The 144,179-nt window shown below is 38.3% G+C and overlaps 1 protein-coding gene, 3 long non-coding RNA genes and 1 pseudogene across 9 annotated transcripts in view; 2 read left to right on the forward strand and 3 right to left on the reverse strand.

Annotated features, from left to right (window-relative positions):
* The window catches only part of LOC141372953 (uncharacterized), an 85,428-nt gene extending 56,413 nt beyond the window's left edge, over positions 1–29,015 (forward strand). Inside the window, exons 3-4 of the long non-coding RNA XR_012378477.1 lie at positions 23,269–23,486; positions 26,189–29,015. This is a non-coding gene — a long non-coding RNA (uncharacterized lncRNA). The remainder of the gene's footprint in view (positions 1–23,268; positions 23,487–26,188) is intronic.
* Positions 29,016–56,720: 27,705 nt separating this feature from the next.
* On the reverse strand, positions 56,721–87,742 carry HMGN3 (high mobility group nucleosomal binding domain 3). 6 transcript variants are annotated; one of them, XM_073893539.1, is made up of 7 exons: positions 87,439–87,742; positions 68,766–68,816; positions 62,177–62,206; positions 59,237–59,287; positions 57,745–57,858; positions 57,582–57,624; positions 56,721–57,204 (listed from the first exon to the last, which is right to left on the reverse strand). In XM_073893539.1, the coding sequence occupies exons 1-7, from the start codon at positions 87,679–87,681 to the stop codon at positions 57,191–57,193; spliced, it is 546 nt and encodes a 181-aa protein (XP_073749640.1). In that variant the 5' UTR covers positions 87,682–87,742; the 3' UTR covers positions 56,721–57,190. The 6 variants fall into 6 exon arrangements, with proteins under 6 accessions (XP_073749640.1, XP_073749638.1, XP_025714283.1 ...); XM_073893537.1 differs by having other exon boundaries at positions 57,538–57,624; XM_025858498.2 differs by having other exon boundaries at positions 57,525–57,624.
* A 72-nt stretch (positions 87,743–87,814) lies between these two features.
* On the forward strand, positions 87,815–112,980 carry LOC141372954 (uncharacterized). Its single transcript, XR_012378479.1, has 3 exons — positions 87,815–87,934; positions 90,279–90,440; positions 110,601–112,980. It is a non-coding gene; the product is annotated as an uncharacterized lncRNA (long non-coding RNA).
* On the reverse strand, positions 88,859–89,008 carry LOC112813658 (U2 spliceosomal RNA; annotated as a pseudogene).
* A 15,149-nt stretch (positions 112,981–128,129) lies between the features above and the next one.
* On the reverse strand, positions 128,130–142,500 carry LOC141372955 (uncharacterized). Its single transcript, XR_012378480.1, has 4 exons — positions 142,445–142,500; positions 142,279–142,340; positions 133,144–133,250; positions 128,130–128,463 (listed from the first exon to the last, which is right to left on the reverse strand). It is a non-coding gene; the product is annotated as an uncharacterized lncRNA (long non-coding RNA).
* Between the last annotated feature and the right edge of the window lie 1,679 nt (positions 142,501–144,179).

Genomic DNA, 144,179 nt, shown 5'->3' on the forward strand with positions numbered 1-144,179 from the left:
AATACAGGGCCTAGAGGAAGAGAACCATAAAATCTTATTGAAGGGCTCATCAAGAGCTGAGCATATGAAAATATATGCGCCATTCTTGCAAGAGAGGACTTAATTTCATAAATTTGTCAATTCTGCCCATGTTGTTATATACACTTAATGAAATTCCAATTTAAATCTCTATGTTTTTAAAAAATTGAATTATCTTACATTTTATGTGGAAGAATAAGTGTTCAAGAGAAGTTAAGAAATGTATGAATATGAAAAATAATGATGCGATTCTTTGCCAGATATTAAAATGTTATAAAGTCAGCATAATCAAAATGGTTGGGTACTAGCATAAGGATAGACTAATAGATTAGTAGACCAAATCAAAAATTGCAGAATACATGGGAACTTAATATAGGATAATGGTAGTATTTCACTTCAAAAGGGAGAGAATGGTTTAGTAAATGAACACATTTTATTTTCATATTAGAAATTGCATAATCAGCTATTCATTTGAAAAAAAATTAACATTGGACCATTACTTCATATGATATATAAAAACATTGCATTTGTCTTAAGAGTTAAAAAATAAAATAATAAAATTTTTAAAAGATAAAGTTTAGGAGAGCATGTGTATAACATGTATGTTGGGGATATCGTGAAAAGCAAGTTAGTAACCAGGTTATTAAGAAAATGCATGATTGACCCTGTATAAATATTAAACTTTTTCTTAGGGCAAAAAATACCTTGTTAGTTAGGATGCATTTGACTTGAAGTACCAAGAGATCCAAGTCATACGGGCTTTAACAAGAAGGGAATTTACAGGCTCACATGCCTAGAAGTCCTGAGGCAGGGTAGCCTTTAAGAATGGCTTAAGTCAGTGTCTTTTTTTTCTTTTTAAGATTTTATTTATTCATTTGAGACACCGAGATACAGAGAGAGAGAGAGAGAGAGAGAGAAAGCATAAGCAGGGAGAGAGGCAGAGGCAGAGGGAGAAGCAGGCTCCTCGCTGAACCAGGAGCCCGATGTGGGGCTCAATCCCAGGACCCTGGGATCATGACCTGAGCCAGAAGCAGATGCTTAACCATCTGAGTCACCCAGGCGCCCCTTAACTCAGTGTCTTTATCCAAATCATTTTTCTGTAATTCTCTCATCTTTGCCCAGTTTTTTGAATTGGCTTCCTCCTGAAGCAGGTATCAAGAAGGCCACAGCAGTTTTTCTAAAGATGACATCTACACTTGACAATGACTAGGATAAAAAGAGCCAATTTCTCCTCCTGACCTATTCTTAAGAGTGAGGAAAAAAACCTTCCAACAAGTTTCTTCTCACATCTCATTGACCCCAACTGGCTGCATTTCTGATTCCCTGTGGCTAGGGAAATGAGCTGATGGGTTCAGGCTTAGGTGTGTACACAGAAAGGACCGTCCATCACAAAATTTGTTTTTCTCAGTGTGGGGGATTTTGTGTAATTTTTACTTTCTTCTTCAATATCAGGTAGAATTTTTAGAAGTTAATAGGCATTACTATTATAATTAAAAATGATAAAACTAAAATTATTTCATAACAGATTACTAAGGAGAGTCTGGATTTATATATATTTTCTCTCTCTCTCTTTTTTAAAGATTTTATTTATTTATTTGACAGAGAGAGACAGTGAGAGAGGGAACACAAGCAGGGTGAGAGGGAGAGGGAGAAGCAGGCCTCCCACTGAGCAGGGAGCCTGAAGCAGGGCTTGATCCCAGGACCCTGGGATCATGACCTGAGCTGAAAGCAGATGCTTAACGACTGAGCCACCCAGCCCCCCTATATATTTTCTCTGTGTAATTTCATTTCTATTTTTTGTCCTGGTAGGGAGTCTTTTTTTTTTAAGTGTAATCTTCCTTTAAAAATGGCCCCCAAAATATTAAGTGTGTACAAAAAACAATTTTCCTCCAACAATTTGCAATGAGTTTAATTATGTTTTGTTAAACATTAGCAGTACAATTCACACTTACTTCTCATCAAGCCTCTTTGCTTATTTGGAACAATGGTATGGCTGACAGGCTTGAATTATATTTCTACCTCAACAATTACACTCATTTTATGTCCTTGAAACCATGATAAGTTATGCCACTCTCATCTGAGAAGAGGAAACACACCAGTTCCTTTTGATCTGATCTGTCCAAGAGTGACTATGAATAAATTCCTGCGGAAGTCTGAGCGTCGTGGCAGCGGGTGCAGGGGAAAGGTACAGGGTGACCCCACACTGGCTGCACCAGTTGTTCTTACTGGGGCCCTCATTCCCTAGGAAATGCTACCTGTACTACCACACAGAATGCACTATTTTTAGCACTGGGCCTGCTTGGGGAAACTGGAGAACTTGAACACTCACCAACAAGGAAGTTGAAGAGAGGGAAGGCTTAAGAGAGAAAGATGAGATGCTTTATCTTTGCCTCCTGTGATTTTATTTGGCACCTAGGCATCCAGTTAGCAAGGTCTAGGAGATAACAAAGAGGTAAAATGCTGAGTAGTGAGAGATGTTGGGTGAAGGGAAGATAGCTGGCAGTGGGAAGGAGTGAGGAACATTCTTAGGTGTAGAGGAGAGAAGCTATAGAATTGAGTTACTCAAACTTAGAGGGAGAGTTTAGGGCAAAGAAGTTGTTTTTGGAGAAGTTAGTCAAGACCTGAAGTGAAAATCCTTAAGAGTTTTGGAAGAGTGGCTAAAAAAAATCAGATATGACTTATGATAACTTTCCGGCTATGGTAATTTAGGCAAATTACTTAAACCTCTCTGAGCCTCAGGTTTTTATTTATAACCTGGGGGTTTTAAAAACTTACCTCATAGGGTTATGAGGCTCAAATGGGCCAAATGTATGTAAAACTCTCAGCATGGTGCCTAGAGCATAGGAAGCACTTATAAAGAGTGGTTATTATTATTACTTTGTTTTAATTTCTATGTTCTGAATAGAATTGCTCTAGTGTTCATAAAGAGGTGAAAAATAATAATAAACTATATGGCAAGGAGGACATTTGAGCTCTTGTTCCTCATACACATACACTCACACCCAGGGAAACGAATTACAGATGTCTTCTTGGCAGCATAATCCATCCATAATGAGGCAATACTCAGGAGAGTTATTATACTACATTACTCGGACGCTGTCCACCTCTGTTTTGTAGTTGTTCAGCAAAGAGGGAAAACCTTCTGAACCATCATGAACATAGGCTAAGTGTAGTGTAAGTCTGAGGGCAAACCAAAGTAAATCAATGTATCTCTTTTAGACACTCATTGCTAACTAAATGTAATAGTTTCCAGGGGCCAAATTAAATAAAAGGTAGGTAAATGCATTAATATTAAGACAATCAGAGAATGATAAAAAGCAATGTAGTGCACAGGGCCTCAAGTTGATATTTAGTAAAGATTATTAATTGAACTTCAAAATAAGAAAATATAAAATTAATATTTGAAATATATTTATGTGTTCTAAGCAAAAGTAAGATAACTCATAGAAGATATCCTGCACTGGCCAGGACTTGAGACTGTGTGACTTCTAAGATCTTCTAACTCTCAGGAAAAAGTAATATTATCGTTTCTTTGCATGAAAGAGCACAATGAATATTTTCTCTTTTAACTTTACCTTCTCTTCAACTTGATTTTCTTCAGTTTTCCAGTGAAAAGCAATTAGCACTAAAAGACTTGGCAAACAGTATTTCATAGCCTTTTAACAAACATCAGCTCCACTCTTCAGGATGACTTAAGTTATTTTGGCTTTCAGAGAATTTTATAAAATTTTATAATTCATGTTTAAAAAATTACCAGCAACTTTCATTTACATTTCTTTCTTTCTTATTTTTAATTCTACAAGTTCTCTCTCTCTCTCTCTCTACACACACACACACACACATACACACACACACACACACACACACAAAATCCTTTCCAATGCAATCTAGAAAGAGATAGACGTACAAAATATTTTTCTCCCCTATCTTTTCCCTCTCCTTACAACAATAGTCTATTGACTGTACCCAAAATTTAAAGTTAACAGAAATAAGCTATAATTCTTTTTCCATGTGACTTGTTTGAAGGAAGACTCTAAGTGACCTGGAATTCCCTCCACCACTTTTAGGTTCTGGAACTGGGAGATAGATAAAAATATATACATAATCACAGAGAGAAGGAGTCTAAAGGTGGCTGTTGCAGGACAGGTCTCCCAGGAAGGAAACCCTGAGTTAGAGATTGGTGTACACAAAATTTACTGGACTGTTCTTGGGACTGACATTTCCAGGGGAAGGAAAGAAGGCAGGATATCCAAGAAGATGGGCTGTAATGTAGTCACAAGACTTTAGCCAACTCCTGGGATTGGGTTAGGGAAAGGGTCTTGCCTTTATTCTGAATATGAGATGCCTAAGGGAGGGGGCCTCACCCTAGGAAAGGAGGCTGTCTATGGCTGAGGGAAATTCCCAGAGAAAGTTGAAAGCTGATGGCTGTCAGCAGGCAAAATTCCTAGCTTCTGGGAGAATAAGATCTTTTAAGTCACGGAGGGAGAATCTCAGCAGTGTGGCACTGGATCCAGAAGTCATGGAGGACAGGTGTCATCATCCTTGGGGAAGATGCTAGCTATGAATGTGAGGTGGACTGACAGTTGAGATAACATTTGATTGCTCTTCCCACCCCCACATACATAGTCCTATACCCCATACTTGTCTGCCATTCCATCTGCTATTGTCTTGGTGGAGGGATGAAACAGCAGAATACAGAGAACACAAAGATCAATTCTTTGCTTTTGAGTTTCAAAAGGTTTGGCCTTGGCAAAGACAAAATATTTGGAAGAAAGTGAGCTGTGTAAGAGGAGAAGGTTTCTAAAACTCTCCCAGACTAGATAAAGGTTCCGGGGGGCTTTGGCAAGGAGAAAAGCAGGAAGGAAAATAGAGACCTTGGAGGACTGTGGATTCCTGGGGTGGAACTCGGGAGCTGAGAGCACAGGAATGAAGAAGACAGCACTCTCCTTGCCCTCAAGGAATTTACAGACAGCAGGGAAGATACATTCAACAAATGAATGCAATAAATCAAATTAACTATTATGATAGAACATACAGGAAGGGAACCTAACCAGGGCTACACATCTGGGAATGACTAGCTAAAAAAGAGATATTTAGCTAGGAACCTGCAGTATAAGTAGATGCTGTCTAAACAGAGAGGGAGAGAAGAAGTGTTTCAGGGAATAAGAAGACATGTGGAAAATTGTGGAGGAAGAGAATGTGACATGTTTTAGAAGTCAAGAGAAGTCCAAGATGATTACTGGAATGCAGAAAGAAGAGGAACGGTAGGAAAGGTAGGCAAACTCATTGGGAATTTAGTGCTGTAATCAATAGGGGAGGGATGGTGGTCAGAGCCCTGAAGGAACCCTTGGAATGTATGAAATCAAATGGATTGGAGAGGTATTTGGAGGGAGCATTAACGGGCCTTGGTGACTGATTGCTGTGGGAATGAGAAAGATCTTGTGACAAATATGAAAGATCTAGTAGGATTGCCGGAAAATATTGGTTTAGGATGGCGACCAAGAACTTTATAGTATCACAGATTCTCTGGGAATATAGTATATATCATAGCTATGTATTCATACATACCTATGAATCAGGTTATTTCAGAAGGCTTCTCTGCCTTTGGGCTTCCCACTCCTATGGAGTTATTTTGTGCATCTTTATAGACCTGGAGAGAAAAAAGTACCACTTTGAGTTTACACCCAAGTGCAGTGACTCCCTAGAGGGACTGGATTTCCTAAAGGAAGGTGGAAATAAGAGGACAAAGGGAAAGGAAGGTTGGGGGTCCTAAGGAAGTTTACTTTTCTCCAGCTCAAGGTTACATTTTCTGGTGAGCTTCACTTATTGCTTGACTCATTCAAACTCTTTTACTGAGTACCTATTCTGTTAAAGGCACAGTGCGTGCAAGGCCTTGTGAAAGATCTAAGGATGAATAGCAATTAGAGGGCACAGCTTCCCCTGGCAGCTCTTTCAGGGCTGCCTCAGAATCACTAGCCCTAAAAGATCACCCCAACCTTAGTGTTGGATTGAAAATATGCAACTCCTCAAATTAGATTGGAACTCATTCAATATACCTTCCTTCCACCATTTGGGAGATTCTCCAAGTGCAAATCTTCCTGCTTCTCATGGAGATAAACACTGTATCAGCTATTTCAACTCTCTTCTGCTTAAAGTCCTCAAACAACACTGTTTTGGGGCTCCTTTTTACTTTTCTGTCCTTTAGCCTGATAATGGTAATGCTATTAGCCAATATGGCCATCTCCCATTCTGTCCTACCCATGTATGTCATCGTGAATGTATCTCAAGCAAAACACCCTTGTTGCTTCAGACCTCGGAACCCTTGACTCTCATGCCTCCTCTTGCCCACTTCAGCAAGCCTGAGGTAGCCTATAGACAGTCTTTAGAGCATGTGCTCATGGGTTTGAACATTGTTCGTTCTTCGCTAACCTTGCCTTCCCTCAATGGCATGACCTCTGGTCCCTCTTGTTCTGTTCCTTACTCTTCCCCCCTTTCCTCCAGTATCCCCCCTCTTTTCCTCTACTCTGCTTACTGAGTAAATCATTAAGGGACGCAGAGATCTATAGTAATGAAACCTGGGCAGGCACTGAGTTCTCTTTCCAACTCTCCACTGGAAATACTTTAGGTCAGAGACTATTGAGATACGGAGAATTCTTGCTAGGTATATAACTTTAGGTGAGTTACCTCTAGGCTTCAGTTTCTTGTATGTATAATGAAACTCTAGTATGTGATTGATGAGTAGAGACAGATTTGTTAGGAAGCCTATGAAGCTTAGCTGGAACTGCCCAGATCCCCTTCCAAGGCCCAGTAAAGGGACATGGTAATTTTGTATTATTTTTTTAAAGATCTATCCTTCCCCAAATTATATAAACTTCAAGCCCCACCAAACTCAGCACTACCTCTACTTATAGAGTTTTGTAAGAATGAAATAAGCAATGAATGTGAAGCACTTAGCACACACCCTTGAAGCTATTGCTATCACCGTTATCATTATTAATACTACTACTATGTTATTTATCTATAGAAAAGATTGTAAAAAGCTTAATCAAAATTAAAAGTCAACACCCAAAACTAATGTAACACTGTGTGTCAACTATACTCAAATAGAAAACATTAAAAAAGTTTAAAAGTCAAACTTTAAAAGCTATAAAAATGAATGAAAAACATACATTTTTCCAGTTTTTATAGGGCTCTGTTATAGTATATAGTAACAATATTTTTCAAAAGTTTTCAAATTTATTTTTAATTTTAAGGGTAGGGTATGATTATTATAAAGATCGAAACAATATAGTTAAATAAAAATCTTGAGTTAAAAATAAAAATCTCTTTTCTTTTTCTCCCCTCCCTGGCTATTGCTCTTCCCATCTCAGAAACATTCTCCTCTCAGTGTAACCATGAATTAAGACTTTGGTGTATATTTTCTAAATCTTAAAATGTACTTTGCATTTGAACGTAAAAATTTCTATCTCACAAACAATACAAAAGTAATTTTTTCTTTTAAAGTTCTCTCTTTGTTGAAAACTGTCACAGAAGAGCAATACCAAACAGGTAACTAAAGAGAACACATACACACACACACACACACACACACATGTGCGCACATTCCTAGCAGTTTCCACAAATCAAAATACCCAGAATTTGAGGAAACCAGAACTGTCTTCTTACAGATTTTGCCAACTCATGAAAGACCATTATACTAAGTGTTATGAGAGAACATTTGCTAAAGACAATGCACATATTAGCTCAGTGTCAACCCTTGCTGAAGACCAGTGCTTCAGCCTTGTTCTGCACAGGTTGGGGTATGAAAGGGAATGGAAAGCAGCTTCAGATAAGTTAGGCAGATGGTACCAGCTTCCTGTCTCTTTTATCTTTCTGCTTCTTAGTTATAAATATTATGTACCAAGCTCCTGTACCGAGGAAGAAATAAATATTCGCGTTGCTTCTGTATGCATTTTTTTTTTTTAATTCAAGGGTGGCCAAGCATAGAGAGAGACTGACATACTAGCTATTAGAAAATTCTGTAGAGGGGCCCCTGGGTGGCTCAGGTGGTTAAGCATCAAACTCCTGATTTCCGCTCAGGTCATTATCTCAGGGTCATGAGATCGAGTCCTGCATTGGCTCTGTGCTGAGCCTGCTTAGGATTCTCACTCTCTCTCCCTCTGCCTGCTCCCCCCCACTCTTTCTAACAACAAAAGTCCTTAGAATATGTGTACATGTGCTATAAAAATGTGTATTATGGACATTGTAAAGACTTCGTGGTAAATTTTTTAAGGTATTTTATTGCTACCATTATAAATACTACCTTGCAATTATTTCCAGTGCTTGATGTAACATTCAGCCTGCAAAACACATTCACCAGAGAAAGAGTTAAATAGATTACACATTTAAAGACCTCATAATCTAAGGGAGAGATGGAAAAAATCCTGGAATATTATTTAAGACCTTTGTGTCATACTCTTCCAAAAAATAATTATTTTTCAGAGAGAACGTAGATGATTGTTCTTATAGTTTAATTCTTAAGGACTTTTCATAAATACTTTTTTAAGCAAACAGCTTTCATGAACTTTCTTTCTAGTTTAATCTATTAAGTGCAATTTAAAATTAAAGAACGGCTACAGTTCATAGTGAAATCATTAACAGGATTTACACAGAATATTGCATATGTCTATGTATTCATAGAATGTATATATTTTGTAGCTTACTATAAGAAATGCAAACAACAATTACATATTTTCTCTAATTTATAAATTTGATTTGTTTTATTGTTTTACTATGACCTACATAAATCAACCAGTTTAAATATTAAATTGTAATGTAATAAATATATGCCAGGTCAGTTAACAAAGAACCTAAATTTAAAAATGTATACTCTAGAGACAAACCTGTAATATTGCATAATATGTTTTTATAAAAGAGTTATGACAACTTTTAATATGCAAGGAAAGCTCTCACTTGAGTAATTAAAATTCCAGACCATCTTAAGACACATACAAATTTCCATGGTAAAATCATGGTTGGCTTGTTTTCCCTTTGAATATATTGTAGCACAAAATCTATTTTTTCTTGGGCAGTTATATGCTTACTAGATTTCTCTCCCTCCCTCTCCCTCTCCCTCTTTTTCTCACACACAAACATACACACACACCTTTTACTAGTTACTTCTTTTTCTGCCAGTTTGGTTTGTACCCACAAACCATAGTTAAAGTGGAACTTGGAAGTCCAAGTCCAACCAGCACTAGAATTTGATTGTGAGCAATGAAAACAAACCCTGCCTAATTAAACAGAAAATAAATTTGTTGGAAGAATATAGGTTAGCTCACAGAATCAAAGGGAAAGCTGATAAGCAGCCCCAGGAAGGGCAGACAAAGAACAGTTCCAGAGGTCTAAGTAAAAAGGATCAGTGGACAGTGTCCTCAGAAAGCTCAATGGAATGAATCTGCACTCTGTCTCAGTATCCTTGTGCTCAGGATCCAGATTACCAGAATTAGAGTTTACAAGACCACACCTTGACTGGGGCAGTCTGAACATCTTCACTGAAATTATCATGAAGAAGGCAGGGAGTTGGGAAGATATAGATCTCCAGAGGTAAATCGAGGTGTGGTTACCAAAAATAGGAAAAGATTATGGGAGTTGAGAGTAGTATATGTTCTTAGATTCTAAAATATAGCATACTATAACTACCATAACATTTATTTGTAATTGCTATATATGGCTCTGATCATTAACAGTTAAAACATTCATATGGGAGGATATTGTAGCCAGCAAAGCTTTTATTAAGAATAATAAATAAGAAGGATACCTGGGTGGCTCAGCCAGTTAAGCGTCTGACTCTTGATAATCTGCTCAGGTCATGAACTCAGGGTCATGACATGAAGCCCCACGTCAGGCTCCGTGTTCAGCGGGGTTTCTGCTGGAGATTCTCTCTCTCCCTCTCTCTCTGCCCCTCTCCCTGCTCGCATCCTCTCTCTCTCTCTCTCAAATAAACAAACCTTAAAATCAATCAATCTCAAAAAAAAAAAAGAATAATGAATAAGAAAAATAAGGACATTTCTTATTTATCCTATCTCCCTCCTCCATCCACTTGTTATTACTAAGCTTTCAAAGGCATATGTAAATATTAAACAAAAATTTTCTTGGCCCTTGAGTAAGTACAGGCAACATGCAAAGACATTGTGTCGGGCTATGGAAAAGGTTGTGAGATGAAAGACAGTCTAGGAGATGAAGGGGAGAAGAGGGAGGAGAACAAAGAAAAGATGTTTTATTATTTTTCAATTTTTTTAAAGATTTCATTTATTTATTTATTTGAGAGAGAGAGAGAGCACAGAGGGAGAAGCAGGCTCCCTGCTGAGTGGGCAGTGGGATGCCAGACTCGCTCCCAGGACCCTGAGATCATGACCTGAGCCAAAGGTGGACACTTAACTGACTGAGCCACCCAGGCGCCCTGGAAAAGATGCTTTAGACAGAAAAGTAAAGAAGCAGCACACCTGTAGTGTTATCACTACATAAAAACGGAATAATATTAACGGTTAACACTTAGTGCTTGCTCTTTGCTAGGCACAATTTTAACTGCTTTCCATGTACCAATTTATTTTTGAGACAGGTATTATTATTAGTCCTGTTTTACAGTTAAGAAAATGATAGTTTAAACAAACTGCCCAGGGTAACGTAGCAAGAATGATACAGGTTTGGGATTTGAACTCAGATGAGTCAGCCTGCAGGGTCTGGGCATTTAACCACTATGCTATACCACGTCTCTGCGCATATATAACAGCTGAACAATCATCCAGTATAAATTTAGTAGGGTTGGTCTATTTTAGACCAATTCAAAATACAGAGCCAGTTTAAAAGAATAAATTAGTACCCACAGCTATAAATATTCTTCTTAAAATGACACTATCATTTCCTTTATATAGCTTCTTTTTTTTTTTTATCCTTGGGCTAAACCTCCCCCAAATTCAGCCTTAATGACAGAATCTTTGTCCAGAAATTAATACTTAACTAGAACAGGGGAAAATCTGATCCATTTGGGTCTTCCTAGGTTTAGAAAAAGAAAACTTCTTTTGAACATTGAAAAGTGTGGTTATTTTGTTTGCATGAAGAATAGTAATTCTGGCTCATAATAATTCCTAAGTTAGAAATGAGGTCTTGTGAATTTGAAGAAAACCGGATGGACAGTAAATTAATGTATTCTTGTGAGACAATCTGGTTACATTTTCCCTCAAATTTAAGTAGTAGCATTATCGTGAAGAGTTATAAAATTTCTTATTCCATTACAGCGCTCTTTGTTTTCTTAGTCCAATCATTTTTATAGCTATGAATTTATATAAATACATTATCTGGAGCTACGTAGTCATGAACTAGTTTTGTTTTTGTTGTTGTTGGGTTCTAACTGGTAACTGAAAGAATTTAGGGGTGAAAATCATTAAAAAATAAACAGCATGACATACCCAATCTCATAATAGAGATTCACAGCACAAACATGTTTGAGGGCTCATGTAAGAGATAACATTTTGGTCACTGTAGAACTATCTTTCACTAAAATTGAGAATCTTAAGTCTAAAGCCTGCACTTTTTCTCTCAGAATTCTCTCTAGACTCTCAAACCCAGAAACATCTTTCCTTCTTCTGAACTTCCATGACACCCACTCTCTCTTCAGGGTAGCATTGGTTCCTTATCATGCCCTTCCTGAAGGATAAATAGCTGTTGTTTATATATATATTGTTATTATCTTGCTGGGGTATAATGCCTCCAAGATGGGGATGGTGATTCACATTCCTCTGTATCCTCTAGTACAACCTACCACATGGTAGGCCTTCAGAAAATAGACATTAAGGAGATATTTAATCAACTAGATACCACATTGTGTAATTCAAGCTAAAAACTTTCATTAGAGAACATTATTTAAACAGTCTGTCAGTCTACATTGAATCAAATGGGTGATTTCAAAGTTCCGTTTCACATTAACTGTTCACATGCAAATATATCTGATTAAATGCATCAGGGAAGTCAGATTTAAATCAAACAGTTGTCTTAACTGTAAAAACAATGTTGACACATATGGACCATGTCTTCTATTTTATTTACGTATTTTTTCTCAGTATCCAGTACATTCCTAGGAAAAGCCCAATAAATGCTGTGTGATGTTGCATATGTATCATCTCTATATGACTACAGCTTTGCAAATGTTGTTTTATTATTGTTTCCACAGATGTATTTTGATAGGTTTCTATATCTCTCCTTCATACTCTATTTTTAATAAATAATTTGAAGTCAGAAAAAATCAGTTGTCCCCAGCTAATGTAGGAAAGTAAAAACAAAATATCTCTTTTCTGATAAGTAAGCCACACTTTCAATATGCCATTAACCTCCACTTCTTCTCTTTCCTTCGGGACTTTCTCCTGGTTTTTAGAGAGTTGTATGAATATGGCTGGTGGATCTAGAAGTTAAGTTTTGCCAATTATACAATGTTTAACAATTTCAAATTTTTGCTGGCATCTGGAATTAAAATAGAAACTCCAAATAGTATTTTCATACCTATTTCATATCACTTCTATACTAATACTTCCCAAACTCACCTTTCACAAGTGATGAACACACTAACCTTGATAGAGAGCTTTCACCCTCTGGGACTTTGCCAAGCTATGAATACCTATGAGAGACAATAACTTCGGGTGGATTTTGTGTGGTAAACAGATTTCAAATGCAAGTTTGTGTCAAATTTCCTTGGAAGTTTTGTAACATTATAAAACAGAAACTCATACACGGAAAGGCAATTGTCTTCTTACATAAGGCAACTCTCTGTCTAGCTCCAAACTATTCCATTTGCATCCAGTAAAAAATCCATGGTGAAGGGTGCCTGGGTGGCTCAGTTGGTTGAGCGACTGCCTTCGGCTTGGGTCATGATCCTTGAGTCCAGGGATCGAGTCCCACATCGGGGTCCCTGCTCGGCGGGGAGTCTGCTTCTCCCTCTGACCCTCTTCCCTCTCGTGCTCTCTATCTCTCATTCTCTCTCTCTCAAATAAATAAAAAAATCTTTAAAAAAAAAAATCCATGGTGAAGGCTGAGCATGTTGAGCAGTAAGAGCTTGACCTAATAGACACTAGGCTCACAGTCAAGCAGCATGAGCCTTGGACAAAGGCAGTGATCACATGGGGCCTTGTGGTCTGTTGGGGTTCAAAGCTTGGAGCCCTCTCTTCGACCCAACTAGTTCTGCTGAGAGAAGGACAGTGATTAGCATTTCCAAATCAAAGACATTTTGAGTGTATGGCAGTTTGCTGGGTTTAAGTCACAAGTTACTACAAAGCTATAAATTAGGCCCCGGCCACACCAATCAAGGTGGTACCATGCTTGTATTTTCCAAATTTACTGACAATGAAATACTGTAAAAATTTTAGTGCTCGTGTGTGTTTGGATAAAGGTACACAGTAAAGAAATGACTTCATATACACCTTAAACTTACACAATGTTTTATATATCAATTATATCTCAATGCAAAAATTAAAATTTAAAATCTAAAAATGTGAAACAGAAATGACCTCACAAATGAAAGGAATTCTGTAAGAAATGATTAAAATTAGATCTGTGGCTTTAAAAAACTATATCCAGACTCTAATAACAATAATAAGAAATAAGAAAAATTAAAGTATTTCAATTGTGAGTGTAAAAATAAGAACAATATATGAAGTTAAAGGAAACAGACATTTTATAATTTTGTTAGAAAACATTTCACAAAAAAAACCCCAACATTTTAAATTGGCAAATTGATTTCTTTTTAAATGACCAAGTACTTATTTAATAATAGAAATAATATTCTTGATTCATACTTCAAATATATTTCGAAACTTTGTTTTTATGGTATGAAGTTTGAAAAATAAAAATCACACAGCTCTATTGAAGAAAAGAGAAGAACATGAACATTATGTTTCAATAGTTAGGCATCTTGAATTATGCTGCTTTGCCTCTCCAGTCCAGATATCATTTTAGAAGCCCAGAGCCCAACAGCCAACTGCTTCTCCAGGGCTCCATTTGGATTTCTCATGGGAATCTCAAATTCAGCATGTCCCTTGTGCCTTCACCCTGCACACCTGCTCACTGTGTCCCTGGGGCAGCCTCCCCAGGTAAATGGCACCACTAGCTGCTCAAGCCAGAAAACTGGACTAGTTCTGACCTGTTCTTCATCTGTTCTGAAGTCCACTCAGTCCCCAAGCCCTGTCACTTGTACTTGACGAATAGCTCATGCATCCATCCTCCTCCCCCTGCTCCCTTGGTCTGCTTCACCATCTGGCCTCAGCTCCCCTCTCTTGCCTTACTCACCTCCACTCCTCCCACCTGTTCTCAGGTCACATTGAATCATTCTTAGTTCTCCCAGTATGCAATTTTCTTCTGTCCAGGACTCTTTGACCTAGCAAAGAATGTTGTTCCCTAGCCTGGAGCACCTTCACACACTTGCTCACTTAGCTACTGCCCACTCCTTCAAGTCTCAACATAGATACTACTGTTTTCAAGAAGCCTTCTTTTGGCATCTCATATTCACTTGTATATCTTCTAGTACAACCTAGCACATGCTAGGCCCTCAATAAATATGCTCTGAGATATTTGATCAACTAGGTACCACACTGGATGGTTTAGACTAAAAAATGTCGTTTTCCCTCTCTTCTCCCATATCTCCCCCATTACTGTGCATTTTTTTTAAAGATTTTATTTATTTATTTGACAGAGAGAGAGACAGCAAGAGAGGGAACACAAGCAGGGGGAACGGGAGAGGGAGAGGCGGCCTCCCGCCGAGCGGGGAACCCGATGCGGGGCTCGGTCCCAGGACCCCGGGATCATGACCCAAGCCGAAGGCAGACGCCTAACGACTGAGCCACCCAGGCACCCCTATTGTGCATTTGTTTTAAAGGTCTATTGACTTAGCTGTTCCAACTGGATTGTTAGCAAGGACCTCTTAATTACCTATCAAAGACTGTGGCACCAGTTAGGTGCCATAAATATGAATGAACTAACATATAGTCCATCAAAATCCCTGAATCTATTACCCCGCCCCACATTTTTTTAAAAGATTTTATTTATTTATTTGAGAGAGAGAGAAAGAGAGCATGAGCAGGGGGAGGGGCAGAGGGAGAAGCAGACTTCTTGCTGAGCGGGAAGCCTGACTCGGGGCTTGATGCCAGGACCCCGGGATCATGACCTGAGCAGAAGGCAGACACTCAATCCATTGAGCCACCCAGGCACCCCTCCCTCCCACATTCTTGCAAAGACTTTCTTTCCTCAATTTGAAGCTTTGAGAAAATTTCCCATGAATTAATAATCCTGATTTCACTTAGTTTTATGATTAAACTTTCTCATATCTATCTACTCTACCAAGATGATTCTTAATTTTATTTTATATATTTATTTATTTTTAATTTTTCAAATTTAAATTCAATTAATTGACATATAATGTATTAATAGTTTCAGAGGTAGAGGTCAGTGATTCATCAGTCTTATATAACACCCAGTGCTCATTACATCACATGTCCTCCTTAATGTCCATCACCCAGTTATCCCATCCCCCTACCCCTTCCCCTCCAGCAACCCTCAGTTTGCTTCCTATGATTAAGAGTCTCTTGTGGTTTGTCTCCCTCTCTGATTTCATCTTGTTTTATTTTTTCCTCTCTTCCCCTATGATCCTCGGTTTTGTCTTTCTCTGATTGGCTTATTTCGCTTAGCATAATACCCTCTAGTTCCATCCACATTGTTGCAAATGGCAAGATGTCATTTTTTTTTTGATGGCCGAGTAGTATTCCACTGTGTGTGTGTGTGTGTGTGTGTATATATATATATATATATACACACACACAACATCTGTATCCATTCATGTGTTGATGGACATCTGGGCTCTTTCCATATTTTGGTCATTGTGGACATTGCTGTTATAAACATTGGGGTGCATGTGCCCTTTCAGAACACTACATTTGTATCATTGGGGTAAACAGCCAGTAGTGCAATTGCTGGGTCATAGGGTAGCTCTATTTCAACTCCCTGAGGAACCTCTACACTGTTTTCCAGAGTGGATGCACCAGCTTGCATTCCTACCAACAGTGTAAGAGGGTTTCCCTTTCTCCATATCCTCACCAACATCTGTCATTTCCTGACTTGTTAATTTTAGCCATTCTGACCCATGTGAGGTGGTATCTCATTGTGGTTTTGATTTGTATTTCCTGATGCCAAGTGATGTGGAACATTTTTTCATGTGTCTGTTGGCCATTTGTATGTCTTCTTTGGAGAAATGTCTGTTCATGTCTTCTGCACATTTCTTTATTGGATTACTTGTTCTTTGGGTGTTGAGATTTATAAGTTCTTTATAGATTTTGGATACTAGCCCTTTATCTGATATGTCATTTGCAAGTATCTTCTCCCATTCTGTCAGTTGTCTTTTGGTTTTGTTGACTGTTTCCTCTGCTGTGCAAAAGCTTTTTATCTTGATGAAGTCCCAATAGTTCATTTTTGCCCTTGCTTCCCTTGCCTTTGGAGACATGTCTAGCAAGAAGTTGCTGTGGCCGAGGTCACAGAGGTTGCTGCCTGTGTTCTCTAGGATTTTGATGGATTCCTGTCTCACATTTAGGTCTTTCATCCACTTTGAGTCTATCTTTGCATATGGTGTAAGAAAATGGTCCAGTTTCATTCTTCTGCATGTGGCTGTCCAATTTTCCCCAACACCATTTGCTGTTTTTTCATTGGATATTAGTTCCTACTTTGTCAAAGATTAGTTGACCATAGAGTGGAGGGTCCCTTTCTGGGTCCTCTATTCTGTTCCATTGATCTACGTGTCTGTTTTTGTGCCAGTACCATGCTGTCTTGATGATTACATAATATAGCTTGAAGTCTTGCATTGTGATGCCACCAGCTTTGGTTTTCTTTTTCAACATTCCTTTGGCTATTCGGGGTCTTTTTTGTTGCACACAAATTTTAGGATTATTTGTTCCAGCTCTAGGAAAAAGTTGATGGTATTTTGATAGGGATTGCAATGAATGTGTAGATTGCTCTAGGTAGCACAGACATTTTAACAATATTTATTCTTCTAATTCATGAGCATGGAACAGTTTTCCATTTCTTTGTGTCTTCTTCAATTTCTTTCATGAGTGTTCTATAGTTTTCTGAGTACAGATCCCTTGCCTCTTTTTTTTTTCTTTTTCTCTCTTTTAATTTTCATTTTTACAGTTGCATTCTATCTTTTCATTGTACTTAATTTTATTTTTATACATATATAAGTTTTTCTTTCTTTTCAGTTTTGGGATCTAGTTTTCTAACAAACAGACCAAAATACACACAGGATCCAGTGTATTGCTCTATTCTGTTCACCTGTCTGATTATATCCTATCTTTTTTTTTAAAACATACATTTTTTTTCATTTTTGGGTCTCTTTTGATCTGTCTAGTGTATATTTCTCTGGGTTCATTGTTGCCATTTTAGTTTTTGTTCTTTCATTCTTCTATTCCTCTCTGGACAGAATGACAAGACAGAAAAACTCACCTCAAAAAAGAGAATAAGAGGAAATACTGATGGCCAGAGACCTAATCAGTATGGACATAAGTAAGATGTCAGAACTAGAGTTCAGGATAATGATTATAAAGATACTAGCTAGGCTTGAAAAAAAGCATAGAAGACACTATAGAATCCCTTTCTGGAGAAATAAAAGAACTAAAATCTAATCAAGTCAAAATCAAAAAGGCTATTAATAAAATGCAATAAAGATGGAGACTCTAACTCCTAGGATAAATGAGGCAAAAGAGAAAATTAGCAATATAGAAGAGAAAATGATGGAGAATAAAGAAGCTGAGAAAAAGAGAGAGAAACAACTACTAGATCATGAGAGGAGAATTCAAGAGATAAGTGATACCATAAAGTGAAACAATATTAGAATAATGGGGATCCCAGAAGAAGAGGAAAGACAGAGAGGAGGACAGAAGGTATATTGGAGTGAATTATAGTGGAGAACTTCCCTAATTTGGGGAAGGAAACAGGCATTTAAGTACAGGAGGCAGAAAGAACCTCCTTCAAAATCAATAAAAATAGGTCAACACCCTGATATATAATAGTGAAACTTACACATCTCAGAGACAAAGAAAAATCCTAAAAGCAGCTCAGGACAAGAGGTCTATAACCTACATGGGCAGAACATTAGACTGGCAGCAGACCTATCCACAGAGACCTGGCAGGCCAGAAAGGACTGGCATGATACAATCAGGGTGCTAAATGAGAAAAATATGCAGCCAAGAATACTTTATCCAGCTAGGGCGTCATTGAAAATAGAAGAAGAGATAAAAAGCTTCTGGGACAAACAGAAATTAAAAGAATTTGTGATCACCAAACCAGCCCTACAAGAAATATTAAAAGGGATCCTTTAAGCGAAGAGAGAGCTCAAAAGTAACATAGACCAGAAAGGAACAGAGACATTAAACAGAAACAGTGACTGTACAGGTAATACAGTGGCACTAAATTTGTACCTTTTAATAGTTACTCTGAATGTCAATGGGCTAAATGCCCAATCAAAAGACACAGGGTATCAGATTGGATATTTTATTTATTTTTTTAAGATTTATTCATTTATTGGAGAGAGAGAGAGAGAGCATGAGTGGAGGGAGGGGCAGAGGGACAGAGAAACTTGAGCAGACTCTGCACTCAGCTTGGAGCTCAATCTCATGACTCTGTGATCACCACTGGAGGCAAAACCAAGAGTTGGAGGCTTAACCAACTTTGCCACCCAGGCACCCCAGTGATTCTTAATTTTAATCAAGGCTCTCCCCGTGGGACTAAGAGCCACACTCTGTTGCATTTCTTTAGTGAATCTGCTGTTAGATATTCAGTCTTTTTCTTCATAAATTTAATTAAAGAATATATCCAAAAGCCCTAGGCCCTGTGTCATTCCTAGAAAATGTGAGTCCATGTTACTTTCCATGTAAGGAAGTTGTATTCAGACCTGGTCCTCTGCTGCCATTTGGCTCCCCTTCCACAACTTCTCAGCTAAATCTGCAGCTGTGGACTTCTGGTCTTTTTTCCTTCATACCATGTAATTGGCTTGAACTTGGCTTCTTGTCTATGACCTTGCCTCCTGGCCCAGAGCTGAGATGTACCCACTGCTTGTCTGGTCCCAATTGTTGCATGCTTGGGGCTGCGTGCACAATTGCCATTATCATTGCCTTCCATGAGTGTTCTCATTTTCCAGAGTGGCTTCCCATCATCTGACCCATCTGAGCAGCCAGGGAAGGGAAGGCATTCATCATTTCAAAGCCTTTTCTATTTGCAATAGGGTTGCAAATTTAATAACTATTTTTCTCATTACTGATTTACTCTTTCTCACCTACTACATAGTATGTTTTAAATTTACAGTCACTATAGCTGAATTTATGGTGGTTTAATCGGTCTTTTTTGGGCATGTCAGTCCCTTTTGGGCAAATGCTAATTATATGAGATTTTCTCTTCTTCCCCTTACTCAATTCTAAGATACTGTTATGACATCATGTGAGGGGGTGATGGTGGGGAGAAGAGAGATGAGAAGGGGCTTTGGATTCTAATGGTGACCTCAGCGGACTCTCACTGGTCTCTATAGTTGAGTGCTTGGTCTGGTCCCTGAAATTGTAACTGCTGGCACAAAAGTCCCTCTGCACTGTGGGTCATTGTATGGGTACCCCCCACTGGACTGTTTCCCTCTTTGCCTTGCCTCTGGATCTTGTTAGTCTACTGGGTTTTTCTAGATCTTTGCTTTCCCCACCAGGGCATACAGGCATTTCTGAATCCCCTGCTCACTGCACACAGGCCAGGAGAGCCAGGAGATCAGGCTCTTTGGTCCAGACAAATTCTCTCCACCAAATGCCATTGCTGGGCACACACACCACATCTTCTCCCAACATTCTATAGACGGAGCAAAGCAAAGACCTCTGCCTTCAGATTCTCCAACATATTTAAGGCACTACCCGTTTTGGAAGGGCTTTTGCCTGGGTTTTACTTTCTACCCCATCTCTCTTCTCTTTGCTGCAAATCTCCCCTTGGTCAAAAGAGATAACCCGACCTCTCCTTCCCTTCTCCATGATCTTCCCAAGTTACAAGGTCCTCCCTCAGGTATTATTTTGAATTCTGTCTATCCTGGGGTACTGATAACTTCCACAGATAAAGTCAATAGGGAGCTTAAAAAATTTAGAAAATCGCATAGTCTTTTTTGTGTGTGTGTTTAACTTTTTATTTCAGTAAAATGAGAATATGCGTAGTCTTTTGATAAAGACCAGATTTCATGGTTATTTTCTTGCTGCAAAGTCAAAACCCCTGCTTTGGATATTAAAAGCTGATTATTAAAACCCTCTATTTTTGCATTCCAGCTATAATATAATCTTAATGCCTTGGGCAGAATGAGCAAAGGTCACACATTAAGAAATGCAAAGGAGAAAAACTCTAATATATATCAAAATATTCCCATTACAGTATTGATCCAGAGAAAACATATTAACTATAGCAAAATTCCACTAATTTGGACTGGATGGTGAAGTCAGTCTGAATTAACAAAATGTTTAAATTATTGACTATTACTAAAAAAATGTAATATTAAATTAAGTAGAAAGAAAATAAAATACTATTAAAGATAAGAAAGGGACAACTATTACTAAACATTTAGAAGGGCTGCGCTCTAGATATTTTTGTGTGTGTGTACATATATTACACATACATGTCAATATATGTAGATATGTATATCTTTTATACATGCATGTAGGGTACATATTAAGTTTTATAAACATATGAGCCAATTTATCTTTTTTTTTTTTTGAGAGAGAGAGCACGTGCAAGTTGGGGGCAGGGGCTTAGGGAGAGAGAGAGATCATTTTTTAAAATTATTATTTATTTATTTTTTTAGAGAAAGAGAGAGTGAGCACAAGTAGGGGGGAGGGGAGAGAGAATTTTAAGCAGGCTGAACACTCAGCACAGAGCTCAATGTGGGGCTTGATTTCATGTCCCTGAGATCATGACTGAGCTGAAATTGAGAGTTGGACACTTAACAGGCTGAGCCACCCAGGTGCCCCAAGCCAATCTACCTTAATAACTGACTTTACAGAGAAGGAAATAACACAGAAAGATTAACTTGCCCAGTAGTTGGTAAGTTGTTTTACCAGGTTTGCCTGGCTTTGGAATCCTAATGGATAACTTTTATAAGCCTTTTTTTTTTTAAAGATTTTATTTATTTATTCATGAGAGAGAGAGAGAGAGAGAGAGAAGCAGAGGGAGAAGCAGGCTCCCGAGGAGCAGGGAGTCCGATGCGGGACTTGATCCCAGGACCCTGGGATCATGACCTGAGCCGAAGGCAGATGCTTAACCATCTGAGCCACCCAGGCGCCCAAACCTATTTTTAAAAAATGGGGGGGAGGGCGCCTGAGTGGCTCAGTCATTAAGCATCTGCCTTCAGCTCAGGTCATGATCCCAGGGTTCTGGGATTGAGCCCTGCAGCGTCGGGCTCCCTGCTCAGTGGGCAGCCTGCTTCTCCCTCTCCCACTCCCCCTGCTTGTGGTCCTCCTCTTGCTATCTCTCTCTGTCAAATAAATAAATGAAATCTTTAAAAAAAAAATGGGGGGATGCCTAGGTGGCTCAGTCAGTTAAGTGTCTGCCTTCGGCTCAGTTTATGATCCCAGGGTCCTGGGATTGAGCCCCACATCGGGCTCCCTGCTCAGCAGGGAGCCTGCTTCTCTCTCTCCCACTCCCCCTGCTTGTCCTCTCTTTCTCATTCTCTTTCTCAAATAAATAAAATCTTTTAAAAAATGAATTCTATGAAGATAACTTTAACCAATATATGAAAAAATGTAATTAATATATTTTGTATAGAAATGACAATCCTTGAAAATGTTTTATTCTTCTAATATATTATGGTGACACATGGTAGCTGCACTTGTGGTGAGCACAGCATAAAGTATAGAGAAGTCAAATCACTATGTTGTACACCTGAATCACTATGTTGTACACCTGAAACGAATGTAACATTGTGTGTCAACTATACTCAAATCAAGAATTTTTTTGGATGCTTTATTTTTCTAGTATTAGATTAACATTTTTTAATGTTTATTTTCTTAAGAAACACTTTGTAAATTTTACAATGAAAATTTTACCTAGCTATTCAGAAAGTCCTCGTTAAAGGCATTCACCTTAATGAATTTTTAATGTATGATTTCCACAGAGCTAAACATCATTTTTCCTTATGACATTTGCCATTTCATTCACCTTCTCTAGCTACTTTATAATTATAAGATATAAAAAATTTAGTCAATTCACTCAAAAAAATTCAAAGATCACAGACACTTAATATCATTTAACCAAATAGCTACCTGAACTGATTGAATTGGTACAATGGAGAAAAATTCAAAATTTCAGACTCTAGATTTAACAATAAGATATAAAAAATAAAATATATGTGTAAATTACTTGCTTAAAATAAAAGACTTACTGTTCAATATAGGCAGAAATCTTAGACTAAAAGTGACTTGAAAATTGAAACTATAAAAATCAAAATTTTACAACAAACTATAACGAAATAATTTAAAGTTTTTGAAATAGACAAAATGGCAGTAAAAGAATGATTTAAAAATATTGTATTAAACTTAGTGCCTTGGTTTCTAATACTGTTCTCTAATGGAAGAAACCAGGGCTCCTTGGAGAAATGGCTTCTAGGATGAGGGCAGGGAACATGCATGATGAACCTGGGGTATCTTATATGCCAGAAAGTAGGGAAATACTTAAAAAACAACATACACACACTCACAATGATGGGGTATGACTAAGGGACACAGGAGCCAACTGAAAGAGCTCCTAATGGCCAAACCTGGAACAATTTGGGCAACAAAATAAAGCACTATATGATTGTATCCAAAGTATAAGATAAATATCCATGAATCATACCAATATAAATTATTGAATAAGTAAATAATAAATAAATAGAAGAGTAGAAAAAATCGCCCATGCAGAAGAATTCAAAATAATTTATGTACTATGCCACCTACAGGAGATGGAGCATAATTCCCTACTTCATGAACATGGGCTACAAATAGAGCAGTCCTTCCAAAGGGAACTCTATGGAAAGGGGAGAAAAAGAGTAGCTTTATATTGGAAAAGCCTGACAAATACTACCTCAGGCAGGTGATCAAGGTTAATATTAGTAGTGATAAATCATCCATATAGTATGTACCTTTGATGTGATGGGATGAAAATGACAATTTACTTCTGTGGTCTTCACTTCCAAAGTCCTTAATCCTAGATCAATCATGAGAAGGACATCAAACAAATCCCAGGTGGGGGACATTCTACAAAATAATGCACCAGTACTCCTCTAAACTGCAAGGGTCATCAAAAACAAGGAAATTCTGAGAAATTGTCATAGCCACGATGAGCCTAAGGAGATATGACTACTAAATGCAATGTAGTATCTTGGATGAGATCCTAGAACAGGAAAAGAACATCAGGTAAGAACTAAGAGCATCTAAGTAAAGTACGGATATTAGTTAATAATGGCATACCATATTTGTTTATTAATTATAATAATGAATCATCTTCATTTAAGATATTAATAATGGGGGATAGGTGAAACAGGTGATGGGGATTAAAGAATGCACTTACCATGATGATAACTGAGTACTGTATAGAATTGTTGAATCACTATATTGTATACCTGAAGCTAATATAACAGTGTATGCTAACTATACTGGATTTTAAAAATAATAAATAAAGATAATAATAGGGGAAACTGGGTGTGAACTCTCTGTACAATCTTCACATTTTTCTGTAAATCAAACTATTTTTCAAAAAAGTTTATTTTAAAAAAGAAGCTACATGTGGATATTATATTGGACAGCACAGTTCTATACTAATATTCAGGAAACACATAAGACTGAAAAACATATTAAATTATACTACAGGATGCACTCAGTAAAATCTATCCTGTAAAAAAGACCACAGGACAAATGACCCAGTTTCTTTAACAAATATTTATGGGAGGAAAATAGAGAAAGCTGAAGTTTAAATTGATTAAGAGACACAACTAATCACGACTTGTGGACCTTATTTGAAAATGGATTGAAATAAACTGCAAAAAAATGATAATATTATGAACCAGTTGGAATATTGAACACACACTGAATATTTGATGATCCTAAGGAATTACTGTTAATTTTCAGTGTGATTGTGCTATTGTGGTTATTTTTTCGATATCCTTATCTTTAGAGATACATGTTGAAATACTTAAGGATTAAATTATGTAATCTCTGATGTTCATGTCAAAATAATATGGGATACGGGAGGATTGGGTGGGGGTACAGGTGAAGCAATATTGACAATGAATTTTTAATTGTTGAGGATAGGTTAGGTATATGGGAATTCTTTATTTTATCCTATATGCTTGTACACATGTTCAAAATTTTCCGTAATAAAAAGTTAAATGAAATAAAAACTACGAAGGGAAAATAACTGTCTAATAAGCCTTACTGTATAGTAATCTATTTCTAAATAGTAAAGTGTTTTCCACCTACACATCACCAATACTCAAAATAGCAGTTTCAAGATAGAAAGTGACATTTAAGCTGTGTCTACAGGAAGCCAAAAACCTACTGGTTGATTTGATTAATTCAGACAAAGAGCTAGTCAGTTTAGAAGAGGGGGAGAAAAAATCAAACTGTTCATTTCGTTGAGTTTACTGAATAACGCCTTGTATGGTGCTATGTACATAATTAGTGATTAATATTTGCTGGTTAATAAATTAGTGAATTAAACATTTGTCCTGGCACCTTAATGAAGACACAATGCGGCTGTGAACAGCAATTGCAAGAGAACTCAGAAACAAGGGTAAAAGGCTAGCTCTGGGCAAAACTATGGAGAAGGCAACATTTATTTTCCAAATATTCATGTGCAAAGAACATCATTGCAAACACACACAGCCTAAGTTCATGACAAGAATAAGAACCAGCTTATAAAACTGTCAGTAGGTTAAGTTTTGACAAAATCCTACCAAAAGTTGTTACAATAGATGCTTGTGCTAAATTGGTATTTCAATGATTTATATTGTGGTATATCATGTTACCTCATTTTGTGAATCAGACAAAAATAGGTAATATTATCTCTGTTTTTCAGGTAGAGGATAGGCTCTGGGAGGCCTCCTAGCATTGTCAGTGCCAGAAGCAGAGGAATGGGGGCTGGAACCCAGGTGTCCTGGCACCAAGTCCAGTGCTCTTTGTAACACTTAACTGTCCCTCAAGGGGAAATACATAATATACTCTTGTTGCTTCTACTTGGATTATATTGGAAAGAAAGTGGGCATGAATAAATCTCTCTAGTTTAGGAACACAAATAACCTTCTCTTTTGCCAATCTCTAGTATTTAAATAGTGTCAGTAAACTGGTGCTTCTTTTTAATGACTGCATATTATAAATAGTCAATATTCTGGGCAACGTAATGCTCCATTAATATTACATTCTGTTTGTTCAGTGATGTACAGCTGAAATCCAGAAATTAAGCTCTGTGAGGATGGTAAACACTCTTCTCAACATTAAATCCTTTGATGTTGGAAAGAATATGTATTGAAGTATATTAAAATATTATGTAACAACTTTATAATATCAACTAACGCAAAGCTCATCATTCTGCTCCATTATTTGGCAAATGGCTTTATTCTTTCACAGTATCTTCCTATAGGAGGACTTCTATTCCTCCTCAGTAGATTTAGTCCATTTATTTATCACAGCTTCACTGCTGCTTAATTTCATTTTCCTGCCTATTATATGTACAGAGAAAACCATTTATAATAGCTTATGTCTGACTGTTTCTCACCTCCAGTCAATGACCATTTCCATTCAAACTATTTTAAACAACGTCTTGGAATCAGTCCATCCCTTGCCTTTGCATATATTCTATATCTTTTTCTAACTTTCCCAAATGACTCACTTTTTGCCTTTGTTTTTAATTAGAGGTTCCTCTTAGCTTCCTGAGTATCCCCTTTGGAGCTAGACAGATATTGTTTTGCACAGCAGAATGTCCAGCTGAGAACAAAAATATAGACATGCATTTGTTGCAATAATGTTTAAGTGGGTTTAATCAGAATGCAGTTTAACAGTTCAAAAATGTCCATATTTCAAGGACCACAGAAGAACTTAACATTATATGCTCTCTCTTTCAGCAATATGAACAAACCAAACTGTCAAACACTGAACAAGTAGAAGATGAATGTACTTCCAAAATCATTTCCCTGAACTGATGCAAACAGCTTGATCACACTGGAGAATGTGACCCATGGAGTTGCCGAAATGTATTTTCCTGCTTTACCTCATGCAGAATAATCAAACTAAGAGTTTTCTGAAACGTCACTTCACACACTGAAGAAACTGGAGGAGATAAACTGGGATTTCAGGGTTGGAGATAATTCCTGTTGGGCCACGGCGGAGGGGTAGTGTATGTACCTGGGAGAGCGCTAGAAACTTGGGTGAGGGTCAAAGACCAGGACTTGGTGCTGAGTGTCAGGGAATTGATCTTCCTAGAGCATTCACACCAGGGAATTAAGATATCATCTGCATAGGGGCGCCTGGGTGGCTCAGTCTTTGAGCGTCTGCCTTCGGCTCAGGTTATGATCCCAGGGTCCTGGGATCGAGCCCCACATCGGGCTCCCTGCTTCTCCCTCTCCCACTCCCCCTGCTCGTGTTCCCTCTCTCACTGTCTCTCTCTCTCTGTCAAATAAACAAATAAAAAAATCTTAAAAAAAAAAAGATGCCATCTGCATATGTCATCAGGTGGCTCACTTCCCTTCTTCACCAGGTATACTAGTTTTTTATTGTTGCAGTAAACAAATTGCCACAAAATTCGTGGATTAAAGCAACACAAATTTATTATCTTACCGTTCTGTAGGTCAGAAGTCCAGTAAGGGTCTCACCAGATTTAACATCAATGTGTCAGTAGGGCTGTGTCTGCTTTTGGAGGCTAGCATAGCAGGTAGAGTCTCTCTCACAAGTATCACTGACTCTTTTGGCATCACATCTCTTTCTCTGACCACCATTGGGAAAGGGTCTCTGCTTTCAAGGATTCATGTGATTAGATGGGGCTCATTTGGATATTCCAGGGTAATTTCCCCTTCTTAAGGTCTGTAACCTTAATCATACCTGCAAAGTAGCTTTTGTCATATAATGTAACATATTCACAGGTTTTGGGAACAGGAAGTAGATTTCTTTGGGGGCCATTGTCCTACCTACCACACCAAATAAAGAGTAGAATGATAAAAGACTTTTCTGGCGTCCACCTTTCAATTTATCCTTATCTTAACCTACGGACTGGACCTGGGCCAACCACTGTACACCCCAACATATTCTAACCCTACACTCTTCTTATCCCTTAGTTTTAGCTCACCAGGCTTGAAAACCATATCATCTGTAATTTCCCCCATTATTCTCCACAATATCTAGGATGTGGAAAATTTATAAGAAACAAATTGCTTATAAATAAATTTATAAGAAATAAATTATAAGAAATAAAAATGTATAAGAAATAAATTGCTCAACTGAAAAAAATATGTGTTAATTATCAGTAACAATCTTACATCTACACATCAGCTATCTCCTGAGGTGGGGGAGGGGCAAAATTTTTTTTCTAAAATTAAACATACTCATTAAAACAGTGCCATGAGATGGTCATAATATATTTAACAATAGCAGCCAATTGGGATTCTCTGAATAAATAAAACTGAATAGATGGGTTTCTTCAGAGGACGACATTCAGAGAATTCCCACCTCCCTTTTGGTCTGTGCTCTAGGGAGCCTCAGGTGGACAAAAGATTATTGTATTGTGTTCTTAGGTCCAAATGAATAAACACTATTTGTCTGTTAAAAACGATGGTATTTTATTTTTAAAGAACTGTGCTAGGGGCACCTGGCTGAATCAGTCAGAACATTCAACTCTTGATCCCAGGGTAGTGAGTTCAAGCCCCATGTTGGGTGTACAGATTACTAAAAAATAAATAAATAAAAATGTTAAAAAGTTGTTAAAAAAGAATTCCAGCTTAAAAAAAACTGTGCTAATACAAGTTTTGGAGGATATATACTTTTGCTACAATTTTATTGATGAATGAAATTAAGGGTTTTTTTTTAATATTATATAAACTGAAGACAAAATTTAATTTACCTTGATGGCTCAGTGGGTCAAGGATTGGATTTTTGATTTTGGCTCATGTCATGATCTCAGGGTCGTGAGACTGAGCCCCGTGTGAGATTCTCTCCCTCTCCCCTCTCTTTGCCCCTCCCCCACCCAGCCCCTGCTTGCAATCTCTCTCCAAAAAAAATTTAAAAATTAAAAAAAAAATTTTAAAAATTGAACTTACCCCTTGAAGATAATTAAGCTTAAACTTCAGTCCCTTAATTTTGTATTAGTAGTATTTGATCATATTTTTCTAAAGAAGGTCACAAAAATTGCATAGGTTTAAGACCCCATAAAACTTGAGGCCACCACTGACTGAAGGAGTTTCCTGTTTGAATTGCGTAAGTGTTTAATAATCATAATATTTCTTTAAGATAAATATATTTGGTCATGTTATTTTGCTGTTTTCTACATTTCAGGTGTGATAGATTATTTTATTTGTTCACAATTTTTTATTCCTCTCCACTTTCACCATATTTCCTTTTAATGCAACATATTTCCTGACTGTACTGACTTTGGACTCGCTTGGCCAATGGAATGTGAGCAGATGAGAAGTATGCTGTGTCCCAGCAGAAAATTACAATGTCCTTGTGTAATTTGGCTCTGTCCCTCAACTTCTGCTCTCTACTATGAGCATTACCTGAATCCCAGAATGAAAAGATATGTAGAACATAGCCAAGCTCAGCATAAGCCCTCTAGACCTATAGCCTTCATGTAATGTGAGTGAGAAATAAATATTTATAGTTTCACTGAGATTTGTGCATTGTTTGTTATTGTAGCAAAAGCCAAGAGTGATTGTCATTCTGTTCACTTTTTCATTTCACAGTAAGGTATCTCTCTCTCTCTCTCTTTCTCTATCTATCTATCATCTATCTATCTATCTATCTATCTATCTATCTATCTATCATCTATCTAACCATTCTAGTATTTTCCTGGATTTGCAGGATTTCCAGGATTTCCTGGATTTTGCAGGATTTGGTTGCTTTTAACAAGCATGTTTATTGATGGTTGCCAAGGACAGAGTCATTAAACACATGCCTTCTCTTCCCCAGAGACGGTCCTTTGTGTGTGTTCTTTTTTTTTTCTTTTTTCCCTTTTTTCTTCCTCTTCTTCTTCTTCTTTTTTAAAAGTAAATTGGCAGGTACACAAGGAAGGAAGCTTGTATTGCTGGGGACTTCAGATCCCAAGACTAGGCTACATGCTCACTATTTTCTGAAAATGTAAAATCCATCCCTGTCTGTTTTCTTGAAGTTAATTCATAAAATATGTGGGTTTTTCTAATTATTTTTAATTATGCCCCTATAGAATTAGTGCAAATTTCCCCCACTTGTTTATCTGAAAACCCATTATGTGAAGTGAGGATATGTCCCCTGTTGGGCACTATTTACATTTACATTTTAAAGCATCTAAGGAGTCTCTTCTATGGATGCTCTCCAAAGTAGCCAAATTAATGTCATTTCAATTTTTTGCATTTCCACTAAATTTCCCCAATCAGTAATAACAGATGTTATTTGTGTGTGAGTTCATTAAATACATTATTTCCTTAAACATATAAAATTACCAAGAAATCTATCCCTTCCCTACAAGGTGCTATGATTCTGAACTATCAAATTTTTGACTATATAAGATGTATCACAGTTGAGATATCTTAATATATATCTGTTGCAAAACTCATTCTTGGTGGAAGGATGAACTGTCTTTAAAAAGCAGCATGATATTTTCATTATTTCACAATTGCTTTTGGGCCTGACTGAATGTGCACTCCTTGGTTCTATTTCAAACCACTCCTAAATCTGAATTGTGAAAAAACTTTTATTTAAAAAAATCTTTTTTTTAAGAAATAACCACTTGCAGTTATGTAAAATCTTAAAGCTATTTAAAATGTCCTAAGCAAAGGTAACAAAAAATTAATATTCAATAAATTAGGTTAAAAAATAACCCAGGATGTAGTGAATGTTAGAATACCTTTATGCCTTTTTGTATGTGTATGTGAGTTCACATGTATTCTTATTCTAAAATAAAAATGTCCAAGAAGGATTTCAAGGGAGGTTATACCATAAATTACAGTAGGTACCCAACAAATGTTGAGAGAATAAATTGGACTGAGCTAAAGTGTCTTTTTTTCAGGTGATAAGAAAATGGAAAAAGGCACTTTTGGAACATTGCATGAATATCTAAATTTAGGTTACACTGATACCTATCTGGAATTGATTGTGAAAAGAACATCTTTAAGAGCTTGACTGTATTTTTTCTTCTATTAGACTGACTGTTCTTTTAGCAAAAAGAACTTTTATTTCTTTTAGGTCAAGACTAGTGGTGTGTACAAGGTCATCTGTGAACACTTGTCTGAGGCTGACTTTTCTGTTACTGAGGACAGTGCCACGTAACTGACCAAGCATGGGGCGGATCCTATCAGCACTGGATCCAGGCATCATGGAGCCTTGGGATGAATCTTAGCTCTTGAAGTGCCAAGACACTTTGGTCAAATACTTACTCTTTCTAAATTTCAATGTCTTCACTTGTAAACAAGAAATAGGATGCCTATCATACAATTTCTTTAAAATCTAAGATTCTGGAAGTAAAGTGTAGCAGGCTGAATGGTGGTCCCCCAATAAAGATATTTGTGTCCTCATCCTTGGCGTCTGTGAATGTTACCTTATTTGAAAAAGGGTCCTGGGTATTTAACTAAGTTAAGGATCTTGACATGAGGAATCATCTTAGCTTGGCTAGCTGGGCCCTAAACCCAATGACAAATGTCTTTATGTAAGACAGAGGCACATGAGATAGAAGAGAAGTTCGCTGAAGGCAGAGATTGGTGGGAAGTCACTGTAAGTCAAGGAATACCTACAGATATCAAAAGCTGGAAGAGGCAGGGAATGTATTATTCCTGTATAATGTATAAAGAGCCTCTGAGGGAATCCAACCCCTCTAAATGCTGGCACCTTGATTTCAGATGTCTGACCTCGAGAAGTGTGAGAGAATAAATTTCTTTTAAGCCACTCAGTTTGTGGTAATTTGTTACAGTAGCCATAAGAAACTAGTACATAAATTTTGTGGTATATAATAGGTTTTAAATAAATACAAATTTTGTCCTTTTATTCTCAAGTCATCATCATTGGAGAGTACATTTTAAAAAGGTACCCAACATTCAATGGTCCATATTTAGGGACTTTGAAATTATTCACTCACTGAATGCACTCAATATGAGTTTCCACATTTCTATGGTCCTTAATGGTTAAAGGAACAAATACAGGGTAGCCCTTGGAGTCTAGATATATCAACACAAAACTAATCCAGTGTGTCAGTGGAAGAGATACATTAGGGGCTGGAAAATTGTTTTAGGAAATAGTCTCAAGCCAGGCAATGTCTCTAGCATTTCTCTCCCCTGCCCACTAAATGTCAGCAGTACCCTACCAATCATTGTGACAGTCCCAAATTTCCCACCTTTCCAATTGCCCCCCAGCTGTGATACCAGCCTCATTTAGACCACAGGTCTGTACTAGGTCTGCACTGTTCAATCTACATTAGGTCTTTCAGGCTTGCTCTATATCTCCTCAGAAAAATGACTCCCAGCCTTGCCCTCTGTCTCCAAAAACTTTGTCTAAAACTGGCCCCACAGTTGCTTCCTACTTCGTACATGCTTGAGTAGGCTACGCCACCCCATTGTGGCCCCTCAGAACTCACTCTTCAGTACTGGCTGCCCAGCACCCTAACAAGGAAGGGAAGGACTTGGACAGGAACAAAAGAGCTCAATGTGATCAAAAATATAATTCACATATTTGTGTATTTGAAGTTATATATATGATGCATTTCATGCCATCTAAAAATGTAAGATATAATGTAAATTTCCAAAAGATAGATATAATGTATCCCAAATGTTGTATATTAAATTAGTTTTTTTAAAGTTATGCTTGCCCAAATTAGAAAAATGCGTCAAAAGTATTAATATTCACAAGCATTAACTCAGTGGTGTCACTTTTAGAAATCTATCATAAAAGAAAAAAAATCTTAAGTGTCACCAAAGAACTATACATAAAGATATACTTTGGAATATTGCTCCTTATAATACAAATTTAAAACAACCTAAATGTCCAACAATAGAACAATGAAGAATGGTCATATAAATTATGGCATACCTAGATGATAGACTCATGCAACAATTAAAATCATTTTCACAAATATTTTTAATGATGTGGAAAATACTTCTGACAGTAAAAGGTGGTATATAAAATTTATTCTGGTCAGAAGAACTGAATAGATATTTTTCCAAATAAGGAAACTGGACATGTTTCCAATAAGACAACTTCCATACAAATGGCCAATAAGTATATGAAAAGGTACTGAACATCACTAACCATCAAGAAAATGCAAATCAAAACCATAATGAGATGTCACCTCACACTTGTTGGAAAGGCTATTATCAAAAAGACGAGATAATAAGCTTTGGCGAGGATCTAGAGAAAAGGGAACTTTTGTGCACTGTTGATGAGAATGCAAATTGGTGTCGCTACTATGGAAAATAGTATAAAGGTTCCTCAAAAACTTAAAAATAAAACTACCATGTGATTCAACAATTCAACTTCTGGGTGTATGACTGAAGGAAATGAAATCATCATCTTGAAAAGATATCTGCATCCACATGTTCATTGCAGCATTATTTACAGTAGCCAAGACATGGAAATAACCTAAGTATTCACTGACGGATGAATGGATAAAGAAAATATGGTACAAATACACAACTAAATATTATTCAGCCATAAAAATAAGGGAATCCTGCCATTTGCCCATTTGAGGGCATTATGCTAAGTGAAATAAGCTAGACATAGAAAGGCAAATACTATAAGATCTCACTTGTATGTGGAATCTCAAAAAACTAAACTCAGATACAGACACTAGATTGGTGATTGCTAGAAGTGGGAGAAATGGGTAAGGGTGGTCAAAAGGTACAAAACTCCAGTTATAAGATGTGATGACTTATAAGTGTGATGACTATAGTTAACAATACTGTATTGTATGTTTGAAAGTTGCTAAAAGAGTAAATCTTAAAAGTTCTCTCACAAGAAAAATGATTTTAACTATGTGAGGTGGTGGCTGCCAGCTAAACTCACTGTCGGAATCATTTTGCAAAACCTACATATATCAAATCATTATGTTGTATATCTAAAATAAATACATTGTTACATGTCAATTATATCTCAATAACACAGGAAACACATTTATTCTATTTAAAAAAATTGTTTATCGCATCCAAATCAGAAAAGAATAAAATTATCTCTGCATATAATTTAATCTTATATGTAGAAGACCCTGAAGATTCTACAAAAAAAAAAAAAACCTGTTAAAAATAATAAACAAATTCAGTAAAGTTTCAGGACACAAAATCAACACACAAAAATCAGTTGCATTTCTATACACTAATAATGAAAAATCTGAAAGGGAATTTAAAAAACAATTCCATTCATAATAGCATCAAAAGGAATAAACTGCTTAGGAATAGACCTAACAAAGGAGGTGAAAAAAAGACTTTTACACTGAAAACTACAAAATACTGCTGAAAGAAATTTTAAAAAGAGAAAATAAATGGAAAGATATCCTGTGTTCATGGATTGGAAGACTTAATATTTTTAAGATGTCAATACTGTCCAAAGCAATTTATAGATTCAATGCAATTTCTATCAAAATCCCAATGGCATTTTTTTCAGAAATAGAAAAAAATCATTCTAAAATTTATATGGAATCTCAAGGGATCTCAAATAGCAAAGGTGGAGGCCTCACACTTCGTGATTTCAAAACATATTACAAAGCTATAGACTCAAAATATGGTGGTACTGGCATAAAGACAGACATTTACAAACACGTGGCCTAGAATAAAAAGCCCAGAAATAAACCCTCATGTATATGGTGGTCAAATAAATGATCTTTGTCAAGGATGCCAAAAACATTCAATGGGAAAAGGACAGTCTCTTCAACAAATGCTGCTGGGAAAACTGGATATCCACATTCAAAAGAATGAAGTTAAACCCTTATCTTATACCATATATGAAAATTAACGCAAAATAGATTGAAGGCTTAGACATAATGCCCCAAACTATACAACTCCAAAAAAAAAACACAGGGGAAGCTTCATGACATTGGATTTAGCAATGATTTTTTAGATGTTACATGAAAAGCAGAGGCAACAAAAGCAAAAATAGACAAATGGGACTACATTAAACTTAAAAACTTATGTGCATCAAAGGGCACATCACTGGAGTGAAAAGGCAACGTATGGAATGGGAGAAATTATTTAGAAAACATATATCTGATAAAGGGTTAATATCAGAATATATAGAGAACTACACCTCAACAACAAAAAAACAACCTGATCAGAAATGGGCAAAGGACTTGAATAGGCATTTTTCTAAAAATGATAGACAAATGACCAACAGCATATGAGAAGGTATTCAACATCACTAATCATGAAAGAAATGCAAATCAAAACCGCAAGGAGATAATACTTCACACCCATTAGGATGGCTACTATCAAAAAGACAAAATAACAAGTATTGGTGAGGCAATGGGGAAATTTTGACTCCCTTGTGCACTGTTGGTAAGATAGTATAATGGTGCAATCATGTGGAAAACAGCATGGTGGTTCCTCAAAATTAAAAATAGAACTACCCTATGATCCAGCAATTCTACTTCTGGCTATATATCCAAAAGAATTGAAAGGGAAGTCTCAAAGAGATATTTGTACATCCATGTTTATAGCAGCTTTATTCCCAATAGCCAAGAAGTGGAGCAACCCAAATGTCTATTAATGGATGAACGGACAAAAACAAAATGTAATATATACATACAATGGAATATTATTCAGATTTAAAAAGGAAGTAAATTCTGCAATATGCTACAATATGGGTGAACTTTGAGGTCACTATGCTAAGTGAAATATACCAGTCACAAAGGAAAATACGGTATGCTTCCACTTCTATGAGGTATCTAAGGCATCTAAAGTAGTCAAATTTATAGAAACAGAAAGTAGAATGGTATTACCAGGGCCTAGAGGGAGGGAGAAAAGGAAGTTGTTAGTCAATGGGAGTAGAGTTTAAGTTTTGCAAGATTACAATATGAATATATAATGTGAATACACTACTGAACTGTACACGTAAGAATAATTATGATGGAAAAAATACTTATTTTGGAAAACCTTTAGCATTGTTTATAGTGATACATATAATAAAAGATTAAATGTAGAAATAAGAGAACGTGGAAAGTAGGACAGAAAAAAATCTAAATAGAAAATCATAAAATTAAGCTAGGAGAGAGTTTTATCCAGAACATGAATGGTGTAAGATTTTGTGTATTTGACTCTAGGCTTTTTAGCAGTCACTGACAACAAGGAGACTAGTTATGTGATTCCTATAATCTACAGAAATAAGCTTCTGGTATGATTTCAACTGGTAAAAAAAGAATAAAAATATATATGAAACCTTAGAAGGAAATATGCCAAAATGTGAACAAAGGTTATTACTAGGTAGTGGTTGTATTAGCCTATTTATACTTTTATATATTTTCTGATTTTTTCACAATTGACTTAGAACTTATAATTAGGAGAATGCTGTTGTGCCTCTTGATGACTTTGGTAGAAATTTGTTAAATGCCTCAAAGGGATGAAAGGAAAAAGTTTCATATGAGCACATCTAGTGCCAGGTAAAACCAGCTGTAGAGGGAAAAGGAAAAACTGCCAGGGACAAGGATTGATCTTGGTGTGGTTCAAGGGCTACAAGCCATGTTCTCTGCATGGAAGCGAAAACGTGTGAAGCTCTGGGTCGTTTATGGGGACAGGGCAGTGGGGAAATAGCTTCTCTTGGGCCACAATCTTATCTTATGACTTCCTGCCATGAGCAAGGAACAGGGTGCAGGAGAAGACCCAAGCAAGTGGGGAGACCATATTGAGTTTCCAGCATTTTCTCCCGAGGGAAGATATACAGTTATTGTTGGTTTTGGTGTTGTTTCTCCAGAACCCAACTTTATACTCCCAGTCTGTAAGATTTCATTAATCCGGGCAAATTTTGGTCAAATGGAAAATTATGGAGTTCAATTCATGATTCTGAAAAATTTGAACAGCTTTCTTGAGACATAATTTACATACCATAAAATTCACCCATTTCAGTCTACAATGGTTTTTAGAATGTATGGAGCTGTGCAGCAATCACTACAATCTAATTGTCATCACCCCCCCAAATCATATCTATTAACAGTCACTTTCCATTTTCCTCCAGCTTAGTCCTAAGTAATCACGAATCCACATCCTGTTGCTACAGATTTGCATCTGATGAACATTTCATATAAATGGAATCATATAATAAATGGTCTTTTGTGACTGGTTTCTTCCACTAAGCATGTTTTTTGAGGCTCATCTATGTTGTAGTATGTATCAGTATTTCATTCTTTTTATTGCTGAATAGTATTCCATTGTATGGCTATATTATATTTTACTTATCTACTCATCAGTTGGTGGACATTGGGTTGTTTCCACTTTTTGGCTAGATTCTTAAACTGCTAATAATTTTTCCTACATGGAGCCCTTTTCTTTAAGTTTGCTCTTTATGAAAGTCTTATTGAGTTTATATTAATCAAAGACATTAAATGACTGCTATTCAGCATGAGCAGATAGCATGAGATGTTCAACTATCAATTGTCCTCTGAGATGATCAATTATTGTACTAAGCTGATACAGTCTCAGTCAAAAAAATAGAAACTCGACATTTTATTTAGTTCACACAGCTTTAAGTTAAATGTCCCATTTCTGTAAGGTTTTCTGATATAATAAAAATAATGCACAGATTCCCCTCATTATCTCTCAGGCCACTGAGGGGCCTGGAGACAGGACCTGAGGTTGGGAGTCTGTTTCAAATTACAGAAGAGTATAACAAGCACTTAGCTTTATTGTTTTCAATTACATAAAGTAACAAGGACTAATTTCCAAAGCATTGACATAAAATGTCCCCAGGGAATTTGGTTTAATGAACAGCTAAAAGTGATCTACAATGAATGTATTTGCTATTGTATATAAGTGGTGCTTTAAAGAACATTAGGGTTTTCTTCTTAGGGGGTGTGGAATCTGGTTTTGCCTATTTACATGTCTTTGGTGTACAGAAGGGGACCCTCACCATGTCATCCTGTGCTGTGATCACCAGTGGTCCCCAGAAAAGCGAGCACATGTCCTCTCTCCCTAGTGTCTTCCTATCCTGCTTGCTCCCACACCAGGAGGAGAAGAGCTCATTCCAGTGATCTGATTCCAGCATGTGGAAGGGGCTACTTTTTCCAGGGGTGGCATAATCAAAGGACTTTAAAGGTCCAGCAATTTCAGGTAGAGTCCTTTTTCTCTGGTTCCATTTTAGCTTTTTTTTTTTTTTTCCTTTTCCAACACCGTGTGCAGCTTTGCTGCCCTGGTCTGAGAAGCAGAAGCAAAGAAAAGGAATGGAAATAACTTGAATGAATTTTTGAAAAAAAAGTCTGATGTTGAGGAGAAGGTAGGCAAAATGCCATGAAATTGACGCTATCCAGAGAGTAACGCCCTACTGGATACTCCCCTAAAATACAGTCATTCAGGAGGAGTTCAGGTTCCGTCTATCTTGTGACCCCCACCATCGTCAACACATGGCCTGGTCATCCCAGAAGGGTAGCCAGGCCTGCAATAATGTACATCATTACTTCCGAACTTCCATTGACCAGAACTTATATGCCCCAGCCTAACACAAAGGGGCCCAAGTGGAAGTTAAAATGGGCTTGATAAACACTTGGCAATGTCTCAGCCACACCAGCTCTGGGCTAGGAGATAAACGATATTTTCTGTTGTTCTCTGGAGGTCTGATTTCTTTGTCTCTGGAAGAGGTTCTTTGTCACATTGTAGTGGTAAATTCTGAGATTTGGGTTTGAATTTAGTGATGAATGGGGATTCATCTGGGGTCAGATCTGTTTATTCCTGGTTCTCCAAGCTGAAACACCATTTCAAGAGCATCTAATAGTACCTAAATCAAAAGTCAGATGTTCTGAAAAAGTAAAATTCAAGAGTTTTGCTGGATCTATCTGATTAAGTGGATTTTGTTTAGTATTATTAAGGTAGGAAGAATCCAACAGTACAGTTACTATAGCATTGGCTTTTTCCTGATCTGCCTCGTGGAAATTTTTTTATCATTGAAAGAAGTTTCACTTTGGTGAGCAATGTTGCCGGACTTCTCATTTAGCCTATGTGCACAAAGGACCACAACTTGACATAAGAAGGCGGTAGAGCCCCGTGCTTAGGAGCCCCGTGCTTAGGAGCAGACTGCCTTGGTGTCATCTTAGGCCACTGGCTTAATTCTTTGTTCCTCAGTTTCCTTTTTATTAAAAGGGGGCATGAGGATGGTAATGCAGTCCCCACCTGGACTAAGAAATGTGGCTCACCTTGCTTATATTCTACCTCCATCCTTGGGTCCTGCCTTTCTTGCAGAGGTTGAAAAGCTAAAATTCTGCATTTCTCAAACTCCTTCACAGTGAGGGGCTTGGCTGTGAAGCCAATCCATCTAAATGGTTTCCCATCCATTTAGATGGATTTGTTTGAAATTTGGAAGGCAGACAGGAGGAGGCCATCCTTCCCTCTCACTCGACCATTTGACGGCTGGCATGAAAAATCCTGGAGGCGGGAGTCTTCATCTGCAGCACTGCTCCAGTGTTCTTTTTCCAGCTGCCTGGGTGTCAAAAGCTGTGGCAGTGGTAGCAGCTTTTTGAATTTGGATTCCTGTTCTGGGACATGGTTTGTAAATTTACTAGCTTCAGTGACTGTGAAGGTAATTGCTCTCCTAGTAGGCCAGATCTGTATTTCTCTGGGAATTGCTTCTGGCGGTCCGTCTAGAACCCATGCCTCCAGCCCATCTAACAATTTTGTAAACACCCAATTCCCCGCATTAAATCCCACCTTGTTTAAAATATTTAGAGTGGTTCCTCTTTTGTTTTGGAGTGAATCCTGATGGAATCAATATCTCAACGGGTTATTGTAAGAATGAAATAATAACAGATGTAAAGCACTAAAGCTCCATATACGTAAGTACTAGATACCTGAGTTTTATTATTAGGCAGAGTAATGACCAAGAAGGTGAAATGAACTCTTAAAGGATCCCTGAAGCGTTCCATTTTTAGAGATGAATCTGGCTCTAGCAGTATGTCCCCAGCAGCAAATAAAGTGGAGTTTAGTCAGACACAGTTAATTTGCCCACATTCCTTTCACATGCTAATTCAGGAAAAGCTATTTGGCCCTCTGCTGACCCCATTACACTGATAATTGCCATTTCACCTGGTCCCGAAAGGGCATAACCCCAAGTTACTCTTTAGCTCTTGGACTCCGTGAGGATGTTGTGGGTGGAGATACAAATGCATCAGGAGCAGGGTTATTTTATTAAAACTCTCTCCTTTTAAATCAATTTGTTTAGTTTCAGAAGCCAGCTAAAGATAAATAGCTGGCTATTCTAAAACAAATGCTAATATAAAAGAAGAAAATGTGGAACAAAGCAAAATTACACTTGGTCACTCTGAAACTTCCTCTAAGATTTAAAAGCCTAATTTAACATTCATTATTTCAACCTGAAATTCATTCAGTCTGCCTTTCTTATAAATTACCTTTTTAATACATGCTTTGCATGGAAGCCACAAAAATTAGCTTCTTTTGTTGTTCCTTTTATTGAGCCCCTATTTTGAATCTGAAGTGGCCATTAACTTGCCTCCTGTGAGGAATTTACACAACTCAATATTATTAATGAAAATTGAAGTGGCTTCTTTTTGAGAATGGCAGATGTTTGTCATCAATGATGATTATGATTTTTTGACCAAAGAGAGTTTGTTTAACTAGCATTTTCTGGAAATTGTAATTCATTTTTACATGGACACCCTTGTAGAACTGATATGCATCATACTGTCCAAGAAGAATTGCTGGATGCCACATGGAAGAGAGGAACCAGGTGGACTTTAATGAGATTCTTCCTACAACTTTTATTTCCAACTTTGGGCAAGAATTATTCGTAAGTTCCTGTTTCTTCACCCATGAAATAAGAATAATAGTTTCTCCTTAGATTTATTATGAAGAACAGAGGTCACAATATATATAAAATTCTTAGCACAGCGTCTGGCACAGCAGATCTATTGAGCTGTTTGGGTTTTTTTTAAGAGTTTATTTATTTGACAGAGAGAGTGCACAAGCAGGGGGAGCAGCAGAGGGAGTGGGAGAGGGAGAGGGAGAAGCAGACTCCCCGTTAAACAGGGAGCCCCCAATGCTGATGCCAGGGCTCTATCCCAGGACCCTGGAATCATGACCTGAGCTGAAGGCAGACACTTAACCAACTGAGCCACCCAGGTGTCCTCTATTGAGCTGTTCTATGTGACCAAAGGAAAGTTGCTTTAGTTTTCTCACTAAAACTTCTTTGCAGAATATTAGGACAAGTTTGTGTCAAGGCCTAGCACATGTATGTATCTATTATTGTGCCTATTATTACTATTCTTTACAAATACCAACTCTTTCTTTGAAATAGAGTATTTGGCTAACATAGTACTCCCCAAATATCTTTTTTGCAACTGTGGTTATTTACTGAAATTTATGAGGGTATTTTCCTTCTTAGGCTGAAAAAGAAAAGAAATGCATGATTGTCAACTCAAATAACTTTTGATAGCATTTATGGATATAACCTGTATGTTATATATAACCTGTTGTAATTTCTCCTAGGTGTTTATTGCCATCACTTCTTAGTCAACTGGACAATGAAAAAATTACTCTTTTTACTTCATAATTTCTCAATACCATTTGATTTGATAACTTTATAAACTCCCTTCAATTTCATATCCATTACTAATTTATTGCTAAATCTTACTCCTTCTCTCTTATATTGGCACTGAAGACTTCTCTCTTTAAATTGTTCCTCTTCTTTGTCTTTGACCACCTAGAAAGCCAAAGATATTTTCTCTATTGTTAAATCTATTCAAAATTCTTCCAGATAAAATATCAATCCACAAATTTATAATTTCTTATCTCGATTAATGTAAACTTCTCCTGTTGGCCTTACTTATAAATCACTTCTGTTCACCAAAAATCATTTTTCATCTTTGTTCTTGTTTACTGATCTCCTCTTTCGTTAACTCTATTCCTCTTTCAAGATCTTCAAAACCTTATGAATTCTAGTTTGTCCTCCATACGTATCTCTTTCAGTCTGTCTTGGCTAATCTTTTAAGATTTAAGGTGCAAAGCAAGCCAAATCTGAGAGGACTTCAGTCCCTGTGTGGCTTTCCTCTTGAAATCATTTCTCCTCTATCATTTCAGAAAGTAGCACTCAAGCATTCACATATTTACTAAACTGGAGGCTTGGAGCCAGGGAATGTGTTCTGTTCTGGTCACCTGTGTACTCAGCACTTAGCACAGGTCCCAGCACAAAGATTCCTCTTCACGTTCCTGGATAACCAGCACCTTCCATGTGCCTGACGACCTAACAGGCTCTGGGGACAAAAAGAGGAAGTAGGAGCTGCCCAGGGCTTTGATGAGCTCATGATCCAACTTCAGGCAGTGTGAAAAGGATAACTTATGATTCACTGTGATGAGTGCTATGACGGAAGCATGGACAAAGTGCTGGGGACACACAGTGAAAAAAATCTGCCTGGGGAGGGTCAGTCAAGTTTCAGAAAGAAGGTGCCATGGGAACATGGCCTTGAAGGAGTTTCTGCCAGAAGGGAATCTAAGCAGAAGAGTTCCACAGACAAAGAAGCTATTGAAGCAAGGTGGAAAACAGTCTATTAAGAGCAAACGTTCTGGGGGTCCTGTCTTTGTTATGTTATAGTCAAGATCTTGGATATGGCACTTATCTGTGTTGCAATTTCCCATCTTTTAAATGAGAACGACACTAACAGAATCCCAATCAGAACTTCTCTGAGGATGGGGGCACCCAGGTGGCTCATTGGGTTAAATGCCCAGCTCTTGATTTCAGCTCAGGTCATGATCTCAGGGTCGTGAGATTGAGGCCCACATGGGGCTCTGTACTCAGCTCGAAGTCTGCTTGAGATTCTTTCCCTCTCCCTCTGCCCCTTCCCCCCCTCACACTCACACACTCTCCATAAAATAAATAAATAAATACAATCTTAAAAAAAAACAAACAACTTCTGTGAGGATATTACATGAAATGATGCGTGTGAAAACTCACTTGTAAATTTTAAAACACTATATGAAAGTAGTTTAATTTTAATATATGCTGTACATATGCCATGAAAGTTTATATTCCCTACTTGAAAGCCAATAGACAACATTTATGATTATAAATGATTTTAATGATATATATTATTATAATATTGTATAGATTATATAATATATAGTTATTTAATTATATAATTATATATATGCAAAAATTATATATAATTATAATCTGTTATAATTATATATAAATTTAAAAATATTATGATTTAAAACATCAATCCCTAGGGAGAGAAAAACACATTATTTAGAATTATGGATGCATAATACCAGAGGAAATATCTGAAAGTATATACCCTTGGGGAAAGGGCTTGGTGGAGAAGTGTGTAGCAGGTTAACTGTTAGGTCCTACTTGACCTTTAAAACATTTGATTTAAAAAAAACAAAGTACACTAAAATTGAAAAGTTGGAATGGAGAAACACGGAGAAGGAAGCCTATTTGCGATCTTGCACCCTCCATGCCCTCAGGCCCCCAAACAAGAGCAGAGGCCGCACCCCTTAAGACCTGACCTCACACCCAGATTCATCCCCATCCTGACTTTACTGAGAGGTTACTAAGGTTCTAGACTGGTGTTTCTTAACGGAGGCCATCCCATGCCCTCAGAGGGTATTCTGGTCTTTCTTGGAGTCATCATTAGTTGTCACAATGACCAGAAGCCGGGAGGTGGGTGAAATGGATCTGGAGGAAATTACTGGCATTTCCTGGGCAGAGACCAGGGATGGCTGGACATCTTGCAATGTGTGAACAGTCCCACACAGCGTAGCATTGTCCTCCCATCTCTCACGACCTTCTCATGTCCCCACTGGACATTCATGTAGATTAAAAAAAACCTGCTCATAAGTTTCTTTGCAATTTTTTTTTTAAGAGAGGGGGGTGATGGTGGGCAGGGGCAGAGGGAGAGAAAGAATCCTAAGCGGGCTCCACACCCAGCACAGAGCCCCACATGGGCTCATCTCACCAGCCCGAGATCATGACCTGAGCAGAAACCAAGAGTCGGAGGCTTAACTGACTGAGCCTCCCATGTGCCCCTACACACTGAATATTCTGAATACCTTTTGCACAGTTTTGAACATTGTGCTTAGTTTGGAACTTTAACAAGTGTTGTGCACCATTTCAGAAAACCCCATCACCAACGGCAACACCATTGGAGTGTTTAGAGTCTCCAGTACGGCTGCAGCTGTTACCACCGGTGATTCCACACATACTCTAAACTTATTTAACCCTGGTTTCTAAGTTTCCAGTATAAGGGGAGTATGTTGCTCATTCACTAAATATATAATTATATATACATATATATAATAAAATATATATTTTTCTTATAGCTAAACTTATTTTGTGCATCTACTCCATTATGTCTTCTTGTTAAGTCATGATCATTTACACGTAGAAATCATCTATTATAAATTTCTTTTAAATTCTTCTGCATTGTGCAGTTAGAACAGTATATTGAGTTTTTTTTTAAGATTTTTATTTATTTATATGCCAAAGAAAGAGAGAGAGAGAGAGCACAAAAGCAGGGGGAGCGGCAGGCAGAAGGAGAAGCAGCCTCCCTGTTAAACTGGGAGCCCCCAATGCTGATGTCAGGGCTCTATCCCAAGACCCTGGGATCATGACCTGAGCCGAAGGCAGATGCTTAACTGACTGAGCCACCCAGGCGTCCCAGCATATTGAGTTTTTAAAATTATGCCTGTAGGTATATTATCTATAAGCATTAGTTCAGGATAATAAAGGGGGTGTTAACAAATATTTGTTATACAAACTGGGTGGGGCTGACCGGATCTAGTATAACTGTTCTGAGAAGGCCTGGAAGTTCTTTGCATTTGACCTGGGTCCCTTCTGTCACTGCTCAATGGCGCATTCCATTGTCAGTCATTTCTCCCTCCCTTTGGGGATGGAACAGAGCTACTCAGAACCACCTTAAAATTGTCCTTCTTTTTTTCAAGCCCAAAGTAGAACTGATGTAATATCTTATGCTCACTATGGAGGTTTGGCATTACAAAACCTTTTTCTGGATATAAATTTGCATGGCTCATAGTTCAAAATCCATGTTCCTGTGCAATCAGCCAAAAGATGGCAGCAGTTTTTCTGCAGTCTTTTCACGGGCAGCCTTTCTTGAGTGGCCCCCACTGGCCGGAGGACTGGTCTCGCTTCGGATCTGTGGGACCTCCTCTGTCTCCAACCCCAGTGCTGGGGCCTGCTGCACTCTGCATTCTGGCCTTCGTACTGCTAATTCACCAAGCTAATTAGGCTAGTTAAGGGTCCATAAAGGCAGAAATCTGTTGGAGTTTAGTCTCATTCATTTCTTTTTGAAAAACTTGCAAGGAAGCTCCTGTCAGCTTTTGGAACGGGAATAGAATCTCAAAGGCTTGGCATGAGAAACAGTTGAAGGTGCCAACCTTCCAGGCCAAAGATTCTAGTCACAAAGAATCCCAATTCAACTTTTTCCCTTGAGGCAAACTTCAAAGTATGCAGAATCAAAAAACTCATAGAATGAAAATAAACCAAGGAATAACACACTTAGCTGAGACTTGCTGGAAACACATTTCTCCCACTGTACCTCAATTCTCTCTGCCTCTAGAACAGCCTCATGGTACTTAATTACTTATAAAGAGGACAAAGCCAGGTTTCTGATGTTCACTCACTTTACTCTTCCTGTGCCTGAAAAGTTTCTTTTGCTTGTGTTAAAAAATTGTTATTAAACAAAGTTATATAGCTTACTATGTGCCAGGTACTGTCCTAGGCCCTTTAAAAATATTAATTCACTTAATCTTCACAACATCCCTATGCTATACGCACCTTGATTATTTTATTTTATAGATCAGACAATGTGTAAACACCATTTCCTGTTTTCTTGTGGTGGTGTGTTTTTTTGTTTTGTTTTGTTTCTCTTTTTCCTACATAAGGTTTTAGGACAGTGCGTAATTATGTATAGAATCAAATTTTTTTAATGATTGAAAAAATCGGAAAATAATTATAGTAGAGATCACAGCAAAGCATAATCTCAAGGCACATTGTTTGGAGTTGTGGGTTTTATGTTTTAGATGAAACATAAGCCACTTAAGGAATTCCATAGAGGGGCACGAACTAAAACCTCTTAAGAGATTCGCTTGGCCATTAGGCTCCAGTTAGCAGAATAAAGCAGCACCAGAGGTTTAATCTCTTGGATCTCTCTTGTTTTTATGTACTCTTGGCATTGCCTAATTTTTTCCCCCACTAGTGAATTGCTTACCTCCAGGCTTTTTGGGGGTGGCAAGAGAAGAATAGCATCCTCACAACCTGTGTAAGGGCATTGTTCACACATCAATGCACATATTCAAAGAGCAAATGCCCAACTTTGGTGACTACCGCAGAGAGTCATTCACACTTTCTGCTTGCACCTATATAGTACCATTTGTCTGGAAGCTTTTGTAACAATTTGATTAAAATTTAACGCATATTCAGCTAGTTGATTTATAAAATTACCAAAGTGCTTGCAAAGTCTTGGAATTTGTGGCTTGTTAAAATTAGACCTTTCGAATTGGAGCATTTTGAATTGTGCAAAAGAAGAGTATATAGGAGCTTCACTTGTTAGATAGATCATTCCTCATATAATTTCTTTAGGGTATTGAAATTTTTGCCATTCCTATTTTTGAATTCTGAAGCACATGTCATTTGGATTTGGATTATTGTCAACTATCAATTAGTGGAGAGAGGTGTGGGACAGCTCTCTCTTTTAAAGCATTTTTTCCATGCCACTGAAATTTTATAGCAGGCCTCCTATTAACTAGACTGGTCAGGGAATGTGGAGGTCTTGCTGCTTGGATAAGGGGAAAGTTTATGAGAAAGCCCATTCTGTTAGAACTCTTGGACTTCTTTTTAAAATTAATTAGTCCACTTAATGGCCTTAGAAAACAAAGTGTGTAGTATTACACATCACTGAATCTTTCTTTCGGGGCAGTGTCTTGCTGTGCCTCAGGGTGTTCATTCTGAAGGCCCATTATTATTATTTTACATTTCTGCAGTTAGAGAATGAGGACACAGGACTCAACCTACATAGCTCCCTGGACCTATGTACTCTGGAATTCTTTTCGCTCGTATTCCTGATGGAGATTTGTTTCCTTATCAACGAGATGCACTAGCTCTTCTAAAGCCTGCCAGGGTTTAGGTTGCAGTTCCAGCATTTACTCACCGTATGATCTTGGGCAAATTAGTTATCTGTTCCTAGGTTTCCTTATCTGTGAAATCGGCCAAATCATAGGTCCTACTCCAATTCCTTAATGCTTAGGTTATGAGTATTAAATATTTGTACAGAAGTACTAAGGACAATGTCCGAGCTTGGTGTTGGCCAAGCTGCAAAATCTCTGAGTACTATCCCCAAGACTGTCCTCACTTCTGAGATCAACTGCAAGTTCGAGGGATTCTCAAAACCACTCCCAGGGTTGATAATGTGGTAAGATTGGAAGGATTCACAGAACTCACTAAAAGTGTGTTACACTCATGGTTATGATTTATTAAGGATACAAATTAGAACAGGCTATAGGAAAAGACACATAGGGTGGAGGCAAAGGCCAAGTGTCCATTTTCCTCAGGATGTGTTACCCTTCTGGTATCAATGTGTAGATAGTACACATGGAATACTGCCAAGTTGGGATGTTCACCAGAGCTTTGGTGTGCAGTTTTTATTGGGGTTTTATTACATAGGCATGGCTGATTGATTGATTGCCCATCAATCAATGGGCAGGGAGGGACCCCTCCCGTCCCAGTTTGGGCTGATACCCAGGCCCACGGGGCCCACCAGGAATAACAAAAACACTTCTATCACTTGGGAAATTCCAAGAGTTTAAATGTTACTTCTCAGGAGCTTTGGGTCATGCCAAATTTTTTACTTCACAACCTGTCACAGAATAAGCACTCTCTTAATGTGTATTGGTATCATTATTATTATTAATTGTTCTCTCTTGTAAGAAGATCAAAGAAAAACATTGTTTCCCCACTTTTCCAACTTTTTATTATGAAAATATGCAAGCATACAGAAGAAAATAGTACAAGGAGCTCCTGTATACCAACCACTAGATCTGACAATTAATATTTTGTCATATTTGTTGTATCTATGTAGTTGGAGATATGTATATGTGTGTGTATGCATCTGAATTATTTGAAAATGTTGCAGTTATCAACACTTCAGCATGTATTTCCTAAGAATAACTATATCATTTTACACCTTAAAAAACTAACAATAATTCTGTAAAATGCAATATACAGACAATATTCTAATTAAAGGGAAAATATAGGGTAATCGAGGGACCCAGTTAAGTGCCAGACTCCTCTTCCTTGGACACTGTGCTCATCCTGTCTCTCTCTGTGGAAGAAGAATCCAGAGTGGCTCCGTGTTTCTTGCTGAATCAGGTCCAAACACTGGTGACTGCCATTCAGTGCTTCTATGACCACGTAGATTTCACACTCCTAGCCTACAATATTACATTCCCCCATACATTTACATCACATTTCCTGAGTTGTTACTGTGTGCTAGGCACAGTGCTGAGTGATTCATGTTCCTAGTCTCAGTTCTGCTTCCCACCATCAACCCTCTCTTCCAGCCATTATGTAACTCCATCTTTCTGGACAAACTGTGCAAGTTGATAGTGGGGAGGAGGGGTCATCCTGTCACCCAGACCTTCGGAGAACCCCTGGTTCAATAGTCTTCAAACTGTGTTCCATGGGCTCAATCAATGAACATTAGGAGCCACCCCAAGGGATGAGGTGATGGTCAAGAGGGTGAGTCAGACACCTCCTGCAGTTTCCCCCACCACTATCAAGAGAGAATTACTGGTATCTTACTGCTTTAAAAATGGTTTTGCAAGCCATTAATCAAGTCCAACCCAATCATTTTACAGAAGAAATGGAAGCAGGCAATGGTGAACCAACCTATTCAGGTATCCAAAACACAGTTTTTTGAGATGAACCTATTACAGATATATTTGACACTAGCCTTCTTAAAAGCTCTTCCCTTGTCTGACAGGTCCTTCTGCTCCTCTCTGACTCATCCAGGCCTCCTTAAGAAATCAAGAACCTCCATGCTTTCCCCACCATTGAACCTTCCCACAGCTGCTCAAGATAGTTCTGAACTATACACATTTAACACTTAATATTGTATGCTAGAGTCTTTTTTTTTTTTTCTTTTATGTACCATAGTTGTGCCTTCCTTTGGGGTCAGTAGTACTTTGAAGGTGGAGAGAACAGTTTGGACTTTTAATTTAGTCTGCCTAAACATTTCAATAAATATTCATTAAGTAACTACTATGTACTGAGCACCAGTTAGGTGCTTCGGAGAATAAGGATGAAAAACTCCCTGCCTCCAGGTGCTCAAATTCTACTTGAGGAAATAGACAAGAAAACATCATTTTACAGTACCAGACAAGTAAAATAAGTACGAAACATAGGTCAGAAAAGGTGCTATGAGAATGCAGAGGAAAAGAAACTCATTGTGACAGAAAAGGTCAGTAAAGTTTTCTTTTGTGGCTGTCCACCGTGGGGCACATTGTAGACATTCAACAGTTGTTGATTAATGGAGGATTTTACCGAAGGTCCGTTTTGATGAATCAGTATTCAACTTCTTGTAACAACAACAACAAAATCCAGAAATGCATATAGCCAAGGCCTGTTTTCTCTCTAAGAGCAAAGTCAAAATTCCCATCTCTTTTTGGGTTTGTTAGTACTTCTGTAGCAAAGTGCTCAGAACACTAGCTGCGTAACAGTTGCTAGGTCAGTGTGGCTTCTGGGACTTTGTATGTGCTCAGTAAACCAGTTTTTAAGAGTATGATTCATTACCAACTTCTTTTTTAAAAATTTCTTTAGTTTTTTTGAGAGAGGGAGAGAGAGAGGGGTGTGGGAGAGAATCTTAAGCAGGCTCCATGTTCAGTGCAGAGCCAGACTCGGGGTTCAATCTCATGCCCCTGAGATCACAACCTGAGCTGAAATCAAGATTTGGACGCTTAACTGACTGAGCCACCAGGCGCCTCATTCATGATCAATTTCTTAAATTGAATTCCATCACAAAAAGTAAGCATATATTTTTTAAATCCCCTTATTCTGATTTGGAGCCTACTATAAAAAGACCTCAAAACCTGGGCAGAAAAAAAAAGCAATTTTTTCAGAATTCAAAGGAGACTAGGCTCTAAGAAGAAAGCTACATCAGATGCCCACAAAGGTCAATCCAGTTCTGTGATTCCCAACTCTGAGGCCACTCTCCTCCCATCCTCCACTCCTTCAAAAATCTGTTTCACCTGTCCAGTCATTCAAATTCCACCCACAATTTAAGTGACTGGAGTCTTGTAGTCAAAAAGACATCAGTAGAAGAGCCATGAGAAGAACTCAGGACCAATTATTTCCTGGAAGAGCAAGTGAACATTTATTAGGCCAAGCACAAATTGTCATTTTTCACACTTTATAGCAACCAGGTGAATTAATACTTTAGAAATGCTATTCAGTAAGTTAGCTTAGTTTCTTGTGGGTTTGTTTGTGGCTAACATCTTTCTCAAAATGGAGTCCGTTATAGGACCTACATGAAGGGTTTACCATGAAGAGATTAGAATTCTGTAATGGCTCTTGTAAATACAGTTATTTGTGTTACTAAGTAATTAATGTTGGCTTCCTCACTAGATTCTAAGCTCCTTAAGTAGGGACACTGACCTTCTTACCACTGAATCCCTAATGCCTAACAAAATGCCCAGCATGTAGATGTTCAATATATTTTTGATGAATGGATAAATCTGGAAGACGGTATTTGGTGCAGTCCTGAAGTGCTCTTTGCCCTGTAAACATTAGAGATCAGGATGAACTCATTAATCAAGCTTCCATAAGGGGGAAAAAACTGAAGAGAAGTATAGGTTGAACCATGTGAAATCACTGTTTTTGAAGGTTTGTAGAAGATAGGCATTTCATGTAGTTCAACCTAATGTCATTGTTTTGAATATTTTCTGCTTCCACTTCTCAACCATCTGAACTTATGAGACTAATATGAATGCATAACATTTTTTAAAAAGGTCTATGTCCTCTGACTATAATCCATAAGGATGTGTGAGAGAGACCAAGGTGTTTCTGAGGCAATATAACAGCTGTTTTCAGATGCTTGAGGGACTGCCGGGGGAAGAATCTGTTAGTTCTATGTGTCCCTGGATCTGGTGAAAGGTATATCTTGGCTCCACAATAAGGAAGTACTTTCTAAGTCTCAGAGCTGTTTGAGGGATAACTCCTTTATGACCAGATGTGTGAGGAACTCTTTGCTTGTCCCGCTTTAAAGGGGAATCTAAGCCACATCAGAGAGGAACTAGATGACCTCAGGGATTCTTTCCCTCTTCAGAGTTGATGATTTGGCTTCAAGGAACTCAACAAGACCCATTAACCTAGGTCCAGGTGTATTTATCTCTAAGTATATATTCCCTGTTTAATTGTTAAGTGCTTTGTGACCTAGAAATAAAGGCATTGCATATCGTGCAGTGGTGTATTTTTCTAGGAAAGTGAAGTTGGGTCTAAATCAAAAATATGAGTACGCAGCTTAAACAGGTATTGTTATAAGAATAATACCACAACCAACAGAAAAATGTTCTTAAAGTTATGGTAGTGGTGTTTTAAAAGTCATTAGCTTAAGTACAAACTAAGTGAAATAAAGATGGTTTAATTTTTATGTTAATTTCAAGGAAGACTGGCCAGAATTGTTTTGTATATTTGAGTTACACCATCCAATTAGCTTAATTTGGAGATGGATAGAGCAATGGTTAACAACCCTGAACTTGGTTCTTCCCTCTCTCTGGAAGGCCCACATTCATTGGGCCTCTACTATGTGTCACAAAGGAGAACGAGACAGTACCTACTGTCTAGGGTGTTGTAAATGTTAATGGTACAAAGTTAAGTGTTCAGGAAGTATCATGTTTGGTTAAAACATGAAGATGAGATGTTAGGTCCTTGAAGGAAGGGATCACTATTTTTGTTTCCATTTACAGATGGGAACTCTAAGATCTACAGAGTGTAGAGAGATTGAGTAATCTATCCATGGTCACATAGCCAGTAACAAAGAGGATTTGAACCCAGGCAGTCTGATTTCAGAGTTCATAAGTTTAACCATTACACTATATTGCCTTCTTTAAGTGGAAGACAATTCTTCCTTTTAAACTGTTCAAAGGAGACTGACTGGAGGCTGACTGCCTAAAACGAACATACATGATATACACTCATCAAAGCCTACTCGGCTCATTTGTATTCATCCAACTTCAGTTCAGTTGGCATCTATGGAAAACCTACTGTATTTTAGGCACTGCACTAAGTGATTTCACAGTGACTGTCTCATTTGATCCTAACAGCTTTTGTCAAACAGATATTAATTCTATTTTGAGGATGAGAAATTGAGAGGCAGAAGTTAAATGACCTGTCGGGTTTCACACAATTAGAGAGACAGTGCTGAGACTTAAAACTAGACCTCCTGATTCCAAGTCCTGTGCTTAACAGTTGCCTTGCAAACGTCGTTTAAGTGTACACGTCTGTGCATTTTAGTGTATTTACAAGGTTGTGCAACAATTACCACTATTCCAGAACATTGTCATCACTCCAAAAAAGAAACTCTGTACCTATTAGCAGCCATTCTCCACTCTCCCCTTCCTCCAGTGCCTGGTAACCATGTTATCTACTTTCTACCACCATGAATTTGCCCATTTTGGACATTTCATACACATGACATCATATAATCAGTGGTTTTGGGGGACTGCCTTCTTTCACTTAGCATGGTGTTTTCAAGGTTCATCCATGTGGTAGCATATCAGTATTTCAGTCCTTTTCTTGACCGAATAATTTTTCGTTGTATGGATATACTTACTATATTTTGCTCATGCACTCATCAATTAATGGACATCAGGATTGTTTCCAGTTTTTGGCTGTTATAAATAACACTGCTATTCACATTCACGTAGAAGCTTTTGTGTGAACATTTGTTTTCAATCCTTTAGGGTGCATACCTAGGAGTAGAACTGCTGGCTCATACAGTAACTCTCTAACATTTTGAGGAGCTTCCAAACTGTTTTTTGTAGAGGTTGCATCATTTTACATTCCCACCAGCAATGAAAAAGGGCTCTACTTTCTCCACTTTCTCTCCAACACTTGCTATTTTCCATTTTTTAAAAGTCACGCTAGTGCATGTAAAATGGTATCTTGTAATGGTTTGGTTCACATTTTCCTAATTACTAATTGTTGAACATCCTTTCATTTGCATATTGGCTACTGATGTACGTTTTTGGAGAAACATCTTTCAAATCCTTTGCCCATCTTAAAATTTATTTCCAAGTTTATTTCCAATTTATTTCCAATTCATTAAGAGTTTCTTACATATTCTAGATATTAGATTCTTATCAGATATGATTTGCAAATATTTTCTCCCATTCTGTAGCTTTTTTCTTTCTTGAAATTTTTGTGATGCTTATTTTTTACTTGGTTGCTTCTACTTTTTGTGTCATACCTAATAAACCATTGTTTAGTTCAAAGTCATGAAGTTTACATAAATATCATTTTAAAACTTGGATTTCAAAGACTTTCTCTTCTCCCACGAAGAAGAGGTAATCACAAAGTTCCCTTTGTAGTTTTAAATAAGCCTGAGCTCTATTTGGCATTGGAAAATTGGGTTCATTTTTACTAGGGGATGGGAACATTAAAATAATACATTTTGTATTTGTATTTTGTAAATTATGTAAAGTACTTATCACATGGCATTAAATAAATATTTATTATCTTTTTAAAAAATATTTTATTTAATTATTGAGAGACAGAGAGAGAGGCAAAGGCAAAGGGAGAAGCGATGTGGGACTCGATCCCAGGACCCTGGAATCATGACCTGAGCTGAAGGCAGACACTGAACTGACTGAACCACCCAGGTGCCCACTATTTATTATCTTAATCATTAAAATTATTCTGGGAGATTTAAATCAACGTTCTGAATAAAATAATAAATAGAATATAATAATAAAAATTTGGAACTCATGATTAAGTGAAAGGCATTCAGAAGACATGTTAGCATATTATGTGATAGCTAAAAGTTGAGATGACTTCCCTATGCCTGCCAGGACTGGCAAAAGGGTAGCACTTGTACCCTGAGCCAAGAGTGAAGTCCCCTAAAATTTGGGGACAGGAAAAAAAGCCTTTGTTTCATAACTTTGTTTCAAATTCCTTAATTATGTAAATGTACATTCAAGATTTTATGGGACAGTTCACCTATTGTTGGACCAGTGGATCTTGACTTTGATTATCTTTTCACATAACTTAAAAATGGGAATTTCAGGGCCACTTTTCTCTGAGCCCACTCTTATTCCACCACAATCCATGGGGCCAAGTCCAGGGAGAATGTTAGGAGTAGCACATAAGATCATACAAGCAGTGCACTGCTTAACTACAGGGGATGCCAATGACTCCGAGTCATTGTAGATTCATAGGGTTATGATTTTCCATCAGATTGGCAGACATGTTTTGGAGAAGGGGGCCACTTTCTTTTTTTTATGTTATGTTAATCACCATACATTACATCATTAGTTTTTGATGTAGTGTGCCACTTTCTAACATGTATGAATGCACTGCTGGGGTAAGCAATGTGGCAGTCATGGGTATGACCAAAATTTCCATCTGTTTTCAGGCGGTGTATCCATCAGATCAAATTTTGGGGAACCAAAATGGGGCTCTTATGTTATTTTGGTAGCTGTCTGCCCTTTGTTAAAATGGTAATGATCATACCCATAAACTTTATTTTTTAATAATGTGGGTCTTGAACACATGATCCTGAGCTCAAGACCTGAGCTGAGATCAAGAGTTGGATGCTTAACCGACTGAGCCACCCAGGTGCCCCAATACCCATAAACTTTAATAGACACATACCAATGACCTAAGAATCCCTGATCTTTGTGTATTTGAATAAAAGTAATAGCATTAGTGGTCATTGTGAATAATGATATTTTTTTCACGAATGATTAAAACACACTGATCCCTGACAGAAAAGTAGAAAAACCTCATAATTCACAGAAGAAATTCAAATGACCATTAAATATATAAAAAGTTCAATTTTACTAGTAATAAATCTAAAATTACAGCAGTGAGGCATTATTTTTCATTTACCAGGCTGACCAAAAGAAGAGTGCTGGCAAAGGTAAGATAAAATGGCATTTATATGCTGTTGATGGAAGTAGATGGGCACAACTTTTGGCAATAGTCAAATGTCATGTACATTCCCTTTGACATAGACATTCCACTTCCAGGAAATCGTCTAGTTGAGTAGAAATATCTAAGTAGGCAAAAGCTTTGTGCACAAGAATATTTATTGCAGTATCATTGGTAGCACTGCAGTATTAGAAATAATCTTTATCTCCAATTACTGGTTTAATAAGTTGAAAATAGAATGGATATAATATTCGCTCCTTTAAAAGTTACATGTGCATGGATGTTCATATATATATATATACACACACACAATATACACACAGAGAAAACAGTGTGTGGTGTTACCTCTAGGACACAAGAGTGGGAGAGAGGAGGACTTTGACTTCTCCATGTACAACTGTTATGTCTATTTAAAAAAAAGAAAATCACCTGTAGCACTTTTGTCATTGTTTAAAAAGTAGGACCTGTTAATAAGTTCATACTGCATTTGTGAACTGGTAGCTAGCCAGCAATATAGTTCAACTGTGTACTGACTGCACACTGAAAATATTTTCATAAAGTATTCACAGGATACCAGCTATTTTCCTTTGGGTAAAAGTGGTGTTGTACATTTTATAATCAGAAGCCAAAAACAACTATGAACAGATTAAGATTATTCTGTACATAATATGGCTGGCTGGCAAATGCAGTTGATTCACAACATACCTGGGACAATTATACAAGTTCTGAGCCCTCCGATATATGCTAAGGCCCTGAGGAACAACGGCCTTGGTTGCAAGAGTCCTGAGCAGTGCAGGTGCTACTTTCCATCTTAAAAGATTCAAATCTTCATCTAAGAGGAATCCTTAGAATTCAGCTTTCCTGGGGTGCTCATGCAGTCTCCAAACTTCTCAGGAATGAAAAGAAATAAAAAATTACTTTACAAAGTGATTCCTCTGTTCCTGGCAGTCCTATGTCCTTCCCAAAAGAGGACCCCGGTATGGTCTGAATGCTGGTGATCCCCCCCAAGTTCCTACATTGAAGTCCTACCCCCCCAGAGATGATGGTATTAGGAAGTGGGGCCTTTGGGAGGTGTTTCCATGAGAGTGGAGCCCTCACGTATGGGATTACCACTCCTAGGCAAGAGGGCCCAGAGAGCTCCCTAGCCCCTTCCGCTAGGACATAGTGAGAAGTCCACAATCTGGAAGCCAGCCCTCACCTAACCATGCTGACACCTTCAGTTTTGACTTCCAGCGTCCAGAAAAGAATTAAGTTTCTCTTATTTATAAGACACCCAAAATGTAGTATTTTGTTACAGCAGCCTGAACAGACCAAGATAGGCTATGTTTAAAATTCAAAAGACCAGGTTCGAATCCTGGTTTTTCTCATTCCTGAAGGCATATATATCCAAGTCCCTATTTCTTAGCCTAGAAAGGAACTCTCATATTAACTATGCCACCTCCTTTCTCCGGTTGACGCAAGGCTAAAATGTGGTCATGCTGGGTAAGGAGCTTTCAAAATGGTGAAGTCCTCAACGAATGGGAAAGTATTTTAGTAAAATGTGATTCAGTGTACTTTGAAAGTGACAGATTTTCTTTTCTTTTTTCCATTTGACAGAGAGAGTGAGAGAGAGAGAGCACACGAATACAAGCAGGGGAGTGGGAGAGGGAGAAGCAGACTCCCCACTGAGCAGGGAGCCCGACATGGGGCTCGATCCCAGGACCCCTGGGATCATGACCTGAGCCGAAGGCAGATGCTTAACGACTGAGCCACCCAGGCGCCCCAAAAGTGACAGATTTTCAAGGATCAGCCCTAGTTCATGGTTTTTCACCAGCTCTGGTTTAACAGAACTCTATTCTGTTTATAAAGACTTTTTAAACAGTAGTGTTTTATTAAGTTTATTATATGGTGATCATTGCTGAGCACTTCTGATATCAAGTGTTTTAGATGTAATTCTTCCACGCTAGCACTCATAGATGATTTTATTAAAATAATAACATTTTTAAAGGCCCAACAATTAAGAAATCATCCTGTTTGACTTACTAGAGATACCATTATGGCACAAACTGTAACTATTCTTCACGTCTTCAGCAACAACAAAATGAAACACTGCCCAAGTTTAGTAAAGACACTACTTAGAGGCAGGTATTTTGCAGGCAAGAAAACCTTTTATTTTAAACCACAAATAGTCAGCAGGTGGCCACAACTATCCATGTTTCATTAAAATCACGTAAAACCTAGGTACAAAAGCACCACTGATTATTGCTCTAGAAAAACTGCGTGAAAAATTTAAATACGCACAGTAAAAACACCACAGTATGCACAGGACTCGATTTTTAAAGCAAGCGCATGGAATGCTGAATCAATCTTACACACAGCTTCCAATAACAAACTGGTATTTATTTCACTTGAGGATGATGGAAATTTCCAAAAAGCACGACTATGAGAAGATAAAATGTCCATCCTTATATATTTTTGTATGCCAACTAGTAGAATCCTAAAAAATTAGCATTTACAAAATACTCGGTAAAAATAGCTTTTAAAAGTTGCCCCGAGATGTACATAAAATCAACCCCAATTTTTTCACGACAATTCATTCTCCCTTGTTATCTACAGATTCAGTTTTCTGTGCCTGTGAAAAAGAAAGGGGAAAAAAAGAGAGACAGTTACTATTAAACCTACTAGAAGCCAAAGAAAAGTCTACCCAGCCAACACACATGCTTTGAACATCTGTTTTTTAGCAGCTCTATTGCAAAACCTAGTTCGACTCTGGGTGTAAAACAGACAAGGCAGGAATACAGTACGCAAACACTTTGCTGCATTGATTGCTTTCTGCTTTTCAAACGGCCACAGAAGCTTTACCTGCAAGCTCCCACTGTTCATGATAAAAAAACACCACACTACTACTATCTGCTTCTAGCCACTGCAAACATGCAGAATTTTCTACTGTACCCTTAACTCTCACTGTTTCAATCTGCCCCTTTACTGACAGTGTGCTGGGTGGGGTACCTCTGGAGGTTGAGACATTAACAGTTGAGCGAGAGATGTGGATCTGCAATAACATTATGGGCAATAAAAAGAGACATTATGAACGTGCTATCACCGGCTAACGCATTGAGCAATTTCTTTTAAGACACTGAGTCAGTCAGTGGGAGGTATTCATGGAAAGTACCTCTTCAGCTTTAGTTTCACCATTTTCAGATGGTGCAGTACCTTCCTTTCCAGCTTCTTGCTTTTCCTCCTTCTTCCCTTTAGCACCTTTGTTAATCTTTGTTCCCGGTTCTTTCTAACAGAGGGTCAGAGCACAGGGAAACAAAGCATGTTAGGGTGTGAGGTCAGCGAAAATCCGTCAGCCTCGTCCAAACACAAGGCGGAGCGCAACCATGGCCAACACGGTGGCTTTCAGGTGGGGAAGGAGAAGCCAAGTCTGCAAGGCTTCAAGTGAGTTACACTGAGGCTCTGTGAGAATGTTAACGGGCTGCTTAGATGGTCCACTGACTTTCTCTTCCAGGGAAAAGATGATTCTCCTCATGCATTTGTTCAGTGGGCCTCCTCACTCGCTACAGAGAAGTGGTTCTGCCGCCGAGAGCAGTGGGAACTGAAGGGTGAGGCAGAAGCCAGGGAAGAAGCCAGCAAGAGAAACACCTCACATGGGGCCACGGGGCTCGAGGAACGAGAAGGCTGAGAAAATGCTTATAAATGAAGCCCCACGTGAAGAAAAGTTCCTGAATTTAATACAAGCCACAGAAATGAGTTCTGCTTCAGAATCATCTACTCATGCCACAAATACACGTAGTTTCTTTTTGGGTTTTTTTTTTTTAAGATTTTATTTATTTATTTGACAGAGCGACAGAGAGTGTGAACACAAGCAGGGGGAGTGGGAGAGGGAGAAGCAGGCTGCCCGCGGAGCAGGGAGCCCGACGCTGCGGGGCTCGATCCTAAGACCCCAGGCTCAGGACCTGAGCCGAAGGCAGATGCTTAAACGACTGAGCCACCCAGGAACCCCCCCAAATAACACGTAGTTTCAAATAATTCACAACAATGCTCTGAAGGGCAGAGCACAGAAAAGCTATTTGGGATGTTTCTTAATAATTCTGTGCTTTTCTCCTTATTGGCAAACCCGGGTGTGTGCACCTACCTCAGTAGGACTGATGTGACGGCTTCATAAGAAAAGCAATTAGAACAGGGTCTAGCATAGTAGGAGAGCCATGTAAGTGTTTGCTGATGTTGATTATTTGCTAGTATTAATTATTGTATGATGAGTCATCAGCCCAGCCTAAGACCAGTTACAGGAAGTCCGGCCCCCCTCCCCCAGCCCCTGGAGCTGCGGGCCACTGTGTGGCTAGGGCCCAGCCTCATGCTTTCCGAGCCGCCACGCGAATAGCGTGTGGCTACCAAACCCCTCTTGGACATGAGGCTTCTCAGAGCAACATGCTCTGACCACCTTTGCCTTTACTGACCGAATGAGAAACACATTCCTGGTAAAGCATAAAACTGTGCTTTATGCCTTTTGAGAAAGACTGTTAAAAATGGTGACACTTTCCTTGTCGTACGTTTAGCTTGAATCAGTAAACGTGATCTTTCCTTGGATGATTTTTAGTATGGAATTATAATTTATTCATTGTTTAAAAAAAGGCCAACATGGGGGAGGGAGCACCTCTTACCTTAGCAGATGTTTTTCTTGGTTTAGGTTCAGGTTTGGGTGGAGCAGGTTTCTGCAAAGATAAATTAAATTATACAAATACTGAAAAAGACAACCCTCAGGAACAAAAGGCACACAGCAAGACTGCAAAAGACAACAGGCCATTTTGACTCTGATTCTGTTCATTTAAAAATATTTCGTTCTATTTTCAGCATCAGGTAACAGCATAAAAATCTGTGCATTTCATAACTATTTTCATCCTGGGTTCTCAAGTGAACAGCAGGTGAGATTTAAAAGCCGACTCATTATTCCCCAGTCCAGAGTAGCTCTCCAGGAACAGGATTAAGCTTCCATCTCTGATGTCTCTGTACTTCCTTTGATCACAGCACAGCAGTAAGAGGAATGACTCAGGCCCTTAGCCAAATGACTCAATGAATTCGGTCACACTAGCCTTCCCAACAAGTCTAGAAATCACAGCACAATCGCAGGCAAAGCCCATCCGGTAATGAAGACTGCTGCCTGTGAAGTATTTCAAAATCATTTCCACATCCTTCCACCTCTGATGTCGATTTCAAGTTCTGTAGCCAAGCTTCTTCTACTTTCAACCTCTCCAATGCCAGCTCAAGGTGAGAGAAGAATCTCACACCCAACCAGACACTGGGCTCACTTGCTCCTAGAGCTCTTTATTAAGAACACAATTATTACAATAAAATGTCCACTGTTAGCTTCCAAAGTTTAAGATTTTTCTTATGCTTAGCCAGAGTCCACAAAGTGACTCTTTTTCTCTTGATTCATGTGGTTCTCCTCCCCACTGCCCTGAGCAGTGCCTACCCTGTGGCCAAGGTCCCCTCCATATGGGGTTTCAGCCCTCTCCTGCTTACCAGGGCTCCTAACCAGGGTGCACGTGGGGACACTGGGGAAGATAACGGGTTTAAGCCTCTGGTTTTCTATGGCTATTTTAGGGCAAATATTTCTCTCATCAAGCTAGAAAAAAATAAGTGTACTTCTCTGAGAGCACTAGGGAGAATGGCTTTTAAGCAGAAAACACTGCCCAGGGTCTTCCCCTCTGGAGAAAAATTTCTCCGCAATGCCTCTAGGTGGTTCAGGTTCATATTGAATCTGGCCCTGTTCATCAAGGGCATAAAGGGAAATTGTAGACAGTGCAATTCCAGAAGACTGGCTGTTAGACATGACTTTTCAAATAAAAAAAGAAAATGGCTTGAGAAATAAGGGGTCTTTTTATTAATCTTACCACCCTAAATCTGTAGTCTATTCCCCAAAGACAGCGGCTTGCAGAGCTCCTACATTTTCAGGATTTAAAAAATTGTGTTGTTATCAGGCTTTAATATATTGTATTAACATATATTTGTTTTCACAATTTACAGCAAATAATTTTCTTTTATGTTTTCTGTAAGAGAGACGTCTCCCTGATTCAGCATTCAAGCGTGTTGATGGGGCAGGTAAAGGATGAGGTTCTGCAGTCCGTAGACCCACTGGCCACTGAGGAGGCTCTGTGTCAGTAGCACGGGCAATGATCTCAGTGGAAGGTGCTTCTACTGCTAGTTCATGGTGCTCAGGAAAAGCTTGGTTTTAAATTTTGGTTTTTATCTGACTTAGGAGGTCTACTCCCTTAACGGGCTAGAGATCCACAGACTACAGTGGCTTGTAGTATAATCTCTAGTTAAGCCTAACAAAAGTTAAAATATAACTACTGAACCATGGTGAAAGTTAATATTGGACAGAGCACACCAACTTGAGGGGCCTGCAGAAGAATCCAGCTTAACTGTGTACACACACACCTCCCGGCTCTTAATCTTCTGGGTGACTCTAATATCGCTTCCTTAGGTTGGGATTCACGTGAAGCACTGCCTCACCCAACCCAAACTCGGCTATACCTCTGAACTTGTCAGTGCCCTAATTAAACACTTCTTTTTTTTTTTTTTTAAGATTTTATTTATTTATTTGAGAGAGAGAGAATGAGAGATAGAGAGCACGAGAGGGAAGAGGGTCAGAGGGAGAAGCAGACTCCCTGCTGAGCAGGGAGCCCGATGTGGGACTCGATCCCGGGACTCCAGGATCATGGCAGTCGCTTAACCAACTGAGCCACCCAGGCGCCCCTAATTAAACACTTCTGCATTGATTCCCTGCTCTGTGCCAGGCACAGGTGTTGGCCGAGGATGGAATCCATGCTTCCCTGAAGGCCAAAGTAGCAAGCAGCTCCTGGTGGCCAAGAAGCCAACGCCTTTCTCCCTACATCTCAGTGCGCAGCCTGGGCGGCGGCTATTTTAACCAAATTCCTCCACCAGCAAGCCAGGCTGACCACCTGTCTTGGCAGAGTGAGGACTGGTACACCGGCAGGACAGCAAGGAGGAGCATGAGAGCCACCAAGGAGCACAGCACGGTGAGAAGGGCTGGAGCCCGTTCATGGCCAAGGCTCGATCACACCTAATGATCTTAATTAACCCTTGTCTATTCCCCAGGCCTCACCCACAGAGGGAGACTCTGAGTGGCAAAGTGGAATCATTACTTTTCCAAAGATTCTCTGGTTCTGAAATGAGGCTACAGCACATGGATTCTGATAGCTTTCAGCACATTCTGATGGAAGCATGAGCCGCGGAGACTCCCAATTCTTGTCCACCTTAGTACATCATGTGGAATCAGGAGGTAGGACTTGGCTTAATGTGCTTCTTTTGTAGCAGAGATCTAGCAATGTCTAACAACTTCCTGGGCTTTATGTTCTTGGTAATGGGGGTGGCCGTGTGACTTTTCAATGACCTATCTGCTCAAGTGAATTGCTTGGCAACACTGGTCATGTTTGCTAGAAATTCCGACCCAGGTAATTTCCAAAAAAGAAATAAAAAAACTCAAGGGAAATAATACCTTAATCTTCCTTCTGCTGCTTTGCCCTGAACGGAGGGAACATGGACTCATAAGAACAACAAGGGGGTTCTAACGTACTCACCGCGGACAATCTGGCAGACCGTCTGGTGGGCTACAAAGGAAATAAAAAAAATATGTATTCGTATTATATCCAACCAAGTTGGTTTTTAAAAATTCATTCCTGATATCTGACTTTGTTGAAAGACTATAATGGTATGGCTCCAATTACCCTCTCCAGGTGGGCACTTCAAGTGCCCTGGATACCACAATACTCAAGAGGAAGTTTCCTAAAGATGTGTAGACACACTGTTCAAAGAAATGGCCTCTCCTAACTAAGGGCAAGAAAAGAAAGGAAGATTAATTTAGGTTCTGACCCATAATCTCCTTTTGTGATAAAACGAACAATAGGAGCATTGAGGAGCTATTTAAGAACTAGTTCCAGTCTGACTCTTGCTCCTTACAAACAGAACTAAAACCTACACATTAATACAAAAAAAAAAAAAGATGTATATAATTGGGTAGAAACAAAAGTAGGAGTTCTCTGACTTGTTACTATGCTAGAAAGGAGAATGATGATAAATCTTAGGCAGTTAACAAGAAAGACTTCCTTTTACTTGTAACAGGTATTTATATTTATCTGCTAAACGTATATGTTAAAGATTTAAACAGAGTAAAAAGCCCACTAATCTTTTTTTGATAAAGATTTTTAAAAATTTATTCATTTGAGAGAGAGAGACAGAATGAGCGAGAGCACGAGCAGGGGGGAGGGTCAGGGGGAGAAGGAGCAGCAGACTCCCGGCTGAGCAGATGTGGGGCTCAATGCCAGGACCCTGAGATCATGACCTGAGCCGAAGGCAGATGCTTAACGACTGAGCCACCCAGGTGCCCCCAAAATTCACTCATCTTTTCTTTTAATTTGGATGTTTAGAAAATTTAGAAAAACTGGATTGAGATTGGTATTTTTCAGGAAATCTTTTCTCTTCGAGGACAGTACAAATTAAGCAAATGAGACTGCAAAGAAAATTTAAAATAGCCAAACTGTTGTAGGCATTTCAGAAAGAAGCACACAGAACTGATATTCTACTTACCATCAGCAAAAGATGGCTCCCCAAGGGATTTCACATTCTGAAAGTACAACTGCCTTTCTTTAAGTGTTCCAGAAATAAATACTCCATACTTTTTGTCTGTTGTACTCACTGCCCTGTCTCTGGCAGAACACAGTGTATGTTCCACCTAACATACAGTAGATTCTCAAAAGGATGTGCTGAAAAAATGAACTTGATCTTTTCCCTAATTCTTGCTGCCTTATGCAGAATTTGCCTCATTACGATAGCTTAAATGTTTCAAATAATTGTTTTAAGGGGGTCAGCAAAAATGGTCAGTAGGAACGCGTGCCACAACTGCAAGGAATTATGGAATTCTTGAAGCCGTGCTAAGGTCAGTGCAGGTCAGCTGGGCAGGCCAAACTGGAAGAAATATTTCTTGCCATCTTCACATCTAAGAACTTTCTTCCTGAAAATAGCCGGAGGAAGCTGAATTCATCTTTCTTTAAACTACAGAAGGAAACGAAGGGCCAGGGCCTCCATGAATAATTTTAACCCTGGGGTCTCAGGGAAAAAAGCAGAGCTGGACTTCAGGCCAGCTAACAGAATATGCAGAGACTGGAGACGGTGCAGGTGAAGTGGTAGCTGTGATATATTCCCTGCACAGGGTAAGAGGATGTACAGCTCGACGCTTAGTATGGGAGGAGTGCCTGGATCAGATGCTCCATAGGAAATACCATGGTGTCTGCTAGGATTATCACGGATGCATTCATGACAATGCACCCATGAGTCACAGGGAACCAGAACCCAAATCCTGTGATGCCTTTCTCAGGATGGTTAACTGCAATGAACTGGATATCACCAAAGAAAAGACGACATTAGCAACTGAACCAGCCAGCAAGTAACTTGTGCTTCTTCAAAACGTTCTTGGAGCATCCACTAATTACCAAACAGAACTCAGCTTTGATGCTTCTGTATGGCCTCAAGAACTACCCCACCCTCTCCTAGGTGAAGCCCTGCTGGTAGAAGAGTGCTCAGAAAGAGACACTCTGAGAGAAAAAATGGCCACCTCTATGCTCAAGAGGGGTGAACGGACCTTATCTGAATCCCTCTCCAGCTGCTGTCAACGTATGTACGGCACTGGCCTTACCTCACTGTTCACCTCATCTGTCTCACGTCTGTACCCCTACTGCACAAGACCCTCTTCTCTGGCAGTTCTGTAGCTCCAGTGCCCAGTGGGGGCCCTCACTGAATGCTGAGGTGAGCAGAATGCATAAGCACCAGAAATGTGTAGGAGTGGGAACTTGAGGGGAGCTGTGCCGAGACCACTGCTCAGCTACTGTCCAGGAAGGGATCTGAAAAGGGGCCGAATACACTAACTACTACTTACAACTGCCTTCCTATCCACCAAGTAGTGGTCGTGAGTAAAATCTCATAGAAGTGAGGCCAAATCATGTGAAGAATTCCCCAACTCTGGTGCTGCAGTTCCTTTCATCTCCATGTGAACCCCTGAGCGTACCGAAGAGGCAGACGTCAGAGACTGCTTTGGGATTTCCAGAGATACTCCAACCCCAAGCAAGCACTATTCTGCGGGGCCCAAAAGCCGTTCTGATCCAGAGGACTCCCTGTTTTTTTTAATTCAGGCCCAGGACAAGAGTTTCAAAATAACAAGCCTAGGAAATTAATGCAAAAACAAGGTCTGCCTCTCCAGGCTGTCGAAACCAACCGTCTCTAAAAAGCACATCTTTTACTGTAAAATCATCTCATGACTTTCTAAAATTTACCGGCTCTTCTTTCTATGCTATTTAAAAAGGACTTTTCTCAAATTTCCCTTTCCAGTGACCATCATAAGAGATTTTCTTTTTCACTGCAAACAGTGGAGGCTGAGATGGACCTTGCACTCACAGGCAGCAGCTTATGCATGCAAGTTTGTTCACCTTCCTGGAAGCTTCCATCAGCTTGCACAGCCTTAAAATCTATAAATGACCGGGCTGTATTTATTGGCTATAACATGGACGAGACTGCCAGTTTTTCCTCCTTAAGGCACTAGCATTTTAAGTATTCATTTGAGACTCGGACCGTTGGGCAGGACAACTTTGGAAAAAAAAAAAGTAAGAATTTCTTTCAATTTGTTGACTGACTCCTTGGGAGAAGTGGCCACCAAAAGAGTGGTTCTCAGAGGAGGAAAGAAGACTTTCAGAATGACACATCACCAAGAATTACAGAGACAAGATATGGGAGGGTTTGTCACTGCCGTGTATAGGGGCTGGGCACAATGAAATTTTTTAATAAGCATCTGAGTAACTGATCACTCCCTGGGTTGGAGCAAATTCTGGTGAAGGCTACTCTGAAAGACACAGAGTCTTTTACTTTAGCATCCTGGTTGTAAAAGAACATGGAAGTCTAATTTCACTACAACTAAGTTCACTGGGATAGCTGGATTCAAGTAGAATCACTGGACTTTGCTGAATACTGCTTGAAACATATGGGCCATTCCAATGGGATTTGGAAGTATGTTTATCTTTATAAGATTTCTTAATGCTCCTAAGCCTGACCATGTACAGATCTTCCTCAACTTCCAATGGAGTTACATCCTCATAAACCCATCGTAAGTTGAGAATGCATTTAATACACCCAACCTACCAAACATCATAGCTTAGTCTAGCCTCCCTTAAATGTGCCCAGAACATGTATATTAGCCTACAGTTGGGCAAAGTTATCTAACACAAAGCCTGTTTTATAATAAAGTATCGAATATCCCACGTAATTTATTGAATACTATCCTGAAAGTGAAAAACAGAATGGCTGTCTAGGTACAGAAGGGTTGTACACGCATGGGTTGTTGACGCTCGCGATCATAGGGCTGCCTGGGAGCTGCGGCTCACAGCCACTGCCCAGCATCACAGGGGAACATCATACCACATAAAGATAGCCTGGGAAAAGAGCAAAACCGAAAGCATGGTTTCTACTGAATGAGAATTGCTTTCGCACCACAGTAAAGCCAAAGAATTGTTAAGTCAGACCATCACAAGTCAGGGACCATGTGTACTCGAAGGCAAAGCCAGAAGTCAAGTTGCTTTTAATTTCCAAAGACGAATGAGGAGCCAAATAGAAATTACCTTTTTGGAAAACTGGGAAGTGGGGAAAGATGGATATCAGAGCCTTGGCTGGGGAAATGCAGAGGACAGAAAAATGGCACTGGATAACCAGATTTATGATTACCACAAAAGTGGCATGAGGACAGAGGATTTTGAGTCAGGAGACTCAGATATCTTTCCTGGTTTTGCAATACACAAGTTGCGACATCTGTGGGAAATAATGTATTTCTCTCAGGACCTTGTTTCCTCTAGTAAAGCTGGAAATAATAATATCTGCCTGTTATCAAACATAGCATTTCCCTGATATTCATTATTCCCTTTCCTGGCTTTATTTTTCTTCATAGCAAATATCCAGTGATTTCATTTTACTCTCTTTCTCTTTCCACTAAAATGGAAGCTCCATGAAGGAAGAGATTTTGGCTTCTTTTGTTCACTGTGGAATCTGCAGAGCCTAGAACAGTGCTTGGCACATTACAGGTGCACAGTACTTTTCTGTTGAGGAATGAATGTACTCTGCCCTCATTTCAGGGTTATTTTAAGGATCAGATAAAATAATGAACATTAAAGGGCTTTGTAAACTGCCAAATGTAATGCTTTTGAACATACTGTTGTGGTCGCTTATTGTCCAAAAACTATACTCTGCACCATGCCCTTGAAATATCATGGCAGTGGAAGAGGATTTTCAAAAGAGGATCCCTTTTTGTAACTTGATACCTATTCCCCATAGTCAAGCCTGTGCATATTCAATGACAAAACTAGAAAATTCAGTCAATTCAGTGGGGGGGAAAAATCAATCAATATACTGTCTGACAGTTCTTACCCTAACCCACCAGCTAACTGACTGACCTTTTCACTTTTCAAACAATTGTGTTGATGTCCTGAAGACAAATCATGAGTTTTAATCTAGTCTTGGCTTAAATGACAGGGTAAGAGTTTCTTCTAGGAACAATTTTTGTTAGCAATAATACATATAATAACATAAATTGTTAAAATAATATAAAATATATAAATAACACAAATAATTAAAATTCTGAGGCTAAAATAATATGTATAAGACAGCTTGATAAACAAGAATCTCCTACATATATTCTGACCAGCTTGATTGCTCTGTGTAGAAGGATTGGAAAGACTGTTTACACTATCCAAGATCTATTGTGTGTAATGGTTTCTAGGTTTTCTGACTGACAGATCAATTTAAATAGCAGTTCCTAAGGAAAAATCCAAATGTGGTTTGTGTCCAAATCTAAAAATTACATTAAGATTTGTTACACTTAGCCAACTGTCCTACAAATTACATTTTGCCATTTTCAGGAAAACCCATGCATTTGTCATTTTTTGGTTGATTCTAGTGTTTGTTTAGTAACTTGACATGGGACCACAAACTTCACCTCCCAAACTGTTAGACACTGAATGCAGGAAATGATGATGGGGCCTTGGTTACAGGCAGTTTTGTTTGTTTTACTTTCAAATTAATTTAGTTATAGATTCTGTTAAAGATCTTCCATTTGGCAGAACAAATTTCCTTGTACAAGTTTTGTGGAGGGGTTCTGCTATCATGACAAACTCCTCCGAATTATTAAACCACAGTATGAATCACCCAATCAAAGAATCTATAACCAGATACTGTTTCTATCTCTCACATGACCCTTTTAGTTTATAAGCTCAAGGGTAAGAGCTGCAGTTTTTTTACACACTGTAAAGCTCTGTGCAAAAGTGAATGGCTGAAATCAGAGTTAGCATCTAATCTGCTACTTTTTCGTCCATCTCCTTTTAGAAGTTCATGATATTACCACGGTGGGTAAATGCAACCATCTCTCTCCATTTCTTAGCTTTTTGGAGGTTTCTGTACTTTATTATTTTTTTTTGAGTCCAGTTTTTTTTTTATTAACATAATGTATTATTTGTTTCAGGGGTACAGGTCTGTGAGTCATCATTCTTACACAATTCACAGCGCTCACCTTAGCACATACCCTTTAATACACAGTTTCTTTGAATTGTTACCTAATTAACTATCCTAAGCCCTAAGAATTTTCCTGATTAAAAAAAAAACTTTAATATTTTGACATTTTGTGTGTCTTTTCACAATTTTTTTTACTTTAGAGATGACTCCTTTTAGGCAAATACTCAGCATTGAAAAAAGAAATTTATAATTCATTCATTGGAGCAGAGAATTTATTAAATCAACAGTCTTTCATTTCCTTGCTGTGAAAGGCAGACTTTGTTCTCCTTGATGAATTTACCTATTATCTCACTCTTTGCCCAGAAGGAATTCTCAGTATCCACTTTACCAGATAGCAGGACCGACAGGTAGAAACATAAACAACACAGTAAGTGGAAAATGCCGCACCAGTGTACCCAACTGAAATTTACCTAGGCCAAGAGACACTCCACAGTGACACTTTTATCTCTGGTTTATGTAGTCTCGGACAACCTTATTCAGAATTGCATTCACTCAGATGTAGACAATCCTAACAATATTAAAAAATTCCAGGTAAAATAATTAAATACAGGATGTCAAAGATACACTTACCTCCTGCTTAGTTACTTTGGATCCATCCTTGCCCTCTGTATTCTCCGGAGACTAGAAAGAAAATATTTCAGTCAATTGTATTTAAAAGGGAAAGCACACATTCGAGGCACATTTGAAAAAAACAGCTATTTCAATTCACAGGACCACATAAGTCAACAGATACTTTGTGGAGAAAAAGCAAGTTTGTAAGAGGATACATTTTACACACATGCACACGTGCGCGCACACACACACACACAGCATTTATCTGCACAACTGCTCTAATCTTAAAACAGGAGTGGTGCAAGAACTGATATGAACCCCTGTTTTTAATGTGCACTCACCCTACGTCATTTTCATTGATTTTTGATGATTAAACCACTAGTAAAAGAACAGAGACCCAGTGGCCAGAGGCAGCGGTGCCAGGAACCACCACACGTTCCAGGCACTTTGTTTCTCTAAGATGAGGGCAGGATGCTAAGAAAGCTCAGCCTGAGCACAAAAGCGTATTTTTGTCCCATACTCGCCTCGCTTTGATTTCTAGCCCGCTTCTTGATATGACTTGACAAATGTGTCATAGATTATTATTCTTTCATTATCAACTCCAGCATCTCTACCGAACGCCCAGCCTTGGCCGGACAGCCCAATGCCCTGCCACCCCAGCTGATTTGCTTCCTGATTTTGACCCACCCCCTGAGGCAGCACCTGTCACCCTGGTGACAGCTCAAACCTGACTCCTTTATGTGAGTACAACAGTGCATGCAAGTGAAGGAAAAATATCATTAGATGTAGGTGACACACTGCAGATCCCAATATATTTTTATTGGCTAAAGGCGGTAAATAAGATGAAAACGCTTAAGCTAATTAGAAAATTAAAAACAATTTCATACATTTTAAAACCATATAAATGTGGAAGGTGATTACCCCATCTCTATGACAGGTGAGCAGAAGATATGAATAGAGTTTCTAAGAGAAAAAATACAAATAGCAAACTGACATTTGGCATACTGCTTGGCTTGAGCAAAATGAAAGGGCTATGCGGTAATGCCTCATCTGATAAAATGAGGAAAAAATTTTAAAGATAATAAAACCCACTGTTTGGTGGGCCTGGTGACACTGTAAATTAATATGATATTTTTAAAGAACAAACGGGCAATCTGAGAAAGACACACAGGACTAATCATATAATGATCCAGTAATTCCAGTTTTGGAACCAGAACTCAAAGACAGACTGTAAAAATACTGTTTTAGTTGTACTGTTTTTAATAGGGAGTAACTGGAAACCACTCACATGATTAGTAAATAATAGAGAAATATTTAAGTAAACTATGTAATTATTAATGCAATGGGATTAAAAATAGTTAGGCTGTGTGAATACATAGAAAGTCCACATAAGACAATGCTAAGTTAAAAAAAAAAACAGGTTATAAAATAACATGTAAAACATAGATCAGAGGTAGATAAAGTCTTTTAGAAAGTCAAAAGCTTTTCTTCAAGGCAGATGACCTAGTAAACCTTCAGTTCTCTCTGAGACTGTCCACAGCCTCTCTCTCCACAGTCTGTCGGTTCACCTCTCTCCAGAACCTCGCACGTGCATGGAGTTCTTTTCTTTTCTCCCTCCCTCCCTTTCTGATTTATTTATTTATTTGAAAGAGCGAGCGCGCACACGCCTGCACAAGCGAGGGGAGGAGCAGAGGGAGATGGAGACATGCATGGAGTTCTGTTCTTTTCTCTTCTCTTTTCTTTTCTTTCTCTCTTCCTTCAAGATTTATTTATTTATTTGGAAGAGTGAGAGAGAGTGAGAGAGAGAGAGAGCGAGCGCGCGCGCGCCCGCACAGCAAGGGGAGGAGCAGAGGGAGATGGAGACATGCATGGAGTTCTGTTCTTTTTTCTTTTCTTCCGTCCTTCCTTCCCTCCTTCCCTCCCTCCTTCCTTCCTTCCTTCTTTCCTTCCAGATTTATTTGAGAGAGAGAGCGCACGTGCACCCACACAAGCGAGGGGAGGAGCAGAGGGAGATGGAGACAAGCCGACTCCCGGCTGAGCAGGGAGCTGGAGGCAGGACTCGATCTCACGACCCAAGGATCATGACCTGAGCCAAAACCAAGAGTGAGACACTTAATCAACTGAGCTGCCCAGGCGCTTCTCATGGAGTTCTTGTTTCCCAAACGAACCAACCATTTTCCCCTCTTCCCTGATACCTTCTCTATCATGAAGGGAAACAGAGCTTCTCTTTTCTGTTCCCCACTCTCTTGCACAGGAATTTCTAATTCACAGATCTTGCTGTATCAGCCAGCCAAGTTGGAGAGAGCAAAACCTTACAAAGTGTGTGCATCTGAAGACAGTCCATACGTGGACCATTTGAATTTGCTCAATTCTATGCTACAAACTTGACCCTCTGGCCACAAATGAGATCCTCTGTCAAGAAGCACTGGGCTCTCATTCACACCTGTTAGGCCAGTTGGTACCCCAGTTCAATCTGGGGTACCCCCACCTGTAACTGGTAGGCATTTAAAGAAGTAGCACACAGTTATTCTGATGTTAACTGACGTTAAAAAAGTTAAAAGGGGATGTTAATGACATAATTTCCAATATTCTATGCAGTGCATTACTGACAGCAATATGATTGGGAGATCACTTTCTAAACACTGACCTAAGTCATATGCAAATAACTGAAAAAAAAAAAAAAGAAACCTGGAAAGACGCCACACACACAAAAAAACAGGTATAACTGAAAATGTTAATGGCTTCAGATGAATGAATATAAGAGTGGAAATGTGAAGAGTTACAACTCAAGGCAAAGCTGGTTTCTCTGGCAATCTCGCCATAAGGGCTTTCTATTAACAAGCACATAACAAATTTAGAAACAAGCCAAACGATCTTTACCATGGGATCAGTGTGGTACTGTAGCATGAATGCAGGTCAGGACAAGGGCTTGAATGCTGGCTCTCTACCTAGAGTCTCTTCATCCGTGAATGACAGATGATAATGACATTGAACTCCCAAGCATCATGCTTAAGACCAAGTGAGATGTTAGAGCATTTCATAGATGGTGAATAGTTATACAGATGTTATGCAACGAGATATGTATCTTAATGAGTCTTTAAATTACCAAATGTCAAATTATATTCAACAGAACCTTAAAGGTGAACACATCCAGATTCCCTGTAACCTTGTCATCTGTTTTTGAACAGGGTAACACGGAGTAATTTCAGAAGGACTTACCATTTCAGACTGTCTTATCACACACCCTGTCCACCTTTAACACTTAGCCATGAGGCTGGGGACAAGAAGGAGGGTATGGTACGAAGGGACTGAACAGAAGCCCAAAGTTTTTGTCCCAAGAGATTGTGAGGAATAAAGATAAAGGGGGAAATGGGGATTGGGGGTGTACACTGATGATCTCAGACGTACTTCAACCTTCTAGTGGGCTGATGGGAAGGATGAGGTGAGTGTGAGGAATTCCAATGCAGAAGGGTTCTTGTCTCACTTCCAAGGACAGAGCAGGCTTGTGCTAATCCAGTTTGAATCCAGATTGGTCAAGAGGGTAGAGAACCACAGTCAAACCAAAAGGTCTCATTCACATATGTGAGGCTACTTCAGTACCCGAGTGGCAAGGGTAGTGAATTGAGAGCCAGGAGGGGGGTGGAAGACAAATATGGTGGCCAGATGGAAGGCACAGCAGGGATTCTAGAAGTTTGGAGTACCACTGAGAGCTGATCTGAGGGCAAGTCAGCAGGAAGGTGGATCACTGAACACCTGGTGACCAGATGGGGACAGAGAATTGGCCAAGAAGGCACGAACTTTGGCAAAAATCAATAGGTAGTTGAACTTGTTGAACAGATTCTGAAAATAAAAGTAGGCTCATTGAAATAAAAAAGAAAAAAACCCTCAAAACATAAGCTCTGGACCAGGGACAGAAGAAATAATAAACTATCATCGACTGCTGAGTGAGTAGCTCAGCGTGCAACAAAGAGCAATAAAGTAATGAACACTATGCAAGAGAGGTTAGCAGACACGGTTAATTGAGAAGCTCCACATATACCTAACAGACAGTTCAGAAGCCAGGAACAGAGGTACTAGTAGGAAGGCAAAGACATGGTGGCTGAGAATTTTCCCAAACTGAAGTCATGAGTCTCTAGATTGAAAGCTTACACCAAGGAACAAACTGGAAACAAAACAAATAAATACAATGAAACATGAAGTAGTAAAATTATAGTAAAGTGAGAAAAATCTTAGAAATTATCAGAGTTAAAAGATGAATTATCTACAAAGAATTACTTCTCACCAGCAACTACAAATGTAAGAAATATGGAGTAATGTTCAGGTAGTTGATGGTAACTATCAACCTAGAACCTTATACCCAGCTATCATTTAAGAATGAAGGAAAAATAAAGATATCTCAGAATACAGATACTTAAGACAGTTAAGCATCAACAGAACCTTCCTTTCAATAAGGACCTGTTACTAATGGATCAAATTTCGCAATTATAAAAATGAATTCAGATGGAAGCAAAGTATATATGAATTAAGTATGAAATACTGGTAAATCTAATTATCTATTACTTGTAGATAATAATACCTATTTTTTTGCATTTAAAAAAGTTTCAATAGAAATCCTAGACCAGTGCTGTCCTACAGAAATATAACATGTAATTCCAGATTTTCTAATAGCCACATTAAAAAAGTATGAAGAAACAGATGAAATTAATTTTAATATTTAACTGGATCTATCTAAAATTGTATCATTTCAATGTGTTACCAATTTACAAATTATTGAGGTAGTTTACAAAGCTTTCTGATACTAAATCTTCAAAATGCAGCATGTACTTTACACTTAACATAAGCACATCTCCACTCAAACGCTAGGTTTTCACCAGAGTACCTGATCTATATTTAGAGTTCATAAAGTTTATAGTAGTTTCACATATCCAGGTTGTTCCAAACGTATTTAAATTTTTTCAGTAACTTAATCTAATACAAGTTTTTGAATTTAAATTGATCAAAATTGAAATTTAAAAAATTCAGCTCATTCTTTTTTTTAAAAGAGTGCTTAACTGCCTCATGTAGCTAGTGGCTACCATACTGAACAGCATAGTTCTAGACCATAATAACCACAAAAAATGAGAGCAGAATGAATAGATGAGAAGTTAAAGCATGCTAGAGTCCTGGTTTTGTTCTGAGGATAATACAGACACAGAATCATTTTAGACTTTGTTAAAATAAAATTTAAAGATAGTCCTTAAAATTTTTTTTTGATAGTCCTTAAAATTTTTAACATAAGGAACAGAATCTATAAACTTCCAAATCAGGAGGAGTGGAATAAAGCACATTTTAACAAAAAACTGAGGAAAGAAAAGGACAAATAATAAATAAAAACCATAAAATAAGTCCTTAGAAAAAGTCCAAATACATTAGTAATCACAATATACCTAAACAAATTATACTCATCCATTTTAATGTCAAGTGACAGAAGGAGAAAAACAGAAAAATATATGTATATGATTCCACTTTTACAAATTTTAAAACATGCACAAATCAATATTAAGGATTTATATATGACACACATATCATAAAAGTATAAAATCAGGGACTGGAAGGATACACAACAAATTCATGATAATGGAGGCTGATAAGGGATGGGAACCAAGGGGATGTTTCTAAAGAAAGTTCAACTTTATCTGTAACATTTTATTTTATTTAAAAAATATCTGAAGCAAAATGATAACATTAAAATTTGTGAAATTTGAGAGGTGGGTAAGTGAATATGTTATATTATTTTCTGGATTTTTCTGTATTTAAATTTTTTCCAAATAAAAATATTAGCAATGTTGAGGGAAAAAAAGACTAGAAGCAAACTTGTTCCATTAAGTCTAGTTTAACCGTGCCCTAACACAAATTCATGACTAGGCTTATCCACAGCATTTTCTGCACTTCTTAAATGACTTATAAATCTGGTTTATATACTGCCTCTTTCTTCTCTGTTCAAGACATATTCATAATTGCTTCAACTGGGTTCATAGGAAGGCACTGGAGTGGGCAAGATGGTAAGCCAAGAGCAAGACCCCATGAATGTGAACGCTCCTTGGGCTAGTGTAGGAGGAGAGCTGACGGGAAGGACGATTCCTTCAGTAGCTGACCAACTGTACCATCCCCATTCTTTCCCTACACAGACATGCCTGAGCCCTGCACATGAGGACACAAAAAATGCACTAAGGGGACACAACCATTCTCCTGAAGACTAAACAAACCAGCAGTCCTTATCAGGAAACCAAGAAAAGAAACTTGGAATTTTTATTGCACAGATGATCCATAAGGAATTAACAGGAAAAACTGCCTGATTGTCTTCCAGTAAAGAGCAGTTACCACCAAATAGAGGGGCACCAGGGTAGTGGTGGTGATACACCAGATTTTCTCTGTCCAAACTCAGGAAGATATCAGAGAAGACGGGAAAATCCTTCAAGAGTTGTTTGGGAACAATTCAAATGGCATGAGCCTGTGGATTATCAGTGCGGAGAAAGACACTGACTGTGTGGCCGACAGCTGGGACGTGTAAGGCTAGTACCTGGCTTGCGCCATCATTCTAAGCCACACAAGACAAGAAAGGGGAAGGCTCAGGATTCTTAGCAACAAGTGCAGGGTCTTATATTAAAGATCCAAAAATTCTTTATTGGTTAAGTGTCAGCCCTTAGAGATTTTCTTCTAAGGTTTTAAGTGACAAGGGATATTGCTTTGTAAGTTAAGTGAATTACTTGAGAGCCTAGAGTATGTATGAAATTCAAGTAACCATTTTCCAGCAGCCATAGAACAAATCCATTGTCAACTCCTGGGTAGTCCATGCTAATGTGGGAAAGCTGGGAGCAGATATAACAAAGCAAAGAAACCAATAAATACTTCTTTTAACCTGGGGAATGTATTACTTTGAGGTGATTCTTCTCTAACTTGCTGCCCAATATTTTTTTAAGCCTCTTTATTATTATTTAAAATTTCTTTAAAAATTAATTTACATTTCCTGTTACAAACCCAAGGCTGGAGAAAAGAAGCAGTCTAAGAGTGAGCTGGTTAGCAGAGGAAATATCCAAATAACCCACCCAGAGAAACGTGCATATAACAAACTCTGCTGCTCTTCTGCTAAAATGAATATATAATTCAACTATTTGATTAACACAGTGTTAATTTTCCCCCCAAGTGGGGGCACTGCCCATGAAATTCTTTTTTACACAAGCAGGGGGAGTGGGAGAGGGAGAAGCAGGCCTCCCGCGGAGCAGGGAGCCCGATGCAGGGCTTGATCCAGGACCGTGGGATCATGACCTGAGCCGAAGGCAGACACTTAATGACTGAGCCACCCAGGCACCCTTACCCATGAAATTCTTGAGGTTTTCTAAATAACAGGTAGTTCTCTTAAATTCAAATATTCCATGACACATGAACCGGACACATGAAACAGACACATTTAAATTTTTATTTAAGCCACCTGGATCGTTATTTAACATTAGCACGGTTGTTTTTCATTCATTCTGTAGGTCTGTGTTTGGGATCCTCCAACACTGCATAACTTTTTTTAAGATAATCTTTAAAAACCCAATACTTAGAATTGAGAGATCACGTTAAGAGGGTTAATAATCAAACTAATGTTAAATTTCTCTGCTACCTCCTTCCTTACTTATGTCTATGAATTTCATCAACTTCTATAAACCCAAATTCATTTACTGAGGTCATGTCAGGCTAGTATGTCTTCCCAAAATGTTATTTTGTTGTTAGAGATAAAAGTAATTGAGTTAAAAACGCTGTTGTAAAAGACTGGATGAACTGAAATAAATAGAAACTACCTTTTTTTTTTTCTGAGGGATACCTTTAGGGAAAATACCTCACATTGTAATCAGGTATAAAAGATAACAAAAAGTAAAAGAAAAAGCCATGTTCTAGGATGTTCGGTGAAATTTTATTAGCATAAATATATATAATGCAATAATGGAAGTTTACCCTTAATATGAAATAAACAACCTTAAACATTTCACACATCTCTTTGGTCTGAATCGTCTCTTCCACCTGAGTTACGTTTTTCGTGTGAGTGGTTTTGTACAGATGGGAAAGCACCTGGCTGAAGTCAGAAGACTGAATTCCGGTCTGGCTCACATCTCACTTCCCTCTGCCCAAGTTTCTTCACAAGTACAACTGAAAGATGATGGGCCTGAAGATCTCATCTTCCTGACTTACTTAGCTGCCCGTGTACTTATTAATCACACTGCAGAAGGGTCACTGTGTATATTATAGGGATGCCTATAGGTATTGGGGTCTTGGAAAAGGACAAAACAATGGATCCTAAATAATAATAATAAATAATGTACATATTGCAGTTACGTGCAAGGCAATTGATCTAAATGTTTTAATCCTCACCACAATCCTGTGAAGTTGGTAAAGTAGCATGATGTCCGTTTTATAAATGAGGAATTGAGATCAGGAGGTTAAGTAATTTACTCAAGATTACCTCGCTGGTAATCTTGCCGGTAAGGGAAGACCTAGGATTCAGGCTGGCTCAGAGTTCATTCTCTTAAGCACTACACCTCTCAGAGTGGTTTGTGTTAGTTTTCTGAATTTCAAAATTGGGTGCAGATCTAGGATGCCAGAAGAGCAAAAGGTTTCCAGATTGGGAAATATTTTAACCTGTAGATCAAGTGGAAGAGCACATAATATGTAGTGGAATGTTTCCTATCCCACCTCACTGGTGAGCTTCTTGGAATAATAATAAACAATTCCCCATTAAAAATACTATATGTTGAGATGCACAAAAAGTACCATTCTGGGTTTCTGAATGGTCACATAGATAAAAGCATTTTCACCTTACTATTAAAACTGAAGACAAAACACCAAACCGTTTCTATCAGTTTTTATAGCGCTTGACATTTTTCAATGACTTTTACTTGTTGTATTTGGTCCTCTCAATAGCGTAGGAATATACATGGGTGACCTTAATTAACATTCCCATTTTACAGACAAAGAATAAAAGTTCAAAGAGGTCAGGTGACTTTCTCCTGGTAAAGAGGAGGCGGAGTCCACACTAGATCCAAGTTTTCCAACTTTTATACCAGGGATCTTTCCAGATGGTTACTCCGTTTTCCTATTTGCCCAGATATGAATTAATTTCTAGCAAATGGTAAACACAGTTATGATGTTCCTTGCATTTTTGCAAAACTGATATTCAGCGAGGTCTGATGTGATTGACATGTGACCACAAAAAGGGGGATAAAAAAATTAAAAACTGTAATTAAGAGGAGGTAAAGGAAAGCAATGAGAAGTAGAAAGAATATAGTTTTTAAAAATGTGTTCTATGGAACACATATAGAACTTCAGAAGGAGTCTTCAAAGTTCACATTTTGATCACCTCAAATCTTTGGTATGCTTATCTCCCACATACACCATGATTAACACTCATGACTTCCCACAAAGTAGAATTTAACTCATTCTGTCCAGTATTGTAAAAAAAAAAACACAGCTTATACCCAAAAAGAAAAAAAAAGAAAGAGAAACAGAGAAAATAAAAACAAATAAGAAACCCAACACCTCTCAGGGTAGACTTTGTATTTATCTTTGTATGGGGTCAGAATAATCAAAATATACTTTTAAAATAGAATCACCTTACAGTATACCTCTTAAAAATAACTTTTGTAATTAAATATTAATTTGGTAATCCAGAACGTAAAATAAACTCGGTCCTAGGTCCAAAAGGTTTTCTAAATTATAAAGCTTTTATTCTTATTCTTATTTGAAGAGTTCTAAAAACAAAACCACCTGCTCACTTTTTTTTAAATCCAATGACTAAGTAATGGTAACATAATATTTACATTACAACCTCTCAATATATTGTATACTATGCCAGGGTACTTATGTGTTTCTGATCACAGGGGAGTATCCCTGTTATTCTCTATAGAACAAATTAATGAAGACAATATATCTTGGAAATAGTAAATCCAGCAGTTTATGGTAACTGGAGAAAATAACTGAGTCTTAGACTCTCGATACTCAAAGATATCAATACTTGGGTGAGGACATTGTGCACATACGTATTTTGTATATGACCCTACGATCTATTAGTTAACTGAAAGACCCAGAAGGCTTCATGGCAATGTGCCTCTCCAATGGAGCAGATGCCTGGACCCTGAGACCAACCTTAGGGCATGATCACAGATAATGATGACTTGTTGGGTATCTTGGACTGGAATCTAGAAAAAAAAGGCATCAGCCTAGGTCTTAATAAAGACAACAGTTAATCAAATGAACACTCACGTATTTATATAACTTGATTCTTCCTTGTTTCATTCACTGGGCATTTTAGTTTAAGTAAAAATACATGAGGTTCTCAGAAATAAACATTTATGGGAAGTACTGTGGTGTAACAGTTAAGAGCAAAATTCCTGGGTAAAAGAGGTTGGCTTAGAATCCCTGGTTCTATTACCTCCTCGCTGCGTGACCTGCGGGGAATTCCTTCATCTTACCAAATCCTAATATTCTCCTGTGTGTATGAGAAAGGCTGTAGGGCTCGGCAGTTAAAAAGCACAGGCTCTGGAGCCAGACTGCCAGGACTGCAGTCCCGGCTGGGCCAGTTCTTATCACTGGGGCCTTCTTTAAGATGGCAGTTTGAAGAGTACATATACCTTACTGGGTGGGTGGTGGGAGGATTCCGTCCGTTAATGCAAAGTGCTCAGACGGTGCCTGAGTTACAGGAAGCCATCTAAATGTTATTTATCGTGGCTGTCATTATCTATCTGTGAGATGAGAATAGCCTCATATAACTGTTGTGAGGATAAAACATGAAATAATATGAAATTACACCATAATACTTCCCATAATGTTTGTTCCCAATAGCTTCACATACGTGGTTTAAAATAAGATGCCTGGGCGCCTGGGTGGCTCAGTTGGTTAAGCGACTGCCTTCGGCTCAGGTCATGATCCTGGAGTCCCGGGATCGAGTCCCACATCGGGCTCTCTGCTCAGCAGGGAGTCTGCTTCTCCCTCTGACCCTCTTCCCTCTCGTGCTTTCTATCTCTCATTCTCTCTCTCTCTGAAATAAATAAATAAACTCTTTAAAAAAAAAATAAGATGCCTCATGAACATAAAGCATATAATAGCTAAGGTCTGGTATATCTAGGCATTCAATAAATGGTAGCTATTTAAATTTTAATAGTAATAAATATATTTATATGTTGTTACTGATAGGTTTCCCTTAAAGGATTAAATTTTGCAACCAATTTTGAAATTTAAAACCGTTTTTCCTGTTTCCCTACTTCTGAATATGTATATCATTTACTTTACATGTGATCAAATATGTATTTGCCTTTGGCACGTCTAAATGGCCCTGTTCTGGATGTGTCCACGAGATATAATAATACAGGACTCAAGGAACCAATACTTGATGTGACTGAACTCTTCTAAGAAGACAGTGAAATGGGCAAAAAATAAGCAGCCAGTGAAAAAGGGATTCAACATTTTGATTTGGTTTGTTATCTTCAACACTGATTTTTAAATTACTCAGGAGACTGACATCATATTTCAACATACTAGGTACTGTGAAAGCCGACAGCTAAAATGGTGTTTATTTCAGTCACCATTTCCAAATTGTACCCTGCAGGAAAGTGGAATATATTTAACTTTGGGTGTAAACAAAAGCAGTGTTTTAGGTGGAAAATACAGGAAAAGAAGATCACTTGATAACTGATCTGCCAAGGGAATTTTAATGTTATATGGAGATATTTTTAAACATATTTTTTTCTTTGAGGAAAACCAACCATGTAAAAATGCACCAGGTTAAAGCTTATGTTCCTTCAAAAACACTGCATTTGGTATCTGTGTGTTGGAACACCTACTTCTAGAACTGCAGTTAATTAAACACGCAGGGTGAGATCTACCCGCTCCCTATCCACTGTGTGTGCCATTTGTCCTCCTACAAAATGGAAGCATGGGGGCTTATCATAAGCCTATTTCACTGTGGTTCTCTGAATAACTGAAAATATCATTTTTGTAATAATGAACATCCACTGACTGTTTTACACACACCAGGTGCTATGTTAAGTACTTTGCATTCACCATCTCATTTAATTCCCCCAATAACCCAATGAGGTAGAACATATTTGTATCCCTGTTTTACAGACAAGAAAACTGGGTCTTAGAGAATTAGGAATTTCAAAGTTTAGGAAGAAGTGAAGCAATGTCCTCTAAATCATACAGCTAGTAAACAGTACATGTCAGAACCATACCAGGCTACCTCCTCACCACATATATGAAATAATTCAACTTACTCCTTTCTTCCCTTGAAAATGATTCACTCATGCACTTGTTCAGCAAGTAGTTCTACTACCTGCACTAGGGGCATGGGATATTAGAACCATCAGAACCACCTCATGGTCAAGTCAAATTAGGAAGATTAGGAAGTTAATTCCAAATTAGGTAATTAAATAACGTGTGCTAATTTAGAAACATGGTGCTTGTCAGACAACCACCATTAAAATACAAGAGGGTGGTTAAAAAAAAGGCATAAAGGCCATGAAGTCACTTAATATTTACTAATGAGGGAGGGCAGTTACTGCACACAATGTAATCTCAACTGCTAACAGGACTTGAATTTAACTTCCTTATACTTCAAAGAAAGCAAGACTTCACAGAAAAGACCAATGACAGATCTCCTGTAATAAACTAGCACTGATCCTCCTGAGATTTAAAAAAAAAAAAAAAGCTATAACCTCCAGCCCTTTTAACTAAACAACTTCTTGTCAGTGTTTCTTCTTCGGACTTGTGGTCTGGCTAAACCTTTGAACTCTCATAGCCTTTCTTGTGGCTCATTATCATTTCTTGCCATGAATTATAAGTACTTACATGTGTATATTACCTACTCTATCAGACTAAAAGATCCTTAAAAATGAGGGCATTTACTTATTCACTTCAAAGAGGGTTGGGAAAAAACCCAGTTCACTTATTTTCCCAACATGATGGTACTTTGCATAAAGGTGATGCTCAATAAATGTTTATTTAACATGAAATAAGTGAATCAATGAATAAAATGTACAAGCCTGTCATTTTGGAGCCTTTACTCAAACATAGGTACCATATCAATATTAACTCAATTAAACTCAGCAAGCATTTATGGATAGCATACTACATGTAGTTAGGCCCTTTCATATTCATACTGGAAAACTCAATATGGTTAAGAAGGCTATTCATCCTAAACTGATTTATAGATTCAATTCAATCCCTATTAAAATTATGGGAGGTGTTTTTGTAGAAGTTTATAAGCTGATTCTAAAATTTATATGGAAGTGCAAAGAACATAGTAGACAAAACAATTTTGAAAAAGAAGAACAAAGTAGAGGACTGATACTACCAGAATTCAGATCTTACTATAAAACCATAGTCATCATGATAATGTGGTACTGACATAAGGGCAGACTTATAGACAATGGAATATAACTGAGAACCCAGAAAGAAACCTTTACATTTATGATGGAATTGGTTTTCCACAAAGGTACCTTAGCAATTTAGTGGGAAAAGGATGGTCTTTTCAACAACTGGTATTGGGAAAACTGGCTATCAAGATGCAAAAAAACCAACTGAACAAACAAACAAACAAAACCAACAAGAGAGGGTGAATTTAAACCCTATCTCACACTAGATACAATATTAACTCAAAGTGGATCACAGAACTAAATATAAGAGTGAAAACTATAAAACTTCTAGGAGAAAATATTTGTGACTCTGGATTAGGCAAAGATTTATTAGACGTGACGCTAAATGGATTTTATCAAAATTAAACTTCTGTTTTTCAAAAGACATCATTAAGACAAATTATTTTACAAAGTCACAGACTGGAAGAAAGTATCTACAATCCATACAGCTAATAAAGGACTTGTATTTGGAGTATTTACAGAACTCTAACAACTCAGTAAGCCTAAAAACCTAGTTAAAAAATGGGCAAAAATATCTGAATAGACGTTTCACCTAAGAGATACATAACGCTAGTAGGCACATGAAAAGATGCTCATTGTCATTAGTTATTATGGAAATGTAAATTAAATTTATTAGAATGGCTATAAGCATAAAAAGTGACAATACCAGGTATGAGCAAGGATGTAGAGACACTGGAACCCTCATCCAATCACTTTGGAAAACAGTTTGAAAGTTTCTTAAAATGTTAAAAACAGACTGTCATACCGCCCACCAGTTCTATGGTTAGGAAACTTCCCAAGAAAAACGAAAATATGCCCATGAAAGACTTACAGATCAATATTCACGGCATCATTATTCATAATAACTGAAAAGTGGAACAATCCAAATGTCCATCCAGTTGTGAAAGGATAAACAATGGAGTATCATTGGGCAACAGAAAAGAAAGTAGTACTGATGCATGCTACAGCATGTATGGATCTCAAAAACATTATGCTGAAAGAAACCAGACACAAAAGGCTGTGTACTGTTTGATTCCTTTTATGTAAAATTTCCAGAAAAGGCAAATCTATAGAGCCGGGAGATTAGTGGTTGCCTGGAGCTGGGGTGGGAGCATAGACTGGATGCAAACAACTTGAGAAACCTTTTCAGAGTGATGGAAATGGCTCAAAACTGGATTATGGTAATGTTACATAACTTTAATTTACTTAAAATTACTGATTTGCACACTTTGAATAGATGAATGGACATTATGGTAAGTAGATCATACTCAAATAAGGCCCTTTTTTTTAAACGGGTAATTGTACTCCCATCCACACTGCTTGATTGTTGCTAGAGTGTCAGTATCATTCAGCACTTGGCAATGATACTTCCAATATTTTTTACCAAATGGGCTTTAAAAAATCACATTTCCTTATTCTTAATAATATACATTTCTTTGATCTCTAGCAAAACTGAACACTTCATCTATTTGAGTTTGCTATTTTCTTATAAGGATATACATCTTTTCCATAAGGACATGTGAGACTTTTATCTTTTTAAAATAGCAAACTTTTTTCAGTGATATGTGATACAAATACTTTTTCCCAGTTTTTCGTAAGTTTTTAGATTTTGTTAACAATGGGCTTTTGTCATACTGAACTCATGAAGTCATGAAGTCACACCCATCTGTATTTTCATTTTCAGAGTCTGTCTCTGGTGTTATGACACGTGATATTCTTTTGAAACATTAATCAGAAACCTTGAATATTCTGAGTTAAGCACTGCTTGTGCCAAGCCCAGAACTACTAGGCCTCTCCACTTTAAGAGATAAAACCTAATTTCAAATTTCAAAGCTAGAGGCAGACAGCCTTTTCTTCCTTAAGCCTTTGAGTGTAAAGAGACACTAATGTTTACACCCCAAATTCATGGAAAATTGCCTCATTAGTGATGTGATACACTAGACATTTCCAATAGTTCCAGTGATGAGGTACTGGAAAAATTAAAAAAAAAAAAGATGTGAAAATGTGTTTGCTGTTGCTAATCATGCCAGGACCATGACTCTAGGGCTCACTGGCTGATCCCTCTTTGTAGAACATCATATCATCACATAATAACGTGACCACAGTAGGCATTCATGGCTGTCTGACCAGAACAGTCTAGAACTCAGTCACTCATGATCTCACCACCACCTGCATTCATGCATATTATCATTTTCCCTGCTATCTCACTCACTACTAAAAAGTGGTGGGTGGCCCATCACCCATTAGGTAATAAATACTGGAAACGGAACTTTTTTCAAATTGAGCAAACTCAGAAAGAGATCTAATGTTAACTAAACAACTCCTTACTGTTTAGTGCATATTGCTTCAAAAAATTCTACCGGTTATAAAAAAAACCATTTGGTTTAATATAATTATCATACACAAAGACACAAAGATATAGATAAAACAAAGATATGATTAAGAAAATAAAAGATTTTATTTTATATTATATTTATAACTTATATATTATATATAATATAAAATATATATTTATAATTATGTATACTATATAAATATATATTATGTAAATATATATTTATATTTATAGGTTTTATATTAATGTGGATATTACGGCCTTTCAATTGTATAACTGAGGCCTGCTTATATTAAGATACAATCAGAAGAGGCATTCAAATGCCTGATAACAGAAAATGACTGTGTTTTTCTCTGTATATATTTGAGTCCTACCTACACTTGCAAGATCCACCCAAATTCAACCTTCTTTTCCTATCAATCCTACAGCATTTAGAATCTATACCTAAACTGTATATTCTGGAACATATATATATATATATATATATGTATGTATGTATGTGTATATGCATATATAGTCTTAAGGTTACTCAAGTGCTTTGTGCCTGCTACTCTTATCATCTTCAATGAATTGAATATAAGCTCCATGAGAGCGAACGATGTATCCCCATGACATTAAAGCAGTGCTAGGATTCCAGATCTTACTCTGCAGAACAGCCTAAACAGGTGTTCATTAAATAACTTTTCTTGATTTTTGGAACAAGTTGAAAAAAGGGGGCCAAGATGGCAAAAAAGTATCGCAGGGGCACTTTTAAAAAATTTATTTTAACGTAGAACAGGCAGTCCTTTAGTCAAGAAAAATAACGTGGAGTAGTATGTAAATGTTTTAGCAGGTGCCCCAGCTTTATAGCTCTGGAAGTGCTAGGCACAGATTGTCTTCAGGTCTTTCCTTTGCATCTAGGCAGGCTTTACCAGTAAGCTCCAGTGACCTCCAGGATTCCATGAGGCAGCTCTAAGGTGTGACTGATAGATGGGATGGTGTGGTAACTACGTTAAATTTGTGGCTGCTTCTGTCCAGGTATCAACTTTGGGCTCCAGGTATAAATGAAAAGCCTTCCTATTAATCAAGGACAGGTTTTCCATCTCTGAAGAACATGTTGATGTCCTGAGGGATGACATTCAGGCGCTTGTATACAAGTCTGCCCCTAGTCCCAGGATGCCTGGCTAGCTTCTAACTTACTGTTCATTTAAATTTGCTAATAATTCTCAGGAAAAGGGATGGCACGAATTCACTCCATAACTCATCTCCTGATGATTGGTTCTTTTGACTCTACTAGAATTCCCAAGTAGTCATTAAACCTCAGATAAGTGTTGAAAATGGTGGTATCATTTTAAATACCCTAGTTCTAGTAAAACAGGCCTGGAAAGCAATATTTTCATAAACAAATTTAAATAATGAATCTCAAGTATTAGTACTCTTAACATGCCATCCATCTTCTCAGGTTCCTAATCTCTTTGCATTTCCTAAATTCGACTTGACCCGCCCACCACTAAATCTTTGGTACTAGCTATTGGTTGGTGAAACGTTGGGGAACTCAGGTATTCAAACCCTAGTTCAATGGCGTTAACACCTCTCAAGATGTACTGAGGAGTAAATGAAATAATACAAGTCAAACTCTTCCCACAGTACGAAGCTCACAGTATGTGCACAATAAACTCTTAAGATTAAAAAAAAACCACAACAAACTTTTGTTGTGTTTTTTAAAAAGTGGAGGAGACAAGTTCCCATCCAATTCTTAGTAATGGCGGGTAAGAAGGCAAAAGCTTCTGTATTTTTATAAAATAATGCATTCACTGACACAAATCAGGCCACAGTCTTTAACTGATAAAGCAGGAATTATTTGTAATTTTGCCTCAAATTTAAGACACACTGGTTTACACTCCTGGCAGGCAGTGGGAGGGTGCAAAACATTTTCTTAGGTTACAGCCGCCACACACCGGTTTTCTCTGGGTGAAGGAAAGCCTTCCCTTCCCTCCCCGAGACAATGACCAGTCGCGGCCAGACCCCAAGGGAAACATGCAGCGCGGTGCTAGATACTTCGTGTCCCGGGCCCGCGCGGAAGGGGACGTAATAGTCCTCAAGGAGCTGAAGCTGGGACGAAAATGTCCCCAGTTCCCCGTGAGTATCGAGGGGCGCGGGAGCACGCACACCCCGCCTTTCCCGACTGAGTGTGGGCTTGGGTCGCCGGAGTGGACCCGGTGGCCCCATTCCTCGGCAAACCACAGTGGGCGCCACCGGCGCTGTCCCGTCCTGCGCGTGGCTAACTGCGCCGCTCCCGCCGCGAACTGCCGGCAGGTCCCGGGCGCCCGGCCCCGCCTGCGCCGTCCCCAGCCCTGATTGACACGGGAGTTGGTACATACGGGTCTGCAGCGGAGGCGAGCAGGGGGGTGAGTGCTATTTTAAACATGGCTTTCCCTTCCCTTGGCCTCAGAGCCAACGCGGCGCGCCCAGCCGTGGGCTAGGCCCACCTGGGAATAACCCCAACATCTGCCCGACTTATTTTTTTTTTTTTCGATCTCCCTGTGCATGGACTTGTTCCCCCCCCCCTCCGCCCCCATCACTGCTTTCCCTCCACACTAATCACAACCCGGCAGTTTTAAAGAGGAAACTCCCCTCCTGGAAGGGCGAATGGAAAGCTCTTTTGCTTCTTGTTGTTTGAGGTGGAAACCATTCCAGCTAGCATGAGTTCAAAAAGAAGGGAAGCCGCGTCGCTGGAGAGAAAGTAACAGTCAGAAACCGATGAGGACGCAGGGAGGGAGAGAGGGAAGGAGGAATGTCCGCAACAGGCATCTGAAAACAAGCGTGGAGAAGCAAAGAGATTCGCAAACCCCGAGTTACTACCAAGCGCATTCCGCGCAATCCACCGCAATGACAAGATCTGCTGTAAGCACAATTTGAAGGCCTTTGAATCTTTTTTGGCAAGACTTACCTTTCTCTTCGGCATAATGACTACGTTCGTGCAGCTAAAAAGTAAAGCAACGGGCTGGAACTGCAGACACCGCCGCTGGATGCCGCCGCTGCAGCTGCTCACGCGCAGGGCACGGCGTAGCCCGGCCTCTCCGACCTGCACCTCCGCGGCTCCCTCCAGGGGCCCTCTACTCGCTCGCCTCCCCGCTCCTCCAATGAGGAGCCCCGGCAGCCGGCCGCGAGGCCCCATTGGCTGCGGCAACATTCTAAATTCCACGAGGGCACGCCCACCTCAGCGCACACGGTAAGCGCTGTTGTAGTTTCCACTTCACCGAAAAAAAAAAAAAAAAAAAATCTGCCTGGTGACTGAGCATGCCCAGTTCAACTAGTAACCTCCAAGCCACACGGTCCTGGAGTTTGATCGTTTTGCTGCTCCCTGTTTGGATCCTGTCAGTAGGAAGAGTGTGGGCCTTTATCATCAGAAACAAGAGTACGGCTGGACACATCAACTATATAGTGTAAGTATATGCACAGCAGGCACTTGATACGTTTCCTACCCCGTAAAGGCTTGTAATGAATGTTAGGTGATGGAGACCTGTAAGAGTGAGAAGATATCCTGTTCTGGGAGAGTGTGGCAATTTCTAAGGGTCTCAGTTTCCCTTTCTAGATATCTAATGACAATAATCTCAAAAGTTACTTAGCTTTCGTTTCCTAAAAATCTGTGATTACAAATCACTCACTAATTCAGCCAACTTCAAACTAGGCTTGAAGTTGAATGGGATATGTTTGTTATGGAAATTAGAAAAAGAATGAACAAGGTGAGAACAGATTATATTTGAAACATATATTTAAATAAATACATTTAAAATAGACATAATTTAATGTTTCTCAAAGTTCTGCAAGGCATTAAACTGACATTGCAGAGACACTTCTGAGTTTATTTTATGAGATCAGTTTTACCCTGATAACAAAACCAGTGTAAGATCTCAAAAGAAAAGAGAGCTATGGACCAATATCCTTTATAAACATAGACACAAAAATCTTGAACAAAATTTTAGTAAATCAAACCCAACAACATTTAAAAGGATAAGACATCATGACCAGTGAGGTTTATCCTAGGAATTCAAAGTTGGTTTAACATCTAAAAACCAACCGATGTAATTCACTATATTAATAGAATAAAGTAAAAAACAAATATGATCATTTCAGCAGATACAGGAAAAGCACTAGTGAATGGGTAAGCAAACTGTGGTAACCATATGCAATAGAATAATACTCAGCAATAAAAAGGAACAAAATATCCCTACGTGAACGAATGCCAAAAACAAGATGCCACATGAAAGAAGTCAAATACAAAAGACCATACTGAATAATTTCATTCTTAAGAAATCATAGGAAAAGCAAAATTAGGCAAGCTTGGTTTCATAATCATATTAGAAGGCAAAAGTTCACATCATAGGAAAATATATTGAAGTCTTACATCACAAACATGGCCAAGTCCACTTTGGTCATGCAGAGGCTGCAAATATGCATTAAATGTCATCAAGTAGTTAATTTTACACTTGATCTTAGCCAAAAGGCCGAGAAGTGATCAAGTAGTTAATTTTAATGCATGGCTTTTTTCTTTATTAAGTTTCAAAATAATGAATTGACATCCCAGCAAACTCCAGAAGTGGTCAATGACTTTCTTTTTGTAATATCTTTAGGAACTCATGGATTTTTATATATTTGATATGCTTCATCCTATTGCCATTATTACTATTTTTTAATGCTCATATTGCCCCAATAGGGGATCTTTTTCAAACTGGTTCTTTTGACAGATTTGTCTTTGGTAGATTTCTTGCTTTTGGGCATTCAGTGGATCACAATATGCTCAAAATAACTCGGATAAAACAAGTTCTTTGCTTGAGAATTGGATAAAAACTTTGAGGTTAATAATTTTACCATAAAAATAATATTTATAATGGAGTTGTCTTGGAAAAGAGTTCATTTGCAGAATGCTTGGTGGTTAAAAAAAAAAGCCAGTGAAGACATATTTAATAAGATATGTGTGGGAAGGATGCTGGGTAGCATTTGTAATCTGGGTCGAAAATTTTTTCTTTATGGAGATCAAAATGTTTCACAACAAAGGTAGTCTAGGGTGAATTTTTCCCTCTGTGAGGAAAAGCAGCTCACAATTTGGCTTCTTTAGTTTATATTTTTCAAGGCTAAGCAATCAACAGCAAACAAAATTGTGAATGTTTTTACTGCACATAATAAAATAGTTGCAATGAAAATGAAATTTGCTAGTTGGATAAAGAAAGTTGGTTGTGGGAACCTTGGGTCATTTGAGCCTCTTAGTTCATTTACAAGTGATGAAAATAACAGATTAGTTTTGAAATGAATAACAGCATCGATCCTCTTTCCTTTGAAGTGGATTGCACCTGCCTGAGCAGAACACTCTGGAATGGAGGGTTCTCCCTATAGCTTCAGTAGCTTTAAGGTCTGAGAAAATAAGCACAGACCTGTGGAGGAAAGAGTAGGCAAAGAGAATAATTTAGTGGGTAGGTAGAATTCCAGGTTAGGAGATAAAGACAACTGAGCAGAAATGAGCATGCCTCATGCAAGACAGTGAGGCGGCAAGGTCAACCTGGTAAGAAGTAAAGACTCATGTGTTTATCAGTATATTCTGCTGAGTGTTTCACTTGCTTCGAAACATCAACCTCTAAGCCAGTATAAAGTCTTCTCTACAAGATGTGGAGACTATCTTAGCCAAGATGGACAGTGGACAAATGAAGGGAATTACTGCCTGAGGAAGAAAGAAAGAAAAATTAGTGAACAAACTTCTTTTCCAATTCCAATTCCTCTCCCCTTCTTTCCTAGTCAAAACAGTTGGAATCTTATACCTACCTCAGCATTTTTCAGAACAGCAGGGCAAACCCATTGGTGGTATCATGACTATCATTAAGGAAGAGAGCGGGAGAAAGGAGAAGAAAAGAAAGGGCAGAGCATGGAAAATATCAGGGTGCATTTCACATGGTAAAGGTAAGTAGTGTTTTCTAAAATGTTTCTGTCTTTCATACATTTCCACATAAACACACACCACACATGTACGTATATAGTTGTGCATGTATGGGCACGTGTGCGTGGAGGCGTGTGTGAGTGTTCTAGGTTGAGACTTGAAATGTATTTTTAGGATAGGTATTGGTGTATTTAGGATAGGTAGTACTGTGAAGTAAAGCTACTTCGCAGCCCTAATGAATCTTATGGATATTTGGGGTTCCAGCAGTTTCTTCCTCTGAAGAAGGGTGCTTAATCTTCAAATCTTGAAAGGAAGTTTTGAAGGGAAATTATCATCTCCCTCCTGATCTGTTCATTCTTCCCTGTTTCAGGCAGGCACAGGCAGGGTTTTGCTTTAATTAATGGCAAATTGCTGGAGAATTAATATCTAGAATCTATGGTTGCTTCTGATAACTCTGTAATTCTGGAATAAACTGTTCTTCAGCAAATTGGCCAAAGATTTCCAGAGGTGAGTGATTTCAGGAATATAACAAAACATCAAAAACAACTGACAAGAGGTGGCAAAGGAATATTTTATTTTGTTTGTATTTTTATTAGTCAAATCTCTGGTTTGCTGAACGCTAACTTTTGCAGAGACCATGTTATAGTTTTTACAAAGTAACCAGGTCTAAGAGCCAGCAACCTCAAATCACAGGAGCTGCCTGATGCAGGTACCCAGACCCTAAGCCCAAGTTATTGAATCAGAATTTTTAATGACTAGACCTGGGAGTCTGCACTTCAAACAAGTTTCTCCTATGATTCTTTTATGTGTGTATGTATGTATGTATTTATGAGAGAGAGTGTGCACACACAAGTGGGGGGGGCAGAGGGAGAGAGAATCTCAAGCAGACTCTGCGCTGGGTGCAGAGCCCGATTTGGGCCTTGATCTCCCGACCCTGAGATCGTGACCTGAGCGGAAACCAAGAGTCGGACAGTTAACTGAGTGCACCACCGAGGCGCCCCTGTCCTACGATGCTTATACTAGAATTTGAGAGTTTTAGGCTAGGCCTTAGTTCTCAACAACCATTTGCCGAATGCCAGTACTTAGATTCGAATGCTGTAAAAGCCTGCTGCCTACTCAACACACTTCCAGAGAAGGAGCATCATTCTGTGGGTGAAATTTCCCTACCATGGACCTCCTCTTGAGCAAGCACAAGTACTCCATCTCTCCTCGGTTCCAGTCTTGCTTGGCACTACATGCTTACTCTGCATTCTTCCCCCTCCTCTTCTCTACTTGTAAGGAGCATGGAGGGTCATTAAAAACTGTACACTTTTAGATCCCTAGAATAGCACCTCCTCGCATCTTCGCTGGCAGTGCTCTGGGCAGCTCCTTGAGCCCCTGACAAGATTAAATTCCCGGGCCCCATGTCCTCAAAGGGAACCTAACCTGCTCAAAGTTCCACAAACCACACCCTTTCAATGTATTATTTCAGTGATTGTACAAGCATACCTTGTAATTGCATTAACAGCAAGGGGGCCAGGACATTCTGTGATCTAACAGGAACCAACTTGTTGTTTTTCCCAACTTTCAATCAAATTTAATCTGTGCGCAGATTCTTTACCCTATTTATGTTCTACACAGTTTTCCTACCCCCAGTCCTTTTCAGGTTCAAGCTCTGTGTTATTTACCTCTCCTTCTTATTGCTGCTGCTTAAACTCATCGGAGTGTAATTAATTTGCTCTTTGTGGCTCCCAGATGACTCTTTGGGGATGAATTAGCCATGCTCAGTAGCAAGAACCAGGGATTGGGCTACATTTGTCCAGCCATCCCTTTCTGCCAGATTGGTAGCGTGTCTGGTGCCAAGAGCCAGCCGTGTACAAGGAGGTGAAAGTTCAGGGAAGGGACTCCTGAGGCTTCATGGTGAGGACGCAGCAAAGTAAGGACACCACTCATCCCCTTAGGGGAAAACCCACAAGCTGCAAAGTGCCAGAAATTCGTTAGGGGATGTTGCAGGTCTCTCAGACGGAGTTACACATTCTTGTAGATTACTGCCTTTGCCAGTACACTCTCAGACGGGACTGCACCCTGCCTTCGAAGCTGGGGATCTTGTCTACCCATTTCTGATGTCTTCTGCATTTCCTCAAACCTCAGAATCTTTGGGATCTTGCAAGAAACATCCAATAGCCCCTTTCCTGTCACTATGCACAGTGGCCCTGCCTTTCAGGGCAGATTGAACCATGTTCTTTCCTCAATGAAAACAAATAAACAAAATCCAGGCTTAGGGAAATGAAAGTCAAGTGAATCATTCTGGAAAACACCGTATGGCAACTGGAGATTTTTCAGGTTAGCTTGGTTAATAACTGTCCTAATTCTCAAGGCAATACATTTTTACCCAGCAGTGGGTAGCTGAAAAGTGCCTGAAAAGTGCCATAATCTTTAAGCTAGCCTGAAAAGTGCCATAATCTTTAAGGCTGCTTTTACACAGAGTTGTTGTTGTTGCTTTTTTTGAGGCATGGAATTGTGTTATTCCCACAGAAAATCTCATCCTTCCCCCCTTTCTCATTCCTGCTCCCACTTCTGGTCTTTGGAACCTTTAACAAATTTTTTAAAAATTTGCTTTCTGAATAATCCAATTTACTTCTTTATATATAGGATATGTCAAAACTTTTCTGAAGTTTTAACTATGTTTTAAATAAATCCTCATCAAAAATCCCTGAATTTGGAGCCATTCGGCTTGAACTCAAATTCCAAGTCATTGAACTGCCATCCCATTACTTAACCTCTTTGACATCTGCTTTTTTTGTTGCTCTAAAATGACAATAATGATGTTGATCCAAGGCAGACACTGCTAGTCACTAACCCAATATTCACATTAGTCTTCGGTCTTACTGACAGAATTCTGATTTTTGACATTAGACCTGGCCAAAGCAAAACAAAAGCTTTAGTTCTCCACTTCCCCAGCAGAGAGAGATTGCTACGCAACGCTGTTTTGGTGAATGAGATGTGTGCAGACGTCACAAGGTCGTAGTATCAATAGCACCTATGACAGGGCAGGGGCAGACCCAGCCCCACAGCTGCCTTCTGCCTTTGTTCTTCTCCTTCTTCCATCCAGGAAGTTGGCAATAATGTCTGGAAGTAGAACATTTATCTTATGTCCAAGAGGATGAGTGGAACAAGTCAAGGATGAAAGAGAAAGACAGGGCTGCGGGTCTCTGTACTGGCCCTGGATTGTACCACTCCACTACTTTTTGTGCATGGAAATAAGCACCTGCTTGATCAAGCCATGGTAGGTGGGTGCCTGTGACGTGCAGCTGGGTATAATCCCTAACGAATACACCACCTCATAGGATTGGTGTGAAAATTGGAGACAATAAACTGTAGGAATGCACATGTGCCTGCAGCATAGTACTTAACATATTTTGTTTGAAGAAAGTATATCACTGTTGTAATGAGCACTGGGTATTATATAAGACTGATGAATCACAGACCTGTACCCTGAAACAAGTAATACATTATGTGTTCATTAATTGAATTTAAATTAAAAAAATAAATAAAAATAAATGTTTACTAATACAGAAAAAAGAAAGTATATTATATTCCCCCATAGATTATAAAATAGAACACAGAAAAATTTTAACTTTTCCTGAATCCCTAAGGGCCTGATTATGAATGTTTAGTGTAAACCTCTTAAAATTACTTTAAAATAGGCAGAGATAAACATTACAAACAAGTTTTATTGTTGCTGTAGAATGTACTGCCCCAAACTATGGCCTACTGCCATGTGTTAAGGGATGGATATGTTGGCTTGTGGCTCAACTCCATCTTTGCTATAGTATGCCTCCCTGTACTGTCGATGCTAGAATCTAAAAACCACATCCCAGAGCAGCTCGGGTTCTGGGTGTGATTTGGATTTGGCCAATTAGATGCACTAGCATGAGATTTGTGGAGTGGTGATTAGGAGGAGGCCACACTAGGCTATGTCTGCTGTATCTGCTGCTTTCTCTTTTCCTGCAACAATATCCTCAGAGATCCCAGGCACAGGCTTTGTGGGTGTTGCTAGGCAGGACTCCCTGCATCCGCTCTGCAGACATAGACTGGAGCAGGTGAGGCGTGGTCTGGAACTGGGAGCAATGGTGGCTTCCTGATTGAGAAAGTACTTTTATTCTCACGGAGTCTTGACGCTAGTGGAGTCCTGACTTCAGAAGAAGCAGAGCTCCTTCGATGACCTGGTTCTGGGGTGCGACTTTGGGAGTTTTCTGAAAGTTCAAGGTAGAGTCTGTTTCTTTAGTCCTCCCAGCTGTCCACAAGCCCTTGACTCCTTGAATGTATCTCTTCCTCCTTAAATTAGATACAACAGGTTCTGTTCCCTGCATCTGACCTCAGAGCCATGGAGCTTCTATTAGTGTTGTTTAGAAAATATTTCCAGCTTTATATCCATCTGAATCTATGATTATGGACGCAGATGTTGAGATGCAGACTGTCTATGTGTGTCCCTGAGTGACCACTGTGAATGGAGCCCTTTGAAATCCTCTCCAATGGATATGGGACATAAGTGAAAATAAACCTTTTATTTAAGCTGTTGGTATTTGGGGAAATTTGTTATCACAGGATTATCTACCTTATTCCAAAATGACATAGAACTTAGAACCTAAGAGCTTGGGGTGCTGTTTTAATAATAAAATAAACCCTAAAATATGTGGAATTGGCTTAAGAGCTGGTCAGAGAGAATCAAAGAAACTCTTGCTGAAGACTGGAGGAATGGATTTTTCTGGTGATGAAACATTTGGAAAAAGTGTTGCCTGCAGTAAATTGGAAGGTAGAAGGCACACCTAACTTTAGGAAAAAGATTGAAAACATTAATACTACCATTTAATTGGCTGCTATCAACTGCATTTGGCACAATGTTACAAGAAAGAGATACGTTTGGAGAAGAATTGGTCAGTTTGCAATGATAAATAGAAAAGACTAGAGAGTCTGCAAATTCAGGGATTCAAAGGCAACTGGTTCTCAACCCAAACAGTAAAGGATAAAATTGATACTTTGAGCCACAAGGCACCACAAGGCAACACAAACTCAGCTTTGTAGCAAGGATCAAATCACTGAGCATGGATTAGGGTGTGCTGGCCTGAAATGCCTTTCAATTGGACCAAATAGCTCAAAGTAACATACAGTGGTCCAGGGGGAACGGTGTTCTCACTGCTAGGCTCAAGGAACCTATAATTAGGAAGGGAAGGAAGGAGGGAGAGAAGGACAGAGAGAAACAGTGGGATAGAGACAGAGATGGAGACAGAGAGAGAGACGGGGGAGGAGGCGGGAGACAGGCACGGGGTCAAGAGAGCAGAGAAATATGACAGAGTCCTATGTCCAGAAAGGAAACGTGGGGGTAGGTAAGAAGTCAAACAAGTTTAAGTTGGGAAGACGGTTTCACTGCTAAAAGAGGCACCAACCTGGATTAAATGCCACTGGCTGTTTGAGACTTAAAACGACCCTTGGGCCCTTGGACAAGAAGTGTGCTGAGAAAACTGCTCAACCTCTAAGGCAAATAAATATATTCTTCACTGCCTACTTCAGACAAGGTCAAGAAGAATAATGGAAAAGGAGGAACCTCCCAAAGGGAAGATCCAAGGACCGTGGAGATAAATACCAGGGGAACCCCTCCTAGGAAGCCTACATGAAGCCTATTCAGGGACAGTTCCTCAGCTTTGGGTAGGAGGCCTAAAACTTCTGCTCAGTCTAATATCAGAATTATAATAGGCCAGTGACTGCCATGTGTTTCCCGTTCTTCCTTTTTTTATTGAAGGATTATTGTATTAAAGCATTTATTAAAGTCACCCTGATTCTGCTCCACCACAGGGAGGGTCAGGTCTCTGGATCAAGAGGAGATGCACATGGACCCGTTTTAGAGGCTAGTATTCTCTGAAATGAAGACCACCGTGCATCACCCAGAGATCCTGGGCTTTGAGCTTGATGTCATCACTGGGATTTCGAGTTCTCTTCTCTCAAAAGGGATCGAGTAAATGCATTTTGTTTGCAGGAGGGAGGGTGAAAGAACTATTTCATGCCCAGAAGAGAAGACTATGGTAATAATCAGTACTGTTCATTGGTTTTACTTCTAATGGGATTACCCTTCTCCTCCTCCCACTTTTAAAGTTAGGCCTAGCTATGTAAGCTTACTTTGGCTAATTAAATGTGAACATAAGTGACGTTTGTCCTTCCTGAGCACCATTTTTTTTTACTGTGGTAAAAACCACGTAACATAAAATTTACCATCATAACCACTTTTAAGTGTACTATTCTGTAGTGTTAAGCATACTCACATGAATGTTCTTATGAAACCCAGAACATTTTCATTTTGCAAAACTAGAAACTCTGTACCCATTAAATAACAACTTCCCTTTTTACCTCCCCTCCCCCCAACCCTGTGACCACCATTGTACTTTCTGTATAAATTTTACTACTGTAGGTACCTCATATACATGGAATGAATCATGCAGTATTTGTCACTGTGGATTGCTTATTTTACTTAGCATAATGTCCTCGAGGTTCATCTATGGTATAGCATGTGACAGATTTTCTTCCTTTTTAAGGCTGAATAATATTCCATTGTGTGAGTATCCTACATTTTGTTTGTTCGTTCATCCGCCTATGGACTTTGGGTTGCTTTTACCTCCTGGCTACTGTGAGTAGTGTGCTATGCTGAGCACCATTTTTAAAAGTCAGTGTATGATTCACCATACTCTCTTTTTCCTGCTGTCATGAACAGAGGCATACAGTAAGATGAGCTTCTCTCAGCCTGGATCCCTGAATTATTGAAATGAGCAGTGTTCCCTGCTGACCTGCAGTGAACATGTAGTGAATGAGAAATAAGCCTTTGTTATTTTAAGCCACTGAGATTTTTGGGTCCTTTTTTTCCGCCAGGGAAAACTGATAAGGTTTTAACTTTTAAAATTAAAATTTTACTCTTTCAAAGTTTACAGGGAAAAACAACGAGCAGAGGCTCTCACAGTGAAAAGGCTGCTATGTTTGAACCTTACACCTCCATTGCATCGCTTTGGTTACACCTTCTTCTTGAGGTTTTTTGTTTGTTTGTTTGATTGGTTTTTTTTGTTCTTGTTTTGTTTTCTATGGCCACATCCATGACTTCTCTTTCTTTAGCTGGCCAAAGCCTGGAGAAATCCCAAGTCCTCATTTCTCATTCCTTATCTATTTATCTTGTTTTCTATGCTTTGGATGGTCAATGTCATTGCACCCTGTATATTTGATAGGAATACATTTGAGCATCAAAATCCCCTAATAACAGAAGTTAGGAAGGTGGAAGTTAATTTTCTCCTTCACATTAAAATCACAGGGTTGAGGGGCGCCTGAGTGGCTCAGTCAGTTCAGTGTCTGACTCTCGGTTTTGGCTCAGGTCATGATCTCAGAGTTGTGGGATCGAAGCCCACATCAGGCTCTATGTCCTGGCCTGGAGTCTGCTTGGGATTCTCTCTCTTCCTATCCCCCCTCCCCCTGCTCTCTGTCTCTCAAATAAATAAATCTTAAAAAATGAAATCACAGGGTTTATATGGTAGCTCCGTGACCAGCTGGGATGCAGTCTCCTATCTCATCATCCTGTCACCCTCATTATACAGCTTCTATGTCATCTTCCAAGATGACTGATCCAACTTTATTCCTCATGTGTACATTTTTGCCAGCAGGAAGGATAAAAGAGAAAGAAAGAAGTGCTTTCTTTCTTTAAGGCAACTTCCAGAAGCTGCATATAGCACTTCCACTTATATCCCATGGTAGAATTTAGTCACATCAAACATATGAAAGGAAGCTGGGAAGCATGGTTTTCCTTCTGAGCAGTGATGTTCCCTGCCTCCAGTAAATAACATGGAGGTTCTACTTTTGAAAAGAAGAAAATAGATATTGAGGTTTAACTAACTATGGAAGGCAGAATAACTGTCCGTCAGTGATATCCACATCCTAATTCCCAGGATATTCCTATGAATATGTGAAAACAGAGAACGGACTTTGCAGTAAGGACCCTGAGATGGAGAGACTATCCTTGACTATCTGGGTGGGCCCAATATAATCACATGGATTCCTAAAAGCAGAGAACTTTTCCTGGTTACGGTCAGAAGGCAGATGTGACCACAGAAGGAGTGTCAGAGAGGTTCCACGTGAAGAGGACTCAACCCACCACTTCTGAAATTAGAGAAGAAAGGAGACCATGAGCCAATGAATGCAGATGGCCTTTAGAAGCTGGAAAACGCAGGAGAACAGGTTCTCCCCTCGAGCCTCCAGAAAAGAACACAGCCCAGCCAGCACCTTATTCTTAACCCAGGAAGACATGTTGGACTTCTGGCCTATAGAACTGTAAGACAATAAAGTTTGTCGTCTTAAGCCACTGTTTATGATAATTTGTTACAGCAGCAATAGAAAACTAGTACACTAGCATCTCAGGCACAGTGCCTCTCTTTAACCACCCAGATGTCTGTGCACACGTTTCTCCTCACACACAGAATACTCACTTTCTGTCCAAGGGGAAACCCCTTAAATCCTGTCTGTCTCTTCCATCCATCCATAAAGATCTCTCGATCTTTAATTTAGTCTGGTGTTTTACACTATTTTGACTAACATCTCTTGCTAGACCAAAGAGAAAATAATACGAAGCTTCATGTTTGCTTTTGACCCTATAAGGAAACCATGAGAAAAATTTAATTACAAGGTGAGGATCAACTGACTTTACGTAGGAAGGATTTGAACAGCTCTTGTCCCACAATCTAAGAATTAGCATTGTTCCCAACATTGTAGCCCATTTCTAAGAATTTCATTTTGGCTACTTCCCTGTACTGAGACCCCTTTCAGAATACGTAACCTAGTATATCAGTGTCTTTAGACTGAAGAAGTAATCTTCATTTCAGATGCTGACATGGCCCTCCTTCCATAAAGGTTTAACTCAAACATATAAAATCCTTGTATACTATTGATTTCTCCCTTTATCAAAATGGCAAAATTAAAACAAATGGCATTCTGTTCCACTTAGGATATAGGAAATGTGATGATCACTTCCATCCTTAAATGAAAAAAAAATTACATAAACTTAGAAACTCATATTTTAAAAGAGAGAGCTCTTAAATGAAAAAAAAAAGCTGAAAGAGACTAAATTCCAGAGAAGGGTCAAATTCTAGCAATACATATAAACACATAATAATGATAGCAATGTAGCTGAATTTTTTTCAGAAATCATTCAAAAGTGTTACTTTCCAGCAAAAGTAAAATTATTGAAAAATTTAAAATTTCTTAATTATTTTTAGTAAACTGGTTGTTTGGTGTGAAAATGTAACTTTTAATTTAGCTGCTAATTTATCATGCAGATATTGTTGAAAGTTTTCCTTTTAGCCCTTGACATAACTGATAACATATCAAATACTTTTTATCAAGTTAAGCTATAAAATATGAACTATTTTTATTTAATTTTCAAACTCCACCTCACACCTGAAAGCATGAGGAACAACATCACCAGATCAACAGCAGCCCGTACCTATGTTCAGGCCACCTCTTGAAATATGATTTTTGAGATCAAACAATTGAGCAAGAGAAAGTCCTTGATTCACAGCCTTCTATTAGACATAGTTTTGTAGAACTGACCTGGCATACATTTGGTACCTTCCATGAATCCAATGTCAATGCTGCTCATGTGATACCCCTAAAAACCCAAAACTCAACCACTCTTTCTTAACACTCCCCAAGGAACAAGTTTCGTCCTGTTTGGTGCAACAGTGCCCCACTGAAAATGCATAATCTAAATGAATTTAAAATATTGCTAGAAAATATTTATAAAGTGCATATTTGCAAGAAAAATATATTTTCCCTTGAACTATATAATTTAATTTTTTTGTCTTCTTACATATAATTTTATATGTAAAAGAGATTACTGCCCGCCTCCTAAAAAAATTCCCTGACTTGATTACAGAAGTCAGTCATTCCCAAAGTTCATTTAATAGAAATTCATTTTGGAGTGCACTTTTTCTAGGGACTTCAGCGATCATCTTGTACAGTGTGTCTAATCTGAGATCTTTGAATAATTACAAAGGTAATAATGAGATGTCATGTGCTATTTTCAGTATTTCAAAATTCCTTGACAAAATCATACTTCTGCTGGGCTTTTTTCCCCCTAATGTGCTCAGTTTTATAGGTCTTTGTTCTGTAAAAACAGAACATCAAATTGTTTCTTAATTACCTGATAAAATTGACATCTCCTTCTGGCCCAATCACCTACACTGCCCTCTGCCTCCCACAGCTTCCTCCATCTGTGTGGCCACCATTCCTAGTCCCCCTTAGAGATTTGTCAGAATTTTTAACAAAACAAAAAAATGAAACAATTGTTGCTCACTAAGTGATTTTTTTCTAGACATAATATTTTGAAATACAAGGTCCATGGTTAAAAATTATTAGCAGGAGAGTTTAGTAGTGTCAGTGTTTCAACCTCTCATCTGGTTTAATTTCTACAGAGGTCTAATGAGGTCAAATGCATTTTCCAAGGTCATGCAACTGGTTAGTGATGGGAATAGGACTAAGTCCCAAATTTCTGACTAAAACCTGTCATACTATTCACTACATTAATGCCATCCTCAGCATCATCGACAGTATTAAATGCTTGTGCAATAAGTGGCATGAAAGCCATTTTCTGTGGATAGAGGTTAGTAGCTGCCTTCACACCCTAAGGCTTGTAAGAGCTACTTCTCTGTGCCTGCTTGTATGCCAGGGTATTGTCGTCAGCCCAGACACAGCAGAAGGCTGGGAGGCAGAATACTGGTGCAGCATTTTTGACAGATCGCTGAAAGCAAGCATGTGTTATCTGTGACTGCTGAGTTGTGCTGTGATAATTGTGGCTTGCAACAATGTCCCTAAGGCACTGTAGGTTCTCAGGATGTGATCTGAAGTATCAAATAGTTATTACATTTGGAACAGTTTTAGCATTTACTATATTTGATAACATCCCTAGGTGACAATATGGCAACTCTCAGTCAAACACAATTTGTTTAATTGGACTTTAAAATAAGATTTCTGGAATACAATTTAATAGAAGACTCAAGGTCTAGAGTCATATTGCTTGTTTTTATAGTTTATATTTGTTATTATAGTTTCACTTTTGCCTCATCAAGCCTTTGCAGACAATTACGGTATGGGTCTCAATGATTTTTTTTTCACTAATTCAAACTACTTAACCTTTTGAGTTCTTTAAAACACAATTCATCAATTATGCATTCGTTCAGTAAACTATTGAGCACTTACTATGTGCCAGATTTATGCTAGATATTGGGGAGATACTGGTGAAAAAAAGGCATAAAACTTAGGGACTATAGAACTTACAGAACAAATAAAATTGCAGCTGTAATGAGTGTCACTGAAGGGAAGATATGGTCATGTTACAGTTTATTAAAGGTAGATTTGATAAAATTGGGAATAACAGAAAATGATCCCTTGAGGAAGGAGTGATTAAGCAAAAGTCTGAAGAAATAGCCTTTAAATAAGCAAAGAAGGCAGAGAAGAGTCTTCGGGCAGAACAGCACATGCAAAGTCTCTGTGGCAAGAGGGTGGTTCAGTGAAATAAAGGGCAGTGTTGCTGGTGTGCAGGAAGGGTTGGAGGTTATTATATGAGATGATGTGAACTAGGACCAGATCATGCATAATTTGTAGGCATTGTTAGGTTTTTTTGCTTTATTTGGAGAGCTGCTGAAAGCATGGAAGGAGGTGGGGTGATTAAAGTTTGTTTAGGAAAATCATTCTGACAGCATTGTAAAGAAACATCAGAGAGGGCGCCTGGGTGGCTCAGTTGGTTAAGCAACTGCCTTCGGCTCAGGTCATGATCCTGGAGTCCCGGGATCGAGTCCCGCATCAGGCTCCCTGCTCAGCGGTGAGTCTGCTTCTCCCTCTGACCCTCTCCCCTCTCGTGCTCTCTATCTCTCATTCTCTCTCTCTCAAATAAATAAATAAATAAATCTTAAAAAAAAAAAAAAGAAACATCAGAGAGGTAAGAAGGAGGTATTGAGAGGTATTAGGAGATGATTTTAGGAATACAAGTGATAAATGCTGATTGTTTAGACCATGAACTCTTTTTTTTTTTTTAAGATTTATTTATTTATTTTAGAGAGAGAGAGGTGTATGCCTGGGAGCGGGGGTAGGGATAGAGAGAGAGGGAGAAAGAGAGAGGGAGAGAGAGAATCCCAAGTAGACTCCCCACTGAGCCTGGGAGCCTGACACAGGGCTTGATACCACAACGCTGAGATCATGACCTGAGCCAAAACCAAGAGTTAGCTGATCATCCAACCAAGCCACCCAGGCTCCCCAACCATGAACTCTTAATAGGGGTGATATCACCCCCCAACAGGGCAAAAATTGGTTCATTTGGGGGCAAAAAAAATCTTAGCTATTATTATTATAGTTTGTGACCCTCCAAAGCTCAACTCTGATTGATAAAATCTTTTTCCTCAGTATTTAGTATCTCTCATTGGGTTTTAGTGTTGTTTTGAGGTATCACATGAGCAACCTTGGCATTGGATTTTTGGATGATGCACAAAATGTATGCAAAATCAGGGCTACATAACAACAGGGAATAGATGGCTGTAATTGGGGACTTTGTCTTGTAAGATTATTTGATCTTGAATACATATTACAAGAGATGGTCTGAGCATGGGTATGGGCTGTTTTCGGCTACCTTAGATGCTGTTTATGTTTGATCTTAATGCTTTTGTGTGTGAGTTGGGCTTTGAGAATTACATAAAAGCAGTTTATATTATGTTATTTATTTTGACAGAAGTTAACTCATCATTCATCTTATCAAATGATAAAAAAAGGGCAACACTATCAGAATTGGTATCTAGCAGCTAATTAAATTGAATTTTATATTCCAACATCAGGCAAAAGTCAAAGTCAAAACTAAAATAACTTTAAGAAATTAATTAAAAAATTAATTCAGTTTTTTTTAAAGATTTTATTTATTTATTTGATAGAGAGAGACACAGCGAGAGAGGGAACACAAGCAGGGGCAGTGGGAGAGGGAGAAGCAGACTTCCCCTTCGAGCAGGGAGCCCAATGCAGGGCTCGATCCCAGGACCCTGGGATCACAACCTAAGCCGAAGGCAGACAATTAACGACTGAGCCACCCAGACACCCCTAATTCAGTTTTTAATTATACTTTTGCTAGAAAATACAAATATACATACATATATATTTATTTATTTATTTATTTGAGAGAGAGAGTGAGAGAAAATAAGCAGGGGTCAGGGCTGAGGGAGAGGGAGAGGCAGGCTCCCCACTGAGCAAGGAGTGGGACGCTGGGCTCAATCCCAGGACCCTCAGATCATGATCTGAGCTGAAGGCAGACACTTAACCATCTGAGCCACCCAGGTGCCCCTGGAAAATACAATTTAATGGTTTTTTAAGAAAAACTTGATTACACCTCTATTATTAGTATGTATTTATATAAATTGCTCATTTGCATTTATGCATATATTTGATACATTGCAATTTACATAAGCATGTAAATTACATTAAAATTTACCTAGTGTAAATTGGGGAAGGGAAGGGGGATAAAAGTAGAGGATTGCTATTTTCCATAGTAAGCTTCATTTAACATTTAAAACAATGTACATATACAAGTTTGATAAAAATTAAAACTTGTAGATAAAAGTTTAAATGACATACTGTGTTTCAAAATCATCAATCAGACTACCTGGTTTGTAATAAATAGCTAATAAATTTTTTTATTCATTAAAAAAGAGTTACTCAGCAAATACAGTTTTAAAGTTAAGTTAAGTGTTGATAGCTTTCTAATTTACCTTTTAACTTTAAAATTTTACTTAGCCATTCTTAATCCTATAGTGAATAAAAAACTGTATTTAATATATTTACTTTTTTAAATATATAAATCATAACTATACAATATATTTGTGGTGCTTACATTTTGTGGATAGGGCAATTAGGAAAAAATGTCAAAAAAGGCTTCTTAGGACATAATAATGAGGAAAAGATTAATAAAAATTGTTTAGATTAGGATGATGGAAGTAGAAATGCAGAAACAGAAAATTTGGGGGGAGGTAAGTCAACTAGGATTTGATAATGAATGGGATTTAAAGAGTGAGAGAAAGGAAGTTGTGAAAGATAATGCCTAGGTCTAGTTAACACAATAACAAATGATTCAGTGAGACACTGAGATATGGAAACACTGGGAGAGTACCAGGAGTTTGTCATTTGCTTGTTTATTTTGTGGAATCTTGTGTGTGTGTGTGTGTGTGTGTGTGTGTGTGTGTGTGTGTGTGATTGTGTATTTGTGGGCAACATTCAATGAAGAAGTCTGCAAATCCTGACTTTTAGGTGCCTGTAGTAGGCAGAATAATGGTTTCCTCAAAATTTCCACATCCTTATCTCTGGAAACTGTGAGTAAATTATGTTACATGGCAAAGAGGAATTAAGGTTACAGATGGACTTAGGTTGTTGATTGGCTGACCTTAAGATATTAATGGTAATCCCCAAGGAAACCAATAAGAAAATAACTGAGATATATAGTAAAAGATAAATTCTATAAGGGAATTAAAATAGAACACTAGAAAGTATCTATTTAACACAAAGGAAAGCAGTAATTGAGGAATTGAAGAATACAAAAGACAAAAGACACATATAAAACAAACAGCAAAATAGAAGAATAGAATAAAATTTATCTATCTAGATGTCTATAGATAGTAAATCCTAGCTTATCAATAATTATATTAAATGTAAATGGATTAAATTCTCGAGTTAAAAGACAGAGTGGCAGATAGATTTAAAAACAAAACAAAACAAAAAAACAAATTAAAAAAACCCCAATGATCCAATAGTATGTTTCTAAGAGACTCACCTTAGGTCTAAAGACAGAAATATGTTAAAAGTTAAAGGATAGAAATGAGATACTTGTAACCAAAAGAGAGTTGTAGTGGCTATACAAATACTAGACAAAATAGACTTAAAAATAAAAATTAGTTTTCTAATTTATAATACTAGAGAGAAAGGTGGACATTTTATAGTGATATAAGGTCAATATGCTAGGAAGATGCAACAAATATAGACATCTATGTACTTAACAGAGACAATATGTATGAAGCAAAAGCTGACAAAATTGAACAGAGATATAGTCAATGTGACAATAATACTTGAAGACTTTGATATCTCACTTGCCATAATGAATAGGGAAATAGATCAACAAGGAAATGAATTTGAACAACAGTATAAACCAACTAGACCTGACATCTATAGAAAACAACCCAACAACAACAGAATGTATATTCTTCTCAAGTGTGCATGGAATGTTTACCAGGATAGACCATATGTTAGGCCATCATACTGAACACATTTCAATAAATTTAAAAGGATTGAAATAATACAAAATGTGTTATTTCAGCTACAATTGAAGGAAATTAGAAATAAAAAACAAAAGGAAATTTTGAAAATTCACACATATGTGGGAATTAAATACCACACATCTGAAGAACCAATGATTCCAAGAAGAAACCACAAGGGAATTTAGAAAGTATTTGGAGATGAATAAAAGTGAAAGCACAACATACCAAAACTTATGGGACACGAAAAAAAAAAAAACAACAGTAATCAGAGGAAAATTTATAGCTGTAAGCTATGAGAAAAAGAAGGGATATTTCAGATCAACAATCTAAACTTCTAACTTAATATATAAGAAAAAGAAGAGCAAATCAAACCCAAAGAAAGCAGAAGGGTGGAAGTGATAAAGACTAGAGCTGAAATAAATAAAATAGAAAATAGAAACATGATACAGGAAATCAAAGAAACTAAAAGTTAGTTCTTTGAAGAGATCACTAAAACTGACAGATATTTAACTAGACTGATCATGATAAAGACAGAAGATCTAGTTACTAAAATTAGAAATGAAATAGGGGACATTTTTACCAACCTCATAGAAATAAAAAAGCTTAAAATTAAATGCTATAAATAATTATATGTAAACAAATTAGATTACCTAGAAAAAATGGACGAATTCTTACGAAGATACAAATTACCAACACTGACTCAAGAAGAAATAGAAAATATGTTATTGATCTATAATAAGCAAGGAGGTTGAATCAGTAATCAAAACCTTTATATCAAAGAAAAGCCCAGGACCATTTGGCTCCACTAGTGAATTCTACCAAGTATTTATAGAAAAATTAGCACCAATCCTTCACAGACTCTTCCAAAAAATAGGAGAGAAAGGAAAATTTCCTAACTTATTCTATGAAGCCACTATTACCCTGATACAAAAGCCAGGTAAGGACATAACATGAAAAGAAAACTACAGACCAATATCCCTTGTGAATCTTCAACAGAATACTAATAAGCCAAATCCAGCAACATATAAAAAGAATTATACAGCATGATCAAGTGGGATTTATTCCAGGAATCCAAAGATGTTTCAACATAAAAAATGAATCAATGAAATATACCGTATTATAGAATAAAGGGGAAAAAAACCCTCAATATGATCATTTCAATAGAAGAAAAAGCATTTTCTGATAAAAATATTCCATAAAGTAAGAGCAGAAGGGAATATCCTCAAAATAATAATTATCTATGAAAAACCCATAGCTGGTATCATACTTAATGGCAAAAGTCTGAAAGCTTTCTCCCTAAAATCAGGAACAAGCAAAGAATGTCTGCTTTTATGACTTCTGTTCAATGAGAGGGATCTAATTGGAGTGAAAGAAGTACAACTGCCTCTATTTGCAGAAAAGCTGTTATAGTAAGTTTAGCAAGTTTGCAGGATACAAGATCAATATACAAAAGTGAGTTGTGTTTTATATATTAGAACAAACAATACAAAAATGAAATTAAGAAAATTATTTCACTTACTATAAAACTATAAACAAGAATAAAATACTTGGGAATAAATTTAGCCAAAGAGGCACAAGATTTGTACGCTGAAAACTGACATTGCTGAAAGAAATTAAAGAATGCCTAAATAAGTGAAAAGACATCCAGTGCTCTTGGATTGGAAGACTTAATATTGTTAAGATGGCAATACCACCCAAATTAACCTACAGATACAATACAATCCCAATCAAAATTTCAACTTTTTCCTTTTTTACAGACATGGACAAGCTGATCCTAAAATTCATATGGAATTGCAGGGAACCACAAAGAGTCAAAATAATCTTAAAAAAGAAGAACAAAATTAGAGGACTCATATTTCCTGATTTCAAACCTTACATCAAAAAAAAAAGCAATGTGATACTGCCACAAGCATAAATCTATAGATCATGTCATAGAATCAGAGTCCAGAAATTAATTCATAGATCTGTGGTCAACTAATTTTGGACAAGGGTGCCAAAATCATTCAAATGGTGCAAGAAATCTTTTCAACAAACAGTGCTGGGACAACTTGAGATCCTCATGCAAAAGAATGAATATGGACCCCTTTCTCATACAGTATGCAAAAATTCAAAATGAATCAAAGACCTAAATGTAATATCTGAAACTATAAAACTCTTAGAAAACATAGGTGTAAATCTTTATGAGATTTGACTAGGCAATGGCTTCTTAGACAACACCAAAAACACAAGCAACCAAAGATAAAATAGCTATATTGGACCTCATCAAAATTAAAAACTTTTTGGGATGCCTGGATGGCTCAGTGGGTAGAGCATGCGGCTCTTTTTTTTTATGTTCAGTTAGCCACTGTATAGTACATCATTAGTTTTTGATGCAGTGTTCAGTGATTCATTAGTTGTATATAACATCCAGTGCTCATTGCAACACATGCCCTCCTTAGTACCCATCATCCTGTTACCCTCCCCCCCACCTCCTCCCCTCTGAAATCCTCAGTTTGTTTCCTGGAGTCCATAGTGTCTCATGGTTCAGTCTCCCTCTCTGAGTTCTCCCCCTTCAGATTTCCCTCCCTCCCCCTATGGTCCTCCATGCTATGGCTTATGTTCCACATATGAGTGAAACCATATGATAATTGTCTTTCTCTGCTTGATTTACTTCACTTAGCATAATCCCCTCCAGTTCCATCCATGTAGATGCAAACGGTGGGTATTGATCCTTTCTGATGGCTGAGTAATATTCCATTGTATATATGTACCACATCTTCTTTATCCATTCATCTGTTGAAGGGCATCTCAGCTCCTTCCACAGTGTGGCTATTGTGGACATTGCCGCTATGAACACTGGGGTGCATGTGCCCCTTCTTTTCACCACATCTGTATCTTTGGGGTAAATACCTAGTAGTGCAATTGCTAGATCGTAGGGTAGCTCTATTTTTAACATCTTGAGGAAATTCCATACTGTTTTTCAGAGTGGCTGTACCAGTTTGCATTCCCACCAACAGTGTAAGAGGGTTCCCCTATCTCCACATCCTCGCCAACATTTGATGTTTCCTGTTTTGTTAATTTTTGCCATTCTAATGGTGTAGGATGGTATCTCATTGAAGTTTTGATTTGTATTTCCCTGATGGCTAGTGATCTCAGCATTGTAAATTTGAGCCCCACACTGGGTGGAGAGATTACTTAAAAATAAGATCTTTTAAAAAAAATTAAAAACTTTTTTTGCATCAAAGCACAGTATCAAGAAAAGTGGAAACACAACCCACAGTATGGGAGAACATATTTTCTTATCATAAATCTGACAAGGGTCTAGTATCCAGAATATATATATGAAAAAAATTTAACTCAACAATAATTAGAAAGGGGCAAAAATTTGAGTGGACATTTTTCCAAAGTGGATATATGAATGGCCAAAAAGCATATGAAGAGATATTCAACGTCATTAGTCCTTAGGAAAATGCAAATCAAAACCACAATGAGATACTACTTCACAGCCATTAGGATAGCTATAGAAATAAAAAAGGAAAAGAACAAGTGTTAATGAGGATTTGGAGAAATTGGAATCCTCTCCCAAAAAGTTAAATATAGTGTTACAATATGATTTTACCCCTGGATCTATACCCAAGAGAACTAAAAACGTGTTCATACAAAAACTTGTACATGAATTTTCATAACAGCATTATTCACAGTAACCAAAAGGTAAAAACATCCCAAATATCCATCCACTGTTATCAATAGATAAACAATGTGTGGTATTTCCAAACAATGGAATATTTTTCAGCCGTAAAGAGGATGAAGTACAGATACATGCCACCACAGGGAAGAACCTTGACGTATTGATACATGCTACCACGTGGATGAACTAAGTGAAAGAAACCAGACATAGAAGGCTATATATTACATGTTTCCATTTATATTTCCATGATAGGCAAATCCATAGAGACACAAAGTAAATTAGTGGTTGCCAAGAGCTAAAGGAAAGAGGAATGAAGAATGACTGCCGAGGAGTGTAAGATGTCTTTTTGGGGTGATGGAAAATTTCTGGAATTAGCAGTGATACTTATATGACTTTGTAAACATACTAACAGCCACTGAATTTTATGCTTTAAAATAGTGAATTTTATGGTATGTGGATTACATCTAAATGTAAACAAAGGTGAAGAGGGAGGCAGAAGAGAGTCAAAGAGATGCAATGCTGCTAGCCTTGAAAAGTGAGAAGGGCATGAGAGCAGGGAAGGTGGAAGGAGTGAAGGTGGAGTGTGGTAAAGTTAGGGGTTGCAACAGTGGCAGCCACAGCATTGAATCAGAATTTTTTGAAGAGAGTGAAGAAATCTTGAATACTTATGCTGGAGAGTGGGAGAATAAATTGACTAGTGGATACAGTAGTATTTTTGTCCATTTCAGGAGCCTATTTAAGGATTTATCTGGTTTGCTACTGTTGTCTTAAGTTGTTCACAAATTAATACATCTGTCTTAGACTTTTCACCCCCCTAAATGTATTTTAAAATTCTTCTGATTTTCTCTTGATGTCTAGAACAGGGTTGAGAAAGCATTTGGAAATATTTTTGGATGGAGTAACTGGAATATTCAATTAATCAGAATATCATAGTTCCCAACATTTCTAGATAAAGGTTTACTATAGCATGTTTGTAAAAGGCAAATAATCTAAGATGTCTCTCCCCAGTTCTGAGTTCAGTAGAAGGACATTGAAAACAGGTAAACAAACAAAAGGTCAGTTATAGAATATCTGTTTTAAAGTTCAAAAGAAAAGCAACAAAAATACTTTATCCCACAAAAGCTAGAAAAACTTATTTTGAAGTTAATGAACCTCTTTATTTTTTAAATTTGTAGATTCAGTACCATTGGAATATACATTCACATTGGAGTGTTGAACAGTGAGAAAGCAAAATCCTTTTTGAGGAAGCAGATGGTGAAATACGACATGAAGGATGACTCTGGGCACAGATAAGGAGACTCCTTCGGACTCCTTCTCTACATGGTAGAGCCCACAAATACATGTGTTTTTGCAGTTGAGCTTCTCTGAGACTCTGTTCCATTCAAGAGGCTGATAAAAAAATGTGACCATTTAGCTACCAGTGGAAATCTCAGAGTGTGTGAAGCATAGCAACTAGGAGAGTTCCAAGGAAATCACCCAGCAACAATCAGAAAGTTGAAAACAAAGCAAACCAGTAACCAAAACATAACCCAGACCTGCCAAGGAGTCAAGGAAAGAAAAAAAAAACTCCATGCAGAGTGGAGATGCTCTGTGTCAGGTTAAAGTCAGCAGAGTAACAAGACTTGTACTTGCTTACTCCTATTTAGTGTATGCCTACCATGTGCTAGTGCTTTGATGCAGGAATTCTAATATGAATAAGAAACAGTTCCTGTCTTCAATAAAATAATAATAATGTGTTCTTCACACCCCAACAGTATAGTGTGATAAATGCAAGGGTAAGTCATCAGCAGAGTGCCATGGGAACACAGAGGGTTGGGGAGTTAAGAGCCATGTTTAATTTGAGGTGTCTTTAGTGGATCTACTCATTTGGCAGTTGGATTTACAAGCCAGAGGCTGGAGCAGACAACCTGAATGGTGATACTGGTGATAGGAATATGGATAGGTAGTAGTGGAAGTCGTGAATTTGGAGAAAGCCATGGAGAAACTCATGAAAATGAGCTAAGAGCTCTGAGGAGCATTGGCATTTAAAAGGGAAGCCAGAAAAAAGGAAGATGGAAGGAGGTAGAAATCAACCAGTAAAGAGAAGCAGCAGAAGAGGGAGGGAAGAGAGGGCACCAAGAAAAAGCCAATGTTGCACCGCACTTTGAAGTTTACGTGGAATTTGAAACCCAAGGGGTCATTGGTGACATTCATCAGACTGGTTTAGATCAGTGCTGGGTGGAAGCCAAGTTACTGTTGTTGAGAATTTATGCTGGTTGAGGAAGGAGGGGAGCAAACATAAATATTTTCATGGTGTTGTAAAGAAGAGTGTTACAGTTTTTACATTTGAATGGCACCCTTTGACACAGACCTGCTAGTGGCTATTCAAGTAATCACTGTAGGCTGTATTTTAAAGACTTCTCCCTCTACATCAAAAACTAATGATGTAATGTATGGTGATTAACATAACAATAAAAAATTATTAAAAAAAATAAATAAAGACATCTTCCTCACTTAACAAGATCTGTGATCAAACCCTGAGAAGCCAGGAGAGAGTGTGAAGTGAATTGACACTTTACAGCAGTGATTGGGTGCAATCACATGATTTCATTTAATTCTTATAAAAACCTTATAATAAAGTTATGTTAGCTTAAGATTCAAAGTAATAATAATAGCGACATGTAAGTTGAATAGCATTCCTACCAACCTCATTGGTCATCACTTTGATTGAATAGCCTCAGGAAGACCTTTTATTTCTCTTGCTTATGGTTCTCCCAGATTTTGAAAAGCCTTTGGCCATCAGCTGTCAGAATATTGCATTTAGGGTTTGTCCCACCTCCTCTTGCAAGCTGCATCATGATTTCATTGCCTACATCAGAACAACCTGCTGTTGGGGCTCCAGCTCTGCTCACTTAGCTGATTCATCTTATTCCCAGGTAATCCTCAAATCACTGTTTCTTTCAACCTCTGTTTTTCCCCCTTTTGGTCATGATCTGAAAAGATCATGTTGTGTCTAGAAGATGTGTCCAATCCTATGATGATTTTCTTCAACTGGAAAAATGTACTTTGAGCAACTAGTTTAAATTATTCACCTGCTGCTTGTATTTCCACTTCATATCAGGTTAGACTGTGTGAAACTGCCGTTTTGGGAGGTCAAAAAAATTAAATGCTGGAAATTCCCTGTCGGCTTTTGGTGATCACTTGAGCTTCATGGAGGAAGTGATGGGAATATTGACTCTTGACATCTTAATGTTTATGCAATTTTTGTGTATTTAGGTTCTATTTTAAGATTTGTGTTGTTTACGTAATTAGTAAGTTCAGTCTATTATTTTAATGTCTAGGAGATATACTAACTTTCATAGAACAGGACCTCAAAATGGAATAGGTTAACTGAGGTATCTGTTTAAAGCTCTCTATTGTTTAGAGAATGTATATCCAAGAAGCTGAGTTTTCCTACCACAGTTTTTGAAATAAGAAACAGTCAAGACCTGGTCTTTCCAGACCACCTGTGAACAGGTCTAGGCACTTAAATCAGGTCTTTGTGTTGCTGAATAATGTACCTTAGACAAATTCAGATCTGAAGCCAAACCTTACCCCATTTTCAGTTTCTTAAGCAACATGTGAACAAAACCATATTTACTTAAAGTATCAGGCTGTGTGTTTATGTTGACAAAAAATGTTAAGATGAAATCACATAGACGAAATACCTACTTGTTATTTGGTTTAAGAATTCATTTAAATACATTCTTATTTCCTTGAGGCTTAGACTCTTAGATCAGAAAGCCTATTTATGTTACACTCTAAAATCAAGCTATTAAACAATTCACCAAACACTAACAGAATTCATCACCACCTTCAAATCATTCTGGAGTAGAATAAAATAACCTCAAAATGGAAGGCCATCAGATCTAAATCCCAATCCGTTATGTTTGAAGAGCCTATAAAACAGCTTCCATATAACAGTTAATGAGAATATTACTTATACTTTAAAAAAATACTACTTTAACTTCAATCCATTTGTCCTAGCTATAATCTCTGGTTCCAACATACACATATCTAATCCACTTGCAGGTGATAATCTATGATACCCCTTCTAAGGTCAGAATTATTGTGTGACTTCGATGTGTAGTATTGTTTTGCAGGGAGGGAACACACAATATACTTCCATTCCTGTGTTTCTAATCATAACTTCTACCTTGCCATGTGATAATGATATTTGTGGGCCCAAAAAAGCCCCAAGTTCAGTTTGTGATGTTTGAAAATAGACATACATTTAATATCAAACAATAATATATAAAACAATTTATACAGTAATTGATTCCTATACTTACTAGTATATTTATTTGGGAAAAATTGTACTGAATCTAGAAGAAAGAAATGAAAGGACTGAACAAGTGATCTCCAAATCTAAAGAAGTGTTTACAAAATGCTTTCTTATTAAGGAATTCAGAGAAAAAAATAAAGTTGGAAATAGAAAAGGTATAATTAGCTGTGGAAGCGATCATTTGTTAAAAATAAGACAAACCTTCTTGGTCAGAAGAAGGAAGTATTTGCCTATGGGCTAACATTGTTGTAGGAAAACTCTCAAGTATTGCAAGGGCAGGACTATGAAAGTATGTGTAGCCAGTTTTAAAGTAACTGTGCTAAGTGAAGTCTGAGGGGTTCCAAACTGTCAGAGTATATGATCACTCTAATGGTTTGGGAATGGAGTTTTGTCCCACAATCTAAAATCCTTAGTAAATTACCGGTATGGAGGGTGGGAGATGCCTTGGTGTTGGACGCTGTTGAAACATAGAAGAAGGTGAAGTAGAAGAGATTCCAAAGGCATAAAAGGAGAAACAGGGATGGCAAGTCTTGGCCTTTTATACCTGTGACTTTATCCTAGTGTGGTCTAGTCAGAATGTTAGAGCTGGAAATGACCTTGAGAACCTTGGCTTCTACTGCTTCATTTTAAGATGACAAAATTGAGCCTCAGACAAAAGCTATATGATGGTAGACAGGGATTTGAACTGAGTAATCTTGTTCCCATTCTTGGTGAAAAAATTATATTATTTAATATCATCTAAGCTGTTCTCATTAGTTCTTGCTAAGGTATTATTATAATAAAAGTGATGCAGTGGCTATGTGTAAATGTAAGCAGTGGCATCATCATTACTAGTTTTACTAAGCTTTTGAAAATGAAGCTCTCACATTCATCCGAGAGCAAACACTTGAATAATCCCCTAGAAGCCTAAAGACCGGATTCTAGATCAAATCTCTAAACTGGTTTGCTTGTCCAGTTTCCGGCCTCCAACTTTCTTGGTGGGAAATAATTACTGACCCTCCTCAAAGACGGTATACTGACAAAGCATAGGTTTTCACACTGCCATTGGACGTTTCATGGAGAATATGGAGAATCAGAGCTGATGCTCTTCTTTGCAAGTGAGAGGCCATGATGGAAAGAGAGGGTCAGAAAACCCCAAATATTTGGACTTCCCTCACCATCCTTCTGTAAGCCACCCTCATTGGTGTGTCTAGTCAGCAGCATCTCTGGGACAGACCACTACCAAATGTCTCAACAGAGCTCTCGTCAGCAGGAGTGACCAGCCCCCAGGAATGAATCCAGTTCATGGTGTTTGCTCTTTGTTCCTGGTGACAGGCCCTTCCGGGGGCTGCTCCACTTGTCAACCACACCTCCTGAGGAGAGAATGCTCTCCCAGAGTCTTCCAAGTGCCAAGCTCGAGCTTCTTCAGTAACAAGACAGCTCTACTATTTTTTCTAAAGGCTCCTCATATTGCAGTTCTTGTTTTATCACAGTGTTTTCTGACCTGTGGGCTTCAGATGCCTGAGAAGCCATTGAATTACCCCAAGAAAATGTGAATCAGTAGTTACATCAAGTATGTCTGTAACAAAAAATAACATTTATTAACGGTTATTATGCTTTATATCCTACACTGTGCCAAGCCCACTGTATACATTATCTCCTTTAATCTTCACAAAAACGCAGGGTACCTGGGTGGCTCAGTTGGTCAAGCATCCAACTCTTGATCTCAGCTCAGGTCTTTATCTCAGGGTTGTAAGTTCGAGCCCTGCGTTGGGCTCCACGCTGGATTTGGAGCCTACTTAAAAATAAATAAACAAATAAACAAACAAATAAAATCTTCACAAAAATGCTATGAAGTTGATATAGTGGCTACTTCTATTTTATAGATGAGGAACCTCAGCGTCAGAGATGTTAAGGAAATTGCAGAAGATCACAAAGCTAGCAGATGGATAATAGTCAAACCCAGGCCATTGAATTTCAGAGTCTACAGTCTTAACCATGGTATATCTCTTACATACATGCAATTACTTTTTTATAAATGTCTGTATACATTTTGATTAAAAAGTTATAGATTTAAAAGCATTATATAATTTATAATAGATTTTTATTACTTTGTGTTTTCATTCTTTTTCTACACTGAAAATTCCTCAACTATTATATACTTGATACATGATATATTATTTTTTAAGAGATTTAAGAGTCTTTCTCAAAGCCTTTTAAAAATATAATAGAGAAAAACAGCTTTGTAAGTTGATGGAACATCACACTTGTACCTGCTTTTTTAGCAGCATTCTGCTGTACCTTGGGAAGGGACTCCATCACTTATTACGCCCTTGACTGAAATGAGCACCAAGACACCCTTCAGTGAAGACCTTGAGTTACATTAATTCACCAACCCTGACACAAATAAGTTGACATAAAATAAGGTGAAATTATTTTAATTGACTAGCTATTTTATTCATTTGTTTATTCACCCTTCTAACAAAATTTTATTGGCTCCTAGCAGTCATTGAGTTAGAAACTAACTCAAGAAATGGTCTTGGCCGATTGCAAGACAATATGATACCTGACTAGTTATTTTTCCTGTTGAAACTCTTTCCTTCTTTTTTGTATTTATATTCTAGATACCCTTACTTAAAAGAAATCACTTAGCAAATGGAAAACTTAAGAAATACAAACGTTAGAATTTCACTCTAAAGATTCACCAGGTCCCACTTTGCCTGCTCCCCAGGCTTCCAAAATTTCACTGGGCATGGTTTTACTCTACAGGGATCTTAGATATGCTAGCTGCTAGCTACGTCTTTGAATCCAGTTTGCCACATACTGTATGGTTGCTCTCTTCAGGCGCAAATGGGGATTCCAGGAAAAGTTCTCAAAGAGCTTTTACTTCCGCTTTTGATTCTAAAGAGAAATTCTGACTAATAGATTTTTAGGAAATTCTATTTCAAATTTTTATGTTAGAATCATGAGCTAGGCTAGACAGAAGGAATTTAAGGAGCTTTTGCCTATCTAGAAATCTGCTTCAAGACAAGTTTGCTACCACAGTGACATGGCCCACATGTAAAAACTGGGTTTGCCACTACCTTTGGGCCTGAAGTGAGTAAACTGCCAGGTACAGCATGTTTGTAAGAACCCTTCCTTGTGGGCACCTGGGTGGCTCAGATGGTTGAGCGTCTGCCTTCGGCTCAGGTCGTGATCCCAGAGTCCTGGGATCGAGTCCTGCATTGGGCTCCCTGCTCCTTGGGAGCCTGCTTCTCCCTCTGCCTCTCTCTCTCTCTCTCTGTCTCTCATGAATAAATAAAATCTTTAAAAAAAAAAAAAAGAACTATTCCTTGTTCTGTAGGACTCCTCTTTCCCACAGTCTGCATTTCTATACTGAATGCTTTAGCAGTGTGGAAGCCCTTTTACTGGCCAAGCAGACTTGCTTGGTGCTACAGGCATCTGACCCAAATCCTGAAAAAAAAAAAAAAATCCTGCATAATAAGGCTCTCCCTACCTGTTAGGATCCCTGATGAGGTGGTTTCAAATACCATGGCTTATCTTTCACCTGAATGTTGCTCTTCCCTTTGATAATTATTTTCATTAATTTGACAAATATTTAGTGAGTGTCAGGCACTGTTCTAGGACCTGGGACTATAATAGTGAACAAAAATAGGACAAAACAAAACAACAAACCCAGCCTTCATGGGACATTCTATAGATACCAAATTCTGGTGTGTTACCCTCCATCTGCCACCGCTAAATATTTTTCCCTAGACCTGAAAACCCTATTTGCAGGTTGTAATTCTCTATAGTCTGCTGTTCCACAGCAGTAAAGGGATTCCATCTTTTTACAAGATGGAGTGTTACATGAAGAAAGGGTACACAAACAAGAGCAAGTACATAGGGCTAGCAAAAACCTAGAGATCAAAATGAGTTAAGGTTGCAAAAATGCGGGACGTACTAATTATAACTTTTAAAATTTGATTGAAAAAAAGGAACAAAGAGGCAGTAGGCCCATTGGGTGGCATCACGGCAGCAGTGATCTATTGTTGAAATAAGAAAAAACATGCTATTAAAGCTCAGTTTTACTTCTGTCTCCTTACTGGAGAGAGGAGAGACACATTAGCAAAAGAAAGGGAAGCCCAAGGTGGAAGAACTTGGTTACTTTAGACTATTAATTCTAATAAACTGCATCCCAATGTTTTGTGAAAAATATGCAAATTACATTGTCGATCCAGTCTGAAAAGTGAAACTATAAAGAATGGTAGAGGGGCACTCGGGTGGCTCAGTTGTTTGGGTGCCTGCCTTTGGCTCAGGTCATGATCCTGGAGTCCTGGGATCAAGTCCTGCATCAGGGTCCTTGCTCAGCAGGGAGTCTGCTTCTCCCTCTGACCCTCCTCCCTCTCATGCTCTCTGTCTCTTATTCTCTCTCTCTCAGGTAAATAAATAAAATTTTTTTTAAAAAATGGTAGAAATGCCAGTTTACCGGAGATGCATAAGTACTGTCTCTATTTTTAACAAGTAGAAGGAATGGAAGGGAAATTTTTCATAATCAATGCCAGTGACTTGATGTAGGATTTTAAAAAAGTGTATAAACTATTTACTAATAGACAAGGTCCATAGACCATTTTATTGTGTGTGTGTGGACTTGGGGGGTCACACTTGTGATATGGCCACTGCCAGAGTGGTCTTGGTGTGTTGGCCTTGGGCATGAAGGCCCCAGGAGTGGCACCTGAATCTTCTTCAGTTGCTCCAGGTCTTTATAGAGCTTGTTTTCCAGACCGTTAGCCAGGACCTGCATGTAATTTCCATCCTTCATGTCATTCTGTCTGTTCCAGAAGCAGTCTGTGATTTTGCATTAAGGTGATCACAAGTTCCACTTCATCCTCAGTGACCTCTCTTTGTGAATCAATGTTTATGTTCCTTAACCCCACACAAGAATATCTTTGTCCCACAACCTTACTGGCAATGATGGCAAAAGCTATTTTCAGCAGTCCAGCAAATGTTGGTGGTGAGTACTCACAAAACGTGCTGGAATTTCTGAGTTCCCTAGAAATATGGTGGTGGTATGCTGGCCTCCTGTGGGGGAGAGATGTTGGATTTTAAAGAATTGGTTTGGAAGCTTTTAGGTCGAGAGTGGGGTATACGATGGCCCACAGTCCAAATCCAGCCCACTGCTTATTTTTGTCAATAAAGTTTTATTGCAACAAAGCCATGCCCCTTTGTTTATGACTACTTTTGTGCTATAAGAGCATTTTTTTGAGAATTTGCAACAGAGACCATAAGGCCTGCAAAAGCCTGTTTTTCCTAAGTGTAAAATTTGCTATATTTACTATGTGTCCCTTTATAGAAAAAATTTGCTGATCCCTGCTCTAGGTAGAGAAGCATGGCAACTAGGACTTGAGTTTGCTAAGAACTATCTAATGAAACAATTTTGGGATGGGGAAGGGGGTCAGGTTTACTAGATACATAGATCAGAGAAATGCTGTTCACGTTGAAGACCTGGTGTTCACTAAAAATTCAACCACCATTTCTAGAGTATTACATGCCAAGCACAGGAAATGTAACTATGAATAACTGTTGGGTAGAAGAGACACATCTATAAAGGAATAATTCAAAATAAAGTTGTACTTGCTATGAGAAGGGTGTGTTCAGAATGATGAGAGACCTCTGAGTGGGGAGTTTACTAACCTAAAGAAAACAAAGTGCAAGTTGAATACTAAAGTATAAGTGGGAATTAGCTCCTTAGTGAAGTAAGATATTCCAAATAGAGAGATCTGTTTCAGCAGTGGCATAGGGCACAAGGTAGTATGTTTAGTGGGAGAATAAAACTCAATGTGATATCTTTATAAAGTGCAAAGTGAAAAATGGCAGGAGATGGAGGTTGAGGCCATGTTCAGAGAAGGAATTTTTGCCAAGTTGATGAATTTGAACTTTATTATAGAAGCAAAAGAGAAGTACTGAAGCATTTTAGTTGCTGTAGTAAAATTGTTAGATTTGCAAATTAGAAAAGCACCTTTGGCAATGATGTAAGTCAAAATAGGAGCCCAGGAGCTGGCTTAGGTGACACTGATAAAATCCAATCAAGAAGAGGTTAGTGCCTGGACTAGGGTAGTAGTGGTATGGGTTGAAAAGAGGAACAGATGTGAGAAATACAGGATGTGAGACAGGCATATTTTAAGGATGTTTGATTTAATGATGCAAAAGTATGATAAATCAAGAATAATTCAGAGATTTCTGGGGTGGTACCTAGATAAATCATGTTATCAGTAGTTGGTATGGGAAAATTAAAAAGAGAATGAAAGGGCGCCTGGGTGGCTCAGATGGTTAAGCATCTGCCTTCGGCTCAGGTCATGATCCCGGGGTCCTGGGATCGAGTCCCGCATCGGGCTCCCTGCTCCTTGGGAGCCTGCTTCTCCCTCTGCTTCTCTCTCTCTCTCTCCCTCTGTCTCTCATGAATAAATAAATAAAATCTTAAAAAAAAGAGAGAGAGAGAATGAAGTTTGGGCATGGGAGAGATGATGAACCAGTTCTGAACATGTTGATGTGAAGAACTTATAGGTTATCTATTTGGAGATTTCTAGCAAACAGTTATATCCTGAAGCCTAGGGGGAAGATGGGATCAGTCAGCCATGTGTACAACTAGTGGTTGAAAATATATTAGAAAAGAATGTACATTAGAAAAGCAAGAATCCCAGTGGAACCATCAAGAAATCCAACATTTTTGAGTGATGATCAGAGAAAGAGTAACCTACAAAGGAGACCAACAAGGAACTATTAAAAAGTCAGGAAGATGGATGGAACTAGAGGGTATTATGCTAAGCGAAATAAATAATCAGAGAAAGACAATTATCATATGATTTCACTCATATGTGGAATTTAAGAAACAAGGCAGAGGATCTTAGGGGAGGAGAGGAAAAGATGAAACAAGACGAAACCAGAGAGGGAGACAAACCATAAGAGACTCTTAATCATAGGAAACGAACTGAGGGTTGCTGAAGGGGAGGGTGGTGGAGGGATGGGGTAACTGGGTGATGGACTTTGGGGAGGGTATGGGTTGTGAGCACTAGGTATTATATAAGACTGATGAGTCACAGACCTGTACTCCCGAAACAAATAATACATTACATGTTAATTAATTGAGTTTAAATTAAAAAAAGAAAAAAAGTCAGGAGGAGGGCTCATTTTCCATAAATCCTTTATGAAAAATGGATAAATATGGTCTTGATAAAAGTAAAATAGGCAAACTGAAACTATTTGAATGAGTACATCCAAATGCACTGATTAATGCCCAATATCAGCCTGGAGAGAGGACCCTAGAAGAGAGAAGTGAGACTCTCCATTGTATTCAACTTTTCAATTAATGTCTTAGATAAAAGACACCTCCTTAAATGTTTGAACTATGAGAAGCTGAGAAGAATAGAAAACATATTACATAAAAAAATTAGGATGTGTGAAAATCTTGAATGACTATAGCCACATGTTCTATCTAATAAAATAAAATTTTAAAAGGATTAAAGTTTCAGTAGTAAAGTACATGATGGGAAAATGTAACTTAGCAATTTATTGTGGAAAGAAAAAAATTTGTAGGAACTAGCTGATAATTAATATAAGTCAACAACATGAAGTAGTTGCAAAAAAGAGGTAAGATGATTTAGACTGACTTAATTGGAGAATAGTGTCTAGAATACTGGTTCTCAAACTTTATTGCACATGATAATCAGCTGGGGAATTTTTACCACTCCTTCTGCTCTATACCAATTAAGTCAAAATCTTGGGGTTGGGGGGCGGGTGGTGGGGCCAAGGCATCAGTAAAACTCCCCAGGTGATTCCAGTGTGCAGCCATATTTGAGAAAAAGTGAGTAAGATTGAGAACAAAAAATAGAATAATGGTTTTTAACTGGGAGCAGGAGACATTAGAATCACCTGGTGGTACTGTTGTTCAAAATACACATGGTTGAGCCCCCTCTTCCCAAGGTTCCAATAAGCCTTTTTGGTTGGGGTTCTAACGTACCACACTTCTCCACCTGGTTTGAGAACCACTGGTCTAGAATAGCTCTACTCTGTACTGCTCAGACCATCCCTAAGGTCTTGAGTTTGTTCTGGCTGCCTCTCTTTAAAAAGGCCTGTAGATTAGAAGTCTCAAACTGGTAGCCACAGGCTGGATCTTTGTTTGGTCCTGGGAGACAGGGGGAAGTAGGGATTGGGAGTGTGGTAGCTAAAAGATGAAACACTGTCAATATTTTTTAAAATTAAGAAACTTCATATGATCTTGATTTTCAGGTTCCCTTAAAAACTGGTGAGATCTGGCAGATCTGAGCCCACCTACCCCTTGGAATGATCACTTAGAGCCGAGTCACGGCTGCCCACTTTAGAGCTGGGCTGTACTCTCTAGCCCTAAGTTCACTTATTTACATTTTCACACAAGCTCCCAAAAACACTTGAGTTGGCTACCCCTACTATAGACCAATGGATCAGGTTCTAGGGAAGAGCAGGAAGGTGGAAAAATCTTAAGATTATGTCTTATAAGGAGTGCTTTAAAATATCTACAGTATTAGAAGAGAAGATCCAGTAGGGCTCTTCACATTCCTGGGTCATTGTCATGTGGAAGAGGAACTAGACTTATTTGGGCCCAGAATGAAGAAGTGGGACTACTGGGTAGAAGCCACTGGGAGACAGATCTGAACTCCACATCCCAACTAATTTTCTAAAAAACAGAACTATCTAAAGAGGAAGGTATTTCTTTAGAGATAGTGAGTTCTCAGTCATGGAGATGTGTTGGGCTACCTTTCTGACACCTCTGTGGGGGATGAGGCAGGCTTGGGATGGGCTTTAGGGTAGAAACTTCAGTGAGGCTTGGAGTTGGGTGTGGGACCTGATGCCATTTGACCGGGGATCTTGGTGTCTGGAACTAAGGGGCAGTTGCTGAAAATTACTTCTTAATGAAGTGTTGGATCAAAACCCAAAGGTCAGTTTGAGTTCATATTGACAATCCAAAGAGAACTAAGCAGAGTTAAATGGGGTGCGAATTAGGGAGAGCAGTTTGGAGCCGATAGTGGTGACAGGGTGATCTGGAGCAGTTCCTGAGTTTAGGGAAAGGAAAGGGAAAGAGTAGGAAGATATTGGTAAGACTAACTCCAGTCTTTCCATCTTAGGCACAGTTGGGCCAGAGTGCTAAAGGGACTGTCAGCCCTGAGGTGGAATGTGTGTGTGTCGGCGGGAACGGGGCGGGGTGGGGGGGGGCATACTCTAGCTTTATATGAGATGTGCCTTTTAATGTGCTTACTAGCTATGGTAGATTCTGATTCCACCTTTGAAAATCACCACACCTGAGAGCCAAGAATAGTTTGCATAAATCCTGCCTTTTCTGGTTACTAATTTGTGTTTTGGGATGAAGTTGACCATCTTCCAACATTTGTAATCTTTTTTTGAATTGTATGAAGAATAAGGTTGTAATGATTTCAAAATAATTTCAAAAGTAATGAACCCATATTTATGTGACATAGGACTTTTTCTTTAAAATACTTTGAAATTTTCTTCTGATTGTAAGATATATGCTCTTTGTTAAAAAAGAAGAGAGAGAAAAAAAATCACAAAGAAGAAAATTAGAATCATCCAAAATTGTATCACCTAGAGATAAATGCAACATAATTTGGAATGTATTCTTTCACTCTTTCCTTGTGCAAGAGGAAATTTTTTAAAAGATTTTATTTATTTATTTGAGAGAGAGAGAGAGAGAGACAGAGAGAGCCTGCTTGAGCAGAGGGGAAGGGGAGGGGGGGGGAGAGGGATAAGCAGAATTCCACACTGAACCCAGAGTACAATGAGGGGCTTGATCTCATGACCCTGAGATCATGACCTGAGCCAAAATCAAGAGTCTGCTTAACCAACTGAGACACCCAGGTGCCCCAAGGAAATTAAAAAAAATTAAACATGAAATAAAATTTTAAAAAACTGTTACATAACTTTTTTTTCATTTAAGGTATCTCTAACTTTTTCTTCATAATTAACTATGGGGGGGTGCATAGAATGGTGGATAAGAATATGCATTGTTTTGTACTTACACTGCTCTGGGTCTTGAGTCCATAATGTAGAAATTCTTTTTTTTTTTTTTCTTTTAGGTTCCTGGACCCAATTCTAATGTGGTAGAGGGCTTTTCCCCTCAACACCAAGCAATTCTCAGACACCAGCAGGGTGTCCAAGAAGTCAACTCAATTCTGACACTATCTACCTGGAGATAGCATCAGATTCCACAGGTTAAGAATTCAGTCCTATAAGACTGCACCCTTTATGCTTTGCATGCCAGGCACAAACCCCAGGCTGCTACCTCAATGACCTCCTCCTTAGGTTTGAGTAATTTATGCGAGTGGCTCACAGAACTCAGGAAAGTACGTACTTACATTTACCAGTTTATTAAAGGACAGGCTGAAAGAGATGAATCAACAGCCAGATAAAAATACATAAGGTGAGATCCCTAGTAAAAGAGCTTCTGTCCTTGCAAAGCTTGAGGCTGAGCTTGATGGCACATTGAAGTGGACTGGCTCCCCATGCATGGAAGCTGCCTAAAAAAAAAAAAAAAAAAGATTAAAAAAAAACTGTTTTCTTTGTTTTTTATGGAGACCTAATTACATAGTCATGATTGACTAAGTCACTGATCATTGGCTGATTCACCCTCCAATACCTCTCTCCTCCCCAGAAATTAGGGAGTGGGACTAAAAGTTCCAACCTGCTAATCACATGGTCCTCCTGGCAACCAGCCCCTCTGTTGGGGCTGACCAAATATATATATTTTTGTAAATCATTATATCACATTTTTCTAAAAGAGATGGCAAAAAATCTTAATTAGCTTTTTAACTGGTCTTAAAACCTAATAATAAATGGACAATAAAACATATACAGGGAAATTTATAGATCACGACATCCAACAAAAGCAGAATGTATATTCTTTTCAAGTTGTACACAGAACATTTACCAAAGTGGACCATATTCTGAGTAATAAAAATGTCTCGATAAATTGAAAACTAGGCAGGTCACATAAAGTATGTTCTCTGATTACAATGGAATTAAATTAGAAATCAATAACAGAAAGATGTGTGAAAAATCTGCAGCTATTTGTCTGGCATCAATAATGTATAGGTTGAAGAAATCAAAAAGAACATGACAATATGTTTTGAACTGAATGAAAATGAAAACACAACATGTCAAAATTTGGGGAGTACCTTTAAAGCAATATGTAAAGGGAAAATTCATAACACTAAACCTTTATGTTAAAAAGAGTAAGATCTCAAATCAAAGTGAAGGATCTAGAAATTGCCAAAACAATTTAAAAAGAACAAAGGTGGAGGGCTAATATTACCTGATGACAAGATTTATTCTAAAGCTTCACTAATCAAAACTGTGGTATGACACCAAAGTTATGATCCATAAATAAAAAGTTGGTAAATTAGACTTCATTGAAATTAAAAATGTTTGCTTTTCAAAAGACACCATTAAGAAAATAAAAGAGATAATCCACAAGCTGGGAGAAAATATTTGTAAATCATATTCCTGATAAAGGATGTGTGTCGAGAATATATATGTGGAACTCTTAAAACTCAATAGTAAGAAAACAACAACCTAATAAAAAATGGTGAAAGATTTGAATAGATGTTTCACCAAAGAAGATTGGTGATAGCTACTAAGCTCATGAAAAGACACTCAACATCATTGGTCCTTAGGGAAATACACATTAAAACCACAATGAGATGCCAGTGCACACCTATGAAGATGGCTAAAATTAAAAAGATTGACCATATGCCGTGTCGTTGAGGTATAGAGAAACTGGAACTCCCCTAAGCAGTTGGGAGCATAAAATGGTATAACCACTTTTAGAAAATAGTTTGTCAGTCTTTTAAAAAAGTTAAATCTCCATCTACCACAGACCTGGTAATTTTTCCTCTTATTTATCCAAGGCCAAAGAAAGCATATGTCCATACAAAGATGTGAACATGAATGTTTACAGTGGCTTTATTTGTAGTATCCAAAGTACCCATCAACAGGTGAATAAATAAATAAATCGTGATCTACACATACAAGGAACTACTATTCAGCAATAAAAATAAATGAACTGTTCATCCCCCCATCAACATTGGTGAATCTCAAAATAATTATGCTGATTGATAACCTAGACAAAAAAAGAGTACATACTGTATCAGTCCATTTACATGAGATTCTAAAAAAATACAAACTCATCTATAGATAGAAAGTAAATAAGTGGTTGCTTCAGAATGCAGAGGGGGGTAGAGGAAGGGATTACAAAGGTGCAAAGAGGAAATTTTGGGGATGATGACTATGTTTGTTTGTTTTTTTAAAAGGTTTTAAAGAGAGAGAGAGAACAAGCAGAGGGAGCAGCAGGCAGAGGGAGAAGCAGGCTCTCCACTGAGCAGGGAGCCCGATGCGGGGCTGGATCCCAGGACCCTGGGCTCATGACCTGAGCTGAAGGCAGATGCTTAACCAACTGAGCCACCCATGCGTCCGGATGGATATGTTTATTATCTTAAATGTGGTGATGGTTTCTCAGGAGCATCAAACTTACCAAATTGTACATTTCAAATATGTACAGTTGACTGTGTGTCAATTATACCTCAGAAAGCTATTTTAAAAAAGAACAAACTCATGTATGCCTCCTTTTGAGCTCTGTGCTCAGGTTTCATGCACACATGCTTTTGGAGCTGCTGGGGTTGGTTACCTTCACTGTTTAGGATATGGAATACTGTGATCATTAAGCTTTCCTCTTAGAAACATCTTTGGGGGTTGCCTGGGTAGCTCAGTCGGTTAAGTACCCAACTCTCGGTTTTGGCCCAAGTCATGATCTTAGGGTCATAAGATCGAGCCCCACATGGGGCATCGTGCTGATCACAGAGTTTGCTTGAGATTCTCTCCCTCCCTCTCCCTATGCCCCTCCCCACCTTCTTGTGCACCCACACATGCTCTCTCTCTCTCTCAAAAAAAGACAAAGAAAACTCTTTTGTGCCTGAAGACAGCCTCCTAACCATGATCGTCTCACTCAGGACTGAACCCAGTGTAGTCAAGGCTCCTCCATCATTTTTCCAGGCAATGTCAGAAAATATAGGATACCACCAGATTGTGAGCCCCTGGGGCAGAAACTACCTGTCATTCAACTTTGTCACCATGGAATCATCATCTCCAGGGCCTGGCAGGTGTGAAATACGTATTTGTATACTGAAAGGAATTGAGTGGAATCACGGTGTTCTGAACTATGGCTATTGAATCTACTCATAGGTTTCCTTTGGCCAAGAATTTTATAAGGAGTCCATTAACTCAGGTAGCTTTTACTTTTGGATCCAAGGTGCATAGTCCCACAGCAGATAAACTATCTGACCATTCTCCAAGACCCTGAAAAGTGATCCTGGAGTATTTGGCATACTGAGTATGACTATCTAGAATCTTGGCCTGTAGCCTGTGTCTCACCTTTCTATCATTGCAAACTCCTAACTCTCTAGGTGATAAACCTTCAGTCAGATTGGTTGTCTGGCTCTTTTGCATTCATCCTTGAGACTCTGCCTTACTACTCCCACATGCCCAACATAATGGTTCTTGACTGGTTACCAATAAGCCTCTCCGGCCTCCCCCTCCCAACAAACAAAACACCGCTACAGGGAGCACAGGCTAAAATTATTTTCTTGGTGCTTCGTTCCCAACCCTGACCGCACATTGGGATCACACCTGGAGAGATTTTTAAGAACATGGTGAGTGCCACCTTAGGCCAATTAAATCAGAATCCCAGGGTGTGCCCTCTGGGCAAGAGGTGGTTTTTGTTGTTGTTATTGTAGTTTTAGCTCCACAGGGAGTTCGAACTTGCAGCTAGTTGAGAAACTGCTAGGTTGATAGTATCATCTTTTTGTATGGAAAGTCAGCACTTTCTTAATACGTCTGAAAAAACCTGACTGCCTTTATGAACTACATTTTCCTGAAAGGCCAAGTTCTCTCATTGGTTAGGTATAGGTCATGGTAGTTATGAGAAGAGTTACCCTATAGTTAAAATAAAATGAAACTTAATTCCTGTAGGAAATTACATTGTACCATACAGTAAATTATACTTTTTATTGGGAAATTATAAAAAAGAATTTAGCATTGGCTAGAATAATAAAATGTTTAATTTTTAATTACATAATTAAAAGATAATTAGCTGAATAGGTAATCATTTGGCTAATGGCAGTGATTAAATGATTGCTTCCATAATGTAAATTACCTTCCATCATAGTCAGTGACCTAAGATATTTTCTAAACAGCTAGTGGTATTTTAAACGTTGGATCATTTTATGAATAAACGGCCTGTATTTTGGTTGATGGTCTCCCTGTGACCAACTTGTCAGCTGCACCAAGGAAGAGACCAGGAGACCAGTCATCCAGAGCTGCAAGGGTCTGTCAGGATCTCTGGGTCTTTGCTAAGCAGGCTGGTGTCCCAAGCATAGCTCCAGGGGCAGAGAAAGGAGACTGCAAGGCTCAGGGCTCATTGTGGTGTGCTAGATATTGCATTTGTGTCTTTAAAAACTCTGAGTCTCAGTTTCTTCACCTGTGAGGAGGGTATATTAAAACCTACCTTGCAGGATTGTTGCTATTATGTGCATAGTAATAAAGCTTTTAGCATAATACCTGGCATACAATTAGTGCTCAAGAAATGAGAGTAATTATTACCTTTTAAGTTATTTTCTTTGTACCAGAGCTTTCTTATATTGTTCCTGGCCCTTTGTTTAGCTGGCCACAGAGAGGACCTGTGGAGACACAGGGACACCGCAGAGTTAGGACACTGGATTCTGGATGACAGTTCCTGGTGATGCAAGATGGAATGGCAGGTGGGGGTGAGGGTAAGTTCATTTGTATGGGTCTCTCCTCTACTGAGGAGGGCTTGGGCACCAGGGCAAGCCCAGTCTGTAGGGAGAGGGTATCCCTGCCTTCAGCATTGAGGGAGAGTCTGTGCCCCAAAGCTAGGCTCACAGATCCGAACCTAGACAGTGATCAGGAGATGTAACATTGGAAATCAAGCCTATTTAACAAATACTCCTACAGAGATCTGAAGTCTATTTTCTGCTGTTAGAACAAAAAACAACATGTTTTTTAAAAATATTTTTCAAGGTTTTTACTTCCTGACTTTCCTTTCTCTGACATTATACACACTAATTGAAATTGAGCCAGATGCTCTGCATCCAAGTGGAGAGATCTGGAAAGGCTCTTCTAGATTTGTGCTTTTAAAATGGGTTTTCAGTCTCCTGAGCTAAGTGACTCAGAGGGGCTAACAGCAGAAGTGGATAGAGTTCCACATACCACCCACTGTTTCCCCACGTCAAATTCAGCGATTCTACTTTGATCTGTTTTGTTTGTTAGGGTTTTTGAATAAAAATTCTACTTGCAAATAAGGATTCTTGTACTAAAAAAAAAAAGTTGAAAAACTAGAGAATTAGTAACTCTTCCATTTTATAAATGGAGATTAGAGTTGTAAAGTGGCTTGTTCGAAGTTACACATCTAGAAAATAATAGAACTAGGAGTGGTAATTAGTTCTTCTGATTTTCAGTCAAAGACATGGTCCCCTATATCCATGTCTCTTAGAAGATAGGGAAAAGCAGGTAAGAATACATGGCGCACTTTCCAGGCCACGGCTGTGTGAAGACATTGCAAGAGAAATCTTCCAGCAAAGTGAGAGGAAAGCAGCAAAATCTCAGCATCTTTATAGTGGAGTTATCACCCTAAAGGAAAACCATACAAAAAAGGGACACAGAGCGGGCATATTTTCTCTTCATTCCTCTCTTCCCTTGGAAGCTTTCTATTGTGTTGCCAATTAAGCGACATGACTTGAGATAGGCACCTTGGAAGCCATACAAAGGTTTGTTTGTACATCATAAACTAGGAGTGGCGGGAGGACCCTGTAGCACGTTCGTTTCATGACAAATCCTCAGGAAAATGTTACAGAGAAACTCAAGTATCTATATTTCTCCCTGAGGCTTAGGACTCCTTAATTATGGATCACTCCTGGTGGTACTCAGCTGTAGCATTAATGGGCAGTCAGTATCTGGCAAAAGGACGTGCCTTATTCAAAGGTATTTAATGGACCCTGTGATTCCTATCAACCATATTCCATGCATTCCTTTTTCTTTTGCCCCAGACTTTAGTTATGTTCTACCCTCGTGGTCTCACTTCAAAGTATGACATGATTCTCTCTTGGAATCTTGATTTCTGGCTCATCTATCGTCTGGGTAAGGTCTCTTTTATTTCAGTACCCTCAACCATAATCTTAAGCATTCCCACAAACCCACCTTTAGTTAACATACAACTGAGTAAAACAGAATGTTGCTTCTCTCCATTCCCAGTTCTACGCAGAATGCTGTGCATGAGTTCCTCCCCTGTACAAATTCCAGTGCTGCTGAGAAGAAGAAATCCTTTACATGTGTAGGGTAGATGAAAGGAATGAGCACTGAATGAAAAGAACATGGGGAAACATCTGCACAGATGAAGAAAAGTAGTCAATTTGGGCAAAGAAATAAAACACAACCACTGGTTAAGTTTTGAGTGATCAGGGCTGGTAATATGATATCACTCCCTGGTTCACTATGGTTGTACGGGTATAGCCGCAGAATCCCTCCTAGGGCAGGACTACAGATGGAAGCCAGACCACGTGGCAATTATTCTCTTTAGCATCAAATTGCCTTTGAGAAGCTTGCCAATCACTATTGCTAAACCTCCGTCTAGATTCTTCTACCTTAATTCAATGCCACAACATTATTCTGATTGGCAAAGTGAGGTGGGGTGGTTTTCCTTTTTTTCCTTTGGTTTGTGTTTGTTTGTTTTAAGGAATAAGATAGAGACAAGGTAATCATGTTGTTAGCAAGAAGTATTCAATATAATGTGCTTTGGGTTGTTTTAACATTACAACTTAACTAAACTGACCTTGGTTTTATACCAGTTGAATAGAGATGTATTCCTCTGATTTAACAAAGGGCTGAAAGAATCATTAAAACATAAAAATGTATGCATGCACCATCTAACTATCTCTCTGTAGCTAAATGTAATTGCAGTTTTCCAGCAAAGAATTTGTGGGGAATTAAAATGAAAAGAAAGAAAGGCTTGGGAAAGTAGAAGCAAAATGGATGGAAAATATGAAATTAATTATCTCAAGTCCAAAAAAAATCTGTTTCTTATAAAGAGTTGGAGATCTGTAGCACTTTAGAATTATTTACATTTTTTCACAAATGTTCTCACTGTCAGTGGAAGAATAATATGTGAAGAAGTATCTTTTGTCACATGAGCCATGTAATAAAGAGCTGGGAAAGGGTCCAAAGGACTCAACCAATCCAGTCCTCTGTGTCCAATAGGATGGTGACCTCAACTGCTTGAAATAAATGCTTCCTGTCTACTCTGGCTAGCTCTTTCTCTTATGTAAAAACAAGCAAACAACCAAATAAAAAAAGGAAGACCTGTTTTTCTTCCTGATCTTTAAAATTTCTTCAAAGAAAAATTTATCCCAAACATTATATATTTTAGACTTAGTTTAGGTCTGTTCTTTTTCTATTTCATGTAGTATCAATACTAGGAAAAGGATCGAGTTATCAGCAATGTGCTAAAAATTTCCCAACACATATGAATTTAGCTGTATATATATAAAATAGAATGTGCTGATTTGCAGGGGGATTAGTTAGAATTAACAACATTGAAAAAAGGAAAACTGTAGAAGAAAATCTTAGTGGCGCTCCTTCAGCCACTATCCAGAGGAAAAGAAGTGTTCGTCACCAGACTTGAAGTACTGAGATCACACTGGGCATCTTGCGTCTATTTTGAGATCAATCTATTAGAATGACTTAACTTGCAGACATTAAACTTGAAATTCAATTGGGCCCTGATTCAGTATTTATCAAGAAAGCTTCTATTATCATTAGGATTTCCATGAAGCTCCGTCTATAAAGAGAAAATAAGCTTCACCCTGAAGAGACCACAGAATGTTTAGCTGGAGTCAAAGCTAGAAAACAAACTTATTCTGGGAGCAAGCAGCCTCTAGAAATTCTTTTGGTTTCAGATTGTCCTGGTTTGTGTCTGGGAAACAGGTGAAAGGAGATCCGCTCCCTAATTACAACCAGTGGTGCTAAGGATCCACACCTGGGCTGGAGCGGGTGCAAACAGATATCAAGGAGCCAAACACAAAGCCGGAGCCCCATTTCCTCTTTCAGAGAATGTGCCTCTGAGCTGTGCCTAGAGTGGGTAAGCTTCCAGAGTTAGTGACTTCTATAGGTGACAAGCTATGGTTCTAGCAATCTTTGGGGCCAGATGTGCTTTTCAGTCTTAGAAGCCCTTCCAGTGATTGAGATTTTCCATCTGTAAAGCCACCAGATGGAATCTGCAAAGGTAAGGATCCAGATGAATTTTTAATGTGTATTGTATATCTGCAAGAGACCTAGATTCTATACATTTTTTTTTCGTATTTAAGACTACTTTTTATCTCTTATGGGCAGGGGAGGGGGTGTTCGTTGGGGGAATATTTCTCATTGATAAAGGTGGATTGGCTGGGGATTTCTAAATGGATCTCATTTAATTCTCTGACAACTAGGTGATAGTTTACTTCTACACCTATAGTTCCACTCAGATGCGTGCTTTCTGTTTGGACATATGGTCACACATTGAAGATTTTTCTAGCTTTTACTTATTTTTATTTATATCCTGGCAGAGTTGATTATCTCCAGGGATTACCGGTGGTGTGCTCAATGCGCAGCTAGAGAGTGGCTCTGGAGATAGACATTTTTAATTAAATTAAAAATTCTCCAACACATGCCTATGTAAAAGGGAACCTGATAGTGCAAGGATGCTTGTTCCTGAAGCAAATCTGAGACAAATTTAAATCTGTATCTACTCAGAGCCAGTATATAATAGTTATTTTCTGCTTACTGTACTGGGGTTGATGTGGGTGGAGATGTAGAGGGAGAGCCAAGAAACAAAAAAGATTACATGCACATAAATCTGAAGATGATATGTTCACTTATTTGCGATATGTAAAACTAGATGTGTCCTAAATGGCTGATGAATTAACAAAATTATCAAATGTCTTTTCGGCATCTAATAATTATGTCATCTTAATAAACTTAAAAAGTTTATTGATGCAAAGAGTAATGATGATAGATTTCTTAATATCACGCCACACTTGGAATCAGGAATACACTCTACTTGTTCATACAGTATCCTTTGAAACTCAAGTTCTGGGAGTTTAATGGACACTGTGGTGTGCTGCTCAGGTGCCATTATCAACAGGAGGCCCTTTCCCCCTCAGCTGTCAGGAGTGTTTGGGGTTGCTGATGGCTTGCAGCTGAGTCTCTCCTCTGGGAGCAGTCTGCCCTCCATGGCTGGTGCAGAGCTCTCTGTGGGTTAGGCTGGAGCCACTGTTGTAAAAGAATTGCAGTTCAACTTCCCTCCTTACCTGGGTTGCATTGCTCACTTTCTTAAAGGTGGTGTTTTTGAGAGCACTTTCCAAAACACCTTTGGCAGGCATATTTCTACGTCAGGGTCTATCCAGGGAACCTGGACCTAAGACAGAAGCACGTTGCATTTTATTTGCTAATATTTTAGTCAAAATGTTTGTAGCTGCAATTTTAAATGAGATGGGTCTAGCAGTTCTTTAAAAAAAATCATCAGACTTTGCAATTAAAATTAATCTGACTTCATAAAATTAATTAGGATCCCCCTCACTTTTTTCCATGGCCTGGGAATGTTTAAACATCGGAATCATCTGTTATTTAAAGATTAAACCCATTTGGTCTTTGGGCCTTTTTCAGGATAGATTCTTAATCACCAGCCCGACATCTTCTGCGGTGATTGGCAATTTAAGTAACTTATATTTTGTTAGGAAATCATTCACTTCCTCTGTGTTTTCAAATTTGTAGTTATCAACTTGCAAGCAGTAATCTCTTATAGTTCTTTTAATCATGCCTGTATCTGTGGTTTGTCTCCTCATTTTTAATCCTGTGTATTTTTCCAAGTGCCCTCTTGTGTGTGCTTACCATGTCCACTCTCTCCTTTAATCAAGTTCACAGGGTTTATCTACTTTATAGGTCTGAATTTTTTTTTGACTTTTGGATTTATTTATCCTCTATCTGCTTTATTTTGGTTTGTTTTGTCTTCTAGTTTATTTCAGCTTTTACTTTAGTTCTTTTCCATTTCTAATCCATTTCCTAATTTCTGGTAAATGAATACACGGTTTCTTTGTTTTTCTGCTTTTTTTCTTTAAAAATAGACATTTAAGGCAATGAATTTACTCAGCATGTTAGAGTTTACTGTTCCCTAATTGCTCTCCCAATAGTTTGTTCACTTTTTATATTTTTGATTCATAGATTAACTTTTCGAAAGCTGAAGCTTTTATAATTTAACTTTATTGGGGTGTAGTCAAGGAAGATAACTTGAAAATATTTTTTTCTATATATATTTTTTGAAACTTGTGAAGCTTTTCTCTTTGGCCAAATACATGATTGATTTTGTAAATGTTTCATGAACCTATGGGAGAAAATATATATTCTCTACTAAAAGGGATTTAAGGTTCTACATATATCAGATAAAATTACTGATGTGTCTAGTAAGTGTATCCAATTCTGGAAGACCTCTATTTAAGTCTATCTAATTGTAGTTTTATCAATTCTCCTTAATTTCCAATTTTTGCTTATATTTTTTAGCTGGCATATTATGTGAATTTGACTTTCACTGAAGTTTTGAACTGATGCTACAGGGTGTTACATAATTAAATATTAAACATTTTTGTTCTTAAAAGTTAATTGTCATAGAAAGCAACTTAAGGAGAGTCTGGGTGGCTCAGTTGGTTCAGCGTCTGCCTTCGGCTCGGGTCATGGTGAGTCCCTCATCGGCGGAGGGAATGCTCAGCAGGGAGCCTGCTTCTCCCTCTGCCTGCAGCTCCCCCTGCTTGTGCTCTTTCTTTTTGTCTCTGATAAATAACAAATTTTTTTCAAAAAAAAAAAAAAAGGCAGCTTAGTGATCTTGATGACTACTTAACTTCAATGTCATCAGAATCCCCCGGACGCCAGAGTTTTTATGAGTCCAGGGTGGGGCCCTAAAATCTAATTTCTAACAAGTTCTCAGGTGATGTTAAAGCTGCTGAGGACCACACCAAATCAAATACTATTTGATTTTGCTTGTTTCTTTGAACTACCAAAATTTTAAAACAAATGTTCTCCATTTTAAATTGATACAGGCCAAAATTAATCTGAAGTTATGGTTGCTTAGTATCTTTTCCTCTATCTGGTCTTGCTCCTTCCTTCAATTTGCTTTCCAATTTATTGTTAAAATTAATTTCAAAAATGCAAATTTTACCATATGGCAAATCAACCTTTTCTGATGTTAATATCCTCACTCTTAACTTTCATTTGCATTAGTTTGATATTTTTGTGTATCTCTTTATCTTTAACCTTTCTGTATTGCTTTAAGTTGTTTGCAGTTGGGTTTTGTATTTTAACAAATATGACAAGCTCTGACTTCTAATGGAAGACATCAGTCCATTGATACTTAACGTATTTCATTTTATCCTTTGTCTATTTTTTTTAAATGTTTTCTTTTTTCCTTTTTGCTGGTTTGATCAACTCACTCCTTATGCTATTTCCTCCCTTGTTAATGTGAATATTCTACTTTTCCATTATGTCTGTTCTATTCTAACAATAACAATTTGTTATCTTTGTACTATCATTTTTCATGTAGATAACTTGCTTTTTATGCTTGGAAATTTTTACAGTTTTGGTGGGGGGGGTATCAAGAATTCACCTGACTATACCCAGGTACATGTCCGTTTCTCACCAGTCCTGCCTAATATTCAGCAATTTCTTTCAATCTGCAGACTCTTATCTTTCTTCAGCTCAATAATTTTTTTTCCTATTAATCAAATAATTTATCTTCCAGGAGTTCCTACTAGATGTTATAAATCTATCCTCAGATTGTCCTACCTGCCCTTTCCCAATTTCACATGCCTGTGCTTTGAACTATTTCTTCTGTAGTCTTCTGGGTCATTCTTTTTAGACTCTATAATGATCATCTTCAATTCATGTGCTGAATTGTTTCATAGGGAAATTATGGCTTCATCTGAATCTTCTTGAACACCTTTTTCTTCATCTATCTCCTATAGCAGTTCTTTTTCACCAGGAAAGTTGCATTTGTCCAGACTGCTCTTCCTCTCTTTGGCTGCTGGGCGCTTTAGCTGGGTTTTTACATCCCGGACTTGTTCTGGGCTGATTACTCCATTACCCCAGCTTGCGGCAGTATGGCGAGTGATGGGTGGTGGCCGACTTGCACAGGCTGGCAGTGCAAGTGTTGCCAGGTTGCCAGCGTCCAGGTCAGCTACCCAAAGAAGCCACCGGGATCCCAATCTCTTCTTACCTCCAGCCTCTGGAATGGTAGGACCTGGCACAGCCATTCAGCACTCGGTTGACTTAGTTAGTGGGGGGAATCTGACCTCTTAACCGACTGAGCCACCCAGGCGCCCTTTTTTTTTTTTAAAGATTTTTTTTTTAAGATTTTATTTATTTGAGAGAGAGTGAGAGAGAACATGAGAGGGGAGAGGGTCAGAGGGAGAAGCAGACTCCCCACTGAGCGGGGAGCCCAATGTGGGACTCGATCCTGGGACTCCAGGATCATGACGTGAGCCGAGGGCAGTTGCTTCGGGAACCAGGGAATCTGACCTCTTGATGTGGGGGCATAGAATGATCTTTTCTCCATGGTAAGAAGATCCCTGGGGTACAATCTTTTCCCAAAACTTCTTTCTCATCCTTGTCCTGGGCAGTCTGATGCAGGTCTCTCATCCTTGCCCAGCCCCAGAGGAAAACCTCACTTTGGGTCTCTCCCTGGATGTCCTCAGAGCCCAAAGCCATGCTAAAACTCAGCTCTGCATCGGTCAGAGTAGCAGGTCAAAAAATCGGCATGTTGCCTGGAGTTGGGAGTAGACAGGTAGGTAGCAGCAGTCATTTTCTAGAATCCCCTCTTAGCATGAAAGATGTTAATTTTAAGCAGGGTAAAACAGAGAAATGGTTTTCTTTCCTCTTTGTTTCCCCAGTAGCTTAATGATTTTTTTTTAATCCCATTTTTGTATGAACCCTTCTGTGATATGTGCTAATGTTTTATCATTGAACTATCAGTGGCCTCAGAGAAAACTAGTCTGATAGCCCACTATTTCCAATCATAATGGTTTAATTCAAATAAAATAATCATTTTTGGTAACTGGCCTACAGTACTTAATTGGTTTATACAAATAATTTTAAATCACTAATCATTATGTTTACCTAGGATAATTTCACATAGTTCATCTTGGAAGTTTCTGCAGGAAGTTAAGTTGCTTAAAATAGACATGACTTACATCATAGAGATATGTATATCTATATTTATATTTCTGTAGATAAAGATATCTGGTAACCCCAATACGAATATATGAGGAGTGCTAGATTTAGTCCAAAACAACAACCAGGACGTTCAGTTAAATTTAGATTTCAGCTAAATAATAAGTTAAAATTTTAGTGTAAGTATGTCCCATGCAATATTTGAGACATACTTATTAAAATTTTATTCATAATTTAGCTAAAATTCAAATTAGAGTAGAAATTCTATATTTTATCTGGCAACACTAAAATATACATAAATATACAGATGGTCCATGACTTACAGTGGTTCAACTTACAATTTTTTGATTTACAATGGTGTGAAAGTGATGCAGTTAAATAGGTATATGAGATCTAACCTAGCGAGAACTTTTCAATAGGCTCAGGACTTTAACAGTGAAACACAACTGGAAGGACAGGCCAAGTCAGGTTGTAAGAAACAGGGGTGCCCCCTTCAGGAGGGGGAAGTGTGGTTTGCTGTAGTACCTTATGTAAGTTTTAAAGGTTGTGCCCAAGATATGTGGCTGCCCCACACTATTGGTTCCCTCCTCCTACCATACACCTATTTTAGCTCGATACATGGCCCTCTAGCTAATGACTAGGTTTCCTAGACTCCCTTACATCGAGGTGTGGCTATATGGCTTAAGTTCTTATTAAAGAGCTTTGAGTGAAAATAATGTGTGCAGCCTCAGGGTCCTATTTCTCAACGGAAGGGTAAGATTTTCTTCCGCCCTCTCCATCCTGTGCCTAGGTTGGAAAAGTGGTGACAAGCCATCTTATACCAGGAAGGATGAAAGCATCACTCTAGGGCAGTGGAATAAGTAAAAAGCCTAGGACCTGATTACTTGCAACCCCAAGACCAGCTGTAGACTTCCTCCTAGACTACATGTGGGGAGAAATACATTTTTAATGTGTTTGAGCCACTGTTAATTGGGTTTGTTACAGCTGCTGCCAACTAATATAAGGAAAGGATAACTGCTCACTGGGAGGTTGGTAAGAAGGTTCTGTTTAAAGTTCTACATTTTTAAGCTTGAAATATTTGTATTATGAGCCAATATTCCCCCAGAGAATCACAAACATCATATAAATATCATTAGTGCATACATCTGAGAGTCAAATGAATAATACTTTCTTATTTTGTAGCTATAGGGGAATAGGTCTAGGAAAAATATGGTAAAATTGATAAAACAGGTTTGTTTTTTTTTTTTTTGGTCACAAGATCTGGATTTGAACAGTGGTCCTACCACTCAGTAATTGTTTAACATCAAGTATGTTGCTTTACTGCCTGACTTGACTTTTTAATCTGTGTAAAATACCTACCTCCTGACTTTATCATGAGGTTCAAATTAGGTAATATCTATCTAAAGTTCTAGGTAATTGGTACAATTTTCAAGATAACCTCCTCCCTCGCACCCTTGACAAGATACGGGGTACATCCACTCTATAGTATAGTGTAACGTGTGACTTGAGTGAGCTTACTTGATTTAGCTGTGTAGAGCTGCCATTTAGTGGATGCACACAGTCTGCCTTACCAGTGAGCTAGCTAATATACAAATATAAAGATCCTCTTTGTGCCAACTGTGGGATGAGTATATGTCCTTTAATTCCGTTTTCTGCTCTACTCTCTGCCTTCGTGGGCCCGTGCTCGAGTGCTAGAGTCCAGATGGGGACCACAGGCGAGGCTGGCTTGGTGAAGTCCACATGCATAGACTGTGGGGTGGAAGAGACTCTGCTACTCAGCTCCTGCTGATTTGGGATGAGACTCCCTGTTGCCAGTTCTCATAAATTTTCAAGGGAATTGCAAGTCTGAATTTTTATGTGGAATCTCTGGGTTTTTTTTTTTTTTTTTTAATGTTCAGTTTTTTTGTTTTTTTTTTAAACCGTGTTCGGGTGGAATAAAGCCATGTCTGTGGTCGCCAGCTTGCTGCTGCAGCTCTCCATGCTACCCGCGTTGACAGACTCCCTCTTCGCTGCCACGGATGCCTCTTGAGAAATCCACTGACTATAGATGCGCTTAGCACCAATGTAGTCACTTATGCACGCAGATCTGTGTGCTCAGAACAGGGGCTGGCTCCAAATAAGATCCTAAGTGTTTTAATTTAAAAGCGCAATTTCAATAAACTGAACTCAAGGAAGGTATTTCAATACTACACTAATCTAAAGTGTGGGTACCTGCAGTTAATTCTGTGGGGAAGATGATGTAATAAATATTTCTCTGTTTACTTGGTGTATGAAGCCACATACTCAAATGCTGAGTACCTTTAAAAACAATCAAAATCAGCAATTCAATTATTTTTCTTTATTAGAACAGCCAGGAATGAGCTTGTTAAAATAGATCTGCTTTGTTGTAGCTTGCTCTGCTGGCAATGTCTAAATGAATTAAATGAGTCAGACTCAAAGAAATCTCACAGGCGGCTTTAATCTCTTGTCAGAAAGAAGAGCTAACTAAGTCAAACATCAGTAATTTTTTATTCTTGGCTCATCTTAGGGGTTCATGTTCTTAGCTACGTGTTTGTGGACTTATATTTTAATCTTAAAATTACTCTCCTAAAATATTCTTAAGATTGGGAATTTGGGTGCCCAGTCTTCTTAGAATTTGCTGGTTCTTAAAAGTCACTCACATAAAAATACCATCTCTCTTCTGAAGTTCGTAAGAGGCAACTTCTTTGTCACTCAGTTCAATACCAGAACCTAGCCACAGTTTTGTTTTCTGCTTTTGTAAGACCAGCAAGTTCCCAAATTTCCATTTTGAGATTTTTCATTTCTAGTGTACATAATAGAAAAGTATATATAATATGTCACAACATGAGTCTCGGAGGTCAAATGTGAGGGAGATATGGTTCTCTTGTGTGTCATGTAAAATTCTCTAAAATATTCTATGGCTGAAAAATTTGTGCTGGAAGCAATCCAGAAATTGTGTTGGCCTCTTCTCTGGGGAGGCCTTGAGTTCTTGGGAATTTGTGTTAATACTGTTATAGTCAGTTCCTTTTTCAAGAACTGACTGATGGATTAAGCTCCACTGGGCAGGAAGTGGAGCTTTTTTTCTGTTAAGAAAAAGACCCTCTTCTACCACTGTGGGTCTTTGCTAAAGGTTTAAAAAAAAAATGCGGCCTACAGATATCAGGAGTTGAGTAGGTTGACGTCTGTAATGTTGAAGAAACAGCAATTGCTGAATGAGAGTCTAAGAGGACCCAAAGTGCTAAAAAGGAAAACTAAGATATTCAGCCTCATTTTAAGGGTATCTGTGCATCATGGGCTTTGATGTTGGCTTATTAATTACACATATAATATACAACTACACCTATAACAATAGCCATGTATAAATATAAAGATTCAGACACTAAAGTTTCTAGAAAGTATGATAGCCTCATAAATAAGGACCATCTACTGACTTGTAGGCAATCTTCATGGAGCAGTTTATAACAGTTTCTTGTCAAGGTTTTTTTTTTTTCCTACACCTGGGTGTTCCTCTTTCATTGGGTATTTTCTAGCTTGATACATGTTTCTTAGCACCAGAGTTATAGACTTCTATATTTTGGTAAGCATGTTCTTTTCCCTGTGAATGGGATTGTCCATCTTCCCACACTGGAATTAAGTAGAATAAATCTAATCCTTGACCTACCTGTATTTAGTTTGACCACAAAAAGTATAGAGGAAAGCCCATAAACTTACCACCTTGAGAAATTAAACATTATACATTGCAGCTCCTATATATTCTTCTTTCTTCTCTTTCCTCCTGGGAAGCCACCATTGTTCTGGTCTTTTTATACAATGTTACATATAGTTGCCCAAACATACGATATTTTGTATATTTTATACTACATAAAAAGATAGCACATTCCTGTATCCTCCTGAAAAACTTTTACATCTATGATAATATAATCCCTTCTCCCTCAAAGATAGTTTTCCTGTAGATATAAAAATCCTTTGTGGAGATTTTCTTTCTTTTTGGTATGTCAAATCATTTTTTCTAAATATAGAGGAAAATAATGAAATGCTTGGATTCTCAGAATAAATTTACTCTTTATAAATGCAGCACCACTTCTTAACCTCTTGTAATCTCCATCTATTTTTTAATATTCTCTTAGTTTATTTTCTAAATGGATTACTCAAGTAAAATAAAATTTCACCTTATATGCATACCCTTACCACCAGCAATGTCAGTTCTTTTTTTTTTTTTTAAAGATTTTATTTATTTATTTGACATAGACACAGCGAGAGAGGGAACACAAGCAGGGGAAGCGGGAGAGGGAGAAGCAGGCTTCCCGCTGAGCAGGGAGCCCGATGCAGGGCTCGATCCCAGGACCCTAGGATCATGACCTGAGCTGAAAGCAGACGCTTAACAACTGAGCCACCCAGGCGCCCCAGCAGTGTCAGTTCTTGACCAGTTAAATACCCATATGTTTAAGTAGAAGTGTATAGGGATGTTTGTGGAAGTAGAACTAAAGGGAATGAGGTAGATACATATTTATTGATCATAGGTAAAGCTCTAAGATATATCATTAAACAATTGCAAAACAAATTAACATAACATTTATATTTTAAAACTTTCTAGGTGTTCTTATTAGCTTTATAAATATATAGAAAAAGTTTTGCAAGCAAACACTGAAAGTTGATAAGTGATTATCTCTAGCATAGGAGTGGGATGTCAAGGAGGACTTTGTATTACCAGTATTAGTTGAATTTTTACAACAAGAAGTTCCTATGTTAATTGATTAAAATATAATTAAGGTATATACTTAAAAAGTCAGTGTAACATTTTTAGGGCAGGCTAATAATATTGTGGCTTGAAGCAAGAGATTAAAACTATCCCAGCAAATGACTAGCCTAAATGGCCTCAAGTAGAATGAACAAATTGGGGTACTAAGCGGTACTTAAATATATATCCCAATCCCTTATAGTCACAGAATTTGTGTAGGCATAGTGCTATCAACACTGGCAAGCAAGAAAAGTCACCATCAGCAGGCTAGAATTGCAAGGTTTGCAACACCCAGAAGAAAGAAATCAGTGGGCTTGGATGGACAAGAGTCAAGGAAACACAAAATATGTGCATGAAGAAAACACTGAGAAGACCAGATCCACTGATACTCCAAAAATAGCGAACAAATATCAAGAACTAGACTGAGTACTAGTGCAATAAAAAGGCTAATAATTAGAACATGAGCCCGAACAACTAGAAAAGCAGTACTAACCTGAGTCTAGAATGTCCAAGATACATTCCAAAGAAAGTAATATACTTGCTAGGAGCATGTTCCTGGGGAAGGCATAGATGAGCAAGAAATGTAGCCAAACTAAAGGAATAAGGCAGCCTGTTCAGGAGGCAGAAACACTAAAGGCTGCTACCAGAGAAAAGCCTACCTTATTTTAGTAATGGGGAACTCCAGCTTGCCTGCCTGCTCCACACCCAGGTGCCCTAAAGTGAAGCCTCCCAGTGGATAGGCTGCACCCAGTTATATAAGCCCTGCAATCAACTCTGTCATCCGGGGAGGGAGAACCCACACGAGCTAAAAATAATCAGTTTCTCATTCATAGATGTGAAGGAACAACAAAAGATCATCAGATATTTGAGGAAAAGAAACTAAATGAAAGGGAGGACTGATATGAATAAACAAGTCAATGTGCCAACTGACCCAAGAAGCAGCAGAAAAAATTGAAGGACACAGAACTTGAAAGAAAACTTCTAATTGATATACGGGATAGTGCAAAGAAAAATATATAAAAGATTGTTAGGAAAAAGAGCAACCAGAGAACACGAGAGAATTTTAGTAGTTAAAATGTAATTGCTCTGGAGGATGTGCTCTACTAGAAGTAAGGGCAAACCAAGCAGGAGGAAAACAACATGGGATTCAAAGAACAGAAACCTTCGTCCAGAAGAGCAGCAAGGAAAACAACTATGCAACAGGCCGAAAGAGCAATCAGTACAGAGTGGAGCAGGAAGATGGACGGACAGATCCTCAGGAAGGATGACCTCAGGAAAATGACAAGGGACTCATGAGAATATATGGTGTGATGGAAAGTATGAAGAAAGCATGATGTGATAGAGATATAAGGGAAAAGGTGAATAAGAAAGCCATAGCCCGAGCATTAAAGAAAAAGGAAAATAAACCTCGATTTTAATCAATTAATGTAAGAAAATCCATTTCTTTGATTTTAAGATCACTATTACAAACGATTTAGGAGTCACAATATTGAAAGATAATACCATCACCATGCTTGGCTTGGCATTACATAATAATACACACACATACACAAAGATATACATCTTTGTGGATTTTCACGTTTTAGAATCAACCTATGAATGAAGCATGGAAGGCTTGGTTGAGTTTCGGATGAAATATAAATTTAACTGTATTAATCAGGTAAAAGAAAAACCTATAGTGTACCTAACTTTTGGAATTTAGAGATGAGAGTGAGGAAAGCGGAAGGAAGGGATAAGTGTTAGTATTCTATGTTACAAAGTGTGGAATGAAGAAATATTATCAAAGTTGATTGGATTACAATGACCATTAGTAGATCTAAGGAGAATGTCACAGATATAAAATAAAATTTGGGGAAAAGATGAAAGAATTGTAATAAAGACAAGGAAAAAAATGGACTAAGCCTCTGTCTTTCATATTAGCAAGACAATAAATAGAGGTACAAACATATTTAGCATAGAGTTAATGCCTAGGAGAATTAAAAGTTCAAATAGAGGGGAGGAGGGTTGGGGGAGGGGGTACCAGGGTGATGGGTACTGAGGAGGGCGTGTGCTGTGACGAGCACTGGGTGTTATACTTAACTAATGAATCATTGAACACTACATCAAAAACTACTATACAGTGGCTAACTGAACATAAAAAAGTTCAAATAGGATCTGTAGGTGGGAACTGATATGATTTGAGATTAAGGGTTTTCCTGTACTATTTGATTTGTTACTGTGTCCATGCATTACTATCATTAACAAAATTTTCTGGGGAGTTAACAGATCTAAAACATGAGAAAGAGATTGAGAGATGAAAGACCAATACAGATCTAATATTGTATTAGGAGGTGATAGAAGAAAATCAGAGGAAGTCTACTCACTAGATGGCTCTCAAGTAGTTTCTATAACTTA

The sequence above is a fragment of the Callorhinus ursinus genome, unplaced genomic scaffold, assembly GCF_003265705.2.
Source record: "Callorhinus ursinus isolate GAN/ISIS: 27379988/994484 unplaced genomic scaffold, GSC_fseal_2.0 scaffold6, whole genome shotgun sequence".
Lineage (NCBI taxonomy): Eukaryota > Metazoa > Chordata > Mammalia > Carnivora > Otariidae > Callorhinus > Callorhinus ursinus.

What these genes read in the sequence shown, in the direction of transcription:
- HMGN3 (XM_073893537.1), bottom strand. Translation starts at nt 87,681, where the DNA reads ATGTTGCCGCAGCCAATGGGGCCTCGCGGCCGGCTGCCGGGGCTCCTC. An exon ending in GGTCTGCCAGATTGTCCGCG is followed by an intron (nt 59,288 to 62,176) that starts GTGAGTACGTTA and finishes TTATCTTTGCAG; the next exon opens with AAACCTGCTCCACCCAAACC. An exon ending in CAAGAAAAACATCTGCTAAG is followed by an intron (nt 57,859 to 59,236) that starts GTAAGAGGTGCT and finishes ACCCTCTGTTAG; the next exon opens with AAAGAACCGGGAACAAAGAT.